This window comes from Panthera tigris, chromosome B4 (assembly GCF_018350195.1).
Source record: "Panthera tigris isolate Pti1 chromosome B4, P.tigris_Pti1_mat1.1, whole genome shotgun sequence".
NCBI lineage: Eukaryota > Metazoa > Chordata > Mammalia > Carnivora > Felidae > Panthera > Panthera tigris.
In genome coordinates this window covers 12019033-12163211 of record NC_056666.1, presented here as the reverse complement: position 1 = coordinate 12163211, position 144179 = coordinate 12019033, and the positions used below count along the sequence as shown (strand labels likewise).

Below are 144179 nucleotides of genomic sequence, written 5' to 3'. Positions count from 1 at the left end.
TAAAAAAGAAAAAATGAGGCTGGATCTTTCTAAGTCCTTTTCTCTATTCCTAAAGAATGAAGACAGAGGTAACTTCATCTGCTGTTTTTTTGAGTAAGACAGCTGAAAACCTTCAGCATTTATGAATGAAACCTACACTCTTTCAAGGTCCAGGGATTTTTAGATACTTTTGGTTTAAAGGATTTCGATGGGCATGAACTGGGGGGATTTATTTTAATAGAGTGCTGTATTTGTACAGCAGCTGAGGGCAGCAAGGAGATATAGTCCTTATTTTTAAAAATACCAGTTAGGATTTTGATAAGAAAAAGAGTCCTTTTCTTGTCATCCTGCCAAACACAAATTTTCCTAAACCTAGTTTCACTGTTTTTGTCAGTTTCTTTGTGAAGACACAGAGTTTAAGTTCAGTTCCAGCTGGAAACTGGAGAAGGCAAGACCATCGCTGACAGGGTTTAACAAAACTGGATTATGGAATAATTGGACATAAAATGTACATAATAAATGCCTGTGTAAACAGCATGTATGGAGCACTGTTCCACAAAAAACTTTTCAAACTCCTTTCACATTTAAAATAAACTTCAGTAGAACAACTAGACAGCACAATTTATTTCTCTTATGCAGTTTTTTAAAGTTTATTTATTTTGAGAGACAGAGAAAGAACATGATTGGGGGAGGGGCAGAGAGAGAGACTCCCAAGCAGGCTCTGTGCTGTCAGCACACAGCCCAACTTGGGGCTTGAACTCATGAACCATGAGATCATGACCTGAGCCGAGTCAGATGCTGAACTGACTGAGCCACCTGGGTGCCCCTTCCCTTGTGCATTTTCAAGTGAATGCCAAGTAGTCAGGACGCAATTCATTTCCTATTTTGTGTCCCTTTTGTCCACTGATTCATTTAACAAATATCCAGGCATCCATTCTGTGTAACAGATGTGGAAGAAAGACCACACCAGGGTGAGTTAGGACAGTTCATTTAGTGTGTGCTCCCACCTGGGAAAAGTGGGAGCACAAGTCAGCTGGGAAATGAAGAGCTGGGATAGGAATATCACCAGATCTTGGCAGAATGAGGAATAGCCTGGTTTCACAGAGGGTGTAAGGGGATGTACCCTGGACTGATGTTCATTTCACCAGAGACTAAGCTCGAAGGGCAGAAGGTGTTCAAAGTGTAGATCAAAACACGGGGCACCTGGGTGGCTCAGTTGGCTAAGCATCTGACTCTTGATCCTGGCTCAGGTCATGGTCTCACAGTTGGTGAGTTCAAGCCCTGTGTCGGGCTCTGTGTGGATGAGCCTACTTGGGATTCTGTCTCTCCTCTCTCTGCCCCTCCCCAACTATGTGCATTCTGTCTCTCTCAAAATAAATAAACTTAAAAAATCAAAAAAAAAAAAAAAAGCTGCAGACCAAAACAAACAAAAAATCCCCTTCTATGATGTGGGACTAGCAGCCTAGGAAGAACGGACCTTTGCCTTTGGTATCTGCTTGGAGCTCCTCATTCAAAAAAAAAATTTTTTTTTAACATTTATTTACTATTGAGAGACAGAGCAGGAGAGGGGCAGAGAGAGGGGGAGACACAGAATCCGAAGCAGGCTCCAGGCTCCGAGCTGTCAGCACAGAGCCCAACGTGGGGCTCGAACTCACATGCAGTGAGATCATTACCTGAGTGGGAGTCAGACGCTTAACCACCTAAGCCACGCAGGTGCCCCAAGGATTGTTCTATCTTTTTAGAGGCTTTCTGTGACTAATCTAAATGCTGGTCTCTTCTTAGTCCTACACATACCTTCTATAAAGGTTATAGAAAAGATTTCAAACAGCGGTACATGGCTTGAATGTCTTGAGAGATGAAGCTTACTTTTCCTTCTCATTCCTTGCATGCCTGACCCTCATGTAATTCTCAGCCTCAGGGATTTTAACAGAAACAGAATGTGATATCAAGTCCTAAACCCATTGAGGGGTGCTGATATGTGTCCTAGAAGGTAGGGGAAAAAGAGGGTGGGGACAAAGGTTTGTGCAGGGGTGATGTTTGAAATATGCAACAAGGGCACCATTAATTAGGCATCGTGCAGACAGGAATGTGGCACCTCTTGACAGTTTGTGAAGTTCCTGAGCAGTGGGCACCTCATCAGGCTCACTGGAAGCACCCCAGGAAAGTGGCCAGACTCTAGAAGTCTCTCAGGGAAGGCTGGTCCCTGTGGCAGGTTGGGGCCTGGGTCATTCAGGCTGGCTCAGTCCATGTCTACTATTTCCAGGGCAACATACCTCCCTCCTCTCCATCCCTGGTACCTAACTCAGAGTAATGCCCAGGCACCTTTACACAAGGTAGGTGGGTACTGGATACACCATCCAGACAAAAACATCAATAAGGAAACAATGGCCATAACTGACACATCAGACCAGATGAACTTGATAGACACATACAAAACACTCTACCCCAAAGCAGCAGAGTATACATTTTTCTCACGTGCACATAGAACATCCTCTAAGATAGAGCACATGTTAGGACACAAAACAAGTCTCAGTAAATTCAAGAAAATTTAAATCATAGCAAGTATCTTTTCCAAACACATTGGTATGAAACTAAAAGTTAATTACAAAGAAACAGGGAAACCCACAAAAATGTGGAAATTAAACAACATGCTAGTGAACAACCAATGGGTCATCAAAGAAATTAAAGGAAAAATTAAAAAACACCTAAAGGCAAATGAAAACAGAAATACAACATATCAAATTTTGTTAGAGGCAGCAAGCCTCTAGAGCCTGTAAGAGGGAAGGTCATAACAATATAGGCCTACCTCAAAAAAGCAAGAAATATCTCAAATAAACAATATAACTTTACATTTAAAGGAACTATAAAAAGAAAAAGCCCAAAATTAGAAGTAAAGAAACAATAAAGATCAGAGCAGAAATAAAGGAAATACAGATTAAAATGACAATAGAAAATATCAGTGAAATTAAGAGCAGATCCTTTTTTTTAATAAATTTTTTTTAATGTTTTTAAATTTATTTTTGACAGAGAGAGAGAGAGAGAGAGACAGAGCATGAGTAGGGGAGGGGCAGAGAGAGAGGGAGACACAGAATCTGAAGCAGGCTCCAGGCTCTGAGCTGTCAGCACAGAGCCTGACGCGGGCTCGAACCCACGAGCTATGAAATCATGACCTGATCTCAGTTGGATGCTCAACCGACTGAGCCACCCAGGCGCCCCAAGAGCGGATCCTTTGAAAAGAGAAAGTCTAGCTAGACTAACCAAGAAAAAAAGAAAGCTTAAATAAACAAAATCAGAAATGAAAAAGGAAAAGTTACAACCAATACCACAGAAATACAAAGGATCATAAAAGACCACTACAAGCAATTATACACCAATAAGCTGGACAACCTGGAAGAAATGGATAGGTTCCTAGTAAAAATACACTCTTTCTAGATTGAATAATGAAGAAATTGAAAAGCTGAATAGAGCTATTACTAGTAAGGAGTTTGAAGCAGTAAACAAAAATCTCTCCACAAACAAAAGTCCAGAACCAGATGGCTTCACTGGCAAATTCTACTAAACATTCAAAGAAGATGTAATACCTATCCTTCTCAAAACCTTCCAAAAATTTGAAGAGGAGGGGTGCCTGAGTTGCTCAGTCAGTTTAGAGTCTGAATCTTGATTTCGGCTCAGGTCATGATCCCAGGGTTGTGGGATCGAGCCCCATGTTGGGCTCCATGTTGAACATGAAGCGTGCTTAAGATTCTTTCTCCCTCTGGTCATTTTGCCTACTTGCGTGTGCTCTCTCTCTCTCTCTCTCAAAAAAGAAAAAAGTTGAAGAGGAGGGAAATCTTCCAAACACATTTTACAGCATTACTCTGATCCAAAACCAGACAAAGACACCACAAAAAAAAAAAAAAAAAAAAAAAAAAAAAAAAAGGAAAATACAGGCCAATATCCTTGATGAACACAGAGGCAAAAATCCTCAACAAAATATTAGCAGATATTCAACAATACATTAAAAGGCTCATATATCACAATCAAGTGGGATTTATTCCAGGGATGCAAGAATGGTTTAACATCTACAAATCAATACATGTGATACATAACATTAACAAAATGAAAGATAAAAATCATATGCTCATCTCAATAGATGCAGAAAAATCATCTGACAAAATTCAAAATCCATTTATGATAACTCAACAAAGTGTGTGTAAAGGGAACATATGTCAACACAATAAAGGCCATATATGACTTCATACTCAATGATGAAAAAGCTGAAAGCTTTTCTTTTAAGAACAGGAACAAGATAAGGATGTTCACTCTTTCCACTTTTATCCAACACAGTACTAGAAGTCTGAGCCATAGCAATTAGGCACGAAAAAGAAATAAAAGGCAGTTAAGTTGGAAACAAAGAAGTAAACTGCCAATATTTGCAACTGACATGATACCCAGATATAGAAAACCCTAAAGAATCCACCAAAAAACTGTTAGAACTAGTAAATAAATTGAGTAAAGTTGCAGGATATAAAATCAATATACATAAATCTGTGGTATTTCCATACACAAATAATGAAACATCCAAAAGAGAAATTAACAATCCCATTTGGCGCCTGGGTGGCTCAGTTGGTTAAGTGCCTGACTCTTGATTTTGGTTCAGGCCATGATCTCATGGTTCTTGAGTTCAAGCCCCACATCAGACTTTGTACTGACAGTGTGAAACCTACTTGGGTTTCTGTTTCCGTCTCTCTCCACGCCTCCCCTGCTTGTTCTCTATCTCTCAAAATAAATAAAAATAAACTTAAAAAAAGAGAAAGAAAACAATCCCATTTATAATCGCATCAAAAAGAATAAAAAGAATAAAGTATCTCTTTGAACCAAAGAGGTGAAAAGTGAACACTATAATCTATAAAAGACTGATGAAAGAAATTGAACAAATAAATGGAAAGATAGTTTATGCTCAAGTTTTGGAAGAATTAATATTATTAAAATGTCCACACTACTCAAAGCAATCTACCAGAATCAGTGCACTACTTATCAAAATTCCAATGGCATATTTCAAAGACTAGAAGAAATAATTATAAAATTTGTATGGAATCACAAAAGATGCCAAATAGCCAAAGCAATCTTAAGGATGAAGAACAAAGCTGGAGGTATCATGCTCCCTAATTTAAACTATATTACAAAACTACAGGAATCAAAACAGTATGGTATTGGTACAAACATCACACACAGATGAAAAGAAAATATTGGGATCCCAGAAAAAAAACACATATGGATAATTAATCTATGCAAAGAAGCTAAGAACATACAATGGAGAAAAGGCAGTCTCTTCAACAAATGATGCTGGGAAAACTGGACAGTTACCTGCAAAAGAATGAAACTGGGCCACTGTCTTATATCATACACAAAAGTTAACTCAAAGTGGATTAAAGACTTAAACGTAAGACCTGAAACCATACAATTCCCAGCACAAAACAAAGGTGGTAAACTCCTTGACATGAGCCTTAGTGAGTTCTTTGTGGGTCTGACTCCAAAGGCAAGGGAAACAGAGCAAAAATAAACAAGTAGGACTATATCAAACTAAAAATCTTCTGCTTGGGGCGCCTGGGTGGCTCAGTCGGTTAAGCATCCGACTTTGGCTCGGGTCATGATCTTGCAGTTTGTGAGTTTGAGCCTTGTTTCGGGCTCTGTGCTGACAGCCTGGAGCCTGCTTTGGATTCCGTGTCTCCCACTCTCTCTGCCCCTCCCCCACTCATGCTCTGTCTCCCTCTCTCTCTCTCAAAAATAAACATTTAAAAAAATAAAATAAAAACATAAAAATCTTCTGCTTAGCAAAGGAAACCATCATCAAAATGAAAAGGCAACTTGCCAAATGGGAGAAGATATTTACGAACCATGTATCTGATAAGGGGTTAATGTACAACATATATAAGGAATTCAGATATCTCAACAACAAAAAGACACTGATTGAAAAATGCATAAAGGATCTGAATAGCCATTTCTCCAAAGAAGAGAGATGGCCAAAAGGCACTTGAAAAGATGTACAACATCAGTAATTATTAGGGAAATGCAAATCAGAACCACAATTGAGGTATCATCTAACACCTGTTAGAATGGCTATTATAGGGGCGCCTGGGTGGCTCAGTCAGTTAAGTGTCTGACTTCGGCTCAGGTCATGATCTCACGGTTCGTGAGTTCGAGCCCCACGTCAGGCTCTGTGCTGACAGCTCAGAGCCTGGAGCCTGCCTCAGATTCTGTGTCTCCCTCTCTCTCTGCCCCTCCCCCACTCATGCTCTGTCTCTCAAAAATAAATAAAAACATTATTTAGAATGGCTATTATAAAAAAGACGAGAAATAACAAGTGTTGGTGAGGATGTGAAGAAAAGGGAAACTTGCGCACTGCTGATGGGATTGTAAAGTGTGCAGCCACCATGGAAAACACTATGGTGGCTCCTCAAAAAACTTAAAAACAAAAATACTACATGACCCACCTATTCCACTTCTGGATATTCATCCAAAGAATATAAAAACATTAATTTAAAAAGGTATCTACCTTTATGTTCACAACAACATTATTTACAATAGCCAAGATATGGAAACAACCTAAGTGTTCATCAATAGATGAACAGATAAAGAAGACGTGATATATTTATATAATGGAATATTACTCACTCCTGAAAAGGAACGAAATCTTACCACTTGTGACAACATAGATGGAACTTGAGAGTATGATGTTAAGTAAAATAAGTCAGAGAAAGACAAATACCATATTTCAGTCATGTGGAATCTAAAAAAAAAAAAAACAAAAAAAAAACATTCAAAGATACAGAGAACAGACTAGTGGGTACCAGAGGAGAAGGGGATGGCGAGTAGACAAAATGGTGTGAAGGAGGCCAACTGTATGGTGATGGATGGTAACTTGATCTGTAACGGTGATCACACTGTAGTGTATACAGATGTCGAATTATAGAGCTGTATACCTGGAACTTACATACATACATCTATGTACTGTGTGTGTGTGTGTGTGTGTGTGTGTGTGTGTATACGCAAATGAACAGAAAGAAATTGTGAGCGAACTGGATACTGGACACTCAAGAATACAAACTTTCTCTTGGTTGGTTTGGGGATTTCTGCCCTAGGTTGGGGGCCAGTGATCCTTTTCTTCCAAGAGCCAGATAGTGAATATTTTCTGCTTCTCAGGCTATACTGTCTCTGTTGCAACTACTCAGCCCTGCTGTTACATCAGGAAGGCAGCCAGAGAAAACACATAAATGGACAGGGGGGCTATGATCTAATGAAACTCTATTTACGAAAATAGGCAGTCTGCCAGATTTGACCATGGAGCTCTTGTCTGCCTGCCCTGCGTTGGATGAAGATGTACATTTACTAAAGCAAAGAAGTGCTTTGTACCTTGTACCTTGGCAGAAAGCACCTGACACAGTGAGGTGATACTTCAGCACACCTCGCTGTTTCTTCAAGACAAACAAGAAGGTGCTAGGAGCCCAGCCCTGCCCAGTATAAGGCAGTTTTTTTTTCCTTGGTGTGGCCAGTTGCTAATCTAGATTAACTCTGCAACACCGTGTGAAGACTTTGGTGTGTAACTTTTAGCCCAGACAGCAGTTGCTGTGACATGCGTGGGAGATACTGATCTACGGTACTCAAGGACTCCGCTTAAATATCCATGTTATATATCCGTCCGAAATCTTGGTTGCCAACAGCAGGAACTGAGCCCCAACCATGGGAAACTGCGTGAGCAGGCTCTCCAGGGCTTACGGAAATGCCGTGTGGCTGGGGGGCCGGGTGTGCAGCGGAAAAGAGCACAGTACAAAGGGACAGGCTGCGCCAGTGGTTATGGTGATGGATGGGCCCCCTGCGCCGTCTCTGGGGCCCCTGCTCTGCAATCAAAGCCCTGGGGACAGAGGTGGAAACAGACAGAACATGGGTCTATCTGGTTCTGTGCTTTGGGATATTACCACTTACACTAAGACCACACACACATCAAAGGGGGGTGGGACAGCCTCAAAGCAAGATCAGGTTGCAAAAAGAAAGCAGACAGACCGGGGCGCCTGGGTGGCTCGGCTGGTTGGGCATCCGACTTCGGTTCAGGTCATGATCTCACAGTCTGTGGGTTCAAGCCCCACGTCAGGCTCTGTGCTGACAGCTCGGAGCCTGGAGCCTGCTTTGGATTCTCTGTCTCCCTCTCTCTCTACCCTCCCCGCTTGCACTCTGTCTCTCTCTTTCTCTCAAAAATAAGTAAACATAAAAAAAAAAAGGAAGCAGACAGACCAAATGTCATCGTCTGCTACAACACCCGTCCAGCTTGCCCCCACACATCTGGATTTCATAGCTTGCCTGCATGGGAAAGGTAAAACCCATTCTGAACTCCATGAAGGGAAGGGCTGTGTCCTGACTGACTCTCTCGGGCCTGTCTCAGCCCTCATGTGACACAGGCTCATCACCCGTCACCCAGGAAGCACGCTGTGGCCCTCAGCAGCTCTGGCCTGGTGCGGCGCTCCTCGGGCTGCAGTGGTGACCCATTCCAGGGTCACTGTCAGTACTTCTGTAAGTCACACCCTCAATTTCTAAATAAAAGAATAAAAAAGAACAGAATGAAAAAACAGAGAAGACAAAATCAGAGACCACCGCATAAGGTAAGAGAAAGCAGTGTTTCCGTTTTAAACGTGCGTGTGTAGGGGATGCCTGGGTGGCTCAGTCGGTGAAGCGTCGACTTCGGCTCAGGTCATGATCTCACTGTTCATGAGTTCAAGTCCTGCATCGGGCTCTCTGCTGCAGCACTAAGCCTGCTTCGGGTTCTCTGTCCCTCTCTCTCTCTCCCCTTCCCCCACTCATGTGCTCACGCTCTCCTTCTATCCCTCTCTAAAAGACAAACATTAAAAAAACCCACATGTGTGTGTGTAACTTGGGTCATGATGCAAAATGGATTTCTTGCTCTTGACTGTGGTCACTGAGTATGGAGCCCGGTAGCCTTGTTGATGACACACACTGTGTTGTTATGCTCTGGCCGCCCTCACAAGTACCCCAAAGGAGCAGCCTAATTACACAGCCTCCTAGTTCCGGAGCCTAGAAGGCTGAGATCAAGGTGCAGGGAGGGCTGTTTCTTCTGAGGCCTCTCTCCTTGGCTTGTAGCTGGCCGTCTTCTCCCTGTGTCTTCATGTGTCTTCACGAGCTCCTTCCTTCTGTGTGTCTGTGTCCTGATGTCTTCTTACAAGGACACCAGTCACACTGGATTATGGCCCATCCCAACGATTTTATTTAACCCTAATTGCCTCGTTAGTGACCCTATCTCCAAATACAGTCACATTCGGAGCTACCGGGGGTTAGGAATTTGGGGAAACACATCAGCCCGTAATATACACCTTGAAACTTTCAGGGAGACAATGAAGCTTCAGCCTTGTTTCTGTTCTCTTTGGTAGCCTACTTCCAAACATGGTTATAGTTTTAATACATGTCTTTATTTTTCCAGCATCCAGATTCTCTTATTTCTTTTTTTTTTTTTTTTTTTTAATTTTTTTTTCAACGTTTTTTATTTTTTATTTTTGGGACAGAGAGAGGCAGAGCATGAACGGGGGAGGGGCAGAGAGAGAGGGAGACACAGAATCGGAAACAGGCTCCAGGCTCCGAGCCATCAGCCCTGAGCCTGACGCGGGGCTCGAACTCACGGACTGCGAGATCGTGACCTGGCTGAAGTCGGACGCTCAACCGACTGCGCCACCCAGGCGCCCCCAGATTCTCTTATTTCTTGGCAGAATTGGTATTTCTTGATATCATTTATGCCTCTTTCAGCTTAGAGAGCCAATCTTTGTTAGTGGCCTGAGACAATTTGAAAACATTATGGCAAGGATGGTTTGGAGATACTTCTAGGAGAAAGGAGGAGTTGGGGCCAAGAGGATAGAAATAACTTTTGTCTTCCTAAGTCCCTGATTTTTGTGTCTTATTTCCTGAGCAAAATGCCTCAAAGAACATGGCCTTTCTGAGAATAAATTTGGTTGGCAGGGTCTTCAACTCCCAGAGTACCTTTCACTATTCATTTATTCGTACATTATTATTATGGAGTTTGACATCTTTTCCCATGCATTTTGTTCCTCGGACAAGCAGAAGAGTACCGTGGAAAGTTGATGAGCTTGGAGGTCAGATAAACCTGCATTTAATTCCTGGCTCTGATACTAATGAGCTGTGTGACCTTGGGTCAATTACTTAACCTCTCTGGGTCTTACAGTGTTCATTTGAAAACTGGAAGTGATAAGACCCATCTTTTTTTTTTTTTTAATTTTTTAAAGTTTTATTTGAGAGAGAAAGAGAGCAAGAGGCGGGGTGGGGGGGGGGCAGAGAGAGGGAGACAGATTCCCAAGCAGGCTCCATGCTGTCAGCACAGGGCCCGATGTGGGGCTTGAACTCACGAACTGCAAGATCATGACCTGACCTGAAGTCAAGAGTCATCAAGAGTCACACACTTAACCAACTGAGCTCCCCAGGTGCCCCCCTGGGGAGGGAAAGATGCGAGACCCATCTTTCAAAATAAAGCTATCCGGCTTGTCGATGCAATACCAAGTGCCCAGTAAGTGCTAGTTGTAATTAATGCGTATTGGCCCTCATAAACGTAAGCCAGGGAGGTCAAATGTATGTTGCTCCTTTTTCTGGTAATACGTTCTCTGAAAAGTAACTTAGTTGATTTGTGCAAGAGGTAAGCCAGGCCAGTGGAGTAGTTCTGATTCCCAGCCCAGGCATTTTCTATCACACCACACTCAGCATACTTGCTGATGCCCTTTCCTCACAGTTGCAAAGAAAATCAGGGACTGTGGTTTCGTTTCCTCAGTGAAACTTGAAGATCTGCCACGGGGAAATGTCTCTCTGGGCCCTAATTCCTTAAACTTCAGGGCTGGAGGCAGAAGCGTATGGCCCAACTCTTTGCAGGAGAGTGAAATCCCAGGAGACAAGAGTGAGGGAAGGGGCGTGAGGCAGGAAAGGGGAGGGAGTGAATGCCAGGTGGCCGGTGTGACACTGTCACAACAAAAGAGCCTGTTGGTTGTCACAGGGCATTTACACAAAGGCTCCCTGGAGTCACTGCCATGGGAGGAAAGGTGAGCAATTAATTTAACTGCTGAGTCTTTCCCTTCTCCCAAGGTAGGGACACCCTGCCCTTCTGGGTTGAGTTTCTGGCCCTTCAGGCATTTGCTGGAGAAGCCAGCCTCTGAGACTGCAGTGTGCACCAGGTATGGGGGTGCCTGGGCAGTCGATTATGTTTGAATAATTTCCATTTCTCCTTTAACTAGGAACAGTAGTAGCAAACACTTGCATCATGCCTTACTATATGACCAGCACTGCTGTGTGCACTCAACTTGCATGGATGCTTTTAATTCTCGCAACGACTCTACAGGCAAAACACCATCGTCATCATCCCAGTTTTACCCATGAGATAACTCAGGCGCAGAGAGGTTAAGTGACTTGCCTAAGATCACACAGCTAGCAAGTGGTGAGCCAGGATTTGAACCCCAGTAGTTGGCCTGCCGAGTCTTTGCCTCATCATTGGAATAATGCATTAAAAGATCATTTATACATTTTTAGTGAATGTTTTCACTACATTTTCCTAAAATTTCAGCCACACTACAATTCAACTTGTATTTCTTGAAATGTAACAGAGGTAGATGGTGAGTAATCTTTTATGTGGATGCTGATCATGTTATGGAAGTTGCTGTTGTAAAGGGATTCTACCACACACACAGAAACTGTCCAGCAATCTGCTGATGAGCAATTTTGGGCAAGTGAGCAGTTTATAGAATCAGAATACACAGAACATAAAAGAGAGGGTCTTATGGATCATGTAGTCCAATTGCCTGATTTCACTCATTCATTCAGTTATCAATACTCTGTGCACATTTTTTTAAAGTTTATTTATTTTGAGAGAGAGATTGGGAGAGAGAGAGAAAGAGAGAACACGAGCAGGGGAGGGACAGAGAGGGAGAGAGAGAGGGAGAGAGGGAGAGAGGGAGAGAGAGAGAGAGAGAGACAGAGAGACAGAGAGAGAATCCCAAGCAGGCTCCGTGCTGTCAGTACAGAGCCTGACGTGGGGCTCAAACCCATGACCTGAGCCAAAGCAAGAGCCAGACGCTTAACTGACTGAACCATCCAGGCCCCTCTAATCTGTGCACTTTTTGTGAGTCCGGTATATGCTGTGTGTAAAACACATAAAGATGATGAGGACATGCTTTCTGACTTCAAGGAACTCGAGTCGCTCTGGGCTATTAAGTCCTGAGCTCAAATGGGCCTCTGGGCTGATACATGTGTCTGCAATTTAAAAATTGCTAACCAAGAAATGAGAATTAAAAACCCCTAACAATACTTTATGACCTTGAAATTTCTATAATAGTTTAATTTCTATAAAGAGAATATATTCATGTATTACTGTAATTGAAAATTAATTTTTAGAAACGCTTGCAAATTACTCTTGGTAGTAAGACCACAATGTATTTCATCGGGCTAATAAGCAAAGAGGTCTGCAGGTGTTTTGGTCCTACTGAAAAGAGCAGATACTATTACAGAAACAAATCATTATATCCCAAATCTGCTTGAGTTGGGCATGCACACTTGGTTGAGTGAACTGGTTGCAGGAACCAGTGGGAGCACAGTGGGACCTTTACGATGAGGGTCTCAGGCCAGTCCGTGACCTCTAGAGAGTCGGCCAGGGGCCTAGTGCTTCAGGGAACCTAGGTCTCCTCCGGAAGCTGCTTCATCATCTCTCCCCACAGACCAGCTTCTCCTGAGTCCCAGTGATGCTGGAAATGGGCTTTCACCACCAGTTCTGAGTTTAGGTCTCCCCCCAAACAGAGCAGTCAGATGGTGAAAATCTCAGCTTAAGTCCCAGATTCCTTGCAACCCCCATGCAAATACCAGCAGCGTTTCTCACAGAACTAGAACACACAATCATAAAACTTACATGGAACCACAGAAGACCCCAGGTAGCCAAAGCAATTTGGGAAAAGAAAAGCGAAACTGGAGGCATCACAATTTCAGACTTCAAGTTATATTACAAAGCTGTAGTAATCAAAACAGTGTGGTACTGACACAAAAACAGACACATAGATCAATGGCACAGAACAGAAAACCCAGGAATAAACCCACAATTATATGGTCAATTAATCTTTGATAAAGCAGGAAAGTATATGAATGAGAAAAAGACATTCTCTTCAACGAATGGTGTTGGGAAAACTGGACAGAAACATGGGAAAAAAATGAAATGGGACCACTTTCTTACACCATACACAAAAATAAACTCAAAATGAATGAAAGACCTAAATGTGAAACAAGAAACCATTAAAATCCCAGAAGGCAGCTCGGGCAGTAATGTCTCTGACCTTTGCCATAACAACATTTTTCTAGATATGTGTCTTGAGGCAAGGGAAATAAAAGCAAAAATAAACTATAGGGACTCCATCAAAATAAAAAGCTTCTGCACAGTGAAAGAAATAATCAACAAAACTAAAAGGCAACCTACAGAGACAATATTTGCAAATGACATCTCTGACAAAGGGCTAGTATCCAAAATATATGAAGAGAGGCGCCTGGGTGGCTCAGTTGGTTGAGTGTCCAATTTCAGCTCAGGTCATGATCTCACACTTTGTGAGTTCAAGCCCCGCATTGGGCTCTGTGCTGACAGCCAGAGCCTGGAGCCTGCTTTAGATTCTGTGTCTCCCTCTCTCTTTGCCCCTCCCCTGCTTGTGCTCTCTCTCTCTCAAAAATAAAAATTAAGCAAAAAAATAATATATATATATGTATATATATGTGTGTGTGTGTGTATACATATATACATGTATATATATATATATGTATATGTATATATATATGTATATATGTATACACACACACACACACACACACACATATATATATACGAAGAATTTATATAACTCAACACCCAAAGAATAATCCAATTTAAAAACAGGCAGAAGAAATGAACAGACATTTCTCCAAAGAAGACATCCAGCTGTCCAACAGACACATGATAAGATGCTCAACATCACTCATCAAGAAAATGCAAATTAAACTACAATGAGATAGCACCTCCGAATGGTGAAAATAAAAAAATACAAGAAACAGCAAGTGTTGGCGAGGATGTGGGGAAAAAGGAACCCCCTTGGGCCGTTGGTAGGAATGCAAACTGGTGTAGCCGCTATGGAAGACAGTATGGAGGTTCCTCAAAAAGTTAAAAATGGAATTGTCCTGGGGCACCTGGATGGCTCAGTCGGTTGAGCAACTGATTTCAGCTCAGGTCATGATCTCACTGTGAGTTCGAGGCCTGCATCGGGCTCTGTCCTGGCACCTCGGAGCCTGGAGCCTGCTTCAGATTCTGTCTCCCTCTGTCTCTGCCCTTCCTCCACTCATGCTCCGTCTCTGTCTCTCAAAAATAAATAAACGTTAAAAAAAATTTTTTTAAATGGAACTGTCCTATGATCCAGTAACTGCAGTACAAGGTATTTACCTAAAAAGTACAAAAACACTAATTCAAAGGGATACATGCACCTCTATGTTTATTGTAGCATTATTTACAGTGGCCAAATTATGGAAGCACCCCAAGCATTCATCGATTGATGAGTGGATAAAGAAGGTATACATATACCTATATACACATATACACACACATATATGTATATATATTTATATGTATGTGTGTATATACACACAGAGAGACACATACACACACACAATGGAATGTTATTCAACCATAGAAAAGAATAAAATCTTGCCATTTGCAACAACATGGTTGGAGCTAGAGAGTATAATGCTAGCTAAGCGAATTAGGTCGGAGAAAGACAAATACCATACGATTTCACTTGTATGTGGATTTTAAGAAACAAAACAAATGAGCAAAGGAAAAAAAGAGAGAGCGATAAACCAAGAAACAGACTCTCAACGACAGAGAACTGCCCTGATCTGATCATTTTTCAGCATTATCAGCTTCTCCCTTAAATAATGTTAGCCGTAGAAGCAGTCCCAATCAAGTGTGTCAGGGCGTGGGGGATGAAGGTTGGGGAACATAAGGTATGGATTATGTGAGACAAGGGCAGGGAAGAGCTGACCAAAGTAGCTGTAGCTAGGACAGTTTGTCTACTTGGAAACACATCTCTATTAAAAATGCTGACCCAAGGGCACCTGGCTGGCCCATTTGGAAGAGCATGCAACTCTTGATTTTAGGGTTTTGAGTTTGAGCCCCACGTTGGGTATAGAGATTACTAAAATAAAGAAACTTAAAAAAAATAAACTTGCATTTAAAAAATGCACTGTGCACTAATCATCAGGGAAATACAAATCAAAACTACAATGAGGTATCACCTCACACCTGTCAGAATGGCTAACATTAACAACTCAGGCAACAACAGACATTGGTGAGGATGCAGAGAAAGAGAATCTCTTTTGCATTGTTGGTGGGAATGCAAGCTGGTGCAACCACTCTGGAGAACAGTATGGAGGTTCCTCAAAAAATTAAAAATAGAACTACCCTATGACCCAGCAACTGCACTACTAGGTATTTATCCAATGGATACAGGGATGCTGTTTCGAAGGGGCACACACACACCCATGTTTATAGCAGCACTATCAACAACAGCCCAAGTATGGAAAGAGCCCAAATGTCCATCAATGGATGAATAGATAAAGAAGATGTGGTGTGTATATATATATATATATACACATACACAACGGAGTATTACTCGGCAATCAAAAAGAATGAAATCTTGCCATTTGCGACAACATGGATGGAACTAGAGGATATTATACTAAGTGACATCAGTCAGAGAAAGGCAAGTATCATATGACTTCACTCATATGTGCAATTTAGGATACAAAACAGATGAACACAAGGGAAGCAAAAATAGTATAAAAGCAGGGAGGGAGACAAAACATAAGCAACTCTTAAATATAGGGAACAAAATGAGGGTTGCTGCAGGGTTTGTGGGTGGGGGAATGGCCCAAACGGGCAAGGGGCATTAAGGAAGACACTTCTTGGGATGAGCACTGGGTGTTATGTGTAGGGGATGAATCAGTGGATTCTACTCCTGAAATCATCATTGCATTATATGCTGACTAACTTGGATGTAAATTAAAAAAAACAATAGGGGTGCCTGGGTGGCTCAGTCGGTTAAGCGGCCGACTTCGGCTCAGGTCACGATCTCGCGGTCCGTGAGTTCGAGCCCCGCGTCGGGCTCTGTGCTGACAGCTCAGAGCCTGGAGCCTGTTTCAGATTCTGTGTCTCCCTCTCTCTGACCCTCCCCTGTGCATGCTCTGTCTCTCCCTGTCTCAAAAAAAAAAAAAAAAAAAAAAAGTTTAAAAAAAACAATAAAAAAATTTAAAAAATGGACCGCGGGTCCATTTCTAGGTTCTCCATTCTGTTCCACTGATCTATGTGTCTGTTTTTGTGCCAGTACCACACTGTCTTAGGAATACTACTCGGTGATCAAAAAGAATGAAATTTTGCCATTTGCAACAAAGTGGATGGAACTACAGTGTATTATGCTAAACGAAATGAGCCAAATTATGCGATTTCACTGATAGGTGGAATTTAAGAAACACAACAGATGAACACAGCAGAAGGGAAAGAAAAAAAAAAAGATAAAACAGAGAGGGAGGCAAACCATAAGAGACTCTTAAATACAGGGGCGCCTGGGTGGCTCAATCAGTTAAGCATCCAACTCTTGGTTTTGGCTCAGGTCACAATCTCACAGTTCATGAGTTCGAGCCCTGCATTGGGCTCTGGGCTGATGGCGCAAAGCCTGCTTAGGATTCTCTCTCCCTCTGCCCCTTCCCCTCTTTCTCTCTCTCTTTCTTAATAAGTAAATAAACTTTAAAAAAAGAGAGAGAGAGACTCTTAAATACAGAGAACGAACTGAGAGTTGCTGGAGGGAGGTGGGGGATGAACTAAATGGGTGATGGGCATTAAGGAAGGCACTTGCTGGGATGAGCACTGGGTGTTGTATGTAAGTGATGAATCACTGGGTTCTACTCCTGAAACCAAGACTGCACTGTATGTTAATTAAGTTGAATTTAAATAAATAAATTTTTAAAAATGCACTAATCCAACCCAGCAGTTCCACATCTGGGTAGATACCTGAAAGAATTGAAAACAAAGTCTCCAAGAGATACCTACACACCTATGTTCACGGCAGCATTACTTACAGTAGCCAAAGGCAGAAGCAACTGTGTTCATCAAGAAATGAACGGATAAACAGAACGTTTACACATACAATGGAATATTATTCAGCCTTAAAAAGGAAGGAAATCCTGACTCATGCTAGAGCATAGATGCACCATGAGGACACTATGCCAGGGAAGATCCACCGGTCACAAAAGGACATATATTGTATGATTGCACCCATATGAGGGACACAGAGACAGAAAGCAGAATGGCGGTGGCCAGGGCCTGGAGGGAGGGAGGATGGGGAGTTAGTGTTTAATGGCGACACAGTTTCAGTTTGGGAAGGCGAAAAGAGGTCTGCGCATGGATGGTGGTGATGGGTGTAGATTTGGTTAAGCCTAATGGTTAAGACTTTCATGGTAACGTTTACGTAATGGTGAAGGTAACTTCTCCATTATGTGTATCTTACCAATATCTTAAAAAATAAAAACAAAAAAATTTTCACATGAAAAAAGAAAACACACCCAAATTTCCTGAAGTACTAGAAAGGAGTATACACCCAACCATAGTAATCTGACAGAAATCGCTTCTCTGCACTTGGAAAGACCTAGAAAGGGCCACCTGGATGAAGTCCCACCCACCCTTGGCTGGGCCCCTGCATTAACTCCACAGCTGCTCCAGTCCGTCCTGCACACAGCTCAGCACTGACTCTGGGAGCTTTGTGATTCAGTCCTGGGGCTCTCGTCACTGGAGGCACAGCTCACCCTCTAAAGAAATAATCTCCTCTTGGTCTTAAACACGCATTTCCTGGTCTGTGAGCATTTCCCAGACCAACAACAGGACCAAAGAACCAAAACAAAAACAGAACAGCCCTCGGTTTTCCTCGGGGATTCCCTTAAGGACCCCCTCAGGCCAGAGGTGAAATCCTAGCTCCATTATTTACACACCATGCGGGTCAGTCAACATCTCTAGACCTCCGTTTCTTCATTTATGAGATGGGGCTCCATGGGGTGGTCTTGAAGATGAAACAAGAGTGTTGGGTATATTTTTTCCTGTTTGTATTGTTTGTTGAGAAACCTATTCAGACTTCACTTACCAAAGATCTTAAAGATGAGGCCTACGTTGCCACTAAAAACAAAGAAAATCACCCCAAAATCAATAACAACTATAACTAGGATATTGCTAGGGAAAAGGGGTGCCTCAGATCAGCTTCAGTTAGGGTGACCCCTGGACCCCTAATCTTGTGTTGGTTCCTCTTTGCTCTGATGGGACCAGAAATCTTCCTCCAAACAAAAACAACAAATGCAAAAACACTTCTGTCACCCAGAAGATACAAATTTCCTAAAGTACTAGAAAGGGAGACCCTTGGGACACCCTCAGATTATTCCCATTTGCTCATTACATATTTTTATTTATTTTTAAAGGTTTGTTTGTTTACTGATTTATTTTTGAGAGAGAAAGACAGCACACGTGCAGGGGAGGGACGGAGAGAGTGGGAGAGGGAGAGAACCCAAGCAGTCTCTGCACTCCCAGCACAGAGCCCGACGTGGGGCTCCAACCCACGAACTGTGAGATCATGACCTGAGCCGAAGTCGAGAGCTGGACGTTTAACCTGCTGAGCCACCCAGGCGCCCCTTATTACATATTTTTAAACAGCAGGGTTATATATATGATAGGTAATGAGGACATTTCGCCTCATTAAATTCAGATAATTTGGAAAGGATGTGGAAAATTTGGGCAAGGTGCATGGGAATGAGCTAATCAGACAACTGGGAACTAGGACTTACAAGATGGAAAAGACAGCTTTAGAAGAAGATCTTAGGCTGACCACACTCTTGAGTGATGTGCAAATTTTGCATATGTTCCTGCCACACTTGTGACTCAGCCCTCCAAGCTGCACTCCAAACAGCCTCACAGACGGCCCCAGTCGCATGAACAAACACTCCCTTTCACACATCCTGACACAGAAGACTGCACTCACACAGGCCCACATTCACCTGCCTGTTGACACTGGTACTGTCCACACAGACACCCTTTCATGAGTTCCCTCAACAGAGAAACCCGGATGGCGGCCAACATGTGCGAGTGCCTGCACACTCGTGCCTCGCCCCGGCGTTCCAGACCTCCTTCCCTCACGGCCATCTGGACATGGTTGCTGCTTCTTGGGCTGTCCTCCAAGTTTTCCACATAAATCCCCTGCGACAAATATTCATCGCGTGACTGTGCCGCTCTGGGCACTGCCATGACCCCCCCCCCCCCCCCCCCGGGAGCAGCAGAACTGAGGCAGAGGTGGTCTTTGCTCTGAAGGAACTCAGTCTACTGGAGAAGGCGGATGGGAAGCAGGGGGGGGGGGCGGCGCGGCGTGCAAAAATCTAAATGCCTGGGCTGAGGCTGGTCCTAAAACAGAGAGGTAGGGACAAGGGGGAGAGGGCAAAGGAAGAGAGAGGGAGAAGTGGGGCCACAGGAAGAGAAGGTCTCTCTTACCTGGAGAAGGGGTGAAAGACTGGCATTGAAGACAAGGGGGTGCTGGAGAATCACCTTGAAAAATGAGAAAGACTTTGCCAGGTGGGGAAGGAGGGGACATTGCTCACCGGAGAGACTGTGAAGAAAGGGAGAATCCGTAGGGATGGACAGGGTATGATACGCCAGAGCACGGAGGGGAAGACGAGGGGCGGGGGACAGTGTTGTGGGGGGTAAAACAGGATACACGATGAAAACACTTTTTCGCTGTATGAAGTCACTTAGAATTCATTCACTATTCAGTGGCGAGGCACTCAGGATGCTTTTTGGGGCAACTAACAGAAAAAGTTGATTCTGGAGGTTGAACCGATAACAAAATGGAGTAACTCCTCCAACTGGGAGCCCAGATTAAGGGTACAATACGCTCAGCGTCATCCCAAGAGCCAGGATTTTCTCACCTGTTTCCTACTCCATCTCCATCATGTGTGTTACTCATGAACACAAAACGGTTGCGGCGGCTGCCGGCACCGCATCCTCACACAGCATCCAGAGGCAGAAAAGAATGACCTCTCTCTTTTTTGTCCCCTTTTCAAAACTGAGAATCCTATTCCAGAATCTCCCCCATTCCAGCCAGTTTCCTTTCACCCCTCAAGTTCATACGCCATTTCCCAAATCAAGGATTAGCAAGAATATTTACTTGATTGGCCTGACCAATCAAGACCTGTCCCCTGGGGCTGGAAATGGGAGTCCAGGGGTCCTGGAGGCCCCCGGCTGACAGAGGACGGGATGAAATCTTGACTCTGCTGGCAAAGGGGGTGGCAGTCACCATCACAGTGCCCTGCATCCCTGGGGGGAGGTGGTGCAATGCAATCACATCTGCAATGCAGAACAGTTACTCCGACAATAGTCTGCAGGGTGAGAGAGAGAAATGAGACTAGAGGCAGAAAAACCAGCCTTGGAGGCATGAAATGACAGTCTCTATCAGGACAAAAGCACTCAGGGAAAAAGGGACAAAAATGGATGCTGTTGAGACACGGAAGAGATGGGGGGGCACCTGGGTGATTCAGTCCGTTAAGTGTCTGACTTTGGCTCAGGTCATGATCTCATGCTTCATGAGTTCAAGCCCCCCATCGGACTCCTGGCCCTGGGGCACTCACTTTCCTGTGCCAAATTCACCTGAGAGACCTCAGCAAAGCCACTCTGGGACACCCCAAAGGAAGGGCTTTCCAAACCCTGGGAGACGCCCCAAAGCAATGAGTAAAGTCTGTTGATCCAGTGGTTGACCAAATTAACAGAAGGCATGCTTGTGATGACATTTTTGTTAAAATATTTTATTAGCAAATGTTTAATAACGAGGCTTGATAAAATAAATCCTTCTTAGTCTATTTTCCAGAAGTGGAGAGAGCAAATGACTTTAATGATGGGTAACAAATCCTTTTCCAACTCTGGTGGTTTCCAATTTTTGGCTTTCATCAAAATTGAAAGAGGTCTCATGGACCTGTCAGCTGACGGGTCTTTACAAATAATATTTTTATTTTATTTTATTTTATTTTAGAGAAAGGAAGAGTGTGTGATGGGGAGAGGGGAAGAGGGAGAGAGAGAATCCCAAGCAGGCTCCACACTCAGCACGGAGCCCAACACGGGGCTTGGTCTCACAAACCGTGAGCTCATGACCTGAGTTGAAATCAAGAGTCGGACACTCAACCACCTGAGCCACCCAGGCGCCTCTACAGATAGTATTTGATGATAGATCACTGTGTGATTTTTGACTCATAACTAAGAAAGCTTTAAAAGAATTGGGTGACAGTTACTATACTAAAACTTGTTGCCTCATCTATTTATTTAGAAGACAAAGTTTTGTCAGCTCTTCTAGCAATAAAAATGAAAAAACAAACCAACCAACCCCAGGAAGAATACTGTTGCTGATCTTGAACCAATGTAGCAATAATAGCCACACAGAAATAACCTGATCTGCAAACAATACACTCATTTCACAAGGAAATGACTAACATCTACAAATAATCATTTGTTGTTTCTAAATTAATAAATAGTAATTATGTTGTCTGATCAGTTATGCACTAATAGCAACTGTGACAACAACTCAATCCAGAAGAAAAAATTCTAACACAAGGAATTATGGCTTCAGAAAAAAAAGAACACCACACAACACTTGTAGAGAAGTATGACACGGTGATAAATGAGTGCCTTACAGCTTAAGGATCCATTGCATCAGGAGAACAGTTTGTGAACAAGTGGGATGGAAGGGCTCTAGGATCTTGGCACCTGCCATATCATCCCAATGCACTGAAAATAAGACTTCAAGGAGAAAGAGGAAAATATGTCACATTTTCAACTGTTAACGAAGTCCCTGTTCATTCATTTTTTAAAGAAATGGATGATGGTGGCTATAAAATCACTACTGTATTTGGATTCCCTTGGATAAATTCAAAAGGGCAATACAGGAACGTCACTTAAAAATGTGAATGCATATAATATGCCTACAGTCCCTTGCAATTATTTAAACTCCTAAGCAAACTGCAGCTACCACCTTAAAATGCATGAAGAGATGCATAGTTTTTCCAAAAAAAATTTTTTTTAAGTGGCCTCTGTGCCCAACCTGGGCTTGAACTCATGACCCTGAGACCAAGGGTTGCATGCTCTACTGACTGGGCCGGCCAGGTGCTCCTCAAAGCATTTTTTTTTAGACATTGATGTTGATAAAACATGACACCCAATAACTGCAGAAATCAAAGTGAACCCAAATTTTTATCAACACACACCAAATACTGGTCACAAACAAATCTCCATAAATATCAAAGGACTGAAATCATACTTAATAGATTCTCTGATCATAAAATTTATCAGGAAGAGTCCTCTGGAAAATCCCCAATTATCTGGGGTCAAACGAGGTCACAGGGGAGATTAGGAACTGTTTAGAAACTAATGACAAAAGCACAACACATCAAAATTTGTGATAACGCAACTAAAGCAGTGCTGACAGGGAAATCTAAGACTTTCAAGGTTTACCTGAGAAAAGAAGAAAGCTCCTTAGACCAGTGATTTAAGCTCCCCTCTTAAGAAACTACAAAAAATAAGACATACAAAAAAAGAGAAAAGAAATAATGAAGAGTTTAAGTCAATTAAGTAGAATATGGAGAAGCAATAGGGGGGAAAAAATCAATGAAAACAAAAGCTGGTTCTTCCAAAAGATGAATAAAATCAAGAAACACCTAGCAAAGTGATAACGAGAAAGAGAGGAAATGGGAGTCTCCAATTTTAGGAATGAAAGAGGGGACCTCAACACACAGCACAGAAAGCAAACAGGCTAAAGAACAGGAAATTGTGTACAGCTTTCTACCAATCAATTTGACAGCTTGGGTTAAACAGAAGATGTGAATAGCTGCATATATATGAGTGTGTGTGTGTGTGTGTGTGTGTGTGTGTATGTATGTGTGCGTGTATGTATGTGTGCATGTGTATATGTATGTGTGTGTACATACACACACACACACATATATATAAGAAACTGAAACTGTAATTTATTTTTTTTAATATTTATTTTTGAGAGAGAGAGAGAGACAGAGACAGAGATAGAGTACAAGCAGGGGAGGGCCAGAGAGAGTGGGAGACACAGAATCTGAAGTACAGAATCCAAAGCAGGCTCCAGGCTCTGAGCTGTCAGCACAGAGCCCGACATGGGGCTTGAACCCATGAACTGTGAGATCATGACCTGTGCTGAAGTCAGATGCTTAACTGACTGAGCCACCCAGGCACCCCTGAAGCAGTAATTTAAAAATTCCCACAAAACTCCAGGCTCAGAGAAAACTCTAAGCTCCTATGGCTTCACTAGTGGATTTTATCAAATATTTAAAGAAGAAATAATATGAATCTCACACACAGTTGAGAAAGTAGAGGAGAAGACTCCCTAACTCATTCTAGGAGGCCAGCGTTACCATAACACCAAGACAATCTTTATTTATTTATTTATTTATTTTTAAAATTTTTATGTTTATTTATTTTTGAGACAGAGAGAGACAGAGCATGAACAGGGGAGGGTCAGAGAGAGAGGGAGACACAGAATCTGAAACAGGCTCCGGGCACCGAGCTGTCAGCACAGAGCCCGACGCGGGGCTCGAACCCACGGACCGCGAGATCATGACCTGGGCTGAAGTCGGACGCTCAACCGACTGAGCCACCCAGGCGCCCCAAGACAATCTTTAAAAGATATTACAAAGTAGGGGCACCTGGGTGGCTGAGTCGGTGAAGTCTCCGACTCTCGGTTTTGCCTCAGGTCTTAATCTCACAGTTTCGTGAGTTCGAGGCCTGCTTCAGGCTCTATGCTGACAGCGTAGAGCCTGTTTGGGATTCTCTCTCTTCCTCTCTCTCTCTCCCTCTCTCTCTCTCTCTCTCTCTCTGCCCCTCCCCTGCTCACACTGTCTCTGTCTCTCTCAAAATAAATAAATAAACTTAAAAAAAAATGATACTACAAAGTAATCACAGACCAGTAGCCTTAAACACAGAAGTAAGAACTCTAAGAAAATATGAGCAGTAGAATTCAGCAGTAAATAATAAGGATAATCCAATACAACTAAGTGGGGTTTACCCCAGGAACATAAGGGTTGCATATTTGAAAGTCAATTAATGTAATCCATCACATTAACAGAATAAAAAAAAAAAAAGAGAGAAGGAAAACAGTCTCATTCACAAACATGAAAATCCTCAAGGGTCTATAAAAGCCTACTATAATAAGGGAATTTAGCAAGATTGCAGGATAAAACATCGATACACAAAAGTATATAGGATTTGTGTATATCAGCAGCAAACAATTAGAAAACAAAAAATTTAAATTCCGTCTAAAAAAAATCTTAAATTACTTAAGAATAAATCCAACAAAAGCTGTGCAGGGCCTCTATACAGAACTGTATAAAACACTACTGAGAGACATTAAAGATCGAAATAAATGGAAAGAGATACATTACGTCCATTGATTGGAAGACCCAATATTCTTAGGATTGCAGTTCTCCCCAAATTAATCTCCCTAGAGTGCTTCTAAAATGTATATGGAAGGAGCAAGAATGTAGAATGGCCAAAGAAGGAACACAGTTGAAGGTCTTATGCTATGTGATTTTAAGACATAAAAAAACCATAGAAATCAAGACAATTGGTATTGACATAAAGGGAGACAAAAGGATCAATGGAACAGAATAATCTCCACAGATGTATAGTCAGCTGACCATCAAAAATCCCATGGGGAATGGAAAATTTTTTTCATCAAATGGTGATGGAACAGTTGGATAGCCATAAGGAGAAGAAATAAATGTTGACTCCTGCCTCATACCACACACACAAATCAGTTCAAAGTGGATTATATATCTAAACATAAAATCTGTCTAAGAATATAGAGGAAATCTTTGAAACCTTGGAATAGGTGAAGAGCTCTTAGACAACAGAAAGCACAAACCATAAAAGAAAAATCCACTAATCATACTTTGTTAAAGTTAAAAACTGCTGGGGTCCCTGGTTGGCTCAGTTGGTTAAGAGTCCAACTTTGACTTAGATCACGTCTCCTAGTTCATGGGTTTGAGCCCCATGTTGGGCTCTGTGCTGACAGCTTGGAGCCTGGAGCCCACTTCGAATTCTGTGTCTTCCTCTCTCACTGCCCCTCCCCTGCTCGTGCTCTGTCTCTCTCACCCTCAAAAATAAATAAACGTTAAATACAAAAACAAAAAAATTTGCTCATCAAGACACAGCTATGAAAATGAGAGGGCAAGCCACAGGCCTCATATATTTACTGGCAAAATACTTAAAAGTGCATTAAAAAGTTAAATCTGACAAAATATTGTATCAAGAACATAAACAATCTATAATAAAAAGACAAACCAGTAAAAACAAAATGAGCAAAAGACTTGAACAGAAACTTTGCAAAAGAATACATACAAATGGCCAACAACAACATGAGGAAGTGCTCGACATCCTTCATCATCGGAAATGCAAACTGAAATCATAGCGTAATATGATTTTATTAACACTCATTCAGCTAAATTAAAAACAGTAACGTCATCAGATGTTGGTGAAGATTTAGAGAACTGGAATGCATATACATTGCTGGCTCATCACACTCTAGATTTTGAGTCGTAGATTTTGAGTCTGAAATGGGGATAACTGCCCCACCACAGGGTTGAGGGTTGTACTGAGAATCAAATGTACTAATTCTGGTTCTGGCACAACACACACCCATACCCAATCATACATTGGCTCCCTCTCATCTTATCCTTGAACAGCTATTCCTATGCTTGGAGAATTGTGTCCCTACCCTCTTTGTGCCACATGATAGCCAGTATCTGCTTCTCTCGGTTCCCAGCTAATTTTTTTTAACGTAGATTTCATTTTAAAAAAATTTTTTTAAAATATTTATTTTTGAGACAGAAAGACAGATCTTGAGTGGGGGAGAGGCAGAGAGAGAGGGAGATAGAATCCGAAGCAGGCTCCAGGCTCCAAGCTGTCAGCACAGAGCCAGACACGGGGCTCAAACTCAGGAACTACGAGATCATGACCTGAGCCGAAGTTGGATACTTAACTGATTGAGCCACCCAGGCGCTGCAGTCCTCAGCTATCTCTATAAGGATGAGAGCCTCAAGGATCAGGCTGCTTCTCTACCTGTCCATCACTAGCTGCTCTTCCTGGAATCAGCTGTGCCAAAAAAGTGCAAGTGGCAAAGATTTGGGGCAGGGGGACTTCTTTTCTTTTTTAATGTTAATTTCACCCACACTGACAATTCATGCTGTTATGACACTGTAAGATCTTAGAGAAGCTACTTGCCTTGTTCTAACCTCAGTGAAAACAAAAAACAAATCAAAACAAAATATGAGCTGAACTGAGCTAGGTAGAAGGATGTCAGCCTTCCTTGGGGACTGTCCAGCAGCAGCAGAGAGCTGGGGCAGGATCCTGCCCTGGCAACAATGGCCGCAGCTTGCTACTTGCCTTGAGTTCCCAGAGATGTCTGGAGAACTGATAACATGAAAATATAGTGTGCATGCAAAAATGGCTGCTGTTTCTAGGACAGATTCGTTATATGCCTGAGGCTTTGGTTATATACAAATGAACAATGATTTTTGAGTTTCCATGCCCTAAGGGGCTGTTTTTCAAAAGGATGTTAATCGGAGTCTGCCCAGGTCATAGGACCAGATGTCATTTTTCCCTGACATTCTCTCTGGTCAGAACAGATGACCCCAAATTCAGAATCTTTCCAATTTGGCCCAAAGTCGGGCATAGGAAGGGCATGACTTTCCTTCTTTTGTGTGCCCATATGTATATTTGTCCTTCCTTTGTTGGATTTTTTTTGCTTTATCAAAAGGTAAGACCAATAATCCATTTAGGATGCTTCTCCTGGTTTCTGTGTTCATCCTTCAGAAACTTGCAGCTTCCTCTACACTGGAGCTTTGTCGAAAGCTTTCCTGTCTATCCTGACCACTCTCTTTCATAAACCATTCTTTGTCTCTATCAATGACTTTGGTGCTCACAACTTATTATGCTGTCATTAAAACAATACAAAACAAAACAAAACTGTTTCCAGTTAATAATCTGCCAATTGGCTAATGTACTGTTTGAGGACAGTGGTCCAAATATGTAATACTTATGAAATTATGACTTTTTTAAACAAAGATTTTATCTTTAAGTAATTTCTATACCCAGTGTAGGGCTTGAACTCACAACCTTGAGATCAAGAGTCACCTGCTCTACAGACTAAGCCAGCCAAGTGCCCCAAATTATGTTTTTTCTTGGAAATGGAATTGGATTATTGACAAATAACATTCTAACTATGGACTCTCTTGCCATAAAGTAACCAATTCAGATCTTCCCAAAATAGGACCTGGATGTTAACAGGTGCTCCATGAATAAAGATGATATGGTCGATTAAGTTTGGAGGGATGCGGCAGTTTTCCAGCTGTAGGACTTGTCAGAGCCTTTAATATGCTCCTGCATTGTGAATCTGGTAGAGAGGAGGGAGATAGTCTAGTAGTTCCCAAACTTATTTGACCCTGGGATCCTTGCATCTTGTAGTGCTAGTGTTTTCCAAACTTTAGGGAAGCTACATCCTAATACATTCCCCAGGGCTGGGGTGGAACTGGGACATCACATAGGACAATGCTTTCTTTTTCCAAGTGAAGATACATTTTGACGTTTACTAGGAGGAAGAAGGCCAGGGTTCTTATCTGTCCTTTTCCAGTCCTTTTGGTTTCCCAGGCCTGTCATATACGGCTTAGCCTAGCAGAGCACCCATAGAGGCTTGCTTCAAAGCCATCCCCACGAGGATGGCAAGACTGGGGCCTGTGTGCCTGTTTCCTTCTGGCACGGTTCACCCCTGCGTGGGCTTCCTGAGGTGACTCAGTTCCTTTCCTCCCGGGGTCTGCCTTAAGCCATGCCGAGCCGCCCAGAATTGTGGAGAACTCAGAATATAAGCCATACATTCACCAGATTCCTGGACAGACAGGGACCCTGAGCAGCTTGGCTCATGCTTCTTATCCCACAGACCTCACTTGTATGTTCTTCCATGGGCCTTGCCAATGTATCCTTTCCCATCCGTTTTCCTAGATAGCCCATGCTGAGACCAGAAAGCTGCTCTGTGTTTCATATCCAGAGAGAGAGAGAGAGAAAGAGAGAGAGAGAGAGAGAGAGAGAGAGAGAGAGAGAGAGAGTCTTTGTTCAGAGAATTGAACAACTCCAGGCCCAGGTTATCAATAATACCCCTGTCCCTGCACAGATATGCCAGACCCTGCCCTCCAGGCACTTCTTGGCTGGAGAGCCACGATACCAGCATGGAACAAAGAGGAAGTGTCTGTAGTCTCTGTGAAGTGCTAGATGATGGGCTGGTCACAGGCTGGGAGGAATTCAGGGGAGCGACGACAGGCGGGTGTTGAAGCCGCTCATATAGACAGCTGAGCTGGGTCTAGAAAGATCAGTAAAGTTACTTAAAAAATAGCACTTCTGGCTTCTCTCCTTGTGATTATAAATTACTGCATGATCACTGTATAAAACTTGAAAAAGAAACCCCAAAAAACTAAAGGAAGAAAATTAAGATCACTCCAAGTTTTTTTCAATGCATATTTTTTTTTAATAAAAAATTGCAGGAGTCTGTGAATATGGGTACATATATACATGTGCATCTGTACGCATGCATAATGAGCATATATATCCTGTACGAGCAGTTCTCAGCCTTAGCTGTTCGTTATAACCACCTGAAGTGTTTGTAAAAAATACTGGTGCTCGACCCCAAATAAACTGAACAAGAACCTTAGAGGCTGGGGTGATAGTTATGTTAGTTTGATTATGATGATGATTTCACAATGTATACAGTTTACATATGTTGTACAGTTTATTTTATTTATTTATTTAAAATATTTTATCTTTATTTATTTTTGAGAGAGAGACAGCGTGTGAGCAGGGGAGGAGCAGAGAGAGAGGGAGACACAGAATCGGAAGCAGGCTCCAGGCTCTGAGCTGTCAGCACAGAGCCTGACACGGGCTCAAACTCACAAGCCATGAGATCATGACCTGAGCTGAAGTCGGATGCTTAACCGACTGAGCCACCCAGGTGCCCCATGTACAGTTTAAATATATACAACTTCCATTTGTCAATCGTATCTCATAAAGCTGGGAAAAAAATAAAAGGATTCAGGGAATTTTAACCAGTACTTACTGATTACACACACACACACACACACACACACACGTTGAGGCCCAGGCACTGTGTATTTTTACAGCACCGGGGAGATCTGACTGTGCACTCAAATATGAGGTCCACACCTCTAGACCCTTCAGAGTAAAGTGAATGTGCCTCCATCCATCTCAAGAGTGAGAACATCTGAGTCCCCCCAACTGATGGCAACAGTGGAGTCCAAAAATTCAGTCTATGTCCTGCTGAACGTTGAGGATCTTGAGGGGAGCAATACAAAGTGCTTTGGCTGCATCTTGGGAGTTTGGTCTTGGGACAGTGGCCTGGTGAGGCTGGGTTTGTGCTAGAACCTGGGTTGGTGAGATGCACCCAAGTCTTGCCAGCTGGGTCAAGTCTTTGGTCCCTAAAGTAGCTGCAATTGCTAAGCTGTCATCATCTCCTAGAGCAGTAAATCCTTAGAGGTGGGCTTCTTCCCCTCAGGTGTCATTTTCAGGAGAGGGGCTTCGAGCTGCTGTGACCAGGATGCTCTTTAAATTACTGATGGGTCAGCTTCTGAGCAGTGAAGATCTGGGCTGTGATACACCCATAGCCACGGACGCCACAGTGCCACTCCCCAAGCCCGGGGCAGCGCAGGATATGGGCAGTGTTCCAGTCTTTTTTTTTTTTTTTTTAATTTTTTTTTTCCCAACGTTTTTTATTTATTTTTGGGACAGAGAGAGACAGAGCATGAACGGGGGAGGGGCAGAGAGAGAGGGAGACACAGAATCGGAAACAGGCTCCAGGCTCCGAGCCATCAGCCCAGAGCCTGACGCGGGGCTCGAACTCACGGACCGCGAGATCGTGACCTGGCTGAAGTCGGACGCTCAACCGACTGCGCCACCCAGGCGCCCCAGTGTTCCAGTCTTTTAGGTGAAGGTGCAAGAGGCTGCTGGGGAAGGGAAGAACAAGTGAGCCTCAGTCAGAAGGCTCAGGGCCCTAGAGATGGGGGCACAGGCTGCCATGTTGGAGGCTATGTGTTGGTGGCTGAGTGCTCTGCTCTAGTAAAGCAAAGTTCCTTCACTTCATATCTTTGGGGGAGAGACAAGGGGCAGGAGGCAGTCTAGCTCAGTCTAGGTCTTAAGCCCAAGGTATAATGAATCTCAGCAATCTTAGTGACCAGCTCTTTCTGGATCCATGGACGAGAAGCCCAAGGAATGCAGTCAGGACTTGCCCAAGGCTCCCCCCTACAGACCTGAAACACCTCTCCACCTCTCCCTCTTCCTTCTGAAGTCTTTCTTCCCATTCTCACCCACAAAGTGTGAGGCTAATTTTTTTAAGTTTATTTATTTATTTATTTATTTATTTATTTATTTATTTAGAGAGAGACAGGGAGGGAGCAGGGGAAGGGCAGACAGAGACACCAGGGGGTGGAGGGGAGCGAATCCCAAGCAGGTTCCACGATGTCAGCTGAAAGCCCAATGTGGGTCTCGAACTCATGAACCATGAGACCTGACCAGAGCCAACATCAAAAGTCAGATGCTTAACTGACTGAGCTACCAGGGCGCCCTAAGAGTGAGGCTACTTTTTGTCATTTGGAGCACTTCTGAAAAGAAAGATCTTTTCACACACTTTTCCTAGACCAGCCAAAGTGATTCATTTTCAGAACAGTGAAGATCTACCTATTCATTCAAGGTGACCTTCTCCCAGAAAAATGGGGTCAACTCACCCTTCCCTTAACTCCAGTAACTTACTTTACCCAACCGTATTCTAGAAGAATCAGCAAACCAGGAGAACCTGTTGTAGTTGGATACCTACACTGTTATGGCTTCCCCTTGTCAACACCTATTATGATACCATGTTTCCAAGGCTTTGAATATATTTCCAATATACATACCCTTTCTCACACATATACTGTAACATGTGCTCCACTTTTTCATTTAGGTTGAAATCCATTTTTGTACTCTTATAAATAAAGATACTATAAACCTCCTTATACATGGGCTTTGCAGTAGACACAGGATTTCTGACAGTGGTTGGGGGTGGTACTACATAGAGAAAACAGAACAGAGGCGGTAAGGAGAGGTGGACAACATATAAGGTAAGTTCATAGGAACAGTGAGTTATCAGAAAGCCCCTAATTCAGAGTGATATGAAATACGTTTGGCTGGCAAAGGACAGGCACTGGATCAATCAGGCTACCTGTGGGAGCATAGCAGGGTTCTGGAGGTTCCCTGCTGGGCCAAGCATCACCTACATATCTATCTATCTATCTATCTATCTATCTATCTATCTATCTATCTATCTATCTATCTATTTATCTATCTATCTACCTACCTACCTACCTACCTACCTACCTACCTACCTACCTATTTAAGAGGGAGAGAGAGAGAGGGAGCAAGTGAGTGAGGGGCAGACAGAGAGAGAGAATCCCAGGAGCGGGAGGGAGAGAGAGAGAGAGAGAGAGAGAGAGAGAGAGAGAGAGAGAGAGACTGAGACTCACCTGAAGCCAGGCTCATATTTTACCTGAAGTGGGGCTCATGTTCACCCGAAGCAGGGCTCGAGCTCACTGGAAGTGGGGCTTGAGTTCACCCCATGTGGGACTCAAACTCCAAACGTGAGATCATGACCTGAGCTGAAGTCAGATGCTTAATGACAGAGCCACCCAGGCGCCCAAGCATCACCCCTTTAGGGAATGGATTGCAGAAAGTGGGGTTCTGGGGCAGAGCCTGGGGCACTGGGGCAGTAGAGGGCATTGGGAAGATGGCTCAAGAAAGTGTCTATTTATCCACTAATAAGAAAGTATTTTACTATTTTAGTGATTTTGGAGCCATTACAGTGCTTGTCTACTGAACAGCAACCCAGATAGGGTGATCTCATGGCAGTTCTCTACACAGCTCTAGAATGTCTCATGCCTTTTTTCTGAATGGAGACATCCCCTGTCAGACTTAATTCTACAGGGAGACCTGTAAGGACCATTTTCATAGGGACTGATAATACTTCTCTGCAGCATGTGAGAGAATAAGCTGTAAACAGCCCCACAACACCCTGGCGAGGTGCTTAGAAAAATGAATGGCTTTTACGGGAAAATAAACCAGAGAGGTCTTAGAAATGTCCTGACTCACGAAGCCCTCATTCTCCACACTCTCCTGTGTCGACACAGTTGACTCCAGAGGGACATCAGATGAGTTGAAACTTTGAGTTTGCAAGCTATCACTCTCTTGCCCAACAAAAAAAAACACACCTTCGCATCTAATGGGTTTGCTTCTCACTGCTCCTGAGACCTGAGGAGGTGGCAGGGAAAGTGCTCACCTAGACCTGCTGTGGGGGCTCCTGAGGAAGTTGAGTTCCAGGGAGCTTCTGGTTCCCAGGGTCATGAGTCCCCCTTTTGAGATAATCCTTCACTCACCCTACCAAATGTGCAGGGAGAGCGGGCTCAGGAACATAATTAGTCCATTGAGAATGCAAAAACACGAAAGAACATAATGTATTCTTGATGTCAGGTAAAGAAAATGTACTTTCAAATATTTATTCTGGAAAAACGCTTGCCATGGGTCATAGCATCTAATAACTTTATTTGTCTGGACACACTCTTCTCAAGGGCCATTTCCACTTGATCCTGGTGGATCAGGTGATAGGTTGAATCAATGACCCGGTCCAAGTTAAAACTGCAAAAGCAAAGTTAACAGGCAAAGAAGACTTTTCCAGAAATACTACACCAGAGGAATGGCACAAAGGTCAACTCCACTGAAACAGGAATATGAGAATTTTTGAGAGCTGGGGTAGGGGGAATCTCAGGTCACCTGCAGTTATTTTTTTCTATTAATTTATTTTTAAATTTACATCCAAATTAGCATATAGTACAACAATGATTTCAGGAACAGATTCCTTAATGCCTCTTACCCATTTACCCATCTTTCCCTCACAATCCTTCCAGCACCCCTGTTTTTTCTCTATATTTAAGTCTCTTATGTTTTGTCTCCCTCCCTGTTTTTATATTATTTTTGCTTCCCTTCCCTTTCATCTGTTTTGTATCTTAAAGTCCTCATATGAGTGAAGTCATATGATATTTGTCTTCCTCTGACTAATTTCGCTTAGCATAATACCTTCTAGTTTCATTCGCGTAGTTGCAAATGGCAAGATTTCATTCTTTTTGATTGCTGAGGAATACTCCACTGTATGTATGTATAACACCACATCTTCTTTATCCACTCATCCATCGATGGACATTTGCGCTCTTTCCATACTTTGACTATTGTTGATAGTACTGCTATAAACATGGGGGTGCATGTGCCCCTTCGAAACAGCACACCTGTATCCCGTGGATAAATACCTAGTAGTACAATTGCTGGATCATAGGGTAGTTCTATTTTTAGCTTTTTGAGGAACCTCCATACTGTTTTCCAGAGTGGCTGCACCAGTTTGCATTCCTACCGGCAGTGCAAAAGAGATCCTCTTTCTCTGCACCCTCGCCAACATCTGTTGTTGCCTGAATTGTTAATGCTAGCCATTCTGACAGGTCGAAGGTGCTATCTCATTGTGGTTTCGATTTGTATTTCCCTAATGATGAGTGATGTTGAGCATTTCTTCATGTGTCGGTTGGCCATCTGGATGTCTTCCTTGGAGAAGTGTCTATTCATGTCTTTTGCCCACTTCTTCACTGGATTATTTGTTTTCTGGGTGTTGAGTTTGAGAAGTTCTTTATAGCTTTTGGATACTAACCCTTTATCTGATATGTCATTTGCAAATATCTTCTCCCATTCTGTCGGTTGCCTTTTAGTTTTGCTGATTGTCTCCTTCGCTGTGCAGAAGGTTTTATTTTGATGAGGTCCCAATAGTTAATTTTTGCTTCTGTTTCCCTTGCCTCTGGAGACATGTTGAGTAAGAAGTTGCTGCAGCCAAGGTCAAAGAGGTTTTTGCCTGCTTTCTCCTCGAGGATTTTGATGGCTTCCTGTCTTTTTTTTTTTTTTAATTTTTTTTTTTTTTTAACGTTTATTTATTTTTGAGACAGAGAGAGACAGAGCATGAACGGGGGAGGGTCAGAGAGAGAGGGAGACACAGAATCCGAAACAGGCTCCAGGCTCTGAGCGGGTCAGCACAGAGCACGACGCGGGGCTCGAATTCACGGACCACAAGATCATGACCTGAGCCGAAGTCGGCCGCCCAACCGACTGAGCCACCCAGGCGCCCCTGATGGCTTCCTGTCTTACGTTTAGGTCTGTGATCCACTTTGAGTTTATTTTTGTGTATGGTGTAAGAAAGTGTTCCAGGTTCATTCTTCTGCCTGTCGCTGTCCAGTTTCCCCAGCTCCATTTGCTGAAGAGACTGTCTTTATTCCATTGGATATTTTTTCCTACTTTGTCCAAGATTAGTTGGCCATACGTTTGTGGGTCCAGTTTTGGGTTCTCTATTCTGTTCCATTGATCTGGGTGTCTGTTTTTATGCCAGTACCATACTGTCTTGATGATTACAGCTTTGTAATATAGCTTGAAGTCTGGGATTGTGATGCCTCCTGCTTTGGTTTTCTTTTTCAAGATTGCTTTGGCTATTCAGGGTCTTCTCTGGTTCCATACAAATTTTAGGATTTTTTGTTCTAGTTCTGTGAAGAATGCTGGTGTGGTTTTGATAGGGATTGTGGTCACCTGCAGTTTTTAATTGCCCTTCACAGTTGGAGCAGGGTGCCCATCACAGCCAAGTGTCTATGCTCCCACAGGGATTGGGGGATGGGGTGATATCTCCTTTGAGGTTTTCCTTTCTTTTTTTCTTTTCTTTTCTTTTTTTTTTTTTTTTTTGAGAGAGAGTGAGAGGGAGAATGAGAGGGGGAGAGAGAGAATCTAAAACAGGCTCCGTGCCTAGCACAGAGCCTGATGCAGGGCTGGACCTCATGATTGAGATCATGACCTGAGCTGAAACCAAGAGTCAGATGCCTGACTGAGCCACCCAGGTGCCCTGGTGTCTTCATTCCAAAAAGATGTCTCCCAGGTCCCTGAGAAAGACATTCCTGGATTATAAGACCAGCAAGAGACTGGGAGAAGATCTGCATTACATCAAAGGGGCAGAGAAAGAATTTAGAGTTTCAAGTTTTCTAAAGTAAATGCTCTAGAAAAGGGAGCCTATCATCAAGAAGAAACCTGTCTAAACTTCAGTCAAACTGAGGCAAATGTTAAAGCCATCTTGTTTGCACTTTAATCAATCCATGAATGCACCACAAAATTTGTTCCTGCTAACCTTGAGAACAATCCTGAACCCAAGGATACATTAACCTGTAAATTTCGGGTCCGTGTGTGTACCTTCTTATAAATCGTCCACTGAAATAAACTTATAAATGTTTCCTTTTACTGCCCTCACCCGGGAGTATTTTCATTAATTAATTCAGTAAACACCGATGAAGTACATCTGTGCTGGGCATCATTTTAGCAGAACAAGATAGAAACTTCTCTTCATCAAAGAGACCTCATAGCACTAGAGGAGAAAGATGAGTAAATGAACATGTAAAATATAATGTGAGATTTCCTCAAAGGTTAAATATGAAGGTTCCATTTGAACTAATTCTGCTCCAAGGTATCTACCCAATGGAAATAAAAACGGATGTCCACACAAAACCATGCAGCACAAGGGTGTTCATAATAGCATTACTTAATAATAATTAAAAAAAACATTTTTAAGTTTACTTTTTTGAGAGAGATAGAGTGTGAGGGGGGGGAGAGGCAGAGAGAGGGAGAATCTCAAGTAGGTCCTGCAGGGCAGAGTCCACGTGGGGCTTGAACCCATGAAACTGTGAGATCATGACCTGAGCCAAAATCAAGAGTTGCACACTTAATCGACTGAGGCACCCAGGCACCCCACATCAGCCTTAGTTATGATATTCAAAAGGAAGAAACAACCCAAATGCCCATTTAGTGATGAATGGATAAATAAAATATGGCATATCTGTACAACAGAATATTATTCCGCATGAGGGAGAAATGGGAGTACTGATGTGTGCTAGACCATAAATGAACCTTGAACACAGTATCTAAAGTGAAAGAAACCAGTCATAATGGGCCATACATTGTATGATTCCATTTAGATGGAATGCCCAGAACAGGGAAATCCATAGAGGCAGAAAGCAGATTAGTGGTTGCTTAGGGCTTTGGGGGTTGGAGAAAATGGGGAGTGACTGCTAATGGGTATGGTGATGAAAGTGTCCTAAAATTGACTGTGGCTTAGTATATTCACAAAATTATTGTTGTGGGAAAATGAGAAGAGCACTGGATTTGACATTAGACCTGGTTTGAATCCCATAAGTGTTGGATACTTGATTTGTCCAATGATACGCCCTTTCTCCATGTTCTCCACCTCATTAAATGGTCTCGCCAACCATCCCCCCAGCTTCTCAAACTGGAAACGTGGGAGCCATCTAAATCCACACCTCCCAGCCTCTCATTACCCTTAGCTAATTAGCTGAGTCCTACTGATTTTTTTTTAAAGTTTATTTATTTAGAGAGAGAGAAGGAGAAAGAGAGAGAGAGAGCACATGTATGTGAGTTGGGGAGGGGCAGAGGGAGAGTCTCAAGTAGGTTCCACACCCAGCACAGACCCTGGGATCATGACCTGAGCCAAAATCAAGAGTCAGATGCTCAACTGACTGAGCCACCCAGGTGCCCCACTACTGATTCTTTCTTCAGTCTTTGAAGTGCTCTGTCTTCTCCATTCCTGCCCACCCCCCACCTTTTGCTGACACCATCTCCCACCTGGACTACTGCAGAAGCCTTCTCTAAGTCCCAGCTCTTTAACCTAATCCCTCCCACCGTCCACATCACTGGGAGGGTAGTGTTCCTAAAAAAAAAAAAAAAAAAAAAAAAAAAAAAAAAAAAAAAAAAAAATCCCTCCTGTCACTTTGCTCAGTATCATTCAATGGTTCAGGACTGTCCTGACAGCAAACACATATCCGGTGATCCACGCATGCCAGGCACCATTCTAAGGACTTTGGATGCACTAACTCCAATCCTCAGGTTAGTCTACGTGGCAGAGGAGGGGATTAGACACGGAGAGGTCAAATGACTTGCCCAAGGCCATGCAGATGGCCAAGTGGGAAGCTGGGGTTGAATCCAGGGAGCCTGGTCAGGTCTGTGCTTACAGCCCACACACTAGGGTGTCTCACAAAGATGGAGACTCCTTCCTGTGACCTTGGCCCTTCCTACCTCCAGCCCCTCCACATGCTCCTGGGCTCTGGTATTACTGAATTGTCTGCATTTCCTCAAAAGGGCCTCACTTAGCCTTGCCATCTCAGGCATGGCCAAGAAGTTCACTGGTGAGACAACTGGGGGACAGGCCTCCCACAGGTGCCCTCACTCTCCCCACACCTTCGGGTACATGTGGGCTGTGCTCTAGGCCTAGCGATGGTTGTCATTAAGAACTCTCAACAATGACCAAAGCGCAACTCTCCAGCTAGTAAGAGTCGAGGCTGGCTCATAATCGACGAGAGCATGAAGAACACATCTCCAGAGAGACTGCGTTCCGATGGCCCCACAGAGCTCTGATTGGGTAGCATTCCCACTTCTAGGAACTCACTTCCTCCCCCACATGGGGTGTGCCTTTGTCTCCTTCTAGACACCCATGCTCAGCTGTGAGCTTTTCACACACTGTGCACTGCTCTCCCTCTGCAGTGAAAGGCTCACTGCCTCTCTTCCTCTAAGTCTTGGAAGGGTGCTGGGACCCCCGGAGCAGGGGTCTGTGTTTTGCTTGACAGGGAACATCATCAGCTGGGTGACTCGTCGAGGTGAGGGGTACTCTGGTTACAGTTCTAACAGCCCATGTATCCACATGAGGGTTGCCCGAGGGGCTCTTCCAGGCTTTCTGGTCCCTCCTGGCCTAATACCTCAAAGTCTCTCACTGAGGCCCTCTTCCCACCCCGTCTGCAGGCCTTAGCCTCCAGGACTAGAGTCCCCACCTACACTGGAGCAGATGCCAGGAGCTCTTTGAAATCCTGAGTCTGGGACTGGGTATTCCAACAGCAACTCCTTGGGTGCGGATCTTGGAAAGGCCTCTTCAAAACTGTCTCGGCCAGGGCCCTGACGACAGGCTCTGCTTCAGTGGAGGTTTGCAGGACGCCAAAAACATCTCCAGTGCTCCAGGAGGGGCAGCCAATGGAAGCTGCGGCTGAGACCCCTCCCACTCCCCACCATGGGCATCCGGGTCTCCTGCCTCCCTCCCCCCTGGCATGCCTGGCACAGAAGTGAGGACCTGGCGGCTGGCTTCAGGGTCTGCAGAACCCTCTCCGTCTGCCTTGTGGTTCCCAAACGGAGCCTCAGCCCATCCAAAGATGGCCTGGAGACAGCTGCTTCTCGCCTGCTGTCTCTCAGCTGCTGTGCTCCTCACTAGTGAGTATGGGGAGGCTCCAGGTTGCGCTGGTGTTAGGTGAGGCTGCTCGGGTGGCCCAGGTGGAAAGGGGGTGCTTACTGTGCAGATGACTGTGTCTGGTGTGTGTGTGTGTGTGTATAACAATAGAACGCAGAGAAAACAGCTTGCCTGCTGGTTTCCTGGGGAGACTGCTCTATGGCTGGTATGTGAGGGACCTGGGACCCCACCCTGGGGCTGGGCAAGACACAGTGCCTAGGAAGAACTGTCCCAGCCCAGCTCAGGGTGAAGGTTCCCCTTGGGGTGCTGCAGCCCTCATGCTGTGCTCTCCCACAGCGCTGCAGGAGGGCGCTGGTGCAGCGGTGGGCACCCAGCAGGAGGCAGGACAAGACGTTCGGGAAGGTGAGTGCAAGGGCCACCCCGGGGTGCAGGGCTACTGAGGTGCCCTGGTGAGCCCATGCCGCTCGTGACCGGCCTCTCTCGAGTTTCAGATGTAGAACAGAAGATCTTCATGCAGGAATCAGATGCTTCAAATTTCCTCAAGAGGCGCGGCAAGCGGTCCCCAAAATCCCAAGATGAGGTCAACGGTAAGGATGCTGGAGGCCTGCCTTATGCTCCCCCCTCCCGTTCCTTCTGTCCCAGTGGGCTGGGCTGTGGGGCAGCAAGGGACCCAGGAGGGCTCAAACTGGGCCATTGGGTATCAAAGTGACAGCAGCTCTGAATTAGAAATTACACGTCCTCGATGGCAGGTCACGTCTTCAACTACACCGTCAGGGTAGGGAACAGAAAGGACAGTGGCACATCAAATGCACTTAATAGAGCTGAGATGCATCCCAATTTTGGAGAAGTTTAAAACGTTAAGGAGAAATAAGTTCTAGTCAAGAGGAAACATGGCATCTCAGTGTGTGCTTTTTGGCCTATGGAACAGTGCCTCGCATGCGAGAGCAACAGCATTGCAAGGAGAGGGCACCTGGGAATAGGGGCTGGGACTCTGGGTCTGGTGACAGCTGTGCTAAGTGGCCTTGGCCACTTCCTCCCCTCTGGGCCTATGTTTCCTTATTTATAAGCCCCTGAAATTGTGGTACTCAGCTGGCAGTGTTTTGTTTTTTTTTAAATTTTGTATCTAATACATTTGGAAGGCTTTTGAGCTTGGAATGTGTCTCCTCAGTCTGAAGTAGGTCCTGGTGTCCCCTGCCTGGCAGGGACCCTCATTTCCATGACCTGCTGACCCTTGAAGGCATTTGAGTTTCCTGCCCTTGAACTAGATTCTTCCAAGGACTCTGAGCTCTGTCTCCAAGTCTATGGCTTGATCATTACTTGTGTGTCTGAATAAACTCTTTGTTTCCCTCGGCACACTCAGCAAGGTAACTTGCTCAGTATAAATAACAGGACTGTTTTCAAATAATGAAAATGCTTGGAGATGAAATTCCTCCCCCCCCACCCCCCCCCACCCCCCACCGACAACTGAGTAAATATTAGCCACACTGGGAAAACCTCCAGGCCTCCCACAACTTGAGATTTAGAAGTTAACAAATGTCAAGAAACACTGAAAGGGCTGTGATGGATGGAGCCCGGGCAGTTCTTGATGGAAATCGGAGAAGCAACGTCCTGGCAAATTTTTAGCAGGGAGCAGGAGTGAATTCAGGACAGGAGAATAGTTTCCATCCTCATCAGCTGGTTCAGAACCACAAAGGGCATGGGAAGTCAGAGGCCCCTCACCCCAAACAGAAGCTCTGTGCATCGGTCGTGGGGCATCCAGGACAGGCTGAACACGCAAGGTGCACCTGAGCTCACCTGCTGTCACCTGGCCGACTCCGTGCACGGGAGAGCCCGAACATGTCTCAGGGTGGGTAAAAGGCATGTGACACTGATGGACTGGAATTCGGAACCAGGAAAAAGGCATCTGACATCGTGAAGCTTCTGGGGAAAGACGCAGGATTCTTTTAGCACGAGGAGGAACTAATCCCTTCCTAAGAAGGGACACCCACAGTGCACCGGATGCGGTGTCGACGTGGCACTTTGTCTCAAATGTTGTTGGGCATTGCTGAGTCAGAGGTCTCATCTGTGGCGGCTCCAAAAAGGCAATGTGGGAAGACGATTTCTTTTTTGAAGTACATAGGAATGGCAAATGCTTCTTTAGGATTGGTGATGTCTCCTTAAGGCCTTGCTTCCTAGACTCCAAACCCCTTCCTTCCCATCCTCAGTGGCTTTCTGGTACCTGGAGCACACTGGGGCTCAAGGTGGGTCAAAAGGAAGACGGTGCCATGACAGGTATGTTCTGGGCCAAGGGGTGGAGTGTGGGTACCTGGGGCTCTGGCTTGTCCCAAGCTGTACCCCAACTGTATGACTTCGATTAGGTCACTGTACCTCTGTGAGCCTCAATTCCCTCCTAAGAATTGTATGAATGTTGGGCAAGGGTCGGGGGAGGCTTGGGAAAGGAAATTCCTTCCACCAGGCTCAAGAGTCCCACAATTATGTGGATAAAGGCACAAGTGCGGGGAAAACATGGGATGTACCCAAGGAAATCTGCATGGAGACCAAGTCATAGTTAACGGGATTTTTAATATGAGTTCAACAATAATAATATAATATAATGTAATATATTATAAATAACTACAGCATGTTAGTCCCCCCTCTTTGATGTGATCGTGCCAGAGGGGTGTGAGGTGTCCTTCAGGGTCCAGTGCTTCCTGCACCAGACACGGCCTTCCTGATGTTGTGGATTTGTCCAGATGAAGCCCAGTTAAATTTTTTTTTAATGTTTATTTTTGAGAGAGAAGCACAGAGTGTGAGCAGGGGAGGGACAGAGACAGAGGGAGACACAGAATCCGAAGCAGGCTCCAGGTTCTGAGCTGTCAGCACAGAGCCCAACGTGGGGCTCGGACTCCCGGACCGCGAAATCATGACCTGAGCCGAAGTCAGACGCTTAACTGACAGAGCCCCCAGGCACCCCAAGTTGAAGCCCAGTTAAAAGAAGTATCTTGATACTAAGAGAGCTCTCGATAACTTCCTCCAGACAACCAGAGTCCTCACACCAAAGCAGTCAAGATTTAAGGGTAGAAGTGGATGAACCTGGAAACTATTTTACACCTAAAAATCTATAATCTTGAATGGTTTTTTCAGGCTACTTTCAAGTGTGAAGTGTGGTGAGGTGTGATGTGCTAGTTCAGGTGGGGATTCCCACCGGGGCTCAAGGGGCTACTGGTGTAGCAGCCGCATAGAAGTGGACCTCCAATTTTATCATGTAGAGCTAAGAGTTCTCTGGCTTCCAGCAGAGCAAGAGAAGCCCAAGAAGGAAGCCACATTCCATCATGGTATGCCACCTCCAGTTCGGTAGAAGAGTCATTAAGGCCAACCCACACAAAGGGAGGGAATTGCCTAAGGAAATGGATAGCAAGGATCATCTAAGATTTCCCTAACTCATGCCATGATTGTGCCCTGTGTACGCTTCTATCACAGCAACCACTAGGCATGACTTAAAAAAAGATTTTTTTTAAGTGTTTTATTCATTTTTTGAGACAGACACAGAGCGTGAGCAGGGAAAGGACAGAGAGAGGGACACAGAATCCCAAGCAGGCTCCACCTGTCAGTGCAGAACCTGATGTGGGGCTCAAACTCACGAACCGTGAGATGATGACCTGAGCTGTAGTCGAACACTGAATGGACTGAGCTACCCAGGTGACCTTGGGCATCACTTATTGTTATTTCTTTCTCCTTATCTGAACTACTGGCCCCTAAAGTCGAGGGACACAACCTTTTTTACTTGCCTTTTTAATCTCAGTGCCTAACACACATTTTGGCCGTGACAGGTGCTCAAAGATGTTGAGTGGATTTGAAGGTATGGATGCGAAATTGACTTTAAGTTGACGACTCCCTCCTGATTTTTGATCACAGGATTCCTAGTTTCTAACTGGCCCAGGACACTTGGATGCAACATTAATTTTATGAGTGATTGCTTTTCTCACTTGCAGAATGGCATGGTTGGAGAGGGTGAGTTCCTGGGCCCCTCAAGTTTTAAAGTTTGCGCCAGGAGTCAACCGTCTTAGCGAAACCGCCATCCTTCTCCCTCTCAAACAACCCCTCCCAACCAGGTTAAGTTTCTCAGGCAAAACAATTAGTGTTCCCCTAAATGCGTGCGGCTGCCCCCATTCTTGGAGGCAACTCTCGCCTCTTGCCCTTTCCCAGCAGAGAACAGGCAGAAGCTGCGGGCCAATGAGCTGCGGAGAGAGTACTACGAGGAACAAAGGAACGAGTTTGAGAACTTCGTGGAGGAGCAAAATGATGGTAAGAGCTCTTCAGCCAGGGTCGTTGGGGAAGTGGGCCTTTGTGGGAAAATCAAAAGTTGCCTCCATGTCTCCCTCAATTTAAATGTTAATTTATTTTATTTTGAGAGAGAGTGCACAGGCAGGGGAGGGGCAGAGAGGGAGAATCCCAAGCAGGCTCTGTGCCTTCAGCACAGAGCTCGACCCAGGGCTTAATCTCAAGAACTGTGAGCCGAATGCAAGAGTCGGATGCTTAACTGACTGAGCCACGTAGGCGCCCCATCCCTAAATTTTAATTAGAGGAGGGAGGGAAGAGAGGCTCTTTCGGTTCACATCTTTGGGAGTCTTGAAGGAAGAAAGGCACACACGTGGCTGTAGACCTTGAGAAGGCGAGGAGAGGATACAACACGTAGGTTTCCACTGGCTCAGGGAATGTTCAGCTGATTCTATTTTCTACTCTTACGTGGGAATCACTGTGTTCTCTTAGCGGCTACACCTAGTGGCTTAGCTCGGGTACACGTGGGTTATACCTTTCAAGTACCTTGGATTCACATCAATACAACAGCTCTAGGAACCACTCATTCTGGAAAACCAAGCCCTTCATTTACCTATTCACTCTGATCAGCATTTTATTTGATGGCTGTAAGCAAACCAGGAAACCTGACCTCAGAAAGCAACTCACCCATCGTGTTGGACACACCATACATTTTGTGTTCTGCTTGTGTCCTATGCAGTTGCTGTTCATATCTTTTCTAGGCTTTGGTCTTTGCCTCAGGCAATCGGCATACTTTATTCCCTCCATTAGCCCTCGGGCAGATGGGACTCCTACCTCCCTCAGGAAATGTTGATTTCATCAAGTCCTCCATGGAGGCAGCTGGGTATGGGCATGGGCAGAAGGAAGTTCTGTCTTTGAATCAGTCTCCCATGGGGTGGGATCTGACTTTGCATCTATTAAGCATACCCAAGTGGTACCCGGAGCAAAATGTGTAGGAACATTTAATAGGCCTGACTGGCTGGCCAGAGTGTGTCGGCATACTCAAGTGGTACCCAGAGCAAAAATGTGTAGGAACATTTCATAGGCCTGACTGGCTGGCCAGAGTGTGTCGGTTTGAGTCTTTCCTCAATCATTAAGATGGAAATGCTCCTGATGCACTTGAGCTTGGACACAAGGCCTGAGGTTAGATGACCTTTGCTAGAGAAAGTCAGTGATTTCAGTTCTGAAGTTGTGGTCCTCCTGGCTTGTATGCTCTAGTGGATTTGTATGCTCTAGTGGATTTGCCCTTTTATGGCATCTCTTAGGAAAAGGATACAATCAACAGGTACCTGAGGGCTGCAGGCCATGCCCACTGCCTCGCAGGTGGCCCCTGAGGTATTGGGCTTGGATCCTGCCAAATCAAGCTTTCCTGGTAACGTCAAGACCAAGTTCAGGCTGTCTCGACTCAGAGGGAAATATTTCTGTTGGATATGTGTTTACCTTGGTGAACAGTTGGGAGAGGCATTTAAAAAATGAGCATATGGCCTGCAAAATTCCTTCAGTTTTTTGTTTTGTTTTTTTAGCACTTTATTTTGTACATTTTTAATGTTTCAGGTCCAAATCCCTCGCATCTGGGTGGAGAACACTCACTGTTTTCCCTTTCACAATGAATTAGGGTGAGGGGCCAGGCACTCCGGGATGACAAGTCCTCTACTAAAGGCAGAGGAGACAGTGATCAGGGGCCTCAGGCCTGTGGGGACTGTAGTGACGGAGCTGTGATTACTGGCGGAGCACTTGCTCTGTCGGGCACTGTTCTGAACCCTCCAACCCTGACAACCAGCCTCTCAGGCCTTAATAATTTGTTTTTTAAACACTCAGGCTTAGAAAGGATCCCTAAATATCCAAGGTGCCATAGCTAGTCAGGGATTTGAACCAAGGTGTTTTGCCAGCAAAGCAACGTTCTTATGAGTGAAGGAGGATCATGTGTGGAGAAGTCTCAAGGACTCACTTTGATCTAGGAATTGGCCCGTGTGGACAGATGGAGTGAGGAGAGAAAAGAGAGCACCTCCACCCCCCAAACCCAGGAGAGGTCTTCTCAGAGCTTGATAAAGGAAGGAGGCAAGGAGGTGAAGCGGGCCCAGCCTGCCTGAGAGTGAGCAGGTGAGCGTCGCAGGAAGTGAAACTCATTTCTGTTTTCCTCCTCTTCCCTTGCTTCTGCCCCAGAGCACCGAGTCCTGCGTGGGGGCCGGGCTGGTAAGACCTCTACCCCGAGGGGGGGGCGCGTTCCAAGCCCTACACTCTCCTCAGTCAGGACCTTAGTTTTTCAGTTGGCTATCTTGATGTGACAGCATCACCTGTCTCAGAATAACTGCCAGTTGAGGTTTACCTCCCACCCCTTAAAAGCAAATGCTGAGGGGGGCGTCTGGGTAGCTCAGTCGGTTGGGCGTCCGACTTCGGCTCAGGTCATGATCTCGCAGTTCGTGGGTTCAAGCCCCGCGTTGGGCTCTGTGCTGACAGCCTGGAGCCTGGAGCCTGCTTCGGATTCTGTGTCTCCCTCTCTGCCCCTCCCCCGTTCATGCTCTGTCTCTCTCTGTCTCAAAAATAAATAAACGTTAAAAAAAAAAAAAAAGCAAATGCTGAGGAACTACTATGGGTAAAGGAAAGGACTTGGATTTTCAAAGGAGGAAGTTTAGGCAGGTGGTCTGAGAGTGATTTCTGGACCAGAGTGACCTTCCTGAGAGGCTGAGAACCCCATCTCCAAGGCCCATCAGCGCATCTAAGACACCGGACCTATTCTGTTGTGGTGCCTGGCTGCACCTCTACTCAAAACCACCATCTTTACAAGGCAAAGATGCCTCTGAGTTCTGCCTCTGAAAGTGCCAGAGTAAACAGTGTGCTGAGCCCCTACTTCTAAGGTCTGCATGGCAGCACAGATCTGCTTCCACCTTCAAAGCCAGAAGCCTGGGTCAGGCCATCTGGAGTTGGCTGTGTGACAGCTGACTTGGCTGAAGATGCTCAGCCACATGTGGTTCCCTGCACAAAAGTCACATTGTTTGGGTCTTTGGGTCTTTACCAGGGAGGCCTTCCCTCTGTCGAAGTGTAATGGGGTGAGAAGAGTTTGGCACGACCTGGAGAAAAAAACAACTTCTATGTCAAAATCACGCCCTCAAGAGCCTTTTACTTTGAAAAATTTCATTCATATGGAAAAGTATATATATTTCTTGGTTACCCCCACGTAACCATCACCCAGAATTAGCAATGATCAAATTTCCCTACACTTTGCTTCATCCATGCCCTTTTCTGGTTGGTTTTTAAAACATAATGTTGGGGGCACCTGGGTGCCTCGGTCAGTTAAGTGTCAGACTCTTGATCTCAGCTCAGGTCATGATCTTTCGGTTTTGTGAGTTCGAGCCCCACATCGGGCTCTGTGCTGACAGTGTGGAGCCTGCTTAGGATTCTGTCTCCCACTCTACCGCACTCCTGTTTGCTATCTCTCTCTCAAGATAAATAAACTTAAAAAAGCAAAATTAAAAAAAAACAAAAACACAACACATGAAGTTTTAAAGCCTGATGAAAAAATTCCTTATAATGCCATTGCTTGAAGTTGACAATCATTGCCTTCCATGATTTTTTTCGACCATAAAGCCCATCATCTCTTTTCATTATTCCTGGGTTATCTTTGTACTTTGTTTCTTACTTGTTATTTCTTTGAGCCAATTTCTGGTGAAGGCTGTCCCCCCCCTTGGTGATTACGTACGGGAAGGGGCACTGAACCAACACATAGACCTTTGACCGGCTCTCCTGGCCTCCAGCTCTTTCACCTGCCTGGGCTTGGCTCTCATCTCCACCAGTGAGGCTTTTGGACTCACTGTTCCCTCACGTCTTTCACTTCAGATCTTCTGTCACCAGTGCACCCAGGCACAGTTTGTTCAGGTCACCACAGGGTAGGCAGTTTGGATTGATGGCTGACAAGAGCTTGGTGGCTCTCCTGAGGTCAGAGTGCTCTCTGTACTAACATGACGACCTCACCTCTGTTTCCCAGAACAGGAAGAGAGAAGCCGGGAAGCTATTGAGCAATGGCGCCAGTGGCATTACGACGGCCTGCATCCATCATATCTCTATAACCGCCACCACATCTGACCTCATTTTGACAGAGCAGGAAGATGGAGCTTGAAACTCACAAACCTACCCCAGGTGTCTGACCAACGCCTCCACACCAGCAGGCCCCTTCACAGGGTCTCAACTGGGGGGGCTCCTGGGCGGGGGGGCTGCCGTGGTAAACACACAGGCCTTTTGTTCTGATGTTTTAAGATGCCCTGGCTTTTGCTTCTTTGCAGATGATTTTCTGAGGTGAGCAAACACCTGCGGGGCCTCCTGGCACCGAACCTTCAGTGACGTCCCCTTATTTAGCCACTGTTCCCACAGTTAAGACTCCTGTCCTGTAGAACAATGAGAAGGGTCGCAATAAAGACGACAGATGACGTGTTCGCTTACGGCTTAGAAATAAAATTGCTGAGTCAACACTGTATCATCTTGTAAAACCTCACACGGAGCCGAGTGACACACGTCCCCCCTCATTGACTTGGGCTTTTGAAAGCCTGATCTCCAGGAGCGCTGCTCGCTAGTTTCTTGTCTCGGCAGTCACGCAAATGCAAGAGAGATGCCAACACAACTGGTTAGGTTAGACCCGTCTCTGGGATGGTTACTGAGCCCAGGGGCTTCCTCGTGTCTCCGAAGAGACTCAAGGTTCAACTGTGGTTTCCTAATTGCATCCATCAGAAGCCAGGGTTACAGCAAGACCGGCTGTGGCCAAAACTATAAAGGAGCTGAAATTTAGCATCGGGGGTCACCTCACTCTTCTGCCTTGTGCCCAGGTTACTTCAGGGCTGCCATAACAACGCGCAACAGACTGGGTGGCTTTAAAAAGTAACAATTTATTCTCTTACAGGTCTGGAGGCTAGAGGTCCCAATTCAAGGTGTCTGCAGAGCCGTGTTCCCTCCCTCTCTTTACGGGAGGATCCTGCCTTGCCTGTTGCAGCTTCTGGCGGCTCCAGGGCCTCCCTGGCTTGTGGCTGTGTCACTCCAATCTCTGCACCTGTTGTCATGGGGTCTCTGTGTCTCTCTTCTCGATATAACTTTTTAAAAAAAAAGTCCATTTATTTTGAGAGCAAGCGAGCACGAGGGCAGGGGAGGGGGAGGAGAGAATCCCAAGCAGGCTCCGCACTGTCAGAGTGAGCCCGATGTGGGGCCTGAACCCCCAAACCACAAGATTATGACCTGAGCCAACATCAAGAGTCGGATGCTTAACTGACTGAGTCACCCAGGGGCCCCTTAAGTTTTTTTTTGTTTTTTTTTTAAATCTTAAGATCAGGAGCCACATGCTTTATCTTCTTGTTAGGACACCAGGCACACAATTCAGCTCCTACCAGTGCCCCTTTCTTCTCCTCTCAACCACTCTGCTTCCTGCCCCGGACTCAGCATCTACCCCACTTCATCCTTGCTTCCAACCACCTTCAGGAATCCCACACTAAGAACACAAAACCACCAAGAACAAGAGAAGCAGGCAGTGGAGTCACAGTAGATTAGAAAATACAAAGGACACCTGTCCCCACCCCTGAGCCCTCTGCTCCCCCAGAGACGTGGGTCCCTGGCCAGCTAGTCGAGCCTGCTTCTGAGGATCCCAGGGCAGCACAGGGGGACTTTGTTTAAGGAAAAGCTGCTCAACGGTGGTACAAAACTCCATCAGAGGTGGGGTGAGATCAGGACAGTTTTGTAATGAATGCATGTATTTTTAAGTAATCTTTTAATATTTATTTATTTTTGAGACAGAGAGAGACAGTGTGAGCAGGAGAGGGGCAGAGAGAGAGGGAGACACAGAATCTGAAGCAGGCTCCAGGCTCTGAGCTGTCAGCACAGAGCCCGATGCGGGGCTCGAACTCACAAACCGTGAGATCATGACCTGAGCCGAAGTCGGACGCTTAACTGGCCTAGCCAGCCACGCGCCCCTTTAAGTAATCTTTTAAAAGACTGATAAAATCTAGTGATTAAGAAATTGGGCATTTTCCAAATCACCTCGTCAGCCCTGTGTTTTCTTACAAAAAGTCGTCAGCCCTGTGTTTTCTTACAAAAACTCCAAGCAGGAGCGAAACTGGCCTTCAGAAGCCAAGAAGGGCACCGGGCAAACCCTGTCATTAAATGCTGTTACATGGGCAGGTGGGATGGAGAAGTTGTTCTCTTCTCAGGAGTGTGGGGATTCACCCTTTGGAGACTCAGGTTTGGGACACAAGTCCCAGCACAACCAAAGCCCAAGCAGTGCCCAATTTTTCAGCGGCGTGACGAGCTTCTGATGAATGAACATGCCTTGAGGACTGGCAGCTGAGCCTTCGGAATAATCGGATTACGCTCTTTAGGAAATCGCCGAGGCGTGTGCTTGTGTGCTGTGCTACCAACACACCCCTTTGCTGTCTGTGGGATCAAATTAGAATGCTTCCAAAAGGAAATCGGGAGGGTAATGAAAACTCCTCAGAACTGGAAAAACATGCACAAAATGTTCAACTGAAAACTGCCATTTCACCACTTAAAATGTTCTTTACACTTTTGCTGCTTCTTACCCAATCTCCCCCTACCCCCTGCCCTCAGGCGCCCCGGATCTTTTCTTTTCTCTTTTTTTTTTAAACAAGACATTTCTACTAGGAAATTATTTCATTTACAATAGGTGCTCAATGTAGCAAATTCAAGCAGCACAGATATCCATGACACATGGGGAACCTGGCTGGCTCAGTCGGTAGAGCGTGGGACCCTTGACCTCAGGCTTGTGGGTTCAAGCCCCTCAGTGGGTGTAGAGATTACTTAAAGATAAAATATTAAGAAAGAAAGAAATCCAGTACACAGGAGGAGTTTTGCCTTCTTGCCTCTCTAATTCAAGGTAAGCCTTGTCAGTCGTTTGGGGTGCATCCTTCCATTTTTTAAAAAATTTATTTGAGACAGAGAGAGAGAGAGAAAGAGAGAGAGAGAGAGACAGGGACAGGTGTGCATGAGTTGGGAGGAACAGGGGACAGAGAGAGAATCCCAGGAAGGCTCAGCACACTGTCACTGAGGAGCCCGAAGTGGGGCTCTACCTCCGGAGCTGTGAGATCATGACCTGAGCCGAAATCAAGACGCTTAACTGACTGAGCCACCCAGGCACCCCTCCTTCCACTTTTTCTGTCTCTTCTCACACACGTACTTCATTCTTTAAAAGGCAACAGAACACGTGATTGCGCAAACCCAGCTCACCCCACATCCAGTGCAGAAATGAGACACTTAGCAGATCTTGGCCACACAGAACTGGCTGAGACCGGAAGTTGAGCCCTGAAAGCTCCCTCTTTCTAACCCGAGTATTTGCCTTGACCCAGCGGCTCATTATTATGTTGTCACGGGCATGTTCCTTGCTTCTTTCCAGAAGCAAGGAGAAGCATCACGGAACAGGATTCTTTTACCGGAAGCCTCTTCGTGGTGGAGCTGGTGAGGCTCCATCCGGTCCCAGCTCACTTCTGTGAGGTAACGGCAACTCAGGGGATTGTCTGTGTGCCTCAGTTTTCCTTCAATAAGCCCTATTTTATATTTCTATCACATGGCCCCCACGGCGGGGGTGGGGGGGGGCTGTTTGTGTGTGTCTTTGCTCCCTCTCCACATAGTGAACATGCTAGACTTTATTCACCCATTCCTCTATTATTAAGGCAGATTTCTGGAAACGAAATGCTAAGTCGTGACTTACACACGTTAAACTGGATAAATAAGATTTCTCTTCAAAGAGGTTATGTACTTTCCATCACTGGATGGACACTTTTGCCAACGTTTCTTAAACCAAGCAAACTGAGGATACTGGCGGAAAGGTCGGGAAGGGGGAACTCTTTCATGATCCACTAGCCATGTGCCCCCTCAGACTGCAAATGTCACCTTCCACTCTAGTGTCCACATCACACTTCCCCAGGTTATTAGTGCACACTCCGTCTACAGGAGACACACATTTCCACCAGCCGCCCCTCTGCCCTCAGCCCGTTTTCTCCTTCAGACGCCTGCTCTTCTCTGCAGCCTTCACTGAAAGTACCAGCAGCTTTAAATGAGAACGTGATCGCACTGGAAAAAACTGGTATAAAGTAAAAACTTTGCAGACGCCTCAGTATTTCATCACTATTTTTACTTATCACCAAAGGAGACAGATTATTTGAGAAGGGATATTTCAAAGTTTCCAAACATAAATCTCAACAGAAAGGAATGGAGTTTTGCTGTCTGCCTGCCGTCTCACATCCCTGATCTAGTAATCTCTACACCCAATGTGGGGCTCAAACTCACGACCCCAAGGTCAAGAGTCGCATGCTCTTCCGACTGAGCCGGCCAGGCGCCCCCGCCCGTCTCTGGTCTAAACTGGAGAAACAGCCGGCCTTAGTGGAACAAAGGTCAGAGCTGTTCCGCTCTGGATTACTGGGCAGGAGAGGCACAGTGGGGCCCGTGTGCACTCCGGGAGCCTTGGCGGAGCTGGCCGGAGACACCCCTGCCCCAGTCTTGCTCTAGCAGGAGGGGCTCCGCGTTAGTACCTGATCCCACACCTGGATACATTCTCATGGAGGAGCAGTTCCTGCCTGTCTTTAGCTGGGCCACCAGGTGAAGCAAGAGATGGTCAACCAGCTGGCTGGGCTTGACAGCTGGGCACAAGCAGCGCAAGCTTGGCTGACCGCCAGCTCTGATCCCGAGGCAGGCCCGCCGGCTGTGGGGCCAGGGGTGCCGGAGAGCTTGCACTTTACCCACATGAAACTGCCGTCTGTTGGTCAGATCCAGTCTCTGAACTTTTATGTTGGTAACCCTGGGTTAATGAGGAAGATGTGTGTGCTTGCACATCCAGTTGTGCAACAGAGAAAAAGCAAAGCACTGCGGTCCACCTTAGCCAGGAAAATGGAGCCACATTTTGGCTCGTCTTGGTAATAACACATGTGCCCTCTGGTGAGAGCTAGCAACCAGGTGGCTGGCAGCTGATGGACTCTGCCTCGCGGCCAGACCCGCAGCCACCCATGCCTGCAGAAAAGAACACTTAGTTCATACAAAGGTGAAAAATCAACAATGGTCTGGGTGAGGGGCCAGTTTGAAAGAACAAAACAGCTTGTCCTTGTCAAAGGTTATGCTGGGCATGTTGGCTCTAGATAAAGCACTCTGGCGGAAATCAGAAATCTCTTACCTCGTTTTACCTCTATCCTTAACAAGGGCCCAGTTATGCCTTGGCGATTTCAAATTCCACCCAGAATTCTTTCACTAAAAGCCAATCTCACTCATTCTTCCCGGGCAGGGAGTAACATGCCAAAGGTAACATGAATAGGAATCTGGGCGGCCACATTTACTAGGAAATTAGTAATGGAGCAATCTGTATTTTTAGAGATTGGACTTGCCAAACGTGTGGCATTTTGGACATTGTTTTATTTTTAATTTTTTTCTTAATGTTTATTTTTGAGAAAGAAACTGCAAACAGGGGAGGGGCAGAGAGAGGGAGACACAGAATCCAAAGCAGACTCTAGGCTCCGAGCTGTCAGCACAGAGCCTGATTCGAGACTTGAACCCACGAACCATGAGATCATGACCTGAGCTGAAGTCAGACACTTAACTGACTGAGCCACCCAGCCGCCCCAATAAAATTAAGTTTTGACCAGTGATGCCTACTTTGTTAAGCCTATTTTCTATGATTAAAAAAATCTGTATAGTTAGATTAATAAGTTTTCACAAAGTTGGGGCACTTGGGTGGCTCAGTCGGTTAAGCATCCAACTTTGGCTCAGATCATGATCTTGCAGTTTGTGGGTTTGAGCCCCACATTGGGCTCCGCACTGTCACCTTGGTAATTCTCTCTCTCCTTCTCTCTCTGCCCCTCCCCTACTTGCGCTCTCTCTTTCAAAGTAAATAAACTTAAAAGTTTTCACAAAGCTTTTTTGAAGAAGTTTTCACAAAGCTTTGCAAGGAGAGAGCTTTGTAAGGGAATGACAATGTTTGAGGGATATGCCTGAAAAGAACATTCACGTAATATGTAAAACAAAGGAAAAAAGTGTTTTTTCACATAACTTCTCATTAATTTAGACCAGTAGTAATGAGTCTCAAATAACACACTAGTGAGTCTGAATCATTTAGGGAGGAGGCCCCCAAACTTAAAACTTTCCTAAATAAAACCTGCAACCTCATTAATATGAGGCAGTGAGGTCAGGGTGCATGGGTTAGGATTTTATTAGCTCGTGTTTGGTTGTCTGTCATGCAGCCAGCACAGAATTATGGTACCAAAGAGCAAGATGTTTTCTGTTTTGTAAGATAACCCAAATATACCCTTAAATTGGTATCCTGAAATCACTATTCAAAAAAGAAGAAAAAAAAAAAAAAGCTCATTCCTTTAGTAAATCACTGAAGACACTCTTCCTGTCCCTTAAACTCAAGGTGCTTGAATGACACAATCAGACACCACTGTAGTTTGTTTTGGTGTAATAGTTAATTATGCTAAGATAAAGTTCATCACAACCTGAAAAATGTACTCAACCCAGGACTTGATATGGCCTGCCCCTTCTCAAGGCCCGGCCCATTGGTACTCAACTAATAACATCACTAAGGAAATGTATGAGAAGACAAACACACTATTATTTACAGATCTTCTTGTCCAACCCTACTCAGAATACATCCTTGATACTTAATGGTGAAAGAAAATGCTTTCCTCTTTAGATTGGGAACAAAAAACAGTCATAGACAGGAACTGAAGTGTTAAAACTTCTCAGGCAACATGATCCAACACAGAAAATCCTAAGGAATCTATAAAAACGCTGTTAAACTCATATGTAAGTTAAACATGGTCCCAGGATACAAGGTCAACTGACAAAAATGTATTCCATTTCTATATACTAGTAAGTAATAAGTGGGAATTACAATGCAGAAAGTAGCCCTTACAATATCATCAAAACTGTAACACATTTAGAAATAAACATGACAAGGGGCGCCTGGGTCGGTTAAGCATCCGACTTCAGCTCAGGTCATGATCTCACAGTCTGTGAGTTCAAGCCCCACGTCGGGCTCTGTGCTGACAGCTCAGAGCCTGGAGCTTGCTTCAGATTCTGTGTCTCCCTCTCTCTCTGCCCCTCCCCTGCTCATGATTTGTCTCTCTCTGTCTCAAAAATAAATAAAAAACATTTTTAAAAATTAAAAAAAAAATAAACATGACAAAATACATATATGATCTGTACACTAAAACTACGTATAATGTTAACTTTGACAGTTGCTTTCTTTTCTGTAATCCAAGTGCCTAACTTAAACTTTGATGAGACACCCATTGCAAAGACAACCATCTCAGACAAAGAGTGCCAGCTTCACCAGTAGATTCAAGAGCCAGGCTACTTCCTCTCACAGACAGTCCTTTGTTTTCGAGATTTTGGTTTATGTCTCTAACTGACCACTTCATTTTTCTCTCTGAGTACTTTAAAATCCTGCTCATATGTTTTAAATTGACCAGTAAAGTGTGAGCCCACAAAATCCTAGATCCCCACCCTTGACCTCGGAGGCCCTTGCCCACATGCACTCCTTGTACCCAAGACCTGGCTGTTTGGCCCCAGGGGTGCTATGTAATTTCCAGGTCTTATAATTAGCAAATCTTTATTTTCTCAAAGGTTGCTCATAGTTCTTGCTTAAGGACATCTTGCAATCGTAATAGGATTCACAACAGCCGGTCCAACCCTAACACTGGTTATTCACAGGCTGGGGCAGGCACTATTACTACCAAACATTGCTGAGAAAAATTAAAGACCTAAATAAATGGAGAGATGTATTATGTTCACAGAATGCCTTAAGATGGCAATTCCCCCAAATTGATCCACAGATTAAACAGTCATAATACCAATTCCAGGAAGGGTTTTTAGAGTAGAAATCAATAAGCTGCTTCTAAAATTTATACGGAAATGCAAAGGACCTAGAACTGCCAAAACAAATTTAAAAAAGAACAAATCTGGAGGACTAACAGTTAGTCCTGAGCTGAAATCAAAAGTTGGATGCTTAACCGACTAAGCCACCCAGGCTCCCCCAACTTGTAATGTTTTTAAAAGTTAATATTTTAAAATGTTGAAACTCAATCTGCTGTGACAGGACATTCAGATCAACTACTTTTCTGTGAGGTACAATTTTTGTTTGCTAATCTAGATCACTGCATTCTAACTCTGTTTGGATGGCCTATGAATATATAATAAACCCTATATTGCCAACAGCTGAGTAAGGAAAAATTAAACACATGTTTTGGATTTATATAAAAGCATTTAATACATTGATAAAAAGGATAGTATTAAAAGACTGATCTCAATGATGAATTGTATCTATAATGCAAGCAACTAAGTCCCCCTTCTGGCCCACCCACCCCCTCTTATCCCTGAATACTTGAAGAAAGCATACACACAAAAGACCTCAAATGAAAGCTCCCCCAAGATCTAGAGTAACTGAGAAGTATTTAAGTGATATTTTTAAATTATTTAAAAATTAAAATCAAATTATAAAAAAGGAAGGCATTCAGCTCACCATCAACCTTTACAAGAATATTACAGTACTTCTGTACAATATACCATACACAAGGGAACAGGGACTCTAATGGCACCCTTGGTTCAAACAGGACCGTGTGTCTTTCATAGGAAGGGGATTGCTCAAGGAGCAGCCTGGAGTTCAAGTCCTCAGCAGCCACTCAGTTGTGACCTTCTTCAAATACATAACTCTGTTTCAAGCTTATGGGACAAACAAAATCTACTCTAAATGAGCCATTAAAAACCATAGTTTTGAGTACTACAATATTGTAAAAGCACAGAGAACCATCTAGATATGAATTAAATGCCACATGATTCAGTGAATTAATCAATTTGAAAAAACAAGAAAGAGGTAACAACAGAAATGAAAGAAGGAACCTGGCCTTAATATCAATATATCAAGACTATGTCAATGGTGACTATAATTATCTATATGGTAAAGATAATTTATTTTCTCTAGGAAACATTATTTGTAGAATTTGAGTCCTGAAAGATACACTTCAAAATCATTTACTCCAAGCCCCCTCATTTTCCAGATGGGAAAACTGAAGCCTGGAAGCTAAATTAATTCTTTTGCCTCTGTGCGTCCATGCAAATATTAGAACCTTATTCCGGTAAAGAAGCAACACTGGACACTCTATAACCCAAGACACATAGTTTCTGGGCAAAGAATTTGCATGAATGGAGCCATCAGTAGTGAGAACAGGGAAGACGATGGTTTTTTGATTTACCAATGAAAAGCCAGCGTTAAATTTGGCGTTAAGCCAACCCGAAACAAAATAGGAAGGCAGAACGTGTAGGCGTAACACATGTTTGGACTGTGCCATTCAGAACCTGGGTGATACAGAGCCAACACCCTTGCCCCTCCAGACCCATAAGAAGTAACATAGGTCGTGGGTACCTGTTTGAAGTTAGGGCTATTTAAGGCTATTCAGAAATTTGGCATGTTCTTCTCCTCTTGGTAACAGGGTTTCGCCTCCTATCTTTGGGCCTGTTTTTTCCTAGAAAAATGAAAACAGTTTAGTAAAAAAAAAAAAAAAAAAAAAAAATGGGTCAATATTATTTGCATGGGTCACTAAAATCGGTCACCTTGCAAATGACCTACCTTTAGCATTCCATCTCGTTCCCATTTGAAGAGGCCACAATTACTGAAACAAGAAAAGATCGGATTTACTCAGTGGTGAGGCACAGGCAGATACATAGAGACAATGGGGTTCGCTGCACTCACAGGAAGAGTATCTGCCATTCAAACAAGCTGATCAAGGTAACACTCATAATTATGGGCTAAGTTCTAAAGCTACTGAAAATACACACTCCGAAGATATGAGAAACAGCCTTCAAATCTGTAAAAAGCTAGAGCTTTCAGCCATGGAACATCAAATGAAAGCAGAACAGCGTATGTTCACTGCAGGTGATGAGCACAAGCTTGGTTTCTCCTGACGGGCATCGGGAAGAGACTAAGAAGAGGAAGCTAGCCTTCTGACACCATACAGTCTAGAGCTTTCCCCGTCCCCTTTTCTGGAACTAAAAGTTTGTGATAAGAAACTTCTTATTGTCCTTCTGGTCTGGACAATCTTTCCCCCTTTTTCAAACCTAAAGATGTGTACTCTCTTATTGTTCAAAGGGCCTAGAGACCCTTGTTCTCATTTTTTTAACATGGTGAGGGAGCCCAACCCTGAGAAGAGATGAGGCTACTACAGAGAAAACTTATTTAAAACAAATATTTTTAAATATTTATTTATTTTTGAGAGAGAGAGAGAGAGAGAGAGAGAGCGAGCCAGCAAGTGGGGGAAGGGGGAGACACACACACACACACACACACACACACACACACACACACACACACACAATCTGAAGCAGGCTCCAAGTTCTGAGCTGTCAGCACAGCCCCCAACGCGGGGCTTGAACCTACAGGTGGTGAGCTGAAGTCAGACACTTAACTGACTGAGCCACCCAGGCGCCCCAAGAAAACTTATTTTTATACAAAGTTCACTCTGCTGAAATAGGCAAAACAAATACAATCAACTCATGGAAATATGGCTTCCGGTACCCTTGGATTTGAGATGCTCTAGGGCATAGGGATTGCCCTATACCTGCCCCATTCTTCCTCCTGAAAATCTAGACTCTGTTCCTGCCCTGAGAGTCAGCATGCCAGTGGCCTTGGCTCTAACCCTCTCCACCACCTTCCCTGTCTAAAGATTGCCTCAATATCTGTTGAGAGAAATTTTCTAGACTACTTGTAGATCAATGACAAAATTGTATATAAAAAATTCTAGTCAGGGGTCGGTAAATTACAACCCATGGACCAAATCCAGCCTGCCACCTGTTTTTATAAATTAAATTTTATTTGAACACAGCCATGTCCTTTTGCTTCTATATTACCTGTGGTTGCTTTTGAGCTATAACACCTAGTAGAGTAGTTATGAAACAGACCATCTGGTTCATGAAATGTAACATTTAGTATCTGGCCTTTGACAGAAAAAGGTTGCCCTCTTCTACTCTAGATCAAGAATTGACAAGACAGGGGCGCCTGGGTGGCTCAGTCAGTTGAGCGTCCGACTTCAGCTCAGGTCACGATCTCACGGACCGTGAGTTCGAGCCCCGCGTCGGGCTCTGGGCTGATGGCTCAGAGACTGGAGCCTGCTTCCAGTTCTGTGTCTCCCTCTCTCTCTGCCCCTCCCCCGTTCATGCTCTGTCTCTCTCTGTCTCAAAAATAAATAAACGTTAAAAAAAAAAAATTAAAAAAAAAAAAAAAAGAATTGACAAGACAAAGTCCAGAAAAACAGTTGTTACAAAAATAACAGCAACCACCTGGAGGATGAAAAAGCATCTTAAAAAAAAGTTTATTTTGAGAGAGAGCGAGAGCGAGAGAGAGAATGTGCCCTAGCTAGAGAGGGGCAGAAAGAGAGAGAGACAGACAGAGAGAGAGAGAGAGAGAGCGAGAAAATCACAAGCAGGCTCTGCACTATCAGTGTGGAGCCCGACTGAAGGCTTGAACTCATGAACTTGCGAGATAGATCACACAACCTGAGCCAAAATCAAGAGTCGGACGTTTAACCTATTGAGCCATCCAGGCACCCCAGGATGAAAAAGCATCCTGTTCTTCCATTTGTGAGTTGTACCTACTGCTTATTAACAGAATTTTTCTGGTACTCAAATGTTTTACATAAGCTCTTGCTATTAAAATATGTGGCAGAAGTCAAGTATCAATACACAGATAAATACTTAAACACTCATACAAATTCTGTCCTTTAAGGATAATCCAATAAAGTCAGAAATTTAAAAAAAGAAAAAGATGGCTAAAAATCAATCCCATATATTTGAAAATTAAACATTACTGACGCTTAGGTCAAACAGGAAGTCATCAAAGGCATTAAAGAAATAATACACTCAGGGGCACTTGGGTGGCTCAGTTGGTTAAGCGTCCGACTCTTGATTTTGGCTCCAGTCATGATCTCACGGTTTGTGGGAACAAGGTCCACATTGGGCTCCGTGCTGACAGCATAGAGCCTGCTTGGGATTCTATCTGTCCTCTCTCTCTGCCCCTCCCTCTACTCGTGCGGGTGCATGCGCTCTCTTTCAAAATAAATAAACATTAAAAATAAATAAATTAGATCTCAAACAACCGAATTTTACACCTTGAGGAGCTAGAAAAAAAAAAAAGAACTAGGCCCAAAGTTAGCAGAAGGAAGAAAGTAACAAAGATCAGAAGAAAATAGAGACCAGAAAGCAATAGAAAAGAGAGAGATTAAGAGCTGATTCTTTGAAAAGATAAACAAAATTGACAAACCTTTAGCTAGACTAAGAAAAAAAAGAAGACTCAAATAAAATTAGAAATCAAAGAGGAGACATTAAAACATACTACAGGGGCCCCTGGGTGGCTCAGTCGGTTGAACATCTCACTTTGGCTCAGGTCATGATCTTGCAGTTCGTGAGTTTGAGCCCCGCGTCGGGCTCTGTGCTAACAGCTCTGAGCCTGGAGCCTGCTTCAGATTCTGTGTCCCCCTCTCTCTCCACCCCGCCCCTGGGTGCTCTCTCTCTGTCTTTCAAAAATGAATAAACCTAAAAAAAAAAAAAATTAAAACATACTACAGAAATGCACAGGATTGGGGCACCTGGGTGGTTCAGTTGGTTGAGCGTCCGACTTCAGCTCAGGTCATGATATCACGGTTCATGAGTTTGAGTCCCACATCAGGCTTGCTGCTATCAGCTCAGAGCCTGCTTCAAATCCTCTGTCCCCCCTCTCTCTCTGCCCCTCCCCAGCTTGTGTTTTCTTTCTCTCTCCCTCTCTCTCTCAAAAATAAATAAAAACATTACAAGAACAAAAAAACAGAATCATGAAAGATCTATGAAAGATTATATGCCAACAAATTACATAACCTAGAAGAAATAGATGTATTTCTAGAAACCTAAGACTGAATGAAAAAGAAACTGAAAATCTGAACAGACCAATAATGAATAAAGACATTGAATCAGTCATCAAAAAAAACCTCCCAACACTGAAAACTCCAGGACCAGATGGCTTCAATGGATAATTCTACCAAACATTTAAAGAATTAACACTAATCCTCCTGAAACTTTCAAAATATTGAGGAGGAGGGAATAGTTCCAAACACTATGAAACTAGCATCACTTTGATGCCAAAACCAGATAAGGATACCACAAGAAAATCAAAAGGTAGACAATATCTCTGATGAATACAGATGCAAAAATTCTCAACAAAACATTAGCAAATCATATTCAAGAACACATTAAAAGGATTTATATACAACAACCAAGTGGGATTTATCCCTGTGATGCAAGGAGGGTTCAACATATGCAAATCAATAAATGTAATATATCACATTAATAAAATGAAAATAAAAATCACATAATCATCTCGATACACAGGAAGCTTTTCACAAAATACAACACCCTTTCATGATAAAAATCCTTCACAGACTGGGTGTAGAAGGAACACATTAATAAGGTCTCATAAACTCACAGCTAACATTATACTCAACGGTGATAAAATGAAAGCATTTCCTCTAAGATCAGGAACAAGACAAGGATGCCCACTCTCACCACTCCTATTCAGTAGAGCACTGGAAGTCTTAGCTAGAGAAATTAGGCAAGACAAAGAAATAAACAGCATCCAAATTGGAAAAGAAGTAAAATTGTTGCTTTTTGCTGATGATACAATCTTATATATATATAGAAAATCCCAGAGATCAAAAAACTGTTGGAGTTATTAATCAATGATTTCAGTAGGGCAGCAGGATATACAATCAACATAGCAGAAATCAACTGCATTCCTTTACACCTGAAAAAGAAATTAAAAAAAAAAAAAAATCCCATTCACAATAGCATCAAAAAAAAAAAAAAAAAAATTAAAGGCTTGGTAATAAATTTAACCAAGGAAGTGAATGGAAATCTACAAGACTTTCCTGAAAGAAACTGAAGACACAAATGAATGGAGATACCCTAAGTTCATGGATCTGAAAAAGTTAATATTGTTATAATGGCCATACTACCCAAAGCCATGTACAAGAGATTTAATGCAATCCCCATCAAAATACCAAAGGCATTTTTCAAAAAAAGAAGAAACAACCCTAGTATTTGTGGAGACCCAGAAGACCCTGAATAGCCAAAGCAATGCTGAGAAAAAAAGAACAAAGATGGAGGTATCATGCTTACAGATTTCAAACTATACTAGAAAGCCACAGTAATAAAAATAATACGGTACTGGCACAAAAAATAGATACAGCGACCAATAAAACAAAATAGAAAGCACAGATCTTTCCATATATATAGTTAATTAATGTTTCAACTAATATTCAACAAGGGGCCAAGGATACCCAATGGGGAAAGGATAGTCTCTTCAACAAACAGTGCTGGGGATGCTGTAAAAACACACACAGAACAATGAAATTGGACCATTATCACACCTCCCTCACAAAAACTAACTTGAAATGAATGAAATACTTAAACGTTAAGACATAAAACTCCTAGAAGAAAATGTAGAAAAAGCTCATTGATACTGGTCTTGGCAATGATTTTTTTTAAACATGATGCCAAAACCTCAAGCAACAAAAGCAGAAGTCAATAAATAGGACCACATCAAACTTGAAAGCTTCCTCTACACGGTGAAATTAACAAGAAGCAAAATGAAAAGACAGCCTACAGCACTGGAGAAAATGTTTACAAGCCATTTATCAGCCAAGAGGTTAATTTCCAAAATATGCAAAGTCAGTCAAGAAATGGAAGCCCACTATCATCACTGCTATTTAACATGGTATTGGAGGTCTGGCTAACCCGATCAAGAAAGAGATAGAGGGTGTAAGAGTGGGAACAAAATAGGTAAAATCATCTTTATTTGTGGATGATCAACTACGTAGAGAAACCAACAAATTATTGGAATAAGAGTTCGATAAGCTTGCCAGAGGCAAGATCAACTTATAAAAAAACTAGTAACAGTTCTCTACACCAACAACAAGCAACTAGAAACTATGCTGGGAAATAAGTTGCCATTCAGAGTATCAGTGAAAACTATGACACATCTAAGAATTAATTAAGAATACTCAACATCTCAGTGGAGACCATTTTAAAAACCAATAAAAGCCATAGAGGAGGAGATGAATAAATGGAAAGATACTCCATGATCTTAAAAAATGGATGACTTCATATGTAAAAGCCATAAGTCCCCACAAAACTATTTGATTCATTTAACGTGATCCTAATCAGGGATTCTACTTCTGAGTGGGATGGTCCTTTAGATCAGTGCTCTGAAAACAACTAGTAAAAGGGAATCAAACACAGATATCCCGATACAGATACCAACCACTCTTGGAGAGCCCCAATCTCCATCAACAGTTCTGCTAGTGGTCTTCCACCGAGGCAAGACCCAGACCCTCAGCTTCCCATCTGCCCGCCTAGAGTCTGCCAATGCTCCCAGGCAAAAGTGGCCACAAAAATTAGCTCATTGCTCTCGGGTTCTACCCCAGTTCTGGTTCCCTCGTTCTTGTCCCAGGAACTGTAGTACCTTCAGAGAAATGACTTCTGTCTTTCACTGAACAAACATTTGTGAGTACCCACTGTGGGCTGAGCATTGTACTAAGTAGCAGGGATACAGCAGCGAAGAAGGTGGGGTCCCTTCCCACCAAGAGATTTTAGGGATAGCTGGGAGCTCAATGAGGCACAGAAATAAGGCCTGAAGCTCAAAAAGGATCATTCAATGTTCCAGTAGAACGGCATCACAAAGGAACTGGAGAAAGGTTCAAGAATCAATTCTCCTACCTGCAGTGCTTTTTGGGGAGCCGGTCAAGGGAGATGCTTCTGTTTCCACAGGGACACTTGAAAAACCTCTTTAGGCCGTCATGCCAGTGATAGTCGTGCTGCTCACTGACGCAGGTCTCCAAAGGCTTGAAGTGGGTGTAGGCACACTGCATGAAACCAACAGGAGGGCACACATCTGGTCAGGAGCTTGGGAGGAGAAACTGGCTAGCTGCTAGGAGGGCAATCTGTTCCATGAGGATTTCCCGTTTCTCACCACCAGCCAGACAGCTGGGAGCAGAGAAACCACCTTAACTACTAGTTGTGAGGACCCCTGTGGTTTCTGGAGTCCTGCGTAATGATGCCACTTCCCCTCCTGTTGGCCACAAGTGCTGGTCAGGCATCAAGTACATAATAACTTTCTGGAACATCAAGACAACAGTAAGGGAAGAACAAAAGCAGTGGAAACCTCTCAATAGCTTCATCGGGTCTGTCCTAAATTCACTGCAGTTGCTCGGTTATAGGATGACACTGGGGCCTCTTCAGTAGCCCTTTTGTTTTTTCTTAAAAGGCCTCAGAGAAGTACTTAAGATTATTCCTACTTGTCTTTCATAAGCAGCAAAACCAAGACAGAGATATGAAGTCACTCACTTGTAATTTTGACCCTCAAAAGTGTTGAAGAGAATAGGGAACAACAAGCAGCATTGAGACTAAGGAACAGAATGTCCCCAGCACATGGGAAGCCCTCCCCGTGCCCTGTCTAGGCACTGCTCCACTCGCACCCCAGGGGTAATCACTACCCTGCTTTCGAACAGCAAACATTGGTCTGCCTGGTTTTGTACTCTGTATAAATGGAACTGTAGGATACATTAAAAAAAAAAAAAAAAAAAAAAAAGAAGGAAATGGTGGGTGAACATCACAACAGGTGCTGGGACACAGCAACGTGATTTCTGGTAATCAGAATCTAGATAAGTGACTTTTGGTTCTGAGCCTCAGAAAGCGCAGAGCAGAGTGGTATGCAGAATAGCACCGCCCCCCTGAGACATACACCCCCTACCCCTGGGGAACCCGTGGGCACGTCAGGTTACACGGCAAAGGTGGATCAGGGTCGTTGACCATAAGATTGGGAATCGATCCTGGATTTTCAGGTGGGCCCAATGGAATCACAAGGGCTTTTAAAAGTGAAGGTGGGAATCCACAGGGAGGAGGTCAGAGGATGTGACTGGGGGGCTCTGAAGATGGAGGAAGGGATTGCAAGCCAAAGAACACGGGTGGGATCTAGAAGCTGGGAAAGGCCAGGTAACAGATCCTCCCCTCAAACCTCCAGAAGGAATGCAGTCCTGCCACACCTGGATTTTAGCTCCGTGAGACCCACAGAGACTTCTGGCTGACAGAAATGCAAGATAATAAAGCTGTGTTGTTTAAACTATCAAGTTAGTGGTTATTTGTCAGGGAAGCAACAGAAAACTAACACACCAGCTATATCTAGGTTTGCTGTTTTGTCAGAGTAAAAGTTGTTACCTGAGCTAAAATTATTCTGAACTTTCTCAAGGAAGCCCTGCCTTTTGGTGACAGCTGGCTCCGGGCTGTCCCCTAAATGTAAAGCAGAGTCTACGGTTTGAAAAGGGATAGAGAAAATCGTACTGGATGAACTAAGTCTCTTTCTCCTCTTGTAAGTGCTTACGAGGGGGATTAGCGAAGCGGTATAAAGTGAGTGCTGATGGCAGGATACCGTTCTGCAAGAACTTTTTTTGGTCCTATTTTACTAATGTTGAAGGACAGGGGATTTACCGTTTTCTAAGAGACTAAGGGTAAAAATTCTACAAAGAATATAACGCAATTTACACTTTGCCTTCAAATTCAATTTAGTAGGTTAAGCCCTGAGTAGAAAGAGGCAATAATAGTTGATCATAACATGTAATGCCAAAGGAAATCGTTCAGGCAAGGTCCCAGGACTGAACTGTGGACTGAGGGTGTGCTAGAAACTTGAGAAGGACACGGAAGAATATATGGGGTCCGATGGACAAAGGGGAAGAGAAGTCTGTAAAACCAGCAACTGAGGTCAGATGAGAGAAGACTGTCACCACCAATGCTCTGCCACCAGAGCCAGGAGGCCAAGTCGGCAGGCAGCCAGGCCCTTGGCTGTTGTGAGCAGTTTGGTTTCCAATCTAATGAAATGACCCAGGCAGGACTCTGGTCACAAGACATGGCCCCATATCCCACAATCTCTCTATGTTCTGCTGAGTCACAGCAGCTCAAAACAGAGCCCAAGGTTAGAACCATCTCCCCCACTCACCGTCTTGCATGTTACTACTCGACATTTCACTTCTCTGATGCTTCTCATCTTTTCTTCCATTTGTTCTTTTTTCACCAGTGGCTCAAAATAGCGTTCCTGCAGCTCAGCCTCTGCCTGGAATGACAAGGCACACAGAAGACCTTGTACCAAATCCAACACATACTCAAGGCACCAGTTCAGTAATAATAAAAACTGAAAAGCCAAGCTAACCATTATGAGGACATCTGATAAGACCTCAATGAACTGCAAACCAAAAGACAATCAAAAGTAGACACAAGCTCTTAATTTTCCAGAAAACAGTGGGAAAGCATCCATGACTAAGAAACAGAACATGTCAAATGTAAACCAAAAGAGAATCATTTCTAGTGTTCCAATATAGACTCAAGCTATGTAAGGTATTCAGTGCCTCCCCACTTGGCAGCCCAGTCTATTCGATACTATTTTCCGGACCAAGCACTTGGCCGGAGTAATCCCTGGTTGTCTGGACTAACAGGGAGTAGGCAGGAGGGCAGAGAGATATTTACAGCAGAATGTGGTCACAGCTCTGCAGTTGGAGCAGCTACACAGGGCCCAAGGCCTTTGGTGGCCACAGAGGCAAAGAACTCAGCTCTGCAGCCTTCCTGGGCTGGCTCGAGCATCTCTCCGGACCAAGTTTCAGGTCTAGTAGAATGGTGGGATATTTAACTGTCTCGTGAGTCAGTAGTTTATCAAAAGAGCGGAGTATTCAGAGTATTGACACTAAATAAGGACAGAAACTGTCCCCGTGAGGACACTGTGAAAACTGGTGGGAGTACTTTTTTTGTTACCCCAGTGATTCCTACTTCTGCTACTTGCAGGGACTAGGGATGCTATACCTGTGGTGTACAACAGTCCCTCTACATCAAGGGATTCTTCTGACTATTCTAGACGGCACCCATGTGGATGAAAAACCCAGTTAGAACTCTCAAACCTAACTGCTTTATAAACAACTCTACAATAGGGGCACCTGGGTGGCTCAGTTGGTTAAGCATCTGACTTTGGCTCAGGTCATGATCTCATGGGTCATGAGTTTGAGCCCCATGTTGGGCACTGTGCTGACAGCTCAGAGCCTGGAGCCTGCTTTGGGTTCTGTCTCCCCCTCTCTCTCTCCCCACTCACACTCTGACTCTCTCTCAAAAATTTAAACATTAAAAAAATAGTTTAAAAAAATTGAAGAACACTACAGTATTTGTGCATGGTTCAGATATCCATTGAATATTCCAAGAATACAACTGGACAACTCTTCTGTATATAGAAGAACAACTGTAGTTTGTTATCTTCTAAAGGTTCTTGGGTTATTCATGGCTTAAACACACACAACACACACACACACACACACACACACACACACACACACACACACACACACACAATCAAAGAAAGAGACCCATGGTATTTAAGTGACCAAAAGACCACACCGAGAGTCTTCATTTCTACTTGTTTCATTTACATTTATCATCCACCCCTCCGACAACTTCTACTTCATTATTTTTCCTGGGATAGTTGTGCCTACACATTTATATAACAAAATACATATATTTTTAATATAACCCCCTCCCCCCCCTTTTCACATTATACGTAGGATATTATACTGATATCCTTGAAGTTTCTAGTTAGGTAATTTATATTATCCAAGAATTTTATTTCAGGATAATAAAGGAGCAATCCAAAATGTGAGGCATTGGAAGCAACTATGCCCAATGGGTTGTTAACTACTGATTTACAGTATTTGAAAAGCCAATGGAAAAATATTTGAATGGAAAAAAATCCCTTCCCATAAGGCAAGGCAGGAAATAATAGCGGTGAACCGCCTAAATGTTACTTCAAAGTCATTAACTACAAGACAACATTTTTATAATACTGAGGCCCATTAAAACAATGTTACATGATATTCTTCAATTCAAGGACAAAGGCAAAGCTAAATTCTATCAGAAATATTCCTGCTCTTCGAAGTCAACTCAGACATATAACTACGTCTCGGGTGAGTCCCACAATAAAAAGCCTCAAGTCTGAAGGTCGTCTGTGTCATCTTTGACCTTTTGGGCTCTTACCTCTCTCAGAACCCCTGTGTGCTTCGACTTTGCTTTTAGAATTTTCTGAAATTCATCAGATTCCAGGTAGGCAAGTTGTTCTCTTCTTTTTTTCCTGGCAGGCTCCAACTCATCTTCAGCTAGAGCAGAAAGGAAAAACGATGGTCATTACAGAGGAATTTCAGGAAGCCAGTGAACCTCATGGACTCAGCTACCCCTGTCCTCTCCCTCTCTGCCTAACAGGCCCTTCAAACCTAATTTACCCCACTAGGTACCAACAGAGGGAAACTCTTAAGGAGTGAGGCTGAAAAGGAGAGCCTAGAATATGAGGTATGGCAGATTTGACCACTGAATTAGAATCTCTTTTCCACCTTAAAATAGGAGCTCTGATGACAGGAAACATCAACAAAAATCCTTTTTACAAATTGATGGTAAAATGTCACTGCCAACTTCAGAGTTTTAAAAATAAAAACAAGGCAATTTGCTAAGAAATTATGCTCCTTTCAAAGCAAATCTTTATACTAATATATCTGTGCAAAGATCCAGTGAGAAACCTTTTTCCAAGCTCTTAGATTGTGCCTAATTTCATTTCAATTTAATGTGATTATAGAAAACGGTCAGTTCCAGTTGTCAAAATTCTATCTAGGTGTTGTAGAGAGGTAAATTTAAGTAAAACAATGACTTTTGATATCAGGGATGGTGGTTATAGTTTAGAACATCTCCTTACAGATGGCTTCATCCCCACTGTTAACTCTGAAATCCACAGTACCTTGAGGAGAAAATGTGTTGTTCTTTTCTACACGTTCCTTCACTTCCAGGACATCCTGGGGGTCCTTCTGCTTCTTTTTAATGCCGTTTGGATCTGTTTTTGTAAGAAGCTGACCTTTTGCCCTTAATTTGGTTATAGCAGCTAACTAGAAGAAAAGAGGAGATAAAAATCTTAAAGATGAGATGGGTATCTGTGATCCTAAATCCTTTTTCTAGTTATTAGCCAGTGAATTCTGTTCTCACATACAAATTGGCAAAATAGATCTTCTCTTTGCTTAGCATTATTAACCCGATTATTAAAATTTTAAAGCATGGAGACAGGTCTATGAGCTAATAAATAAAGTTTCAGTTTATTTAAATATCAATAGTTTCATATCAGCTACACTGTGGGCTTCAAAACCCATAGAGGAATCACATAAACATTTTGGAAGTTTGTTTTAGAATCAGACGGAATGAGGGGCGCCTGTGTGGCTCAGTCGGTTAAGCATCCAAGTCTTGATTTCGGTTCAGGTTACAATCTAAAGGTTCATGGGATCAAGTCCCGTGTCGGGCTCTGCACTGATAGTGCGGAGCCTGCTTGGGATTCTCTCTCCTGCTCTCTCCCTGCCCCTCCCCTGTTCACGCTTTCTCTCAAAATAAATAACAAAAAAAGAATCAGAATTAGGATAGAATTTTAGCTCTGCCACTTACTAGTTTGTAACCTTATGCAAATTAACGTCTCAGCCTTTATAACATGGAGATGTTTTCCTAGGCTGTGTGGATAGAATGAGAGAATGCATGCAAAGCATGAACCTATACATAGAACATGGCATGTGTGTATCGATCACAGGTACATGCGCAATTATTATCATTATTCTTACTGCAAATACAGCTTTGGCTTATAACTAGCTTTTGCCCTTCATGTGGTATAGCTACTAACTAGAACAAAGAGAAGACAGGCTCAAGTTGGGGCTCAGGGTGACTCAGGAAGTGGAGAGGTGGGGTTCTGAGCACTCTCGACTCCTACGTCGATCAGAGTGACTTAGCTCTTGCATAAGAGTTCTTTTAAAGGAGGATTCTTCAAACCACCATTTTACAGTCTTGCCTCAGTAATTCCTAGTTTGTCTCTCTCAGGCCAGTGTTTACGCAATGTCTTTTAGCCGCGTAAGGAACAGCGTTGAGAACAGGTTAACATTAAATTAATGGCATTATGTTGATACCATCATCACTTAAAATTCCTTTGACTCTGATTATCATGATCAATAAAAAGCTATTACTGTCTTTCCTGGTCATAGATGTATAAAGTCTGCAACTCCAGTCATGTCCTACAGAATGCAAATTCAAATGGTGAAAAAAGATGTCACTTACCTTTTTGGCTTCTGCTAAAGCACTCAGTTTTGGTCTTGGTGGAGGGGACTCATCAAAAAATAGAACATCATCTCCTTCTGAGATGCCTCGCCCAAGCTTGGGCATCGGTGTGGCTGGTGTTCCTTCCAGGCTGGGGAACTCAGCCCCCATTTGTGGAGACCAAGAAGGGGCCCGTTGAGAAGAGGGTGGCACAGCCAGGCTTTCGACCCCACTTGAGCTTTGGAGAAATCTTTAAAGAAATATGCAGTCACACAATGTGCAGACTGGCAGACCGCAGGCAGGGGAGCAGTTGGTAAGTAGCTGTTTGTAAAATAACTCCCCTCCTTGGTCAATAATTCAGATTAGCACACAGTAAGAAAAACGTTGGCTTTACTAACTCTGGTTTAATTGATTTTTCATAGAATACGATCACTGTTTTACCAATTTAGAACTGATTACTATTTTTGCCAACGAGCTTTCTAGCAAGTGCCTCTACAGAATGCAGCCTTGCAGGTGAGATGTGGGCCACCCAGGCGCCCCAACGGTAATACCTTTAAAAGGACAGCACTCCCTATTTCACACAAGGCCACGACTCCCATGTATCTATTTAGCTCGTGTGTATGTAGCTACATGATGCACGCATCTAAAGATATTCCATCAGCAGCTCAAACTCACCTGCCTGAGGCCAAATGATTGCTCAGATTTTTCCAAAGAATTTCCTCTGGACTTTCCTGTTCATTAAACCACTGCCTTTCAGTGGCCCAGATTTGGGACAGTGTAATGGTTCAAACCAGAGCAGAACAGGTGTGAGTCCAAACCTGGCTCCATCAACCACCTGCTCTCTGGCGCTCAGTTGTATCACCCACAAAATGAGCATAAGAGCACCTCACAGATCATGGTAAGGGCCGCGTGAGACACTGTATTTATGCAGGACACAGCATGGCGCTCCATACCCACTGAGCATCTGTGAACCTCGCTCTTATCACTGTTCTGAGAACCTGAGTTCAAGATCCTTTGACGTGTTCACCTTCTGTACCCATTTCTACTTGCTTTTGCCTCTAAAAGGACGCCACTTCCCCTGCCTCATTTTCATCATTTACCTGAACAACTGCAAAATTTACTCACTGGCTTTGCCTGTACTTACGACACTAATTGTGGCAAAACTAAAGAATGAGAGGGAACACGTCGCCCTGCACAAAACCCTCTGCAAGTGTTTCTTTCTCTTCTTCTTGGGATGGTAATTACTATAACCTGTGCCACCTGGTCTCAGATTCTCTGCATGAGTCAGAAATCTAGAACTTAAAATGTTTTCTTCTTAGGTTAGGTTAAAATTGTTTTTAAACTTTCAAACTTAAAAAAAGGTAGCTAACCATCCAAAACCTGAAGGCACACGTTGGAAATCTATTAAGACACTCTGAGAATCCCTGAGATGAGTTATCTAAACAGAGTATTAAACCTATCCTTCTTACCGTTTCTGTATTTCTTCTGATCTCTTTTTCCTCATCTCCAGCATGTGCTGTTTCTGCTGCTTCAAGAGGGCTGATGCCGAGACAGACTGGAAAGCGGGTTTCAGGCTCCCCGTCAGCCCTAAAACACAAGCCATAGGCTGAGGCGCTCCGAGGGGCCGTGGGGATGCAGTGTGGGCACCAGAGAGGGGAAGGCTGACTCTACCTGATGACCTGGCTTTGGCTAAATGTTGTTTCAAGTTTCTGGCTCCAAATGTAGGCAAGTCCATCAGTTCCCTGAATTCCTCAGAGCAAGACAAGCTTTTCTGATGTATTCCTGGAATATACAAACATCAGCTTTAGAGGACTCTAGTTCAGACAGTTTGAGGTCAAGTGATGTCACTTTCTTTGTCCTTATTTTTACAGTAGGCTCCACGCTCAACGTGGGGCTTGAACTCACAACCCTGAGGTCAAGAGTGCTATGCTCTACCGAACGAGCCAGCTGGGTGCCCCTCGTGATATCGCTTTTTAAGCTCCAGATTCACAACTCAGTTGTTTGTAAATGAAGTAGGTGGAAGGCCAAAAGAAAAAAGAATCCTTAGTCTCTAATATGAGACTAGTAGGACTTTGAGGACAGAACAGATAAATCTTATTTCTAGTGATGATTAGAACACCGGTGTCTGTGGGCTCATTTCATACATAACATCTGGCACGTGCACGATGGGTATGGTCTGTGCTGGGCCCTCACCACTGTTAGGAACAAAGCCCCAAGTGAGAAGGGCAGAGGTGCCATTCTTTGACTTAGACTTGTTTTAATGAAAAGGTAACTGATGGGTTTGAGCAGGAACCGGATACTACAGATTCTAATGCTGGACATTAGGAGTTAGACCAGACACATCAAGAAAATTTACAAAGCATACCAAGCAAAGACTCAGCCACGATAATATGCTGCTTTTTTTTTTAAGATGCTACCAGCCAAGCCTGATTCCTTTGGCTTAGGCCACATCACTCAGTACAGTGATGAGGGAATATTTTTAACTTAGGGTATGGGCCAAGACCATTTTCAATCCTAAAGACGAGATATTTAAACTGCAGAAAGAAATACAGCATCGAGAAAGCAAGTTACCAAGCTTTTGTTGGGCTTCCTGAATGATCAAGTCTGTCCCCTTGACGACCATATTAGTCAGAGTGGTTTGAATCTTCTTTTTAGGAGCAACAGCAGCTGCACTGAAATGACAAGGGTCACCCCCAAAGGGTAAGTCATGACACTTCAATGTTTTGATGAGGTAAGGGCACAGCTGTGTTCATTTATTACAAGCTGCCGGAAGTTTGTCACAGAACTAAGGCAACTTTCCTAATACTGTGGTCCTACAGTGCAGCAGGTGAATGCATTACATCAGGCAATCTGCAACTCTGGGTGAGGTCTTTCTGGACAAGCAACATGGCAAAAGAAATAAACAATATGCCAATACTTTCATCAAGTAGTCTGGGAATTAATCTTAAAATGATTGAGGACTATGCAAAAACTCAGGATCTTAGCGGGATAAAATATTGTTTGTAATGTTAAAAGTTGGAAACTCCATTAATGTTTATCCACAGGGAACCGTGTTGTCAGAGAGTCACCTAAAAGCATACTAAGTAGCCACTAAAAATAATGCTGTAAGTGTATATTTGATAAGGAAAGGGTTAATTGTTTTATGTAGGGAAAAAAGTTACTAAGTATAGGTCCATTTTGATCTCATTTTATATTACTAGAAATTACTAGAAATTTATACATATGGGGCTCCTTTGGGCTGTGCTGTATGCACACATTTTTTATAACACAGCGGTATTGCTTTTTGCAGTTTGGAAAAATACAGAAATTATTTTAAATCTTAAAAACGTGCTTGATGTGATAAGCTAGGCAGGACGTGAGAGTCCTCTTGCCCAATTTCCGTTAGACTGGGAAGAAAATCTGTTTTGTTCTTGGACCAATGGTAGCTCCCTTGTGCCAGGTCCCCACCTGTCCTCATACGTGCTTCCTACAATACTGTGACATTGCCATTGATCACCTAGTTTAGGGACTCTATGGAGGGCCTGTGCTCCCCAGAAGAGAGGCTGTGGATGTTTGCCTTGGCAGCACTCCACTCCTAAGGCTTGACTGCTACTGATTCATGGAGTTAAATGTGGATTCCAAGAGGTTTACGAGCTCACGGTAAAAGTCATGAGGGAAATGACTTAAAGGAGGCCAACACTATGATTAACATAGTTCCAGCAGCCATACAATCGCCCCTGACAAAGTTGCACTATGACATCAGAAGCCAAAGGAGAAGCGTGGGCTCCGAGGTAAAGACCATCATGACACGACTAATTTCTCGCCCCGTGTTCTCCTCTCTACCTGGGCATAAAGGAGGTCCTCGTCTACCCTGTTCCGGGCAGTGAGCTATGAAAGATAAAGGCTGTCCAAGTCTCCCAGGACTATTACAGAACAGGACAACCACTGGGATTCTTCTAAGGAGACAAGCAAGATCCCGGTCGCAAAAGACTCCCTGGAGAATGTCTTACATGGAGGCTGCGTATGATGCAGAAGAAACTCCTCCGTAGTAAAAACCATCCTGACACAGCCGTTCTCTCAGGCCGGTGCCTTTGCGGGCAAACTTCTTTGGAATTCGTCCTCCGGAGAAGGTTGACTGCAGGTCAGCTCGCCTGGCGCTGAGCTTCTTGTACTGGGTCTGGATGTGGTACTGACAGTACTCACAGTCGTTCTGCAAAGGGCAGAGCAGCGGCATCAGGATTAGGGACACACATGGGGGGGACAGCATCAATAAACACTGGTCCTTTTGCTCAGCTTCGAGGGGCACTACTCTTTTTTTTTTTTTGAAGTCTGTTTATGTATTTTGAGAGAGAGAAAGAACACAAGTGGAGGAGGGGCAGAGAGAGAACCCCAAACAGGCTCTGTGCTGCCAGCGCAGAGCCCAATGCAGGGCTTGAACTCATGAAACCAGGAAATCATGACCTGAGCCGAAACCAAGAGTCAGACACTTAACCGACTGAGTGCCCCCCACAGGCACCTTTGTGGGGCACTATTCTAGGTGCAGAATCCCCCTTTTGACCTCCAAGCCCATTCCTAAAGGGGAGGTATACACAGACTTACTGGAATTACACTTAAAAGCTCTAGTCACATGAAAGAAAAAGTGATACTGTTCACCCCATATGCCCTCTTTCTAAAATGGAAGGAACATTAGCTTCTAGAATGAACCTCAAGAACATTATGCTAAGTGAAAGAAGTCAGACACAAGAGGCCATATTACCAGTAGATGGAGGTGAGGGGGTAGGGAAGAGGTTCCTTAATGAGTATGGGGTGTTTCTGTGGGGAATGAAAAGGTTCTGAAACTAGAGAGCGGCTGGTTGCACAAGAGTAAACATGATGGGTATCACCAAAGTGTACATTGTAAAATGGTTAACTGCAGATTGTGTGAATTCTACCTCAATATGCACTGATACAAGAATACACCAACATCAGCATCGAGTGAAATTTTTCTATGCCTCTGGCTGCCTCTTGGACTAATGCTACTCCTTCAACGAAGGAAAAAAAAGGAAAGCAATGTGCTAACGTTCTACAGGGTGAGTCCTTAGGTGTGGGGACAGTGGGGTTTTAATGATTGTGTTCCTATGTGGAGATCTGTAAGACACTTCACTCTGAGACCTCTTTTTCCAACTCCTTACCTCCTGCTATTCCCTGCTCAGCAGGTGATCTGTTAGGCAGGAATGAGGCAACTAACGGAGATGAAACTTGCCATTTAATCCTTTGAGAGAGCTCTAAGTAGCCCCACTTCACCCCCACGAGGATGGCTGTCATCAGAGACCAATAAAGACAGGTGCTGATTGGGACATGGAGAAAATGCAGCCCTCCTCTCTGCTGGTGAGAATGTAAAAGCCACCTTGGAAACCAGTCTGGCAGTTCCTCAAAAGCCGAAACACAGGGGTTACCATTCGACGCAAAAATTCCAGGTATATACCCAAGGAAACTGAAAACATACATCTGCACAGTAACTGCTACATGAATGCTTATAGCTGCAGTATTCCTAACACGCCCCACTGAATGATGAATAAACTGATATATCCACACGATGCAGTATTATCCAACCACAAAAAGAGAATGAGGCAGTGACACCTGCTACAACATGAATGAATCCTGGAAACATGATGCTAAGTAAAAGAAGCTAGACACAAAAGGCATATTGTATAATTCTATTAGTAAAATGTCCAGAAGAGGCAAATCCAGAGAGACAAAGTAGAGTAGTGCTTACCAGGGACTGAGGGAAGAGGGGTAATGGGGACTGACTGCTAATTAGTATGGTTTTGTTTTGTTTTTTCTGGGAGGGGGAACAGTACCGAAAATGTTCTGAAATCACATAGTGCTGATGGTTGCACAACTCAGTATTACAACTACTCAACTGTCCACTTTGAAAGGGTGAATTGCATGGTATGTGAATTATATCTCAAATTATCATAGTTACTATTTTTTTAAAAGCTCTAAAAAAATACAGGGTGCCTGGAGGGCTCAGTTGGTTAGGCATCCAACTCTTGATTTCAGCTCAGGTCATGAGATCAAGCCCCGTGTTGGGCTCCGTCTTGGGACTCTCTCTCTTGCCCCTCTCCCCTGCTTGCACACACGTTCTTTCTCAAAATAAACAAACATGGGGCGCCTGGGTGGCTCAGTCGGTCAAGCATCTGACTTCGGCTCATGTCATCTCGCCAATTCATGGGTTCAGGCCCCACATCGGGCTCTGTGCTGACAGCTCGGAGCGTGGAGCCTGCTTCAGATTCTGTGTCTCTCTTTCTCTCTCTCAAAAATAAATAAACATTAAAAAAAATTTTAAATAAACAAACATTGGGGAAAAAATGCTCTAAGAAAATAAATGTTGGAGTTAACAGACTAAAATAAGGTTTTTAGTGTATTTTATCATAGTGTTTGATCTCTGGCACTACTCAGAATTGAGGGCAACTAAAATTCCGCCTTCCTCATACCTCCTAGTCAGTTGGCAATAAAAGAGCACTTTCCTTCCTAACAGTTCAATCCTTCCCGCATCCTTAGTTTTTTAAAGTGGCAGTTATTAGCCACACACTGAATTGTCTTACTTTGGTGCTTCCTGTTACGTAGGAAACTCAGTTCCAAGTTGGTCGTTACTGCTACGCTATCTACAATCTACTCCTATTAGCTCCTGTCTTTAGCAGAAACCACCCCAACAGAACTGAAACCAACCAAATTAACAGTCTGTGTACATGGCTGTCCATTCTTCTTCTTTGCTTTACAGGTTCCCAGGTCAAGAGCTTCACCCATGATTAAGATCTTCTGAGGATGATCAACAGACAAACACACCTGCAGAGAAGACACAGGCCGGGACTTAAAAGTGGACAAAGGCATGGCCTTTCATCAGCAAGAATGAGTAAGAGGCTGGTTGGTGGCAGTTAGTAAGGTGCTAGCAGTCTATAGGAATTGGAAGCCAGGACCCGAAAAAACAGCTGTAGGCATGGGAGGTAGAGAAGACACGTTCAGTTATGCAGTAGCCATTATCTCCATCTTTGCTGCAGAATCCGGATTTCTTGTGGGCTAGCCAACGCTCAGCCTTAGATGATGGATCCTGTTTATTTTCCCAGCATGCCCTGCACTAGTGATGGTCATGTGACTACGTTCCGTACAAGAGACTGAGGCAGGAGTTCCGGACAAAAGCAGACGGAGTGGGGCTGGTTCGCTTCCTGCCTTCAAAGGTGATGTGAGGGCGAGAACTTCAAAGCCATCCAGGGACCAAGAGGAGAAGGCTGAGAGGCTCACAGACACTGACTGACATCACTACATTGCCTATGTCGGACTTATTTATTATGTGAGAAAAACAAACCCCACTGTTTACCATTAAAAGAAATGGTAGGGAAGTTTTTGTTACTTGTAGCCAAATACTTCTGAACCAACAGATGAAGATTTGTTGCCATTCTCTGGTGAAAGGAAAGAAGTAACTTTGCCTCTCACTCTCTGGTATTATATTAAAGATAATATGTAGTAACAACAAAATGATGCTTTTTGCCGGTCAGGTGGAGAGAAGGCCTGCTCCTGTTCGCAGGAGATCTCGGTTTGCTCTCCTGCTGCTTGAGAAGATGACCTCACTGATTCTGAGCTGCAGCTACAGCTGTACTAATGAATGGAGCCAAGTCCCCTCCCCTATAAAATCCTACCCTCTTGATGCAGCCACTGAAATCTATGGGAGAGATCTAAGGAGATCTGAACATAATAATTCAAAAACACTCCAGGAATCTTGAAACTAATTTGGAAAGATAAGATTTAAATTATGAAACACTTAAGAGTAGGTAGAAATTCAGAATATTGGTGGGTAAAGAACAAAAAACCAGATGAGTGGAACATAAAAGTATGACTCAATATGCAGGGGTGGACCAGTCACAAAATGTTTCTCCTAAAACTTGGCTAAGCTGCAAAGACCAAAAAAAAAACCAAAAACAAAACAACAAAGAAAGAAAACCATGGAAACAGATTTTTACCTCCTCAGAACCATCCCTGGGCTTCATGGGGTTCGCGTTGAGCAACCCTATGACAGTACCCTGTTCAGTCTTCCAGAGTTGTTTGTGAACTTCTCCAAACAAGAACAACGACACGTACCGCGTCAGGTCACGGAGATCATTCAGTCGCCAGATACTAAATGTTTTCCCCTGGAACAAATATTTATTCTTATTTTTACTAAAAAATTTTTTGAAAAATTTTAACGTTCTATTTATTTTTGAGAGACAGAACACGAGTGGGGGGAGGGGCAGAGAGAGAGGGAGACGCAGAATCCGCCAAGTAGGCATCAGGCTCCGAGCTGTCAGCACAGAGCCCGATGCTGGGCTCAAACCCCTGGAGTACGAGATCATGACCTGAGCCGGAGTCGGAAGCTCAACTGACTGAACCATCCAGGCGCCCCTTATTTTTACTAAGTTTTGCACAATGGGCTATACTGTCTCCATGTATAAGTGCTCTATTGTGGAAAAATATATAAATATACCCATCCTGAGTATATAATCTTGAGAATGTCTGCTAATTATAAATTAATCCTCTCTCTAGGCTTTAGTATTTATTACCTCTCTTTCATTTTTTTTTTAAATGTTTATTTTCGAGAGAGAGAGATAGAGCATGAGCAGGGGAGGTACAGAGGAAGAGGGAGACACAGAATCTGAAGAAGGCTCCAGAATCTGAGCTATCAGCACAGAGCCTGACACAGGGCTTGAACTCATGAACTATGAGATCATGACCTGAGTTGATGTCAGATGCTTAACTGACTGAGCCACCCAGGTGCCCCTGCTGTTCTCATTTTAGAAATGAAGGTGAAGTCAGGCAAGCCAATGGCCTATGTGTTAGTGAAGCCTCTAGTTCTCAGGTCTAAGTACTCAATGGGATAGTACCGCCTTTCTAACTACACACACAGTGTGAAAAGGACCACTGGAAGTAGTGGCACTACCATTTAATAACTTACTGATATAAATTTAGAGGATCTACTATTTATCACTGATGATATTATTAACATTAATAAGGAAGTATCAGCTCTATGCTATTAAAATCCTTGCCTAGTTTAGAAGAAAAACAAAAGCCTCATTTAATGACAACTGGCTATGTTGAAGGGTCAAATTTCAAAAGCATTATCATGTATCTGAAGAAATGGAACTCAAAATGCTGACTGTAACAACTTCCACTTTCAGATTTTTTTTTTTAAAACAAAATAATTTCAATACACAATCAAGCTATTTCAGAGGCAACCCAGAGTGGGTGTGGTTATAGGTTATGGTGAGCCACTGACTGGATTTGAGTGTTCTATTTTCCCATGGATTTGTACAATGCCTTTCAATGTCATCATAGCCACTTATGACACAATTCAGAACCTAATCAAATGAACCAGACGTGTTCACGTTCAACTCGACAGTAATAGGGCTAGAGAAGGACTCACTAATCTGAAAGTCAACTCGTTGTCGAGGAGGCCAGGCCTTGTAGAAAAATCCAAGGTTGTCCAAGATCTCAATTAAGAGAAAGAAATCAGTAATGACCATGATCATAGTATTTTGAGAGGTGGAAGAGAATTCTGATAGAATCAAAAGCCAGTTCCTTCCTCTAAAAAATAAGCACATGGAAGTCCTCAAAGATTAAAGGTAAACCTAAGTCCACATAGTTAAAGGGAGAATGAGGCTTAGAACCCAGATCTTGTGACTCGCCATGCCACAAGATAATCTTGTTATGCCTCAGTCAACTGCGATTTTAGAACTTGTTAGATTTCTTGTAATATTCACTGTGCTCACAAGGACGGCAATTTCAGAATTTCTGCAGTTGCCCTCTTACTTCCAGTCAGGCTGTCCAGAGAGTCTGTGCTCAGCCTCTGCTCCATAAGCAGGAGGACACCGTCACTGGGGCAACCCACATGTACCACAAAAACAATGACAAGTGAGATGCAGCAAAAACAATACAATGAAAAGCCCAAGGACCCTCTACAACCAGATCTTCTATAAGTAGGGCATTCTCCACATACATCCCTCTCAGACAGCAATCCCAACAAAGGTGAGGCAATCTGGGAACTTATGAGCAGCTATTTCAAAATGAAATACTGATGGGCTTGGGCTAGAAAAATCAAGAACATGAGTCCCCACTGTTAGTTTGTGATTGAGCAGCTAAGAAATCAGTAAGATGCTTACACTATTACAACTCTGTGGAGTGATTTTCTTCAATATAACCCCAAAAGTCACCCAGTCTATTTCTTCCAGCTTCTCACTTGCCATCTTTTCCTTGAGCTGAGAAAGTCTGATCAGTTTTCGGCCAATCATTTTCTTGTTCATCTCTGTGGAGGACACTCGAGGCCGCCTGGGTCAAGACACCAGCAATTATTAGATTATTATTCTAATAAGAGATTCCCTGGCACTGTAGCAGTTTGGTAAGAAGAGATGTTATGGACAGAGATCTTCTCTGAAGTCTCGGCTCTCAGGGAGGTTTAGTTATGTAGTATGGGCAAAGCAAAGATGGTTTGTTTTTTTAAGTAGGCACCATGTGTGACACAGGGCTCCAACTCACGACCCCAAAATCGAGAGTCGCTTGCTCTTCCAACTGAGCCAGCCAGGCGCCCCCAAGGCAAAGATTTTTATGGCAGATCAATAAAAATAAGGTAATTCTTAAAGCTAGGTTTGTGCTTCCTTCGATAGAGAAGTGGAGCTTATATAGAAAACAAGAAAGATCATACACTCTTTTTCTTATACATTATAATGTATGTTACAATATTCTTTTAAAAGTGATCTCTGAGTTTAATACAAAATCATAAGTTGAGATTACAAAATAAGATATTTAAATTTCATCAACATTTTCAGAGAACAATAAACCAAGGCTTCGATTAATATATTCTTATTCCTAATGAGACTCCAACAACTGTGTGATCCCCTAAATCTGCAGCCCACTCAGGAGCTCTGGCTGAGTGGTTCTGACTTTGTCTACCCACTTCAATTTACGGGCACAGCGCACTCACACTCACAACATCTTCATCTGTGGGGGATTTCAACCAAGAACCTGTTGCAGTGGACAGGATCATCTCGGTAGGGGGACGTGTACCTTGGAAAAAACCTTGCAGCGCCCTCAGTGAGAACCACAGCTTTTACTGTATTCCATCCCACATGTCCCAGGTGTCATTAAAACACTTGAGTACTTTCTTCAGATTTTGGAGAGTATGGAGTCTTTAAATACACATCTACGGTGTGGTGGCACCTACCTGCCTCCCAGCCACCGCTCAGTAACGTGTAATTTAAGATCTTAGCAGTTTTAGTTTAGATTGACAAGGGTTAGGTGTTCTAGGATAGCACCTAGCTACTCAGATGGACTGTACTAAAAGCAATCTGGTCTCAGCGTAAGGATTATTGCCCTGCCCTGGGCTTCGACAGAAGTGTTTGTGGAGCTGCAATGGACTAGTGATGGGGGGCACAGAAGACTTAAAAGTCCGGGCTCTGAACTGAACTGATCCTGGGATTTATTCCTATTTTAACAGAGAATCTTAATCTCCCCACACAACCGAAGCAAAGGACATAAACGTGCCTTGAAAGTTATTAGAAAGAAAAAGAGCACAGGTATTTTTCTTAACACTAATTACAAGATACTACGATCCTGGTTAAACTGTGAACACCTTTATGTATTTAAAAACAGTCTCTATCACTGTTTCTGATTACGTACACTATTATTTATTTGCCCATTTCCTTTTTACAGATGCATTATCTTTTACTCACCATGTAAACATGAAAAAGTCTTCTTTAAATATTTCACATGCCAACTATACTGTACGTTATGGTTAGTTTTACTGCCAAGTTTTGCCAAGTTCAAGAGCTGTTGGTGTTAAGTGGATCTGCTGTACAAATACATGGTTTGTAGAAGGCTCAGTCCTCGGGAAGGAGGACAAGGCATCTAGTGGGGCATGAGAACAGAGTGAGAGGCCTTTACAAGTACTGACCTGAGTCTCAGGCCCGAGAAGGCTTCCACACAGATCACGGTCTGCGGTTCTCCAGAACTCCTGGGGGTCCCTGCGCTGTGATCTCTGGTCAACCCACTAGGTTTGTTTCCAGGAGTAGTTCGGAGTGGTTGGGAAAGTGTACTTGTCGTCCCTGAAGACAAACTTTTGGGCTCTAAAAAATTAACATAAAAATTAAGTGAAAGGAAAATCACACTAACCCCTACAAAATTTGTTTTTATAGAATTCTTTTTAAATCAATATGCAATAACCAAATTTTGAGAGAACAAAGGAAGCCCACAAGACCATTTCTGTACTACCCTCCAAATCTCTGCAGTGCAGTCTGAAAGAACTTCCTGAGACCATGGAAATGTTTTATACCCATGCTGTCTGGTATGGTGGCCACAAGCCACATGTGGCCATAAGTACTTAAAATTGATTAGTGCTTCTAAAGAAATGAATGTCTAATTTTACTTAAACTAATATAAATGTAAATAGTCACACGTGGCTAGTGGTGGCTATATTACAGTGCAGCTCTGAAACAGAGTTCCTTTGTGCAATGACATTGAGCATTCCCTATACACAGAGCACTGTGGTAGATTGCATAAGGGAGTAAGAGCCCTCCTTCAGGGACCAATGATTAGTGATTTGTGTACAGATCAACTTTCTACCTGAAGAAAATGCGAAGTTAACTCCCTTTTGTTTCTGGTTTCATCTCATTCCATTTGGTTCCATTTCATTTTATTTACAGGGTGGGGCAGGCGGATCTAGGGGGACCAAGGTATTCTACTGACTTGCTTGCATTAAACATCCCTGATGTGGTTACTATTCTTATTTTAGAAGCATTTGATAATGTTCCTGAAGGTCAGAAAACCTGGATATTTTTCCTTAATACAATTTCACTCTCTCTTAAATAAGACTGTGTTGTTTACCCTCAAAAGACTTTGGATCACCGCTCCCAAGCTAGGAAGCAGGGCAACCCAAGAACTTGAGAATCTCTAGAAAGCATGCCCATGCCCCACGCCCTCAAAACTGAACTTTGGACACTGCCTAATGACATAGTAATGTTAAAGATCCTAAAGGGATGGATGCCATTCATAAGCGGATACAAGGAATACATAATTTTTGTTAAATAAATATGAACATGCAGGGCTGCTATTCCCTACTACAGAGTCACATGCCACTGCTGTTCTAAAGGGCCTTTTTGAACATACGTGGTGAATAGCATGCTGCTTACTCTGAGCTATGTTATCCAGACCATTCTGTCTTAGATCTTCCAAAGAATTATTTTTTTTAATATTTAAATATACTTCTTTGAATTTTATTTTATTTTTTAATTTACATCCATGTTAGTTCACATATAGTGCAACAATGATTTCAGGAGTAGATTCCTTAGTGCCCCTTACCCATTTAGCCCATCCCCCCCTCCTAAAACCCCTCTAGTAACCCTCTGTTTGTTCTCCATACTTAAGAGTCTCTTATGTTTTGTCCCCCTCCCTGTTTTTATATTATTTTTATTGTCCTTCCCTTATGTTCATCTGTTTTGTATCTTAAATTCCTCATGAGTAAAGTCATGTGATATTTGTCTTTCTCTAATTAAATATTTTTTAATGTTTATTTTTTTTTAACTTTTTTTCTTTAATCTTTATTTCTGAGAGAGAGACAGAGTGCAAGCAGGGGAGGGACACAGAGACAGGGAGGCACAGAATCTGAAGCAGGTTCCAGGCTCTGGGCTGTCAGCACAGAGCCCAATGCAGGGCTTGAACTCACAAGCCGTGAGATTATGACCTGAGCCGAAGTTGGATGCCCAACAGACTGAGCCACCCAGGCACCCCTAATGTTTATTTTTAAGAGAGACAGAGAGCGCACATGTGAGCAGGGGAGGGGCAGAGAGAGGGAGACAGAGGATCTAAAGTGGGCTCTGCGCTGACAGCAGAGAGCCTGATGTGAGGCTCGAACTCACAAACCGTGAGATCATGACCTGAGCTGAAGCTGGACGCTTAACTGCCTGAGCCACCCAGGAGCCCCGAGATCTTCCAAAGAATTATTACCATGTGCAAACTGAGGCAGTGCAATAAAATCAATACATAGCACTTATGAATATTTTCCAGTTTAATTCTACGTGCTTATATGTGGGCTGAACTAGAACGGTGTTTGAATATACATCTCTACTCCTGGAGAAGAAGTCTTTTCTAAAGAATGGACCCTCTGCTTTAATACAACTTCACTTCAAATAAAACCTGGCCATTAAAAGGAATCTGTGCCTTGAACTCACAAGCCTGAAGACTCAATCTCTGGATTGCACAAGAACTCAATCCAGTGGTTATACTTGCTACAATTCAACTACAGGACTGTAGAGCTTCAAAAACATTTAATTCGTTGTTTTAGTAAATACCTACTCTGCACCTGAGGGTTTTCTGGGCACTTTAAGATGCAGAGGAAGATTACAAAACAGAGCATATGGCTCTCAATCCCAAACAAACTTACTTTTCTCAATGGGCAGTTAAGGCAGACCCCCAGCTGTCCCCTGCAGGTATGACAGTGATGAACTGAATTTTAAACAGAGCCAGACTGGGGCGCCTGGGTGGCTCAGTCGGTTAAGCAGCCGACTTTGGCTCAGGTCATGATCTCGCGGTCCGTGAGTTCGAGCCCCGTGTCGGGCTCTGTGCTGACAGCTCAGAGCCTGGGGCCTGTTTCAGATTCTGTGTCTCCCTCTTCCTGACCCTCCCCCGTTCATGCTTTGTCTCTCTCTGTCTCAAAAATAAATAAATGTTAAACAGAGCCAGAGTAGCGAAAAACCAGGCAGGCCTTGAGTACTGTACCTGCAGGTGAAACCTTCGGAGTCCGAGCCACCCGCTTGGTTTTCGGTAGAGCAGGGACATCAAGCTCTGCAGCGAAGCACGTTGACTCCTGAATTCTTTGAACTTTCTTCTCCTTCAGAGGGGGACGTGGGGACTTAGCTATGTTATTAAAAGGAAAAGAAATTAACAAAGAAAATTTAGAAAGGAACTCAAAGGCTATTTTACCAGCAGCTGAATGCAGAAGTAATGCTATAATTTTTCTTTCTCTCTTTTAAATATTTATTTTTGAGAAAAAGAGAGAAAGTATGCATGTGTGCGAGCACGAGCAGGGGAGGGGCAAGGAGGGGAGGGAGAAAGAGGGAGGGAGGGAGAAAGAGGGAGGGAGGGAGAAAGAGGGAGGGAGGGAGAAAGAGGGAGAAAGAGGGAGAAAGAGGGAGAAAGAGGGAGAAAGAGGGAGAGAGGGAGAGAGGGAGAGAGGGAGAGAGGGAGAGAGGGAGAGAGGGAGAGAGGGAGGGGGGAGGGGGAGGGGGAGGGGGAGAGAGAGAAAATATGAATCCCAAGCAGGCTCAGCGCTGTCAGTGCAGAACTTGATGCAGGGCTTAAACTCACAGCCCATAAGATCATGACCTGAGCTGAAATCAAGAGGTGCATGCTTTACCCACTGAGCCACCCAGGTGCCCCTATAATTTCTCACTAACAGAGATGCACGTTATTCCTAGAATTACAGTCTGATTACCAGGAGATTTATGCAGAAGGGCTGGACTTGCAGGCTGTGTAATTGTTGCTATTTTTAGCTGTTCTTGTAAGGATTTCATCTGCTCTTGCAACTTCTTTAATTCATCTAGGAAAGAAAAGTATATTGACCTAAGACCCAGAGCAGAAGAAATATCATACATGGCAAAAATGCTGGAATTACTTTTGGTGTCTACTCCCTCACCCTGAAATGCCAAGAGCCACAATATAATCACATACTGAGAACTCACCATTAACTTTTGCACTAAGAGGTCCCTTAGAGAAATAAACTTTGTATTTTCAGTAATCAAGTCTCTAATACCTAAGCTAGTCATGAATTTGTTCTACTGACAAATATCACAGATACATATCCCCAGTTAACAAGTTTTTAGGAATCAAGAAAAGTGATTAGTATTTCATAAACTGAATACAATATAATAAATGCTGGTTCTTGCATTAGAAGAAACAGCAAACCACTGAATTTTATTATAATTTCAGAATATATAAGAGACAATGCCACGAATAAGAAAAGGGCACTCCACAAAGCTTCTGTTCAGAAATGGTCTCCTGCCCAAAAATAATGTGGAGAAGCCTGCCATCTTGTCCCTGGCTCCCCATGCAGAGGAGTCTCTGGGTAAGATTTTTCTGTAACAGGCACGAAAGACGTTAGAGCCATTCTGGGAGGGACTAAATTACAGCTGGCCTCTGCATGCTGAAATGCTGGCTGTGAATGTCTCCTCTACTAACTCCCACGATTTCTTTCTTTTTTTTTTTTTTTTTGCCAAGTCATGTATCTCCACTCTTGACTCAGCAGCTATTTTGATGAAAACTGTCAGGTTCCATCTAGTCTACCATGAAGAAATTAGAAAAGCAAGTAGTTAGGGCACCTTGCAACTCTTGATTACTTTTCCCTTGACTGGGAGCAGGAGCAGTGGGGACACTGTTTTTAGTTGACTGTGGTGTGGGAACTTCTTCTTCATCTGTTAAGTCCCCCATATCTCCAAAGAGAGTGGCCAGATTTTCCTTTCGGTCCTCAATCTCTCCCACTTCTCCATCAGCAGGCTCCTCTGAGTAAGATTCACCATCATCATCTGCATCAAAGAGCTCATCAAATGCATCAGGTTCACGATCTTCCTGGGTCAAGCGGTGACTCTCTTCTGAATTACAGTCCAGGGCTGACTCATTCTCCTCCAGCAATGCAGTCAGCAGAGACAAATCATCTTCCTCCCCTGGGGAAAAAGACGAAGGACAGAAAGTAAACCCACCTGAGAAAAACTGCTAATGACAAGCAGTTAATTAAAACACTCAACATGAATAAGGCACTTAAAATGGCTCACCATTTTGCCTGGTAAATTGTTGATCTTCTGTCCACCTTTCCTCTTCCCAAGTGCTTATAGGGCACTGGGTGAAGGAGAAAGGGGCCAACACCTGCATAGTGACCACACCGGGCCGTTCACTGGGCTGATCTTTCTCCCTGTGCTACTTCAGCTAGTGAGATAACTTCCTGCATACCAACTTCCATGAAATCCAACCCATAAGGGAATAACTCAAAAATACACTAAACATGCATTTAGGCTTTAATTGTTTGAGGGGTAAAAAAATTTCAAATGTAGAAAAGGTACAAACAACCATATAAAAAGTACTTATATTTCATCAACCAGAATGAGTCATTTATGTTTGCTTCTTGCCTTTACGTTAGATAAGTAAACTTAAAAAAAAAAAAGTTTATAGTTTATCATGCCAAATCTTTTTTTCAATGTGTATATGGTTTTTTTTATGTGCATATGTGAATTTTTTTTATCATGCCAAATCTTATCACAATTCCTAACCACTGCCTCCACACCCTACTGCAAGAAGTATCCTAATTTTGGTATATCAGTCTAGTCCATTTTTCAAAATTTTAACATAAATACATAAGTATTCATAATCCATACAGAGTATTTGGTTGATTTATAATATTTTCGGGACACCTGGCTGGCTCAGTTGGTTAAGTGTCTTACTTCAGCTCAGGTCATGATCTCACCGTCTGTGAGTTCGAACCTGGTATCAGGCTCTGTGCTGACAGCTCAGAGCCTGGAGCTTGCTTCGAGTTCTGTGTTTCCCTCTCTCTGTCCCTCCTTCGCTCATGCTCTGTCTCTCTCTCTGTCTCTCTCTCAAAAATAAACAAACAGTAAAAAATAAAGTATTTTCATAAATTGTTGCACACTGTATGTATTCCTCTGTATCCTGGTTTAATTCAACATTGCATGTTAAGACCGACCTGAATCAAAACATACAGTTCTAGTTTCTTTCAATGGCTATATGGTAATTCTTTTCCAATTCTTTCCCACCACAAACTCTGCAGCAACCATGACGATGTCTTGCATACGTGTGACAGTTTCCCAGGAATACCTAGCACGAGTGGAATTGTTGGGCTGCTGGGTGCACATCTTCCGACTTGCCCAGATACGGCCAAACCCGCTCCCAAAGTGATTACTCACTAGCACTATGCCAGTGCCACTTCTCCCTAACACCTCACCAATATCTGATGTCACTTTAAGTTTTTTTGCTAGTCTGATGGAGGATTTTAAAAGGCATCTCAGTGTTCTGATTTGCATTTCCAGAGAAATCTCATGAGGTAAAGAATTGTTTACATTTATTGGCCCTTAGGATTTCTTCTTTCTTTCTTTCTTTCTTTCTTCTTTCTTTTTCTTTTGGTGCCCATTTTTTCCCCCCCTGTTTGGGTATTAATCCTTTATAAAATCTGAGCCATTTTAAGACATTAATGATATTTCATGCACCGTGCCCCCCTTCACCTGAAAGACAAGAGTTAAAGTCCAGAGACATCAAGGGTCTGTTCAGGACCATATGGCAACACAGGTCAGCACAGGAGCCTGGCTTAGGATGGAGATCTCTAGGCCAGCAACCCAATATTCTTTACACCGCTCTACACTCTCTTACCAGATGGAAAAGAGCCAATGCACAAACTCATGGCCTAGAATCTGATGAAAGGGTCTAAGGCTTAAAGTTAGATAATGATCTGCTGGAATTTCTTGCTCAATAATCACTGCAAAACTGGAGGGCACAGCAAGAAGAGGCGACCTGGCTCCCTGTGCTCTGGGTGAGACTGCCACATTCCCTCAAGGGAGCCAAGAGGCCTTCCTCTCTCCTGTTCTTAGCTGCTGAAGAGAGCACACTTCAGGAAGAGGCTTTGGTTCACACCACTCATAGCTGATGATAAATGTTGCCCAGAGCTAATCTGTGATGCCTCCCAGCCCGGTTCAACTCAGTCACCACCAATAATCCTGTCTTCATGTTATGCTGACCCAACCTCCCTGCTTCATTTATACACTGGACCCTCTTCCTCTCAACCCCCCAAGGATGTCAGCCTATAATCATCAGCTCTCCTCCCCACATCACCCATGATTCCCTGTCTTCTGGAGCATTCCCCTCGGCATATGAATTCTTTCTAGTGTCTTCCATCATACCAACCAACTACCTGATTATCTTCCTACTTATTTGTTCTTATCTTGCTCTCTGTACTAGAATGGAAGCAGGAATGTTGTGCAACCGTGTTTCTCTAGACCAGATTTCGTCCACACTGGACCAAACTGTTAGCACTGTGACAACCAAATGAATGTTTATTAGACACAACGGTTTCTTAGAGGACACATACCCATTCACCACTTATTTTCTTTCTTTTTTTTTTTTTTAATTTTTTTTTTAACGTTTATTTATTTTTGAGACAGGGAGAGACAGAGCATGAACAGGGGAGGGTCAGAGAGCGGGAGACACAGAATATGAAGCAGGCTCCAGGCTCTGAGCTGTCAGCACAGAGCCCAACACGGGGCTAGAACTCACGGACCGCAAGATCATGACCTGAGCTGAAGTCGGCCCCCTAACCGACTGAGCCACCCAGGCGCCCCTCACCACTTATTTTCATAACTATCTCATAGCAAATAATTATACTTTATATTATATTAACCGCCCTGAAGGTAATTTGATGGTTTCAGGAAACAGGATGCTATTATTATACCAAAGGTATAATCAATGTCACGTGTTATCCCAGTGTGAAGAATTTCAATAATATTTGGTTCTACTTTTTTGAAAAAGGAAGAGGGTAATAAACTTGGATTTAAAAACAAAATCTAGTTTCAGATAATGAGCTCATTATGTAACCAGAAAAATAATGCATTTTATTTGTCAGCATCTCTTTACAGCCAGCACAATCACTGCTAAGCTACTCCCAGGCTAAGCTCTGTTAATCAGAGTAGCCTCTTTTTATTAGGTAAATATTGTGCATACACCTCTGCAAAATAAACAAAATGAGAAAGGACTACAAGAATTTAACTCACAGCTACACTGAAGCGACTTCAACATTAACTGTGAACTCTGAAGTCAGGCTTCCTGGGTTCAAATCCCTACTGTGGCAGTTTCACCTGGGACAAATTACTAAACACCTGTCTCCTGGTGTAAAAAATATGGCTGCTCATAGGGCACCTGGGTGGCTCAGTGGTTGAGTGTCCGACTTCGGCTCAGGTCATGATATCATTGTTCACGAGTTCAAGCCCCACATCGGCCTCTGTGCTGACAGCTCGGAGCCTGGAGCTTGCTTTGGATTCTGTGTCTCCCTCTCTCCTTGCTCTTCTCCTGCTCACAATCTGTCCTCTGTTCTCTCTCTCAAAAATAAACATTAAAAAACAAATAACATTCTCTGATTGAAGTGAGATCTTTTCTGAACCACTCAGACAATACTTGAGGGTGAGGTAGCCATTTTCACCATTCCGCAAGTAGGATAAATAACAAGTCCATGGACAAAAGCGTGGTTTTCCATGAAACACACATAACTTGAGACAGCTGCCAGAACTTACCATCCATGCTGTCAAGAGAACAGTTGTGATAGAGAACTTCAAAGGAGAATCCAGTGCCCAGGAGATGGCAGGAATGTCGAATCTCGGCTATGAAATCAACATTAGAAAAGTCACCCTTGATTGTTCTCGCTTTCTCACATCCCATATATAAAGAATCAGGGATCTCACAAATCCTACGGGCTTGAAGCTGAGGATTCATCCAAAATCTGACTATTTCTCCCCCCCACCCCCACCACCCCTTTTATCTTGTCTTCAAACTATGGTGTAGAAACTCAGTTGAGCTATGGAGCAGTTTGCTGGGTACTAGAGCACATGGATGAGACTGACTGTGAACAAGTATTATTGAGAATGGCCTAAATATTAGGGCTATTATCCCATGTTATTTACTGTGACACATTCGGTGGCTCCCTTATCCACAGCAATCTAGTGTGTGTGGCTCTACTTAGTTGCAACCTTCGTCACATCAGGATTTCAATTCAATACTACTTAGCAAAACGCAGAGGTGGCAGAGCTAATTAGGGTAGATTCATGTTATTGTGTGCACTTTCCTTTTTTTCATTTAAATGATTTTAGTGACCGCAAGAAAAAAGCTCAACAGATTTTGTCTAGGCTCTTATTCAATGAATATGAGCTTCTATAGCTGGCTTTGGGAAGTGCAAGGTCAAGTATTAATTATGATGCTTTCTTTTTACTTATTCGACAAATATTTCCATGGACCTATTGTGTGCTCCCCACTGTGTTGTCTCCTGGGAAATTTGCTGGATTGTAAGCTTGTTGAAGGGTAGCAAACGGTCTCACTCACCTCTATAACCAACCGCCCTCCCCACTCCCCCCCCTTCATAATCTACCTCACCCTCACATCCAGGACCTCCCAACAACTATCGGTTCTATCTCCAAAACAGTGCTCAATCTTTTGTCTGGCCCATGAGCTTCCTGTATCGGTCTCTGTCTCTCTGTAATCTCATTTCCATACAGCAGCCACAGTAGTCTTTTCTTTCCTTAGTAATCTCTGAGGAATATAAACCAGATGGTAGTATTCTCTTAACTAAAATTCTTTAACGATTTTTCATTACCATTAAAACAAAATTCAAAAGTCTATGAATTAAGTGGATACTCTCTCTCTTGCCTACTTCTACTCAGACCAGCCTGCCTACAACTTCTTGAACAGAGAGAGTGCTCTCAGGCCTCACGCTCTTTGGAAAGTGCTCCCCTAGCTCCTTCTCACTCTTCAGTTTCCTCTTAAGCATGGAGTGTTCCGAGCCTTCCAGACCACCCCATCTGACCGGCTCCGCGGCGCCCGCCCACACCTCATCCTTTTCGTGACTTCACTGCACTTTCCACTGTGGTGTGCGTGTTATCTGTTATTCTCTTTAGATTCTAAGCTTCACACGGGTATAAGTAATGTGTGTTTGGAGGACTGCACATGGCACACACTCAATAACTTCAAGCAAATCACGAAGTGAAAACAAAAAATGAAAAAAATAAAAGTCTCCACGGCATGCATTTTAAAAGGTTACTTGAGAAAGAACCCAAACCTGGTCCCTTAAGCAGAGAGGATGGCCCGACGCCTGGTACCTCCTTGGTGCCTTTAAGGCGCCCCTACCTTTCGGTCGCTCGGCACCCAGAGCCCACCCGGCCGCGCGGACACCGCGCTCGCCCGATTCCAGTTCTCCCCCACCTGACCGCCTCGGGCTCCGCGCTTCTCGGCCTCGGAGCTCTCCAAACTCTCCCGCAGACCCGCGTGGCGGGCCCCCTACCTCACCCCCGGGTGACCACCCACACACCCAGACCCCAGCTGCTTACCCTACTCGGCACCCCTTCCAGAACTACAGCCAGACCCGCCAAAATTCCAACTTGGCTCCACCCCCCCGCCTGACGCCAGACGCACGCCGACTTAGGGCCGCGCTGATTGGCTACGTCAGCTTTCTTGGCGACGACTATCCGGCAGAGATGGTAAAAGGCCCATCTTGCATAGAGCGATCTGATTGGCTCACGTGACCGGGCGCCCTCTTTGTTGGGGGCAAGAAGACTTCCGGTCGGTGACGTCCTGCGCTCCTTTAGATAAAGTGGTGTTGTGGTGCCTCCCAGCGCTTGGAAGTTTAAGTGTTCCTGGAGGGTATTTTTACAGGAGGTCGGAACTGAATTCCAGACACTCTCCCGGACTGTCATCCACTCCTTTCTACGAAGCCAGGCAGAAGGTAACGCTTGAGGCCGAGAGGCCTGCACAGAGACGCTTAAACCGGAAGCACATTGCAAACGTTTCTCCTGCCCTCGCAAATGTCCTGTGGTAGGACTGATCCTAGAGAAGTCTGACCGAACGTGCTGGATGATTATTTAACAACCTCTTGTGTTCCACTGAGATGACTGGACTCAAAATCAAAACTCTGGTTCGCTTTGAACTCTGCCTGACCTTGGGGAACTAACTTCTCCCTTTGGGCTTCTGCTTCACCACCTGTGAAATGAGACCTAAGGTCTAGGGGACATTCTTTGAGGCAGTGGAAATGAGTTTTCCAAAGGTATTCGTGATCCAGAGAATTGGAGAATTGTAGCTTGTGTCGGACTAACTTGTTAGGAGGTCGTATTTTTCACAGAACATTTTTTAGTAAAATTCAGATTTTTTTGGGGGGGGATTTACATTCTAAAAATGGTGTTTGTACGTAATTCTGAGAACTGTCCTTTCTAAATGCACAATTCTATTTAGCTTATACATAATTTAAAAGAATTCAAAGCAGAAGAGTTTTTGATGGAGCAAATGACCATTTTAAGTCTTTCCCCCCCTCTCACAGGCACTATTCAGGCCCTGTATTCCCACCCTCCCACCCCGCGCCAATTATTTCATATAAGATGGTATCTCTCTATCCATTGTGTTTGCCTTCGTTTTCATAAAAACTAAAATCAGCTTTAGGATGATGAAAATAAACAGCCCAGATACCATCTACATTGATTTTTTTGGGTGTGTCCTAATGAAGTATTAATGCTCCTTATTATCTGAGCTTATTATATTGACCCAGGAATGGAAATAATACCACTTTTGAGAGCTGCTAGTGTTGAAAAATTAACAGTAATGTTAGCACCATTGTAATCAAACTGACAAAAGGAACTTTTAAATGCATCACTACATCTAATTGCGAAGGTTCATCACAGACTTACTAGCCATGACGCGGACATTCCTGGACCAATTCTGATTTGTTTTCCAAAGTTCTTTTCTTCAACTTGACTTTCCAGGTCCACTGTGCACCCAAAGCCGTGCCAAGAAGTAGAAAACAATACTGGTCTAAGCCCTCAAGTTTTCGTCCAACGAGGGATCAAGAAACTATTACTGGAATTAGCACAGCGGTGAGTTTGAGAAAGAATTAGAGGGGTGCCTGGGTGGCTCAGTCGGTTAAGCGTCCGACTTCGGCTCAGGTCATGATCTCACGGTCTGTGAGTTTGAGCCCCGCGTCGGGCTCTGTGCTGACAGCTCAGAGCCTGGAGCCTGCTTCCGATTCTGTGTCTCCCTCTCTCTCTGCCCCTCCCCTGTTCATGCTCTGTCTCTCTCTGTCTCAAAAATAAATAAACGTTAAAAAAAATTTTTTTAAAAGAGAAAGAGTAGATTCTGGACCCACTGGTGGAAGGGAGGGAGGCAGAAAACACAGAAAGGAGTTCAGGGTGTTTTTCTGAGGCAATGCACTGAAGTAGAGAACACGGGCAGCACTGAAGAGGTTTAGGGGAGAAGACAGACTTGGTTTTCGCTTTCAGAACGAGGTATGAAAGACGCTGATTTAGAAAAGCTTGATCTGCAGATCTGGGATTCAAAGGAGAGGTCTGTACCGCAGGCTCTTACCCTTCTGGCAAAGCGTGATCACCGACCCCTTAGAGAACAGAATGAAAATGGTTTCTTTTTTCCCCCAAGAAAAATGGACACTCGTACATTCGAGATTTTGTATACCTTCTGAGGGGATTCACATGTCTTCCCAATGACACCCCTTCAGATAAAGAACCTCCAGTGTAGAAGGCCAGCGCCCTGGGGGCACAGACTTCTGGGCCAATGAGAGAAGGTGGGCAGGTGCAGCTGGAGTGTGGTCAGGAAAGCAGTGTCACTCTTGGCCCTAAGTCTGGGCCTGACCTCCTCGTGTCCCTGTGCCGGTCGTCCTCTCGCTGTGTCCCTCCCCACAGGGTGAGGCTCACCCAAATCCTGGGCAACTCCTGGTAGCCAAAGCTCTAGGTCCTGGGACCCTGGGATTGCACTGAGGCGGCTTTGAGGTCCCGCGTGGCCTCTTCCCCAGGTTGTCCTTTGAGGGCGGATCCCTCTGTCTACGGGGTAGCTCTTTGGTGGTGGCTGGGCAGGTAGAGGGGCTTGAATAGCTGGCAGGGGTGTCCGCACACTTGGAGAGAGGTGGCGCCCAAGTGCCGCACAGAACGAAGTCTACATGGGAGGAGAAGCAGGGTTTACAGGGCTGGGCCCACTTCTCAAGATGCCATGTTTCTGCGGGAAACTCTGAGGAGACTGGTAGCTTGATCTCTAAACTTTAAAACTTCACACACAGGATCTCTGTGTTCTCGCCCCAGTGTAAGGGGTGGGCCTGTAAGAAAAAGATGGCACAGGATGCCAAGGGAGCAGTTTTAAGAAGGGAAATGGCAAACATCAATGTGATACAGCAGGGGTTCTCAACATCTGGTCCCCGGAGCAGCAGCTTCAGCAGCACCGGGGAACCTGTGAGAAATCACATGTTCACCCTCCACGCCAGACCTACTGAATCAGAAACCCTGAGGGTGGGACCCACCGTTCTGTGTCCGGTCTCATGTGGCCACTGCGTCTTTCTATAGCAGTGGTTCTAAAACTTTAGAGGGCACCAGAATCATGGGTGAGCCTCTAAAACATATCACAAAACAAGAAAGGGAAAAGCAGAGGGAGAAGTTAGCGGGCTCCAGCCTCCTCCCCCAGAATGCCATTGGGCCCTATGGCTCAGTACCTCCCTCATCACCCCTGCCGGAGGTGCGCATTCTCTGTGTCCACTCACCCCGTCTTCCAGATCGTCTCTCACATCTCCGGAGCCCACCCCCTCTTCTCCATCTTCACTTCTGTGACCCTCCCTGACCCCTGGTCACCTCTCTGTTTTTTACTTCTAACTAGTCCCTATCTGATCTCACTCACCTCCAATCCATTTCCCTTATTGCTCCCAATTACAACATCATCTTGGCCTGGATGTTCCCTGAACAAAATTCATCAACAGCTCCTCAGTTCCTGTAATTCCAAACTTCTTGCCATTCAAGGACTTGACTTACAGACCTGAGTCCTGCCTACTTTTCCACTAACCTCAGCTCTTTTCTTTCTCCAAGGAATCAGTCTTTCTTCCAGCCACGCTGACCTGCAACTTCCTCTTCCTAAATATTCCAGGCTCTGGCATGCCTCAGAGCCTTTGTACATGCAGACCTCTCTGCTTCCAAAGCCTCAAACACTGAATCAGCTCCTACTTATCCAACCAACCTCAATGCAGGCATCACCTCCTTTGGGAATCTTAGCCCTTTGGACTAAGCATTGCTACTCAGTGCTTCCAAGAACTCAGGAATAGGAGGGTACATAGAACTTTCCACACTGCATCCTAATCGTGGACCTCTTATGCTTCTTCTCACCATGATGTCAGCATCTGGAGACAAGGGAACTGTGTCTTGTTCATCTTTCTATCTCTTCTCTGTCTTCCCTCCTGCTGCTGGTGGCCGGCACACAATAAATGTTACAGAAAGAAAAAAAAAAAAATCGAGTGGAGTATTTGCTCCTTAACCAATCATTTAGCATTTGAGGGCGAGTGTCTTCCTCTGGAAAGTGCTGATATTGGCAGAATGTGGAATAGAGGCTATTTTAGGAAGGATCAAATGAGGATTTCCAGTACATTTTCACATACTGGTTATCAGCCATAATCACTTACTGCTGATAACATGATGTTGGACAGAGATGTGGCCCATATTCTAGGAATTTACACTCCAAGTTGGGAGATGTGACATATGTATAAAATATAAATGACATAAGGTGACGACCAACGAGCACCAATCTTGCTGGACAGGAGGGAACAGACAGATGGGGTCAAAACATTAAAAGGAGCAGATCAAACAAATCATGTGGAAGATGAACAGGTCAAGAGCGATATTCTATGGGCAGTGAGTTTGTGAGCAGGTGCGGGAAGCAGGTAGATGTAACGAGGAAAGGAGTGGCCTAGTGCTTAGACTCAAGTGAATTAAGACTGCATGGTTTTTAACCTCCTGCCCCATGCTAACTGTGCAACCTCGGGTAAATTACTTAACCTCACAGTGCCCCCACTTACTCATGTGCCAAACAGGGATACTGACAGTTATTTCATAGGGCATTGTGAAGATTAATGACAAAAGCTTGAAAACACATAGTGTGCCCAGCATATGTAAACATAAATGTGTATTAACCTCAGGGTGCCTGGGTGGCTCAATCAGTTAAGCATCTGACTCTTGGTTTCAGTGCAGGTATGAGTTCGAGCCCTCCGTTGCTTGGGATTCTCTCTCTTTCTCTCTCTCTGCCCCTCCCCCTGCTCTCTCTCTCTCTCTCTCTCTCTCTCTCTCAAAATAAATAAATAAACTTTAAAAAATTAAATAAAAGTGTATTAACTTCTATTCTTGCTACTTTTCTAAATGCTGCTTAGGGACAGTAAGCTAAAAGACAGGTGCTCAGGAACTGAATATACCAGAAAGTGGAGAAGCCTGGCCAAAGATCATGACACTCCCAGACTGTGGGAGTTCAAGGGAAGAGGCCAGTGGGAAAGACATTATGAAGGAAACCCTCTCTGCTTTGGTAACTGGCCAAAGAAAGTTACTTTTTGCAGGAAAAGGAGAGGACGATGGCCAGATTGGCATCACTTGGGCACCTGGCAGAATTATGGGAAGGGACTGGAGTGCCCAGGAGGAGGTTGCCGTGGACAGTGGGGAGATGGCGAGCTCAGTCTGAGCCAATGGTGTAGATTTCAGCAGGTGCCTTTGACCCTGTGACCGAAGCCAGTGGGACATGCAAGGCTTCATGTAGGTCTGGGGTGTGGTTTAGTGAGTACACATGAGTTCTCCAAAACAGAGATGGTAAAAGCACAATATCCTCGAGTATGTCTACCTGGTTATGCACCAGACCATTAAATCACCTCCTCCATCCTGAGGCCTGGCAGGCAGTGCTCTTCAAAATCAGAAAATCAGACCTTCTAACTGGGAGTGATAGTCCGTTTCTAAAGCCCCTCCAGCACCATTTCCCTCCTGCCGACGTCTGTTTACATCTGCCTTCGTATCTTCCTTGCTATACACGCAGAACTATCTAAGTCTTATCCCAAACTGGAATTTGTCTGGACAAAGATTCTGTACTAAGAAAAATGTGATCCTTGCTCAGAGGGAACCCTCTACTTAGAGAGAGAGGGAACCCCACCTCCTTGATTTTGTTAACAGGTTACTGTCTCTGTTATGCAAATAAATGTCTATTGCTTTTCAACCAACCTAGAGGTTACTTTAAACACTACTCAAACCAGCCTTGCTGGTTTTAATTAATTCATAAGATTGTTGAACACATTTTTTCCTTGATTTTGCTGGGTTTATAACCCAGCAAACAACAACAACAAAATATAATACATATATTTGTAAAATAAATTTTACCTGTAATTATGACTCCTTATATTTAAAAGCCAACATTGCTACATAAATCCATCAGCCTACTGAGAGAGTTTCTGAATACTTTTTGTTTTTTGTTTAAAAAAATTTTTTAAAATATTTATTTTGAGAGAGAGCGAGAGAGCAGGGGAGGGGCAGAGAGAGAGAGAAAGAACCTCAAACAGGCTCCATGCTGCCAGGGCAGAGCCCAGTGTGGGGCTTGAACTCATAAACCATGAGATGATGACCTAAGCTGAAATCAAGAGTCAGTCACTTAACTGACTGAGCCACCCAAGCGCCCCTGAATAAAAACTTTTTGTATTATATTTTGCATCTTTGCAATTACTTGGCCAGAACAAAATACCACTTAAATTACTCACCGATGACTAACATACTTATAACGAGAGTATGTAATGTTATCTCAGTAATTTTTAAAATGACGAATGATGTAAATCAAAGGATTCAACAGACTGTAAAATTATTTCTATGTTTTATTTGCTTTTCATAGCAAAGCAGTTTTGGTATCTTCCATTGTTCTACTAAGACATTTGAACATTGGTTCATATACTTGAGTCCTGTTACACTTAAAAGCTGCAACTGGCTGTTGTATCAGCTTTCCTCCATTGAATTAATGATGGCAAAATACATTTATTTCATTGAAAGCAATTCCAAGTCACCCCTTTCATTATGGGTCAAATGGAAGTGTTAGCCAGTCTTCACAAGTATCTTGATTTTATGACACACACAATACATTTTAGGTTCATATTAGATAATCTTCTCAAAGTTAATTTTTTCATTTTTTAGAAAATAATGGACTTTATTTTTTTAGAACAGGTTTAGGATTACAGAAAAATTGAGTGCAAAGAAAAAAGTTCCCATAAAGCCCCTTCCACACACAATTTCTCCTATTATTAACATCTTGCACTAGTATGGGACAGTTGTTACAACTGATAAGCCAATATTGGTACATTGTTTTTTTAAATTTTTTATGTTTATTTTTGAGAGAGACAGAGACAGAGCGCAAGTGGGGGAGGGACAGAGAGAGAGAGGGAGACACAGAATCTGAAGCAGGCTCCAGGCTCTCAGCTGTCAGCTCAGAGCCTGATGTAGGGCTTGAACCCATGAACCGTGAGATCATGACCTGAGCCGAAGTCGGACACTCAACCGACTGAGCCACCCAGGTGCCCCAATACATTATTTTAAACTGAAGTCCACAGTTTACATTAGGGTTAACTTTTATGTCATACAATGGATTTTGACAAATTTATCCACCATCACGGTATCATGCAGAATAGTTTAACTGCCCTAAAAATCCTGTGTGCTCTCACCTATTCATCCCTTCCTCCACCTAATCCCTGGTAACCAGTAATTTTGTCTCCATAGTTCTAACTTTTCTAGAGTATCATGCAGTTCAAATCATATAGCATGTAGGCTTTTCAGACTGGCTTCTTTCATTTAGCAATATGCATTTCAAGTTCCTCCGTGTCTTTTTGCAGTTTGATAACTTAGTTCTTTTTAGTGCTGAATCATAGTCCATTGTATGGATGTACCATACATATTTATGCATTTATCTATTGATGAAAATCTTGGTTGCTTCCAAGTTTGGGCAATTACAAATAAAGCTATCATAAACATTCATGCACAGGTTTTGTGTGGACATAAGTTTTCAATTCATTTGGGTAGATACCAAGGATTGTACACTTTGTTTTGCAAGAAACCGCCCAGCTGCCTTCCCAAAGTACCATTCTGCATTTCCACCACCAATGAATGAGAGTTCCTGTTATTCCACATCTTCTCCAGCATTTGGTATTGTCAGTGTTTTGGATTTTAGCCATTTTAATAAGTGTGTGGTAGTGTCTTACTGTTTAAATTTGCAATTCCCTAATGACATGTTGAGCATCTTTTAACGTGTTTATTTACCAACTGTACATCTTCTTTGAGGAGGTATCTGTTATCTTTTGCCCATTTTTAAATTTAGTTGCTTTCTTATTGTTAAGTTTTAAAAATTCTTTGTATATTTTGGTATCAGTCATTTTTCAGATATGTTTTGTAAAGATTTACTTCCAGTCTGTGGCTTGAGTTAATTTTTGTGAAAGGTCTAAGGTCTGTGTCTAGATTCATTTTGTTGCATGTGGATGTCCACTTTTTGTTCCAGCATCACTTGTTAAAAATACTATCCTTTCTCCATTGAATTGCCTTTTTTTCTTTATCAAAGACCAGTTGACTATCTGGGTCTATTTCTGGGCTGTCTATTCTGCTCCATTGATATAATTGTTTATTCTTTCACCAATACCACAATCTTGATTCCTGTAGCTTGAGAGTAAGTCTTAAAGTGGGTAATAACTGTCCTCCAACTTTGTTCTTCTTCAGTATTATGTTGGCTATTCTGGGCCTCTTGTGTCTCTATATAGACTTTTAGAATCACTTTTTCAATAACCACAAGATAACTTTTTGGGATTTTAATTGGGATTGTATTGAATCTGTAGATTAAGTTGGGAGAAAATGACATCTTGACAATACATGAACATGATCTCTCCATTTATTTAGTTGATTTCTTTCATCAGATCTTATACATATTTTGTTAGATTTATACCTAAGTATTTAATTTTTTTGTACTAACATAAGTGTTATTTATGTTTTTAAAGTTCCAACTGCTCATTGCTGTTATACTGATATTGGTAATTTGTGTCTTCTGTTTTCTTAACTAGCTAGAGGCTTTTTGTTGATTTTGTTGATCATTTCAAAGAACCACCTTTCAGTTTCAGTTTCATTAATTTTCTCTGTTGATTTCCTGGTTTGAATTTCACTGATTTATGTTCTTATTTTTATTATTTATTTTCTTCTGCTTCTTTTGTGTTTAATTTACCATTCCTTTTCTAGTTTTTTACTGTGGAAGCTTTGATTACTGATTTTAGATCTTTCATTCAATGCTGTACACTTCCTGCTAAGCATGGCTTTCACTTCATTCCACAAACTTTGTGTTATATTTTCATTTCATTTAAAGTGTATTTAAAGCTCTCTTGAGTATTCCTTGGCCCACGTAGTATTTACAAGTGTGTTTAATCTCCAAATATTCTTTGAGGGTTTCTAGTTATCTTTCTGTTTTTGATTTCCAGTTTAATTTCATTGTAGTATGACAGCATACTGTGTATACTTGTTGTTTTCAATTTGTTAAGCTGTGTTTTATGGCTCAGAATGTGGTCTATCATGGTGAATGTTCTCCATGAACTTGAGAAAAATGCATATTCTGCAGTGGGTCTATTAATTGCTGATGGACAGATTTTGAATTCTTTAACTATTCATCTATTTTTTTCCTTGCACTTCTATCACTTTTTGCCTTATGTATTATGGTGCTCTGTTGTTAGGTGCATATATGTTAAGGATTGTTATGTTTCTTAGAGAATTGACCTCGTTATCATTTTGTAATGTCCCTTTTTAACCCTGACAACTCTCCTTGCTTTGAAGTCTTCTTTAAATTAACAGTTATCCCACTTTCTTTTAATTAGTGTTAGCATACTATTTCTTTCTCCCTCTCTTTGTTTTTAATCTATATGTGTCTTTATATTTAAAGTGGGTTTCTTATAGACAGCATATAGGTGAATCTTGTTTTTGTTTTTGTTTTTTTTAATCCACTCTGACAATTTCTGTCTTTTCATTGGTATTTTTAGAGTATATATTAGAGGATGTCTAAAGTGAGTATTGCTATAACTGGATTAATATCTACCATATTTGTTACTGTTTTCTATTCTTACCATTGTTTTTTGTTTCTTCTATTGTCTTTCACTCTATTTCTGGATTTTCTGCTTTTAACTTAACATTTTATGTTATTCCATTTCTCTCCTTTCTTAGTGTATCAATTATACTTCTTTAATATTTTTTTTTCAGTGGTTGCACTGGAGTTTGCAATGTACATTACTAATCCAAGTGCGCTTTCATGGAACACTGTACCACTTCATGGGGAGTGGAAATACTTTGTAACAGAGTATCCCACTTCCCCTGCTCCCATCCCTTATAACATTGCTGTTATTCATTTCATTGATCCATTAGCTATAATCACTGAATACACGTGGCTACTTTTATTTTGAACAAACTGTTAATCTGTTAGATCAATTAAGAATACAGGAAACAAAAGATTTTATCTTCATTTATTGTTTCTCTAATGATTGTCCTTTCTTTACATAGACCTCAGTTTCTGACCCATGTGACTTTCATTTTCTCTGCAGAACTTTTAACATTTCTTATGAAGCAGAAATTGGCAACAAATTCCATAAACTTTTGTCTATTACGAAAGTCTATTTCTCCTTCACTTTTGAAGAAAATTTCCATGGACACAGAACTATATGTTGGTGGGTATTCTCTCTCAACATTCGAAATATTTCACTCCTTTCTTCCTGCTTGCATGGCTTCTAAAGGTCTGATATATTTCTTATCCTAGTTCCTCTACAGATAAGATTTTCTTTCTTTCTGGCTTCTTTCAAGATTTTCTCTTTGCCTTTGATTTTCTATAATTTGAATATGGTATACCTAGGTGAAGATTTTTTTCTGGCATTTAACCTGCTTGATGATCTCCGATCTTCATGATCTGTAATTTTGTGTCTGTCATTAATTCTTCAAAATTCTCAGCCATAATTACTTCACCCAGCTTCTTTCTTTTCATTCTGATATTCTCATTGCACATATATTACATTTAAAATTTTTCCCCCACAATTCTCAGATATTCTGTTGTTTTGCATTCTTTTTTCTCTTTGCATTTCAGTTTTGAAAGTTTCTGTTGACATTGCTTCAAGTACACAGGTTTTTTTTTCCTCAGCCATGTTCAGTCTATTGATGAGCCCATCAAAGGAATTCTTCATTTCTGTTACAGTTTCTTTGATTTCTAGTATTTCCACTTGATTTTTTCTTAGGGTTTCCATCTCTCTGCTTATAGTACCCCTCTGTTCCTACATGTTGTCACTCTTTTCATTAGAGCCTTTAGGGTAGTAATCATAGTTGTTTTCAATTTCCAATCTTATAATCATCCTATGAGTCTGGTTCTGATGCTTGTTCCATCTTTTCAAACTGTGTTTTGTTTTTTAGTATGGAGTATAATTTCTTGTTGAAAAATGGAAGTGATGTAGCAAGTAAAAGGAACTGAGGTAAGTGAGTCTATAGTGTGAGGTTTTATGTTTACCTGGCTAAGAGCTGGACTGTGTTTACTGCCTGCTGCAGCTGTAGATGTCACAGGCTGAAATTTCCTCTGCTGTCCTTGTTTTGTCTCCTTTGTTGTCTTCGGATTTCCCTATATACTTTTTCTTAAGTAAAGCCAAATATGAGTTCTTCCAGTTGTAATCTCATTATTATGCAGGCACCTTGTTGATGTGGTAAGGTATGTGTGGGGGAGAAGAGTTCCGCAGTCCTGTGATAAGGTTTCGGTCTTTTACTGAGCTCTGCCTCTAGGGGGTGACCTTTACAAGTGCTTCTCGGACTTTTTTCTCCTCTTTAGGTGAGAGGAGTAAAAGTAGAGGGGGCTGGAGTTGGGTATTTCCTTTCCCCCAGGTCAGTGAGGCTCTGATAATATCCCAGCAAGGTTAGACTCTGGTAAAACAGTTTCCCCTGAGGGAAGGCCTTCCTAAGAAGAAAAGAGAGCGCGGTGTATTTCAAAATGGCTACTTTCCCCCTCCTCCTGCTAAAAAGCAGGGGAGAATTTTCAGAAATATTCACTATGAGGAGCTCCTAGGGCTCCTGGAGCTAAAACTCGCACGAGTGTGGGGGCCTCTTAAGAATGGACTCCTGCTAGCGTTTTTAATTCTCAAGTTTGTCCACACCAAGCCTTTGGCAATTCTTCAATTACAGTTTAAGTTCTCCTACTCAGATGCTGACTCTTATTGTGCTTTCTGCTCCTGAGACCCTGATCTGGTAAAATCTGAGACTCTTTGTACCTGACTGTCTCTCTAATTTCTGGGCAGTGGTTTGCCCTGTGACTTCAGTTCTCTGAGGGATTTAAAGAGAGTTGATGATTTTGAGTTTGTCTAGTCTTTTTCTTGTTACAAGGATGGAAGTGATGACTTTTAAGCTCCTTATAGGCCAGACTAGATCAAAATGTCTTTAAAATACAATATTTGAAGGATCAATATTATGAAATTAGTTAGGTATAAAATTTTCATTGGCTTGTTCCTATCTCTTTCCAGTTCCCATTTTTCTATTGCTCCCAGTCAGCCACACTTTGAGAACACAGTAGAGCTGGCCCCAGAAGAGGGGCCAACATTCTGATGAGGTGTCATTACCTGGTGACATGGAACCAGGCCTCTGAAGAGACTAATTATTTAGAGAAGGCATGAACAGAGTTTACAAACTGTTTACCAAACTGTTTGATTCCCTCAGTAGAGGAGCTTTAATTTAAGGTGACTTTTTGAATTAGCCTTTTGTAATCCTTTTAATTATCCAGCAGACAATTTGATCACAGGTTTAATAAGCCCACTCACACTGTTACTTCAGGGTTGGGATCAGCTTAATATGTTTACTTGAACAACATAAAAGGATAGTCTCTTAAATTAAACGTGAAACCATTTGGGTTGCTTTTCTATTTAAGATACTGTTGAAATCTATTTCCTTTAAAATAGTAAGGAAAAAAGTTTAAACTAGAAACGATAAATAAGAAATTAAAAATGAGAATTTCATGGTTATTTTAGAAACGTCTTTAAGAAGCATTCTCTGTGGACTGACATGGGGGAATCTCAGTTATTAGTGAATCTGTGCAGTGTGGTCTCTTGGCATGAAGACAGAATTAGCAGTTTTGATTCCTGGTTTAAAAAACACAGATGTACACACACACACACACACACACACACACACATACACACATGTACGTGTGTGTGTGTGTGTGTGTATTAAATCAAGTTTGCCTAATTTTCTTCTAAACGTTCTAGGATATAGACACACAAGGACACTGTTTACTTTTATGACTGGCCCAGTATTAGCTAATCTCAGTAAACCGTAGATTTACAAAATATGGCAAATCTCTATTTTTTCACCTCCTTAGCAAGAATAATTTTTAATTCAAACAACAAATACTAGCCTCTAGTAAAGGGATTTGTATATATTCATAGACTTAGCAAAACAGATATGAATAAGTATTAAGCCTCTATGAAGCTGAATATGGAAAATACAGCCTATGAAATTGGCCAATCATATATGAACGATGTGAAAGATACAAAAGCAAAATTGTAGTTTACAATACCTATTTCTGTGATAATGAGTATACAGCTTGATCCGGGAAAATCAAAAGACAGCTGTTCTATTTTAGAAATTAATAAACTACTGCACAAATCCATATACCTGCAGCACAATGAAACCAGTGAACCTGATGTATGTACCTCACATATACCGATACATTGTCACTTGTCTGGATGATCCAGTAAGAGCCCACAGTGCTCATATGAAAAGAGCCATATCACCTTTGGTACAATTACCGTGGCTGCAATAAAATTACAACATACACACAACCCCATATAAATGTGTCTTAAATCAAGAAAAATAACAATTTATTTTTAAAAACCTCCAAAGATGACTTTTCTTGATTAAATCTGTAGCCACTTCATTTTTCCTGCCTCCTTAAAAGGTTCTCAATGTTCATCTGTGAGGCCTCTTCCATTGGTTATATTTACCCTGTCCCATGATGTCACACACTTATTAACTGCATGAACGGTTCGGTTCACATACATGGAACCCCCTCAAAAATAAAGAATCTATCACAAGAGTGGCACGTTAAGGATTGTAAGGAAATCCACAAAAAAATGTCCTACTTAGGGCATATTGATTTTCTTCCTCCTAAAATAAGCATAATGAGGCAAAATGTCTGAGTGAAAACAAATAACACAGAAGCACAATTCTTGGAGGAAAAAATCTGATATTTACCAACAGTCTGGGGGAAGTGGGGTATGAACACTTAAATGATGCAGTCCATAACATGGATCTGTAGCGTGTCTATGTCAGGCAGAACTTCTCCACATTTGGGGCACGAATGAATTGGAATATTCCGCTGTTGCTGCTGCCTCCAGTTGGTATCCTCATCTCCTGAGAACAAGCATTGAATGAAACGCTATTCCATTTCTTCCATGTTGCAAGTGGCTTTGTTTGTTTGATTTTAATAACAGACAATAAATTTTAACATCCATTAAACTTGGCAACTGGTACCCAATGGGGAGGGAATACAGGTTTTTTGGGGGGGTCTTTAACTTAAGAAATCTACACACACACAGAAAATGTGCCCACATAGTACCTGCTATCCTACTGCTGTAGGTTTTGGGCTCTAGTCCAGGTTTTTAGTATGTGATAATACGTGGTTTCAGTTCTAGGTACAGAACAAGACAAGTTCTAATACAAACAGGAATATTTGAGAGAAGAAACAAGATACATAAGGATATGAGCTCAAGAGGAGAGAAGGTGGAGAAAATAACGAGTGGCACACAGAGAGGTTTCCTAGAACACTATGAACCCCCTCAGAAGCAGAGATAATAACCATGTTCATTCCGCCCATGCATCTGAGGACCTGGGAGGTGGAAGAGAGGGGTACAGAGATGAAGGGGACTTCAAGAGAGAAAAGCGACAGTGGGTGTGTGTGAGGGAAGGGCCACCCTGTGCCACGTGAGGCAGGTTAGCGGGAGGATGGGAAAGGCACCAGGCTCAGACTGCTCTGTGCAGAAAGGCCGCCTCATGAGACCCACAGCACCTGGGAGGAGTTTTACGGATATGTAAGGGCTGCCCAGGCAAAGTGAGTGGGGAGAAAGAAGGGAAGTATGCATTGTGTCATTCCGTCCAATTTTAGAGCTGGCCCAAGGTTCAAGTCTAAATTAAAGAATGCTTGAAATAAGCCTTGACTCTAAGAAGGTCCCACATGCAAACTAATCGATGTTGGAAATGACTTTTGGCTACCAGGGCATCTCCTTGATCTGACCTTTCTGGACCAGTGCAAACCATTCTGGTGTCAGAACTTGCAGTCGGCGCCCAGTGTTTGCTTTGGAGGCTGGTCATGGAGGTAACCTTTAACCTTCAATTCAATTCAATTCAATTCAATTCAATTCAATTCAATTCAATTCAATTATTTGAATTGAATAATGGAGACTATGGTAGACAGTCTGTGTTCAGTGAACTTCAGAAACACCATTGCACAGAAATACTGATCACAAGCTGTGATTTCTAGAAGCATGGATCTTTCTAGTGATCTCATGGTCCTAGATCAGGAGTCAGTAAACTTTTTGTGTGGGCTGCAGTTTGCTAAACCCTGCTCTGGAGGGCAATAGGCCACTTATCGGGGACTGTTGATTCTTCATTTTAAACTTTATTTCATCCATCTTTGCCTTTCCTTTCGTCCTGGTCTAGGTCTCGAGACTCAGACTTGAGCCGTCGTATGAGGTGGTTAACGGGTTCCCTCTACCTTCCTGCTCTTTGCTATAAAATAAACTTTGTTTTTCATTGTTAACCCATCACACTCCTTTGTCTTTGACCTTTTATTCTCGTACCGTACTGACTGAAATCCTAGCTTTAAGGTCAAGCTTAAAGTCGGGCCTTTTCAAGGGCTTTCTCGCCTGCCCTGGCCCTCAGGGATCATCCTTCCCTCTGACCTTAAGTAGCATCATCTCTATTACTTAAATCGTATCTTGTTTTATGCGTCCATCTTCTTATGCACACATCCTGTGTCTCCAACCAGACCATGAGCTGCTTCAGACCTGACCATGCCTGTACCTACTTCTTCCCTCGTGCTCAGCTGAGTGTCCCAGACCGGGGCAGATGCTTTGCGGCCACGGATGACCACAATGATGAAAGAGAGTGAACAGGAGCTACTGTCTAAGGCAGCTTTGTTACGAAGCTAAAAAACTAAGATAAAAATCTGAAGACAGTCTGTGGAATATTACTTTGTAGAAGACAAGAAGCTTAGTAGAAAAATCATGAATAAACATGTACTTTGCGATGAGTTTTGGACTGTAAGTCAAAGAATGTCTGTTTTTGTTATTTTTTTAACATAAACAGGCATTTGCCTTATTTAATTATGACCAAGGAAAACCTTCCTCTAAGAAATCCAGACGCAAGAGACTGTCCTTTTGGACCCAAGACAATGTCGCACTTTTGATATCAGAGGTAGATGGGTGTTCCCGGGATATTTAAATCAGGTTAGAGAAAACGTCTGGTGGTGCTCAAGTGTAGACGCAGGTTTGACAGAAGAACACAGCTTTACCCTACAACGCTCAACATGCCTGAGGCTAGTGTTCATGTCGGTCTATGTGCTACCTCTACGTATGCCCCATGAATGTGGTTGATTTTTAACCTGAGTTACTACCTCTAACATTACTTAAAAAAAATTTTTTTTAACATTTATTTATTATTGAGAGACAGAGAGAGACAGAGCATGAGCAGGGGAGGGGCCGAGAGACGGGGAGACACAGAATCCGAAGCAGGCTCCAGGCTGGGAGCTGTCAGCACAGAGCCCGACGCGGGGCTCAAATTCACAAACCACGAGATCGTGACCTGAGCCGAAGTCGGAGGCTTAACTGACAGAGCCACCCAGGTGCCCCTAACATTACTTTAACTTATTTTTTTCCTATGAAACAACTTTGGTGGGGGGACAGGGGAAGAAGGAAGGTGAAAGGGATACTCAGAGAAATTTCCCCAAGATTGAACAGGTGACGATACGTCCTGCTTGCTTTCTTGCTGCTGCTGACACTGTGACGTTTCAGTAATCGGTTGGTATATGGAAGGGACTCAGACTGGTCCACCATTAAAAAAATGTTAAAAAGCCAGTTTTATGTGAAATTTGGGATGGCATCCTAAACCCAGATTCTTTTTAGTGGCAGCTCTGTCAGTCTTCAATCCTTTGAATTCTTTTTTTTTCTTATCTAGACTCCGGGATAATACTTCCCTTTCAGTGATGTACTACAACACAGGGATTTATTATACATTACAAAACATTACTACAGTGTATTAAAACCATGTAATAAACACAGCACTGTTAGTAAGTGTCAAGACTGATTTCACTCAGGCAACTAAAATCTGGATGTGGCACATAATTAGATGACAACTTATTACATGCGGTAGCGTGTAGTGGTTAAGAGTCAGATAATCTTGGGTTTTCCGTGTCCAGTTCAGCCCCTAACTAACCTTGTGATCCTGGGTTGTTTAACCTTGTCTTCTGGAGAACTGTGAAAATATATAACTCATGAAATTTTGTGAGGATCACAAGAAATAACGTGTATGAAGTGATCAGGACAGTGTCTATGCACAGTAAACTCAGTAAATGCTAACATTATTATGTGCATAACACCAAGTAATGGGTGAAGATTCAAGTTCTGGGACAGCGTATTTAATACAACGCCTAGATGCATATTTAGAACACATCGATAATTATAATATAACATAGCAGATGAGTCCTATAAGAGGAACAGAGTACTTTGGAAATTCAGGAGGGAGAGGTTACATTTTGCTAGAATTACAGGGACAGTATTTGAAATGGGTTTTACAGATGGGGTAGGGGTTCAGTGGAAAGAGACAGGAGGGGGACAGGGACGTGTGTGAGGGAAGGATGCCACATAAGGAAGTATATGCGGGTATGCAAGCCTATGACGAGTTCAAGGAACAGGGAGCGATTCTGTTGGCTAACAGCTGAGGGAATTCGAGGGGGAGAAGGTTAAAAGTTAGGCTATGCCAGGCCTTAACTGCCAGCACGAAGAGAGTCTGGTGTCTGGAGTCAGTCTGTAATGGATGGAGAATTAGGGTACTGTGAAAATAAGACTGCGGGGTGCTACATTTTTCACAGTCTGATCTGAAATTCATTTTGTAGAATGTAGTGAAATTGTCTTCAGGCATTCTCTTCATAGAATAGTTATCCCCTGGAGCCCTGGAAACCAACAATCACACGGGACTCACCTCTCTGAGCGAGGTAGGCCTGCTGGTCAGGGTCACTTGTTCTTGCCCCATGACGGCTCTGCATCTCCATCAAGGACTGCCTACTGGGATGAAAAGCGACACTATAGTGATGTTTTAAAGCCCTGAAATATGACAACATTAAGCAGACATTCAAGAGCAATATGGGGGGGGGGGGGGAGAGCTGAAAAAAAATGCAAGTTTCATAAAAACCAGAACTTAAGGGTTAACCTGAGTTTGAAATATTATTGGTAGTAGCACAGTGTAGTAAAAGAAAATAACAATTAAGATAAAAAAATCAGTAAATAACCAAACTGTCTCTGGATAAGGAAATGGATTAGAAAAAAGGGGCGTATTTCTAAAAGAAGACACTATAGGGCAATTCAAGAGAATGAAATAAATCTGCACACACATACACACACACACACCCAGAGTCCAAAATCACAGTGTTCCATAAAACTAGCTGCAGAACGAGACCTAGTGATATTTTTTCTTTTTAGAGAGAAAGAGAGAGAGAGAGCATGAGCGAGCGCAATAGGGCAGGGTAGACGCACAGCGAGAATCCCGGGTAGGCTCCATGCCTAGTGCGAGCCCAACATGGGGCTTGATCTCATAACCGTGAGATCATGACCTGAGCAGAAATCCAAGAGCTGGACGCTTAACGGACTGGCCACCCAGGCGCCCTGCAAACATATTACGGAATTGTTTAAAGTGTTCAGAATATTGACCCCTGACAGCGGCAGGCTAGAACCTGGGAACACACAAGGCCTGAAAGCAAAGAACACCTCAGGTTCCCGCAAGACGCCACCAGGCCTTGTTGTAAGTCAGGCTGAGTGTCGGGGAAGCAACCAAGTGAAGTGAGCCCAGAGTACTTCCTGCAGCTCGACTGAAGAAGCACCTCTGACCACCGCCTGCCCTCCACCTGCGCCCCGGGCTCCGGGTGTGTGGCCTGAGCCCTCCCTCCCCTCACCTGCCTCCATCTTCAAAAACGTTATTCTCTTTCAGCAGAATTGCCAGCTGCAAAGCCAGCTGCTCCTTTTCTTCGTGTATTTTCTCTCTTGCCGCTCTTTCAGCATGAAAGTCAGAACAGTAAACTTCCATCTGGAAGAAGGTAAAAGACACAGAAGTTACTGCCTGGATGGATTTGGATGCTCCACAGTCACCTGGGGACAGGGCGCGGAATGGGTGCTGCCTCCTGGGATGCACCTTGTAAGTCACAGGTGCATCTTCCTGCTAGAAACCAGGGTGGTGACCGTAACCTTCCAACCACCTTCTGACAGAAGACAAGCTGCGCGTGTGTGCACTTTAGACAATTAGAACTCGGCAATGACACCAAGGTAGGTGGTTTAAACACTGCACGTACCATTCATTCAGTAAAATTCTCTGATTTTTTTTTTAATTTTTTAAATGTTTACTTTTGAGAGAGAGAGAGAGAGAGAGAGAGAGAGAGAGAGAGAGAGAGTGAGTAGGGGAGGAGCAGAGACAGAGAGGGAGACACAGAATCCAAAGCAGGCTTTTAGGCTCTGAGCTGTCAGCCCACAGCCTGTACGGGGCTCGAACCCATGAACCACCAGATCTTGACCTAAGCTGAAGTCAGATGCTTAACCGACTGAGCCACCAGTTGCCCCAAAATTCTCTGATCTTTTGAAAAAAATAATATTCAGGGTTAGCTTAATATAGTACATGGTTTATTTACTCTGTCAGGTATGTTTATGAAGTCTTTCCTTAAGTTAAATTTTAAATAGTAATAGTAAATAGATGGTATTTATTGAGGCCAAACATGCACAAAGTCCTCTGTTGGGTGCCTACATTCCTATCTTATTGCACCTTATCAAAAATCCTGGGAACGTAGCCTTGCTATGCTCATTTTACATTTACAAATTTAATAGCTCTTAATCTTGGCAAGTGTCATACCAGCACTTGAACCGAGAATGAAGCCCAAACGCCGCTTCCCACGGTAGTAGTCAGCCTCCACGATGGCTCCAGTGACCCTCAACTGTTGGTATTCACACCCTTACGTGGTGCCCTCCCACAACGAACAGGGCCAACCCACGTAAGCACTAGGGTAGCGCAGAAAGGCGGTGCGTGGCTTCTGAGCCTAGGTCATGAAAGACACTGTGGCTTCCGCCTCATTCTCTCCGGGGTTACCTGCAGTGGGGGAAGCCAGCTCCCGTGTCACGGGGGTGCACAAGCCAGCCCGTGGAGAGGCCCGGGGGGTGAGGAACTGAGGCCTCTCGCCCACAGCCATGGGAGCGAGCGGGCTTGGAAACGGGTCTTCTAGTCGATCCTGAGTGCAGCCTCACGAGGGGCCCTGAGCCGGAATCACCCTGCTAACCTGTTCCTGGAGGCCCGACCCACAGAAATGCTGTGAGGTAACGAATGCCTGTCATTGTTTTAGCTGCTAAATCGGAGGGTAATTTCTTACCTAGAAACGTAAACATTATGCCACAGTAGCAATCTCTTCACTGTTACAAAGTTACAAAGTAAAAATGGGCTACTTAATAGAGAAATGCCCATTGCTCTAATAAAAGCAGGTTTTTTTCCCCTCACATTTTATGGTTTCACTGGACGGTCTGGTGCACTTTCCACACGTGATGTGCTTCAATAAAATTTAAACAAAATATGTCGGTGGAAAGAATATAAAATCCAAAAATATATCTGAAACACCATCGCCTTCCCATTTGAGACCGCAACCGGGGTTGGCGCCACTGAGCTCCGTCGCGACGCGGCTCACCTGAGCCCTCAGGACAGTCATGGTCTCCAGGTCCTCCTCCTGCTTCGCGATGGTCTGCTTCATCTCGTCCATCTGAAGCTGCTTGGAAGCCAGGGCCTTCTCTGCCAGCGCCAGTTTCTCACTTAGTTCTTGTAGTACCACCTTATCCACTTTTTCTGACTGCAAGAGACAAGTGTATTCTAGAATGGTTGTGACATAATCCAACCTGCTGTAGTAAAATATTAAAGGAAGTTTTGTCTGTTTTTAAATGACAGGCTCTGAACTGTTCTGTTCATTGGCAACGGTAACGTGCTCAGAAAGTTGTATTCATTTAACTCACAGCTTGCAAATGATAATTTCTTTTTTTTTTTTTTTTTTTTTTGAGAGAGACACACACACACATACACACAGTGTGAGCAGGGGAGGGGCAGAGAGAGAGAGACAGAATCCCAAGCACGGTCCACACTGTCAGCACAGAGCTTGATGTGGAGCTTGAACTCATGAACCGTGAGATCATGACCTGAGCCGAAATCAAGAGTCAGATGCTTAACCAGCTGAGCCACCAAGGCACCCCACAAATTATAATTTCGTAATTTAAAACAATGAAAAAACCCCCACTAAAATAAGGGAAATAATAACAAACCTTGATCTCAATGACGTTGTGACTCACTGCTACTGTTATTTTTCCCACTAATGTTACTCTTACTTGGTGAAGTCAGTGGAAAAGAAACGTGTTTAAGTTAAAAATTTATCCCATCACACCTGTCAGAATGGCCAGTATCAAAAAAGACAAGAGAGAACAAATGTTGGTGAGGATGTGGAGAAAGGGGAACCCTTGTGCACTGTTGGCGGAAACGTAAACTGGTGCAGCCACTTTGGAAAACCGTAGGGAGTTTCCTCAAAAAATTAAAAATAGAACTACCGTATGATTCAGCAATTCCACTTCTGTGTATATATCCAAAGAAAATGAAAATACTAATTCAAAAAGATATATCCACTCCTATGTTTACTACAGCATTATTTACAGTAGCCAAGATACGGAAGCAACCCAAGGGTCCATCAAAGAAGTGATGTGTATATATGTGTATGCACAATGAAGTATTAGTCAGCCATAAAAAGACTGAAATGTTGCCATTTGTGACAATATGGATGGACCAAGAGGGTATTCTGCTAAGTGAAGTAAGTCAGAGAAACAAATACCATATGATTTCACTTACATGTGGCATCTAAAAAACAAAACAAATGCACAAACAAAACAGAAACAAACTCATAAATACAGAGAACAAACTGGTGGTTGCCAGAGGAGAGAGAGATAGGGGGATGGGCGAGATAGGTGAAGGGGGTCAAGAGGTACAAACTTCTAGTTATAAAATATAAGCCAAGGGAAAGCACAGTACAGGGAAGGGGATACAGTTGGGGTTAGAACAACACGGGGGTTAGAGGTACTTACTCCTGCATAGTCACAAATTTACACATAACTTTTGACTCCCCAGAAATTTAACTAGTAATAGTCTATGGTTGACTGGAAGCCTTACTGATAATTTAGTTGGTTAACACATACTTTGTGTGTTATATGAGTTATATGCTATATTCTGACAATAAAGTGAGCTAGAGAAAAGAAAATGTTATTAGGAAAGTCATAAAGAAAAAAATACATTTATAGTACTATACTTCAAAAAATCTGCATATTAGGGGGCACCTGGGTGGCTCAGTTGGTTGAGTGTCCAACTTCAGCTCAGGTCATGATCTCATGATTTGTGAGTCTGAGCCCCACATCGGGCTTGCTGCTGTCAGCACAGAGCCCGCTTTAGATCCTCTGTCCCTCTTTCTTTGTCCCTCCCCTGCTTGCGCTCTCTCAAAAATAAACATTTTTTTAAAAATTTAAAAAAGAAATAAAAAAGCTGCACATTAAGTGGACCTATGCAAACCCCTTTTGTTCAAGGGTCGACTGTACGGTCAATACTATCATAACGACTTTGTATGGTGACAGATGGTAACTACAATTATGAGCATTTCAAAATGTGTATAAATATCAAATCACTATGAAAACTGATCTGACATAATATTGCAACTATACTTTAGTTGCAATTAAAAATAAATACATAGGGGTACCTGGGTGGCTCAGTCAGCTAAGTGTTCGCTCTCGATTTCGGCTCAGGTCATGATCTCACGGTTCGTGAGTTTGAGCCCTACACTGGGCTCTGCACTGACAGCATGAAGCCTGCTTGGGATTCTGTCTCCTTCTTTCTCTGGCCCCCCACCGCTCACTATCTCTCTCTCAAAAAATAAATTAACAAACATTAAAAAATAAATAATCAAAAAAAATTTACTAAGTCTTAGGAACAATATTCTCTTAAGAAAAACGAAAAACAAAGAGTACATTTATAAGCATATAAACTCAAATTCAGAGCTTCCATGATCTTTACTTATTTATCCCAGCTTTCTTCAAGTAAAACTGACAAATAAAACTGTAAGATATTTAAGGTGAAGAATGTGGCAATTTGACAGGTGTATACAGCATGACAGGGTTCCCCCAACCAGGTTAATTAACATCCATCACCTCACATACCTACCCATGTTTAAACTGCCATATCATGGTGGTATTATACTAATGGAAGTCACGGTCTGGTGAGTCCAGGGTCCAAGGTCACTGACAGTAGCAAGCTAGCCCCATGATATCTCAACGGACACGACCCCTCCAGGGGCAGCCAGTGGTCTCACCGCGCCCTGCTCACGTGGGAGCCCATGCTGGTAGCTGTCCTACAGACCCACCTGCTGTTAGAAATCCTAAAAACTTACTCCCCGACTGTAGGACTCAGCACCATCCCTACACGCGAAGCACGTTACACATAGGTAGAACACCGGAACTCACACGCACTCGGACACGAGAAATCAATGATAAAATGAAGGGCACCCTTTGAAACCAGACTTAGTTAAGGATTGACAACTACTTTACGTATAAAAATGTTTAACGGTTTCTTTTTATTATGAGGCTACGGAAGTAATTTTCTCCTATGAGTACCTCTTTCCTTTTTAGCTCCTCGATCGTTTTCAATGAATTATTGTATTCTTGAAGAAGCTTGTTATGTGTCACCTGGAGAGTGGCTACCTTGGACCTATTGAAAAAGACAGTAAGAAATGGAATCTTGGGGGAGATATCATAAGAACTTAGTCTTGCTTTCCAACCCCCTTCTGAACACTCAACTAGCAAATTCTTCTCTCCTACCTTTGCCATCCCACCACCTGCTAGCATTTTCTTACTCTCAAAGAAAACAATCTTTACAAAAAAAAAAAAATCAAGATTGATTACAAGTCACGTTAATAATTCTGTTATAATAAAACAAATGTTATCTCCTCAGGAAAATCTCCTGTGCTCCTTGAGATACATAAAAGAGAAAATCTTTTAATGTATTCTCAAGTCCTATTTCCAATCTGATAAAAGTGCTCTCCTATTTTCTTCCAGCAAGTAGTCATTTGGCCGTGGCTACTCACTTTTCATCTTCAGTCTTAGCTTGCTCCATTTTGATTTCTGATCGCATGCTTTCCACTTGTAGTTCCAACTTTTTGTTGTTATAAACAAGCTCCTGCTTTTCATTCAGCTCTGATGGGGTTGCAGAATTCTTCCTTTCAAGGGCCTGACACCTAAGAAAGATCGATATTTCATGAGGATGAATGACGCTCCTTCATTTCTCAGTGGCTCTTAAATCCCAAGACTCTGTAGCAAATACAAAGAAATTTAGGATTGCATTTTTCAAGGAGTATTTAGCAATGCAAACTAAAATATTTTATCCTCCTTGCTTCTTTACTAGAAACAGGCAGTATTTCTAAACCCTCATGACTAAACATTAAAAAAATACAGATCTTTTCTTGGAAAATAAATTTACATATTTCAGAATCCGTATGCCTAATGTAAAAAAGTACAGATCTAAGACCACACAAGCCTTACGCAGTCATGTAAAAACTGCCTTATGTAGTCATGTAAAAACATATTTTTGTTCTTCAGACACAGACCAAAATAGTAATTGGCTAAAGGTCCTTTTCACATACTGATCCATGGATATTGTCAATATTTTAAAAAGTTATGAGTTCTGTTAAGCACAAAGAATATGACTTCTGACAAAGTTTGTTTTTTTTTTTAGTGTTTATTTTTGAGACAGAGAGAGACAGAGCATGAGTGGGGGAGGGGCAGACACAGAATCAGAAGCAGGCTCCAGGCTCTGAGCTGTGAGCACAGAGCCTGACATGGGGCTTGAACTCATGAACCGTGAGGTCATGACCTGAGCTGAATTTGGATGCTTAATTGACTGAGCCACCCAGGGGCCCCATGACAAAGATTTAATAAGGGAAAAGAAAATATCCTAAGCCCTCTTAAAGATCAGAAAGAGAATTTCAGTATAATAATAGTAAATATGAAACTACGGTGGCCACATGCAAGGCATTAACGCCAAGCGTGTCAAACATCTCAACACGTTACGAAGTAGGGATAATGACACACATTTTACAAATGATAAAACTAGGGCTCAGAGAGGTTAAATAACCAACTTGCCCAAGCTAATACCACAAATGAATTGTAGATCCACATTTCAACGAGGTCAGTTTGTCCAAAGTCCCTAGCTTTCGCTACCATGCTGTGCCAGATTACCAGAATACTGTTTAGCCTTGGTAAATTTAACTCCCAGGCAACATACGCTCCTACACCGTGCCGGGAATATGCTTGCCAGCCAATCCCAAAGAACCACATAAACTTCGCTCTTCTAAATTCTGGGTAACTCGTTACATCAAGAAAAACAAGCACATGCAAAGTTCTCAGTGTAAACAGTAGCCTTCATAACTGATTGAAAATGATTTTCTTTTCCTCAATAAATCTCATTCCAGTTCTTTTTGCGCTTTGCAGCTTTCGTTTATGCGTCTTTGTATCAACGCTGTTGACTCAGGAAGGTCACAGGACATCTGGCTTACTGCTTTTTTACAGGTCCTCACAGAGGCTAGTGCATTTCACTGACACCCGCAAACAGCTGAACCAGATTTCCCCGGCCCCCCACCCCCCGCATTTTCGTACACGTATTTCACGTGAACCTGTGCATTCACCTCAACATTCGTGTTTTCCAAATTCAGATTTTAATTAGGTTTCTATTTTTCTTTCGGTAACACAGTAGCGAAACCATGTTTTTACATGGTATTTTGTCAAAATGTACACTTTCCGAAGAAGAAGAAAAAATTCATCCCTCACTCTTACTTCTCTTGAAGTCTCTTCTTCATTAGCTCAGCTTCGCTGAGTTTTGTATGAGCCTCTTGAAGCTCCTTAAATAGGGTGGTCACCTGAAGGTTCAACGTCTCCACTTCGCTTCCAACCTGTCACACAGAAAATCCCAAGCACGCACATGCAATTCACATCAGAGATCAAATGAACCTCTTTGTGAGAAAACAGTGTGAACCATTAGTGTCCAACTAAGACTGATGGGTGAATTGATTAAACTTTGGACAATGAACACCCCAAATACTGTACATGAAAAGAAACGTTTTAGATACAACTCTGTCACCTGATATGTCTGTATTTACTAGTTATATATAACAGTTTATATTTCACAATGTGTAATTTATATGTATAATCACTAATAAATATAAATAGATAAATATAAATAAATATAACATATATGTATACACAAAATGCTCTTTTTCTTACATAAATGATCAATTCGGATGCAGTTGTGATAATGACTTTATCATAGTTTTTTTTCTTATAGAAATGGGTGGAGTTTATTTAAATGGAAGAAAAACGTCTCCTCTTTGATACTTGGCAACCCAAGAACCTCCCTTCTTAAGACTTGTAGGGGCCAAAATTCACACAAACATTCCCAGATGTTAAGGTTTTGACTTTTAAATAGAGAGAGGCTGCAGGCATTTTAGGTTTTGCTAATTTCTGCTCGTCCTTTATCATAACTAAGTTAATACTGATCACGGTCCAGGGGATCACAGAACATAGTGGTGTCAGAGCACAATCTAATTTATCCAGACAGCAACCCATGCCCATCCATATTCCCTGGCTGATTTATGTCTCCAGTTTACTCCACTTTTTTCACTGAACCGCCTTTTTCCCGGCAGTTCTGGCAGAATTGCTGGCAATGAGTTTTATGTTGCCTTGGAAGTCTCGGTACTTCTCTATTACTAACAAATGGTTTTGGTCAACCAAGTACGATTACGCCCAGGCTGCCTCTTCGTCTCTGTGTTTTAAGTGGTCGTCAGTCTCTTGAAGTAGGAGACTCAGCCCCGGCCATGGCATACGGTAGGCACTCCGCATACATTTGCTGAATAAATGAATCCGCTGAGGTGAGCATCTTACGTCCACGCTTGTCACGTGGGCAACTGCAGCCCTCACAACTTCCTGGCTTCGCCAGCCTTCCCTAAGCTGAAGACCATGTGGCAGGCTCCAAGGGCACATCTCTGAGCTGCCACGGGACACTGGTGGTACAAGCTTTTCATTCAAACTATGTCATTCAAACCAGTAGGAGGGTAGAACCAAAAGCTTTTAATGAGATCTCGAGTTTCTGGGTCATATTCTCAAATGATCTTATTACAAAGTGGACAACATTCCTTTCTCCATTAGCAGGCCTGTTCACTCAGTAAGTTAGGAGAGAAATCAGCCAAGAAGAGACAGAGGCGTGATTCCCTAGAATCACTGGGATGGGAACACATCTCCCTACAATTTACTATGGATGAATTTCAAATCGGGACATGGAATAGGAGAGAAATAGAATATATCCAACATTAAAATTATTTCTATTTCTAATGCGAAGAACCCGACACAAGACTCGACTTCAGATACCACGCTTTGGGCCCTCAGGGGGGGTGACAGAGTCTGAGAACCTGAGTACCCACGGTTTCTGGGCCTTTCTCCTCTTCTTTCTCTTTTTCTTTGCTCGTCTCTGTCTGGGTCTCGACTTCCGCATGATCACTGGCTTTCTTTTCAAAATATGAAACTCTGAAAAAGTGCAGAATATGGAAAAGTTACTTTCTCTGTGGCTTCAAGAAGAGAAACAGTTGCGGAAGCACTAAAAGAACACCGTTTGAAATCGATGAGAGATCTGGGGCTTCAAAATTTCTCTGCACTTGCTACGTTAACTTTTTTGGGTTTTGCTCTCATCCTCAAATTGGCTAGAATTGACTGAAGGGATGGGTTTAGGCAGGGTAAAAGGCATAAATCATCCCAAACACTGAAAAACACTGCCACTTTTCACGTAACAGTAATATGCAGAAATATTTTTAAAATCTGTGTTTTTGTGTGTACGTAGGTCATGCACGTGTGTTACAAGACTGTGTGTCCCTTTATAAGGATTCAGCAGAGAGAGGATGCCTTTTTAGGACCCATCAAAGGTCGCAAGTCCCTAAAAACACACAAATGGACCAACCTTCCTCCACTGAATCATAACCACATGAAAGCCAGCCCAGCTCAAATAAAACAAGAAGAGATTTCTGGTTAAAGATAGTATACTGAATACATGCATGTAATTCTTGTCCCACCCTGAACCCCACCAAAATGACTTTTAAAAAGCCACGTGCGTACAAGAACAAATAGAAAGGGAAAGGAAGTAACAGCAAGAAGATTTGGGGGCACGGCTACGAGTGGGAACTGAGCCAATAGAGCTGGGTCTGAAGCCAACAGTAGGGAGAGCCAGTGTAAGGTCATCGACACTGTGGGAACCAAAAGGCTCAGGAGTCATCGGCACCAGGTACGTCGGGATCTGGGGACAAAGATGGGGCCTGTTTAAGAGGGACTACAAGATCACAAAATAAAGGGTTTCTGGAGTCAGACATTAGTAAGAGATGAGAAGTGGGTTCTTCTGTAAGGGGAACTTACACACAGAACACTAAGACCCTCAGCCACCTCTTCCTACTCAAGGACTTTGACATCTAGAAAAGTACCTTCCAGGCAGGATGCTGGAAGAGTCTCCGTTGAAGTACATAAGGATACTCCAGCATAAGGGAAAAGATTTAAAGTTTCTGACACAGGGCTTCCCCGAGAAAACCTCCCAGCCAGATCTCCTGAGATGTGGACCCAGAGCTGCAATCAGCTTCTAATACCCTATTATCCTGCTGAATCTGAGCAAACAGGCAAGACTGCTGGACATTTAAGGGAAATCTTAATATGAAACTGAAAAGAGTAATTTGCTGAAAACAGAATATGCCAGTGGGGAAAAAAAAAAGCAAAAAACAGCACTGATGAAGGATCCTTAGACACATAAACACTACAACCACCAAAAAAATGGAACACAATAAAAAAGATTCTCTCCTGCAAAAAAGGAAGATGAAAGTTGATCAAATGTATCAGAAAGGAGAAAGAAGAAAAAAGGAGAGCTAGAAAAAGGGAACAAGGGGTTAAACCACAGGAGATCCAATTCAAAAAGAAAAGTGATGCTAGAAAGAGAGAACAAAGAAAACTGAGGGTTAGAGATAATTAGTAAATGAATTCAAGATCATTTTTAAAGAACTGAAGGACATGAGTCTGCAGAATGAAAGAGCCCAAGAGTGTCCAGAACAGACAGATGAAAAACAGGTTCACCACCAACGCATGTGAGAAGTCTCATCACCACAAACATGAAGAATCACAATGGCACTGGGTTTCTCAGCAGTAACACCAAAACCGAGGGCACAAGGAAGCCACGTTTTCGAAAAGTGGAGGGAAAATTATATCCGATTACAGAATTCTATATCTAGCCAAACTATCCATGAAGTATAAAGGCAGGAGGAGAGATTTTCAGATATGAAGGTGTCAGAAAATATACTGCCCATAAATTCTTTTTTCAGTGAGTCAGTGGAGATATGGTGGGCTTGATTTGAAAAGAAATTTTTAAAAAAAGCATAGGAAAGGCATTAGATTCAGGAAACAGGTGATGGAACACAGGAGAGATGAAGGAGTTCCCCAGGGCAAAAGTAAAGGGAGGTGCCAAGATGAGTTCAATGTAGCAGGACCTGGGAAGCAAGCAGGCCAGATTGCAGCGAGAATACTGTTAGACTACTAACACATCTGAGAGGTTTCCTTGTTGGGGAAGAGCATGGGGAAACTAAGCAAGTTTTAAAAATGTAATTATGCATAGAGGCAAAAGAAAAATAAGTTGTATAAAAAAAGGAAGAATGTTCAAGGCACAGAGCAGAGCTCAACTCAGCTCCATGTGCATGTCTAATAACATCAACACTGAGTACTTATCTCACTACATTTCAACATAGCCGATTTTGGAGGTGGAGCGGGCAAGCCAGGTCCGGAAGCATCTGTGTGCGATGACAATGAGGGGGGTGAAAGACAGTTAAATCTCCATCTTTCAGAGTCGGAGGTCAATAGATTGTGTTCACAACAGGGGGAAAATTCAGCAGCAATTTGAGCCTGGTACATGGAGGGAAACATCAAAATGGCCGGAACCGATGCAAATGGTTCCAAACCATTTGCAAACCTAAGGGGCTGCACGGGCACTCTTTCAGGCCAAGCCAAATAAATGGGTTAAGGGCCAGCTGGTGCAGGGTTGACGGATGACCCTTCATTACACTATTCACATCCGACACAGGGCTCCATGGGAAAATTCTTCTCCAAGGAAAATTTTCATCTTGGACTGAATTTCTGTGCTACCTCTCGATTCTCTTGGGCTACACTTTCTACACACTTCCCCCACTTACTTGCTGTCAGTTTAAGTTTGTTTAGAAAACAAAAAATTGCATGAAATACTAATCCTGGAAAACAATGGGGAAAAAAAAAGACAAACCTATTGACTTCTCTCCCTACAAATCTCCTAAAAATTTTCAGAATAAATTTTAGACTGTTTATAGCCTTATTTCTCATGATTAATGAAGAGAGTTGAAGACTCACTTGTTTGAGAAAAACACATGTTCGGTCTTGGAATGTGTTTTCATCATTTCCTATAGAGCATGAAACCAAAGCAGGCTAACCAGGTTTCTCAGTTTCAGTCCTGCCTTAGCTAGGAGAAAATCATCCTGACACTCACCTAGAGAACATTAGTCTTGGTAACTATCACTGACTTCCTGGTTGTTAAATACAGAAAGAAGGCTGGCGCACAAAGGAGAAATTCAATGCGACTGGGAATGGGACCCTTCACAGGTGTTCAAGGGGAGAGACTAAAAACAGCCATCTCAAGGGCAGGCCGGACTTCCTAGGGCAGGCTGAAGGGCTGTGGCTGCAGACAGAGGGCTGTAATCATTTTGGAAGCAGGAATTATATATATCTCATATGAACGATCAGGATGTATAATTAGCAAATTCCTAAGTTTCCACTTCCACCATGAAAGCTGATCATGCTAAATAAGGATGAATTACTGGCTACACCTGACTTCTGAGAATGATGTATGGAACATGGGAGGGGTAAACCTGACTATAAAATACAAACACACGGATTACTCAGGCTACTGAGGGCCTTCTTCAACACGTAACTCCTTCCCTTCAAAAACCAGCTGTGATAACTAAGGTGTAAAAGGAGGGCATTCATCCATCCATTCCTTTGTTCATTTATCTGTGCACTGTTACCTATGCTTTTGGGATTTGTCTAAAAGATAGGACAAATATTTTGCTCCATGAGAATACATGGTGCTAGTCTCCTAGAAGTCAACCTTTGAAATTTTCTAAGGGACAGCAGTAGCATATGGTGTAAAAACCTAGGATTTAGAGCCAGCATGCCCTTAGCACCTTTGAAAAGCTATCAGATAAGTCACCGGACAAAGGCCAATGTGTTTTCCAGATTAACCTCATCTGAATAAATAACATAGGTTTCACATTTTAAGATCTTTCTATAGTTAAAAATTTTAACTGCTTCAGTTAGAAAGTACTTTTTTTTTTTTAAGTTTATTTTGAGAGAGAGAGATAGAGTGAGCAGGGGAGTGAGCGGTTAGCAGTGCCTGACGTGGGGCTTGAACTCATAAACCGTGAGATCATGACCTGAGCTGAGATCAACAGTCGAATGCTTAACTGACTGAGCCACCCAGGGACCCCAGGAAGTGCTTCTTATAGTGCTAGAATTTTAAGATCAATAAGGCATCTATAACTTCTGAGAGAATTAATTATATTGTAGTATATTTATGATTAAATGTTGCAATCACTGGAGTCCTAAAACTACTGTGTAACCTCTTCCATGTCTTATGTGGTTTAGCATTTTGCACTTCTAAAAAGTACATTTGCACATAGAAATTTATTGACTTCACAACTCTATACCGTAGATGAATTTTACCCCTAAGTATTTATGTGTGTTTGCACGTCTACCACATTCTATGAGGCTGGTATCTCCCTTATACCAAAAACAGACACAGGCATCACAAGAAAAGAAAATTACAGACTAATACCCCTTAAGAATAAAGATGCAAAAATCCTAAATAAAATTTTAGCAATCCAAACTAGCAACATATAGAAAGGATTATACATCATGACCAATGGGATTTACCCAGGAATGAAAGGTTTAACATGTGAAAATCAATCAGTATAATACATCATATTAACAGAAGCTTTAAAAACCCATATAATCATCCCCATAGACATGGAAAGCATTTCACAAAATCCAAAACCCTTCATGATAAAAATTGTAACAATCTATAACTAGAATGCAGTTTCTCAACTTGACACAGCATCTATGAAACCTTACAGCTAACATTGTACTTGATGGTAAAAGGCTGAAGGCCTTCCCTCTAAGGTTAGGAACAGACAAGCATGTCTGCTTTTTCAACTTATATTTCACATTGTGCTAGAGATTCTAGCCAGTGGAATAATGGAAGAAAAAGAAATACAAAGTATTTCATGTTGGTAAGGAAGAAGTAACACTATCTCTTTGTAGATGATGTGATCTTGTATAAAGAAAATCCTAAGGAATCCACTAAAAAACTAATAGTGCGAATACGTGAGTTCTAACAAGGCTGCAAGCTACAAGATCAATATATAATATACAAAAAAAAAAAAAAGCCAGTGATATTTCTGCATACTACCAAAGAATACTCCAAAAATGAAATTAAGAAAACAATTTCATGTATACAGTTCTAAAAAGACCAGAATACATAGGAACAAATTTTGAAAAGCAGTGTATGACCTATATGTTGAAAACAACAAAACATCACTGAAATACATCACAGCTGACCTAAATAAATCCATGGATTATCTTTCATGGATCAGAACATTTAACAATGTTAAGAGGGCATAACTCTCCAAACTGAACTCCAGGGTCAATGCAATCCTTAACAAAATCCCAGCTGGCTTTCCACACCACCGCCCCTCACCCCACCCCCGACAGAAACTGAAAAACTTATCCTAAGATTTATACAGAAAAACATGAAATCCACAGTAGCCAAAATAATCGTCCTGATTACTCCTGATTCCAAAATTTACTACAAAACTATAGTAATCAAGACAGTGTAGTATTAGCAAAGAATAGGCATATAAATCAAAGGAATGAAATTGAGGGTCTAGAAATTAATCTTTACAGCTATGGCCAACTGATTTATTCCAAAGGGGGGCAAGACAGTTCAGTGAGGGAAAGAATGGTCAACAAATGGTGTTAGGATGAATGGAAATCTACACATGAAAGAATGAAGTTGGTCCCCTACCTCACACCATATACACAAATGAACTGAAAATGGATCAGAGACCTAAATGTAGGAGCTAAAACTATAAACCTTTTAGGAGAAAACATAGGAGTGAATCCTCATGACCCTGGATTAGTCAATGCTCCTTAGATACAACACCAAAAGCATAAATGACATAAGAAAAATAGATAAACTGACTACATAAAAATAAAAAAAAAATTTGTGCTGCCAATGATAGCACCCAGGAACTGAAAAGATAATCTACAGAATGGGAGAATATATTTGCAAGTCATATACCTCATAAGGGATTTGCATCTTGAATATATAATGAACTCTTATAACTCAGTAATAAAAAGGCAATCCAGTTTTTTTTAAATGGGCAAAGGATTTCAAGGGATGTTTCTTCAAGGAAGGTATACAAATGAGCAACATGAAAAGATATTAGTCGTTAAGAAAATGAAATCAAAATCACAGTGAGGATGTGGAAGAAAAGTAGAACCCTCATATATTGCTGGTGGAAACATAAAATGGAGCAGCCAATGTGGATAACAGTTTGGTATTTCCTCACACTATTAACCACAGAGTTACCAATGACCCAGCAATCCCACTCCTGGGTACATAACCCTAGAGAATTAAAAAAATATATGTATGTATACCTCCACACAAAAAAATCGTGCATGAATGTTTAAAGCAAATATTATTCACAACAGGCATAAACTGGGAAGCAAAACGTTCACCAGCTGATAAATAAACAAAATGTTGTCCAGCCCCATGGTGGACTGACTCTTTCTTGGCAACAAAAAGGAACTGAAGAACTGACACACGCCACAACATGGATGAACCTGGAAAACATGCTACGTAAAATAAGTCAGTCACTAAGGTGCACGTATTATATGATTCCATTTATACGAAATGTCCAGAAAAAGCGAATCTGTGGAGACAGAAAACCGATTACTGGGGAAGGGGAATGAGGAATCAGTGTCAGTGGGAAGTGGTTTCCTATTTGGTGGAAAAAAATGTTCTAAAATTATAATGTGGTAATGGTTACATGACTGAATATTCTAGACGACACTGAAATGTATTCCTTAAGTGGATGGATTATCTGGTATCTTAATCACATCTCTATAAAGCTGTGCCAGGGCATGAATAGTTCAAATTACCTATTTCATACCTTTCTTTGGCTTCCTTGAGTGCAATTTCAAGTCTCTCCACCTTCTGGTTTCCTTCCCTTAGACAAAGCAGGAGCTGGCTCACAGTTAATTCTTCAGATTCCAAATAATTCCTGGCACCTTCTGCAAATTTGCTCCTAGATCAAAAACAGCATACACATTAAAAGGTTTTCATCAGAAAACAAAAATGTCAAAGTATCTGTGAGTATAACTGGAACCAACTTAAAGGAACTGCTTCCCAGAACACTTTCCAAACAACTCTCATTTACAGACCAAACGCGGGTGGCCCTGCGCCCACCAGGGCCCCACTCCTCCATGCTTTCTGGGAAGCACACGCTCGCTTCCTCCAAATGGCCGGTGTGCCCACAACATCAGACCACAGGGCCCACGGGACCAGAGGTGGCCCTGGTTTAGTGCCTGGACTTCCTAGAGAACCAGCCTCAGAGAGGACCACAGTTACACAAAGGACACAAGCAGGCCTGCTGCCTGTGACACGCAGACCACCGGCCTTTCTCCTGCTTGACGTTCTCAAGTCAAGAGAAAAAAATCATTTTTGTTTTTGATTTCAAATCATTAGAGCAGAGAAATGTAGGCACTGTTGGTATGTCAAATATTTTTCTTGATTTCAACTCTGATGAAATCAAGAAGCAGTTCATCCACAAATAAAACCAGGACCACCGGTGTGGTAACTACACCTCCCGGGTGACTGTGCTGATGCTCGTGGCATCTAACCAAGTTCACGTGTCTCATAAACAGTCAGGATTAAATGCCGGTTCTTGACTCCAAAGCTCAAACTCCAAACCCAGAAATCAATCTATGACTCCTTGATATAATAATAATAATAATAATAATAATAATAATAATAATGTTATGTTTATTTAATGTTTATTTTTGAGAAAAAGGGAGAGAGTGTGAGGGGGGGGAGGGGCAGAGAGAGAGGGAGACACAGACTCCAGAACAGGCTCCAGGCTCTGAGTTGTCAGCCCAGAGCCTGATGCAGGGCTTGAATCCATGAACCATGAAATCACGACCTGAGCTGAAGTTGGATGCTTAACCCACTGAGCTACCCAGGTGACCCACTTTCTTTTTTTTAAATGTTCATTTATTTATTTTTGAGAGAGAGAGAGAAAAAAAAGAATGAGTCGGGGAAGGGCACAGAGAGAGGAGAAGAGAGATGCCTAAGTGGGCTCTGGGCTAACAGCACAGAGTCTGGTGTGGGGCTTGAACTCACAAACTCTGAGATCATGACCTGAGCGGAAATCAAGAGTCCGATGTTTAACCGACTGAGCCCCCCAGATGCTCCCTTAATATACCTTCAAACAAGGCAAGGAAGCTGTTATTGACAAGAACTGTGGCCTGGGGGCACCTGGCTAACTCAGTCAGGAGCCTGTGGCTCTTGATCTCAGGGTTTTAAGTTTGAGCCCTACATTGGGTGTAGAGATTACTTAAAAATAAAATCTTAAAAAAAAACAAAAACCTGTGGCTTAAAAGGGGAAGTGGTTTTGGCAGGTGGATATAAATGAGGAGGAAGTGGCTTGGAAATTTCAAACAGGGCTTTTTTCCTTCCCACCACGTTCAGGAAAGTCCTCCAATACTAAAAAAGCAACATGGGAGAAAGCTGAGGAATTGTTAAGTAAAAAAGGGATAGCTTTCATTGATGCCAACTGCCCTGTTGGATATAAGAATATCATCTAACATTTATTTTCTTCCTTGTGCAAGGGCTTGGTAACATAATTCGAAAAAAAAAAAACCACCACCCATTTTGATGTTTTATAAATACATTCATTAAGTTCTAGAAACAAAAGGTATTAAAAGCCTATGAGAGAAGAGATTCCTAGAGAAATTTTCAGGTAACTGTCTCTTTCAAATAGACTAATACGGCAGTAATCCGCTCACAGAGGATGAGCCAACAGTCCATTCCTCGTGAGTGCAAGGCACAAGACCCCCGATTGCCCAAGTCCTCTCCCATCTCTTCCTCCGAGCTCCCCACTCCACCCCCGCCGCCACCATTTAAGATGTCTGCTTCCTAGTTATCTACTTACAACAGGTCAATTTGAGACTCCACATGTAAGACCTCTGGAAAGTGGGTAGGACAGTGACTCAGGGCACTAACAGTCATCCCTAGAGAAGGTTACTCCCTATCAGTCACCCTGGCTTATATTTGGGACTGATCAGGGAAGAGAAAATGCTAACAACCCCCTTTATCAAGCTGGACAGCCTGGTCCAGGTCAAACTATACTGATAAATTGGGAAACAGAAGTCTCGATTAAGAGCGAGTTTGTTTTCACTTCTCATCTGATGGGAGTTGAAACACATCTAAACAGAGAGGTGAGGGGGAGTTAGCCTACAAAGGCACCCAACGTTGTTTTGATTATCAGCCAGTTTGGGCTGCAACATATTAAGTATCATTCAAACTGAACATTCTTCAAAGGTCCTGGTATAAGTTATTAAGAATTGACTTTTGCAGCCCATCATGTTTGACCTCCCAGCAAGGGTGTCTCCGACGGCCTTAGCCCTTCTTCACCTACGTGTCAACGGAATCAGTTCTTGTGGGCCCGGGACTTGTCTTGATTTCTTTCAGTGCCACATCTGCTTCTCCTTCCTGTCAAGGCAGAAATGAAAGGGATTTGACATGATATGTCTGCGAGAAAAATGCTTTACCAGAAGAGAAAAAGGCAATAGATCAAGAATTTTGATGGCATGCCACCCAAGGAATCTACCAACATTTGAATGTGAGATGTTTAAATTAGGTCACTGAAATGGAACGGAACTTTACCCTTCCCTCACCCTGCACACCCTGTCAGGATTATAAATATCTAGGGCCACGGCGTGAAGGTTGGTCTCTCATCCCGAGCAGTCAACCTGACCCCAAACACATGAAAGCTTATCTCCTCCTTCTCCTTGGCAGTTCCCTTCTTTCCCAAATATAGGTCACACGGAGCTAGTGACAACTCCACACACCTTCCCTATACAGGCCTTTAAAATGCACGATGTCGGAACTTGCTGAAGCCACATTGAAAAAGAGGCTGCTTTCTGTGGGCAAGGCTCACACAAAGCACAGGGTTGGCTCCTATTAGAAATTCATACACACCGTGGGCCGTTTAAGGGAAGAAGTCTAAGGCCCGTTAAATGATTTGAAAGGCATGTATATTCCAATGAACTTGCAGGAAAAATCTTCCGAAAATGCACAAAGATAGTTAATTCTGATTGTGTACATTCTTCCTAAATCTTAGGCAGCGTTTTCTGGTTCACAGAAACAAGGCAAGAAAAGCACATTTACGCTAAAAATAACTGTCACTATCAGATCAGTGAAGGAGCATATTATGCTAACCACGCGCCCTAAAGGAAGAAGCCTCATTTGGAAACTTCTGATATGCTCTTGGGACTTCCTGAATTTTGCCAGTTATTTGCAGAAGGTGAAAGCTGTTTGATCAAATTTGTTTCATAATCTTTGGTCATCTGCAGAAAGGGCACTCTACTCTGGCAGAGCGTGCTTTCCACTTGGTATTTTATTTATTGTTTTTTTAATGTTTATTTCCTAGAGAGAGACAGACAAGACAGACAGACAGATACAAAGCATGAGCAGGGAGGGGCAGAGAGAGAAAGGGAGTCACAGGGTCCGAAGCAGGCTCCAGGCTCCAAGGTGTCAGCACGGAGCCCAAAGTGGGGCTTGAACCCACGAACTGTGAGATCATGACCTGAGCCGAAGCCGGACGCTTAACCAACTTGAGCCACCCAGACACCCCTCCATTTGGTATTTGAATTCTCCTGATTTCAGCTGCCATTAGTGCACCCAAAGATTTATTTGGGAGCATGTTTGGCAAGGTTATTGAGAGTCATCTCCCCATCCTATTACTCTTTAGGGCAGGAAATGAGTTGGAAAGCAGAGAGTCGTGCATTGCACTAGTAATTCCAACACGCCCAGAAGTTTAGCCCTTTACGAGTTCCCCACTACTTATTTCCAAGGTACATTTTTCTCTCTCAGAGACACGATCTCTTTTCCTCTATCAGATGTACGGTTTGGCAAAACCCAAATGCCAGTGTGTATCACAGAGGACCTCGTCCTTAGGTGTTCTTCTCCCTCATTAATCCATCTTTTTTAGCAGCGATGAAGGGGAGGCCCTTCCGTGGTTCATCTACCTGCCCTGCTCTTTGGCCAGACCACGTGCATACCCAGATGTGGCCACAACAGATGCCACTCATGCGCTCAGGAACAGGCTGGCACCTGCCACTTCACTGTGTTACTGAGCTCACTGCGTTTTCGCTTCCACAGAAATGTGTCGGACACTGTGGGCTTTAAACTCCGCTCTTGGAGGCACCCAGGCAGCTGCTATTAGAAGTGGGGGTGAAGTCAAGGTCGACCCTCACCCATAACTCCAGTGGCTCTGCTCTTTTCTCCGCTTCTTGTTTTTAACAAACCACAGTTCCTTGTAAGACTCGTTGGAAAAAGAAGGTCCTATTATTTTAAAGACATCAGTTTCCTGCATCGGATCATGATTCTACTTACCCAAGGCCAATGCTGACCACCCCTAAAGACCTGGCTTGAAAAAAGTTGTTTTGTTTTTTTAGATCTGTCACAAAATGTCTGATTTGTCAGGACACATGGGAAGAAAAAAAACTACCTCTTTTGTCATAAAAGGTAATCAACATTCTTCCATTGCTGCTATGATAAACTTTACGAGCATTATGTTATGCTTAAAAACAGGAGCCAATTTATCTTGGCGATGGTGATGCTGAAATTCCCCCACCATCTAGGTGTCTATGTGAGGTCTTTTGTAATTTGCTTAAAACAAAATCAAAACCAGGACACTTACAGCCATCCTGATTTCAACAAAGGAGTCTTCCGAGGGGCCGCCTGAGTTCAGCTTGAGCTGTAGTTCAGACACGATGCCCAGCAGATCTGCCTTTTCAGCTTGAAGACGGGCCACCTGGGTCTTCAGCTGTTCCACTTCCTGGTCTGCTACTGCCTTGGGGACTTTGGGGTCCCCAGTGGGGTCCTGGAAATGACGAGAAGCCAAGTGAATCAGTGAATCAAACGAACACCTGGTCGTCAAACTCAAGTGTCCCCACACCCCACGGCAAGACAATTAAGCTTTATGGTAGAAAATTCTAGCCTTTTCTTGGAGATGTATTTTCATGTAAATTTTTAAAAAGAAAAATTTACATGATTTTATTACATTCAAATAGAAAATTAAAATAACCTCATGACAAAAAGGAAAGACTTCCTCAGCACACTGGAATAATCTGATATGAAGACAACCAGTCAGACTTCAACGATGGTAAACTCGTAAGTTGTAGTCCAAAAATCTCAGGAAATAAGGGCATCAACCTCTTATCTTTTTTTCTTCCTACAAATGCAGAACTCCTCACGCCCCCATACTTGTTATGTATAGTTAGAAGCCAAAGCATCAAGACGTTTCATTACTTGACACATAAGTGGCCAAAGACAACAAAAGTTCCAAAATTCTCCAGGGCATGCAGGCTGGCTGCTATAATATACTACATTGGTGTTTTCAGGTTGCTAAAAGTAAGCCTGGTGAGAAATAAAAACTGAAAATTCAGAGGCTGCTACCAAAGGTAAAAAAAATTAACTTCTGGCCTATATACACATTAGTAATAAATATTCACCTTTCACTAATATCAAGTATGTGCTGCTTTCCTCTTGTTGTAATTATTGCACGTGGCATAAGAGAGAGACCCTGTTTAGACGCAATGCTTGCACTTGGGAGTAAGGAAAACAGATTTCAGTCCACACCCTGCTAATCGCTGTGTGTGCGGCCATGAGTGCATTCCCTTAATGGCTTGACCTCTTTTGGCCTCTTTTGGTTTTCTTTTTCTTGGGTTAGAAAGGAAGATGGTGGCACCAAATGGTTTCGTTGGTCTCTTCCAGCTGTGACCTTGTAGACCTCTCTGGTTTCCTCCTCAGGAAACCTTCATTGCTTCTATAAACATGGGACCACCAGAAATACATACCTGAGATCATCAGAGATTTACAACACATCAGAAAGTTCTCTCTCTCTCAACACACACACATACACACACACCCCATGTCTCTAATAGATTTCCTAAGGAACTGTAAACCGACCCAGAGGCTCTGAGTGGAACCAAGAAAGCACCAGAAAGAATACGTACGGATGATAAACCAGCTGGTCCAAGAAATAGTAGAAAGTGGAAGGAAACGGATTAATATGCAACAAGAGAGTGCCCCTCACACCAGTGAGATCGTGCTGTTCCTTCCCCAGGGGCCTTCCCTTGCCATGAAACCACCACAGGCCCGAGAGAAAAGAACTCATGGTGAACCTGAGGAGTCAGGCATGCAAGGAATGGTTACCAGCCTGTGCATCCCGTCTCGGTCATGACCCGTCCCAAAGAAACATAAATGTGCAGGGACAGAAACAATCAAAGGAGAGGCACTCTTGGCCTGGAACCAGGAGGTAAGCAGGTGAGGGTGAGGCCACGCCCTATTAGGAATCTTCGCATTTTCCTGTTGGACCCGTCTGAGGACATCTTCTAAATGGATTTTTAAAACAATCTTGCCATAAAGGGTAGGAAACAGAGTTTTAACCAAGTGTCTGAGGACAAGGGATATAAAGCCACGATTCTGGAATCTCAGACTGTCAGGTTAATTTCCTTTTTTGCAACGGTGATGATCTCTTCACTATCCTTGGGCAATTCGGAATCTACTTATTTGGCCGTAAAACCTCGTAAAATACCATGTTAAATCTCTTCCTTTTACTAATGAGACCCTTTCCATTCCCTTCCTGGACTAGAATGCGCACATTTTATTCTCTCTGATCAACCCCAACTCCATCATTTGTTAACGTCTTTTATTTCTGTTGAGTGCCTGCCGTTGACTTTCACGCAACACAACGACTCTACTTCTTGTGTGCTTGTATCATGTCTCCATCACGCTGTCCTGGGAATCTGCCCAGGTGAACATGCCATTTCATAATCCTAGAAGAAACATCCATCTAATGACCTCTGCCTCACAATCTGCGCAATTAAAAGTTAACAAGTTCTCTGTACAGATGGTTATAATTTATGATTCCATGAAATTGGACAGAATAATTACTACCTCAGCCTCACCCTGACAATCAGAAGGCAGATCTCCGAAGGAAATTCCCTACTCCCCTTTCCTTGTGTGGCACAGAACATGTGAGAGGCTCCGGTGGCTACAGGGGACTCCCTGGAGAACCAGCAGCGAGGATGGGTCAGCAAGAGTGATAAAAGTCAGAGGCTTTGAGGGCTTCAAGTCAGGAAAATGAGAGCCTAAATTTTACAAATCACCTCAACTGGTCCATGAAAAAAAACAGCAAAGAGGAGGCAGGGAAGCAATAGGCAGGCCTGGGAGGCGTATTTTGGGGGGAAAGGCTGATGACCAAGGGTTTTAAAGAGCTGTAAGTATCTCTGTCCAAGCACCCAAGTCCTGTGTCCCAAGGACTCACTTCTGAGTCTTGCTTATAGCTTGTTTTATCTGATCTTCTGCATTGCAAGAAGCTGTCCAGAGCTCCAGCTCTGTTCTCAACTTCTTCCAATAGTGGGACGTTTTAGGAAAACCCATAGGCAGACTATTTCAAGCAAAGTGCTTCTGGAAGCTTCTTTCTGAGCTCCAGTGCAAAAGTCCCCAGCAGGCTGATGCCAGCTGTCAGCTCACATCCCAAAGACCAAGGAGGAAAACAGTGTAAGATATTTTCTTCCAGAGAGTAGAAAATACATTCATATATCCCACCAGGTGATCATGTCTTCAGAGTATTCTACCTCGAAAATATTTCGACACTGAGAGACTTCCCCCCAAAGTAGTGACTTAATGCTCTTTGAACTGTAAGACAAGTTCAAGCATCAGATGTGAAGAGTCTTATCAGCAATGAATCGTTTCCCATACACACATAAGTTTATGAAAGCAGAATGTCCACGCTGTCCCATGAGCAGGGATTGAGGAGTAAAGCACTGACCTAAACCACAATATTTCTCTCAACAGCTCTTCGTTCTTTAGATTATTCCAGCTTGTCCTCTTCTCATTACTTTCTTTCCTTTATCTTTCTTTCTTTGCACTCTTTACCCAAGAAATCAGAGGTCAATGGAGCTCAAGGTATCTCAAGGAAATCACTGATGCCTCGATTCCTTCCTCCCTGAGCCAAACCAGTGCTCCATCCTTCTGAGGGCTGCTAAGGTCAAGGTTGGGGAGAAAGTGACGAGCAGATGTCCATCCTAATGAACAATGTCCAGTGAGCCCTAGAATATGGGCAGACGCTTCAAGTGTGTTCTGGCACAACCTGTTTTCTTCCACTCGCATCTTTAACATCCACTCCCAGCTGTGGGCACTTTTCTCCGGTTCTCTGGGTCAATGAAAATGTAGCAACCCTACAGCCTCCTGCCACAACATGATGTGTCGCACCATTTTCCAAAAGTAAATGTAAAATGTAAATTGAGGAATCTCTATGGTAGACTGGGGAGAAGGACAAGATCGGTAAGCAAAACTTCCCAGTCATAGATTTTGTTTTTTTAATGCTTATTTATTTTTGAGAGAGAGAGGGAGAACAACGAATGTGCGCAGGGGAGGGGGAGAGAGAGAGAGGGAGAGAGGGGGAGAGAGAGAGGGAGACACAGAACCTGAAGGCGGCTCCAGGCTCCGAGCTGTCAGCACAGATGCAGGGCTTGAACTCACAAACCGTGAGATCATGACGTGAGCCAAAGTCGGACGCTTAACCAACTGTGCCACCCAGGTACTCCCCGAATCATAGATTTTTTTTAATGCAATTTTATATCAAAGACAGAAACTAAAAGCTAACCCTTGGGTGGTTCTAGGCAGAGGTTATCTGCACCGTCTACAATGAATACAAAATACTGATTTATAACTACAACCTTCTTTTGACTATAATCACTATGGTCAAAGCTGTACAAACTTCCTTGCCCCAACAGAAATCATACACGACCCTTGAAGTTGCAACCAACCTTCTCAGCAAGAACAGTATTTTCTTTCTTTTTATTTATTTTTTTCAAATGTTTATTTATTTTGAGAGAGAGAGTCCCAAGCAGGCTCCACACCGTCAGCGTGGAACCTGACGCGGGGCTCAACCCCATGACTCCTGGGATCATGACCTGAGCCGAATCAAGAGTTGGATGCCCAACTGCCTGAGCCATCGAGGTGCCCCAATTTTTTCAAGATGATACAAAACACTTGTCTAGATGGGACGCCTGGGTGGCTCAGTCGGTTGAGGGTCTGACTTTGACTCAGGTCATGATCTCGCTGTCTGTGATTTCGAGCCCCACGTCAGGCTCTGTGCTGACAGCTTGGAGCCTGGAGCCTGCTTCGGATTCTGTGTCTCCCTCTCTCTCTGCCCCTCCCCCGCTCATGCTCTGTCTGTCTCTCTCTGTCAAAAATAAACATTTTTAAAAAATTAAAAACAAAACAGGACTTGTCTAGCCTGAACCGTAAAAAGTTTGATCTAGAAGTCTAGACGAGTAAGATTCCACTCTAAATGTAACTAAAAGAAAATAAAATCATAACAGATCAGTCTGCTCACTCACCTCAAGGGGCCTTTCTGTTTTCCCTTTTAGTTTTCTGAGTTCTTCCTTCAATTTTTCATTTTCATGACTCAAAGCCACGAGACGCTCTTTGGCTTCCTTGCTCTGTATCTCAAAAAATAGGCGTTCTTCCTTCTGTTTCTCTGTCCAGGCTGAAAGCTCTTCAAATCGCCCTTTCATAGCCTGATTATTCAGCTTCATGGCTTCTGTAGGAGGTTCAGAGTGAGAGTGTCGCGCATCAGACTTGACTGGATGAATCCCACCTCCCTCTGGACTACCTTCACCCTGTAGCTCAGAATCCAAAGAAGCCGTACTTGGCCTGAGCCCCAAGCTCAGCAGCAAAAAGACTGCAGCAAAGTGAGTGGTTTTTGTTTCCAGATAGGACGAGGGGGCCTAATGTTGTTTCTCGTCCTCCAAAGACTCCAGAAAACAAAACTGGTTTGGGTGCCTGTGCTACAGCCCACGTGGTAGGGCACAGCCTCCAACACCGGTCCTGCCAGAAGCCACGGCCTGAGACACTGGGATGCTCTCTGTGAACAAGGGCATATTTAGGACTAACTCTGGAATAATAGTAGCGTTTCTCCCTGTTTCCTTCTAAACGGGCTAAATGTCACTGGGCCATTTCCCTGAGGTATGTAAGTGCTTTTTATTCTTACCTGCATCCCGAGGTAAACATTGGCAGCAATGTTTGCCTTACCAAAAGCTAAACTCTGGGCTCTCTCTCCAGGTAGTGAAACGGAGAGAAGGGAGCTCACCATCAAGGCTCTTCGCAAAGAGATGCGGTTCACGAAGGCCCAGGGTGGATGGAGAACACGGGGGCTGGCGGCCGCTCACCTTTGAGCTGATGGTTCTCGGTCAGGAGCTCCTTCATCTGCTGTAGCAGTTCCTCTGGTGTGAACGTGTCCAGATTTGGGTGGGCCAGGTTGGGGGGTCCATTTCCTGTGGTCTCACTGGGGCTGTCCCCCTTTTCAGTCAGGCAGCTAAGTGGTTGGTGGGACATGGCAGAAGGACCTACGGAAAAGTCACAGGCTGAAAACAGAGCTGTCTTCCCTCTGCGAGGGGTCCCCATGAGCCCTGCAAAGCCACCGGCAATTGCTGGTGAGTTTTCCAAAAGGTGCCTACTTCCCCTCCAATTAGATTTTGGACATTTTTGATTCTTCCTTTAAAAAAAATTTTTTTTAATGTTTATTTTTGAGAGAGACGAGGGGGGGAGAGGGAGAGGGAGGGAGAGGGAGAGAGAGGGAGAGGGAGGGAGAGGGAGAGGGAAGGAGAGAGAGGGAGGGAGGGAGGGAGGGAGAGAGAGAGAGAGAGAGAGAGAGAGAAACAAGTGGGGGAGAGGCAGAGAGAGAGGGAGACACAGAATCCGAAGTAGGCTCCAGGCTCTGAGCTGTCGGCACAGAGCCCAACATGGGGCTTGAACTCACAAACCGTGAGGTCATGACCTGAGCCGAAGTAGGACGCTCAACTGACTGAGCCATCCAGGCGCCCCTGATTTTTCCTTTTAAACAAAACATGTCTGTGCTAGCTTCAGTATGTATGCATGTACATGTGCGTCCATGGAAGTGGGGGCAGCGAGGAGCTGCGACATGAGGAAGAAGAGAAAAGCATGACAATGTGATAATTAGGACAGAGGGATTCATGAAGGCTTTAAATATGTATTTGTAGACATGGGTAAAGTATCATGAAATTGGTTTTCCCAAGCAAATCTTTGAAGTTCAAATCTCTCTGCTGTGGGTGAACTGCACAGAAAGTGAATTATATGTCAATAAAGCTGTTTAAAAAATCTCTAGGGGCGCCTGGGTCTCTCCGTCTCTCAATAATAAGTAAACGTTAAAAAAAAATTTTTTTTTTAATCTCTGTATTTCAGCTCTTATATTTTTGGCTAAGAGAAAAGGAAGAACTAATGCATTCTAGATGCTTCCTACATGCTGAATCACTGCACCAGACACGTCAGTTTCTAATCCTCACTCAAACTCAGCTAGATGGCTATTTTGCAGGAGACAGAGCTGAGTTTGCAGAGGATTTATAGCTCGTCCAAGGTCACTTAAGAAGAGGTGTGACCGGGCGTTAGTGATGATTTCAAAACCCAGCCCTGGAATACAATAGAGATGCTACTGAATATTTAGGCTTCAGTGTTCAACACTTCTGCAAAGCACACTTACAAGATGAAGAGATCCTGCTTACTGATGGCATGTTCTGAGAATATTTTAAGCACGCCACTTTATTTTGTAGAGGGGTCAATGTGGTCATAAATAAGGCAGACGAGTATATCCCAAGTCCATTTATACATGTCCTACCACCTGGGCAACCAGAGGAATGTCTTCTAACAACTGGCTACATGCTATAGACAAATGTTTTCTTTTTGGGGCTTCGTGAAGATGACGATAAGTCTTTTCACGACAACTACAGAGTCACCAAGCTGGTCAGTGGAAGGCGCAGAAGGCTACGCGTGCTCTCTCTGATACATCACTGGCTCAGGACATCTATGTATGCTCACGGTGACCACATGTTAAAATGCAACCAGACACAGGAGCCTCTTCCCCATCCCAACAGGAGGTAAGGCCTGGGACTCTCTGGGGGTCCCCTGAACCCGAGAGCCTGGCAACTTGTTTTTGGTCTGAAGGAAGCCGAACGCAGGACAGCAGGCCCTGACTCCTCCCCTGTGCGGCCAGCTTAAGGAGAGGCCTTTTCATGAAACGCTTTAATGAGGATAAGGATTTATGAAGTGAAAAACACTGACGAAGCAGGCTGCTCAACCGTGAGCCTTTAGAAGGTATCTATGGTTCATGTAGCCTAATACATTTACAAGAGAGGTGTGCCCTTGGCCTTCGGTGACTGGAATAGACTGCTTTTGTTTTCCCTAATAATTTGGACAAAAACAATTTGGAGAATGTCGGTTTCTGGCTTTCCATAACATTCATTGTTGCACAGTATGAGGTCAGAGCTAACACTTAATAAACATGGATTTTTCCTAAACAGTCGAGGAATACTAAAATTCTAGGTAAGAGACCTAAAGATACAATCCTCGCAATGTGTACCATCTACTTGCCAATGTTCAATTTGCTCAGCTCTTCAATGATTATACTTTGCAAAAGTAAATGAGGGGTGCCTGGGCGGCTCAGTCAGCTTTTGACTTCAGCTCAGGTCATGATCTCACGGCTCGTGAGTTTGAGCCCCACAATCGGGCTGTCTGCTGTCAGCAAAGAGCCCACTTAGGATCCCGTCTCCCTCTCTCTCTCTCTCTCTGCCCCTCCCGCCTCGTGTGTGTGCATGGTCTCTCTCAAAAATAAATAAACACTTAAGAAAAAAAAAAGTAAATGGAAACATTTCACGGATGTTTTTTAAGAAGCCCCCAGGCAGTTCTCTAGAGATGTGCTTGGTTTCATTTTACTGTATACACATTTCTCCTTCATGGTTTTTCCAAGAGAGAAGAAAGGGGAGAGAAAAGGAGTGAAGAGGGGAAGGGCAGGCAGGGGAGAGGAGAAGAGAAAGATTTTCCCTTGAAAATTATTCAGGTATTTTTCCTCCTCGACTTTCTTTACACCCCTCCCAAGGCTTTAAACACAGCTCTTATAAAGTTAAAACTGGTTGTGGCTCTTCTAACTTTTTCAGGTTGCCCAGATTTTCTAAGGACATGAAGGGAAAAAGCAGGCTCATGCTAAGGAGGATGGGAGAAAAAACACTGGGTACCTGAAACAGCTGTGTGACCTCTTATGACGATTTACTGACCTGTCTAGCAAATGATGATCATTTCAGTTGCTTTCAGCCGTCAAACACCAGGAAAAGTATTCTTGAAGTTTCTATAAAGATCGGAATCCAACCCTACCATCCAATACCCCAGCACCCTCGCGGCCATGCCACCCTCTTTCACTAATACATAGGCCTGTCCTAATCACAGCAAGCTCTTCATTATCCAGCATTGTAGGAAAGACTTGGTCATTCAAATGTCATGGTAAATAAGTTAGCATATATGCCAAACATAAGCATGTACATACTCGTTACCAAATTTTTACTAAAAGCAATTTAATCGCTTTTCAGGGATTCAAAGAGTACCCTATGATTTTAGAGTATTTTGGGAGCATTGTTATGAGTTTATGAGTACACTGCCTATGTGAAATGTCTATTGGTAGAATACCTGTTAGAGAAAGCTGTATTTTCTAAGTCTTTAACACCACCAGATGCTGCATTCAATTGAACAAACACAGAGATGCATTATAACTTCTTGCACACATCTTCAAAGGTTATAGAAATTGGAACTAAGCCATTTATTCCAAGTTTCTATCTAGTAACAGATTTTCTTTCTGTTTTTTTTTTAACAGAATTTCCCATAAAAATCCAAATAATCTGGATCTAAAAGGTGTCATTTCTTTTTTTCTTTCTCATTTTGAATGTAAGTTCTATGTTCAACATGGGCCTTGAACTTGTGACCCCAAGGTCAAGAGTTGCATTTTCTACCAACTGGGCCAGCCAGACACCACTGAAACATGTGCCTTTTTCCTTCCTTCCTTCCTTCCTTCCTTCTTTCTTTCTTTCTTTCTTTCTTTCTTTCTTTCTTTCTTTCTATGAGTGGGGGTGGAGATGGGAGGAGTTGAGGGAGAGAGGGAGAGGGACGGGGGGGGGGGAAGAGGGGAAGAGAGAGAGAGAGAGAGAGAGAGAGAGAGAGAGAGAGAGAGAGAATCCTAATTGGCTCCAGGCCTAGTGCAGAGCTCAACACGGGGCTCAATCTCATGATCCTGAGATCATGACCTGAGCTGAAATCAAGAGTCAGATGCTTAACCAACTGAATCATCCAGGGGTCATTTCTTTTCTTTTCTTTTTTTTTTTTTAATATAACTTATTGTCAAGTTGGCTAACATACAGTGGATACAGTGTGCTCTTGGCTCTGGGGGTAGATTCCTGTGATTCATCGTTTACATACGACACCCAGTGCTCATCCCAACAAGTGCCCTCTTCAATGCCCATCACCCATTTTTCCCTCTCCCTGGCACCCCCATCAACTCTCAGTTTGTTTTCTGTATTTAAGAGTCTCCTATGGTTTGCCTCCATCCCTCTCAGTTTGTAACTATTTTCTGAAACGTGTCATTTCTAAGCAAAGGTGGTATTTAACGACAGAAGGGCAAATGAATTTAGCATGGGATCCGTCAAGATTCCACCCATGAGGAAGAAGGCAAACTACCTGGACGGTGGAAGTTCAAAGGCAAAATCTCCTAGATTTTATTCCAAGATCTGGTATTTGAATTCTTAAATATATTATCATTTTTAATTCCAGAGGTCAAGTAATTATAGCAATGACTTGACTTTGTGGGCATGATGGGCACGAGCTTAAATTTCATTTACGAGTTGGCTGTACAAATGATCCAGTCCAGACACTCAATGCAAGAATGTCTTGTTTGATTTCCATGGAAGATGGTCATATAGAGCAATCTTGAAAGACTTCAATACGTGCAATGACTTTAGCAGGCAACTGCCTGTTCTATTACAGGATGGTTCGTATCATCAGAAACTCATTTTGTATCGGGCACAAATCTGCCTTGTACTGTTCACCCACTGGACGTTGGGCCAGTGAGCATAATACAGAATAAGTCCAGAATAAGTAAGACATACCCTTACCCCGGTATGTCTGATGTTCCAAAGTTGCTTAATAAGCATTCATAGGATCAACCCCCACATGGATAAATTAATTTTAAAACAGTGAAAATCTATTTCTTGACCAGAGACAATAGGTGGCTATCAGCAAATTCTGGTTTGGGATCACAAAGGACTAAGAACCCACGACTGCATCAACCAGAACCATCATCATCCTGGGAAGAGAATTCAAAGTATGTATCCTATCAAGGGGGAAAAAGAAGCTTCACATTTTATGCCAGAAATGGTATTCTGATTTTGGAATTTGCTGACATACAGAAAATGGAAATAACCTCATCACATAAGGCAGGGCCCTGGGAGTCATTCTTGTTTCTCCATTCCCTCTTATCCCGAGTCTAATGGGTCACCAAGTCCTGGCACTTGTTACCTCCTCCCCGTCCCTGCTAGCTTAGGTCCAGCCCTTCTTGCTTGTCTCAATTACAGCAATGATGTGCTCCACAGAGTATGGGATTTTTGTCTATTGTGTCCACCACTGTGTCCCCAGCACCTAGAAAACTTGCTGAAGAGTCTCCTACATGGTCTGACTTCTGTCTTTCCACCGCAGGTCTGCCACCTCCCCAGTTTCTTACCTCGCATGAAGCCACCGTCCTGCTTAAAACCCTTCCCATACAACACAGAGTTCCAGCTCCCAAGTGGGAAAAACTCGGCCTTCCAGAGTCTCGCCCTCACTCACCCACCGGTATCATCTCCTGTCACCATGCCACTCGCACCCAAGGCACATTGAACAGCTCACAGTTCCCTGCCTTCTTCTGCTTCTCTGCTCTTATCTCTGTTCTCCCCTCTGCACAAAATGTGTGGTCCCACTTTTGCCCTGGCAAATACCCACCAGACAGTTCAATGTCCAGTTGAAATAGATGTCCTGTGAAAAACAAACTTTTCTTTCCTCTAAGTACTCAGTAGCACTTGGCCCTGGCCTTGGCCTGCAAAATCCTATAATCATCCCTCGCCAGTCTATCTTCCATCAAACTTCCGCGAAGGTCTCCATGTTATTCTTCCTTGGGAGCAGCACACAGCAGGCTCTCAGCAAATGTTTGTTGAAATGAAATGAAAATACAGTGTAACGAAGTATTTTAAGGACTAACAATTACAAAACACTTTCTGCTATGTAGGTGACAAACCCAGCATGTGAGTACTACGACTTTCTCTACAGTTCCGTGGCACTCATTTCCAGATTCTTGAACCTGACTTTTAAAACTCGTTTTGAAAATTAGTACTGTTTCTTCTATCATCCCCAAAGGTATCTGGATATCATTCGGGAATATACATTCTATTATTCAACCCTCATATGCGTGTCAAAATGAAAACCTTTAAAATAATATTTTCCTCTGAGTGAAATTCATTTCACTTTTTAAAAACAGACTGCAGTTTCTTCATTTTCATTTGGATTCACTAATCCCATAGATGCCAAACAACATCTCAAATAGTTCAAGTCTCCATAAAATTCAGAAAAAGCTGGGCTTGGAGAAAACAAATACCCATTTTCCCTACTTAAGGGAGAGGGTTCTGTAGGAAAGTAATACAAAAGCCAGTTCTTTTCAAGAGTAAAGTTGGGTGTTTTTTGTTGTTGCTTTTTTTGGTACTTAAAGTAAGTTTCCTTTTTTTTTTCTTTTTTTTTAGTATTTATTTATTTATTATTTAATTCACATCCAAGTGAGTCAGCATATAGTGCAATAATGATTTCAGGAGTAGAATCCAGTGATTCATCCCCTACATATAACACCCAGTGCTCCTCCCAACGAGTGCCCTACTGGATGCCCATGACCCATCTAACCCACCCCCCACCCAAAACCCCTCCAGCAACCCTCAGTTTGTTCTCTGTATTTAAGAGTCTCTTCTGGTTTGTCCCCCTCACTGTTTTTATATTATTTTTGATTTCCTTCCCTTCAAGAATAAAGTTTTTGTTTTTTTTTGGAAGGATTAATTGGATTCCATAGCACAATGTACAACCTGAGATCGGTTACCAAAAAAAAAAAAAAAAGAAAGAAAAAGGGCTATTTTTACAATGTACATAATATACAAAGAACCACTAAAACTGGCCCAGGAGAAAAACAGAAAACATTCACCCGGAAGATTCCAGTCACTGTCCTGTCTCTCCAGGCCATATTTAAAGTTCACTTACCTTGTTCATTTCAGGGCAGTTCCTAGCCTTAGCCTCTGCTCCAAGATCTCTCCTCCTCAGTACAAACCAGGCATCTCCTGGGAAGTAGCCAGGATTCCCTAGCTCTTCTCTCCCTCCCCAAAGAGCAGGGGGCGGGGGGTGGTTCTCCTGTTAATAGTGCTGCCTTGCTTAACCAGATCTGAGGCTTTTCAGGTCCTAACACCACCTTACTGGTCTACGGCTCTGTTTTCCATTTCATCCTTCAACAAGTTCTGTGGCATACATTTCCATACGACAGTTTTCCCGGGGAAGGACGCCAGACCAGAATCTGGGTTTCGTTTTCTCTTTGCGGTGTTTTACTCCTCCTCCAGCTTATGCTTTTCCGACAGTAAGAACTATTCTTTGGGGTTCTCAGGCTCAACTAGTATTCATAGCTATGTGTGTTTATACACACAAACGCATAACATACACACATGCTCTCCTGGACACAACGGCTGTTCAGGAGTCCCACTGCCTTAGAGACAGGTCACTTGTTCCTTAGTGTTCCTGGGCTATCTCATAAAGCTAGATTAGTTTTTGTTTCTCAAAGGTGTACCTTTAACCGCTTCCCATATAATGAGGAACTGGCTGGCTGATCATTCCCAACCTGCGGGAGGATGTCATCCTTAAACCATCTCCGTGACCTACAGAGGAAGTCACCTGCGGCCAGCCGGGCCGGTAAAAAAAGGGGGAGGGCGCTTTGCGATGGCCGCCCCGCAGCCCTTTCCCACCAGGTCAGGCTCCGCCCAGGCCTGGAAACCCTCCCAGGAGAGGGGACGCCCCACCCCTCGCCACCCACACCCCCACAGGCTCGGGGTCGCAAGGAAGGGGGCCGCGGAAACCGCTTCCAGGGCGGAAACGGGGTCGCCGCCTCGCCGAGCCCCTGCCCGCCCCCTGCCCCCACTCACCCAGCGCCGGCGCTCCGGAGTCTCTCGGGGTCACTCCTTCCTCGGCATCGTGCCCGCAGGGGGAGGGCTCCGGACCCGGATGCAGACGCCGACCGGGGCACCGGCCGGGGGCGGCGGCGGGCGCTCGGGGAGCCTCAGGCCGACTTGCTGCCTCGCGACACCGCCCACCGCCGCTCAGCTGACCGCCGCGCGGGCCTCCGCGCCTCCGCCGGGAATTTCCCGGGCCCCGCCCCCGAATCCCCGCCCCCCGCCGCCGCGCCCCCCCCACAGGCCACGCCCCTCCTCTCCCCTGCGTGCGTCCCCCGTGGGCAGAGTCCGAGCCCAGCAGCTCGCGTAGGTCGAGGCCCCCGCCCCGGGAAATGAGGGTTACCCTCGTCAGTGGACTGCCGTGACCCGCGGCGCTCATTTAAACAAATTAAAGGAAGTGTGTGGGGGCAGTCTTCTGCGCTGGAGTCGCAGGGGCTCGACCGAAAAAGGAGGACGATCCCAGGCATCCTTGGATGGAAGCCTCGATCTCTATTTAAAAGCTTTACATCTAGATATAGTTAAATGAGCATGCTTGACTTTCCCTCCGGCTTTGCCCTTAAAATAGACCTTTAATTAAAGACACAAAGCCTGCAGGGTGCTTCTTGGGCCCTTTGTTCCCAGGGAAGAGGCCA

General features: G+C 43.2%; 3 protein-coding genes and 1 long non-coding RNA gene across 10 annotated transcripts; 2 read left to right on the top strand and 2 right to left on the bottom strand.

The window, feature by feature from the left end:
* The first annotated feature begins 38476 nt into the window (after window positions 1-38476).
* On the top strand, window positions 38477-47042 carry UCMA (upper zone of growth plate and cartilage matrix associated). The gene is made up of 5 exons (XM_042993730.1): window positions 38477-38575; window positions 38889-38954; window positions 39044-39139; window positions 42738-42836; window positions 46831-47042. Exons 1-5 carry the CDS (start codon window positions 38518-38520, stop codon window positions 46926-46928), a joined length of 417 nt encoding a protein of 138 aa, XP_042849664.1. The 5' UTR covers window positions 38477-38517; the 3' UTR covers window positions 46929-47042.
* A 693-nt stretch (window positions 47043-47735) lies between these two features.
* Window positions 47736-91195, bottom strand: MCM10 (minichromosome maintenance 10 replication initiation factor). 4 transcript variants are annotated; one of them, XM_042991069.1, is made up of 21 exons: window positions 91148-91195; window positions 89345-89431; window positions 85382-85723; window positions 84499-84603; window positions 83784-83921; window positions 80965-81136; window positions 79178-79343; window positions 77006-77173; window positions 75720-75836; window positions 73019-73218; window positions 71601-71701; window positions 70701-70811; window positions 70499-70616; window positions 69051-69279; window positions 67705-67849; window positions 66957-67075; window positions 64888-65001; window positions 62616-62761; window positions 56446-56488; window positions 56242-56341; window positions 47736-47923 (listed from the first exon to the last, which is right to left on the bottom strand). In XM_042991069.1, the coding sequence occupies exons 2-20, from the start codon at window positions 89349-89351 to the stop codon at window positions 56258-56260; spliced, it is 2625 nt and encodes an 874-aa protein (XP_042847003.1). In that variant the 5' UTR covers window positions 89352-89431; window positions 91148-91195; the 3' UTR covers window positions 47736-47923; window positions 56242-56257. The 4 variants fall into 4 exon arrangements, with proteins under 4 accessions (XP_042847003.1, XP_042847004.1, XP_042847005.1 ...); XM_042991070.1 differs by having other exon boundaries at window positions 47864-47883; XM_015537164.2 differs by lacking the exon at window positions 47736-47923 and having other exon boundaries at window positions 55080-56341.
* Window positions 91196-91368: 173 nt separating this feature from the next.
* LOC122240220 lies at window positions 91369-107304 on the top strand. Its single transcript, XR_006219616.1, has 3 exons — window positions 91369-91542; window positions 92570-92680; window positions 106656-107304. It is a non-coding gene; the product is annotated as an uncharacterized LOC122240220 (long non-coding RNA).
* On the bottom strand, window positions 104836-143732 carry OPTN (optineurin). Of its 4 annotated transcripts, none has more exons than XM_042991066.1 (14): window positions 143521-143730; window positions 135664-135840; window positions 134833-135035; window positions 130119-130301; window positions 127833-127906; window positions 125307-125441; window positions 118452-118554; window positions 116812-116927; window positions 115068-115217; window positions 114598-114691; window positions 111597-111755; window positions 109833-109963; window positions 108866-108948; window positions 104836-105022 (listed from the first exon to the last, which is right to left on the bottom strand). In XM_042991066.1, exons 2-14 carry the CDS (start codon window positions 135827-135829, stop codon window positions 104895-104897), a joined length of 1725 nt encoding a protein of 574 aa, XP_042847000.1. In that variant the 5' UTR covers window positions 135830-135840; window positions 143521-143730; the 3' UTR covers window positions 104836-104894. The 4 variants fall into 4 exon arrangements, with proteins under 4 accessions (XP_042847000.1, XP_042847001.1, XP_007081282.1 ...); XM_042991067.1 differs by having other exon boundaries at window positions 108866-108945; XM_007081220.3 differs by lacking the exon at window positions 143521-143730 and adding an exon at window positions 142595-143120.
* Window positions 143733-144179: the final 447 nt, after the last annotated feature.

What these genes read in the sequence shown, in the direction of transcription:
- OPTN (XM_042991066.1), bottom strand. Translation starts at nt 135,829, where the DNA reads ATGTCCCACCAACCACTTAGCTGCCTGACTGAAAAGGGGGACAGCCCC. An exon ending in AAACAGAAAGGCCCCTTGAG is followed by an intron (nt 130,302 to 134,832) that starts GTGAGTGAGCAG and finishes CGTCATTTCCAG; the next exon opens with GACCCCACTGGGGACCCCAA. An exon ending in GCTAAGACTGAAGATGAAAA is followed by an intron (nt 114,692 to 115,067) that starts GTGAGTAGCCAC and finishes CTTTTTCAATAG; the next exon opens with GTCCAAGGTAGCCACTCTCC.
- UCMA (XM_042993730.1), top strand. Translation starts at nt 38,518, where the DNA reads ATGGCCTGGAGACAGCTGCTTCTCGCCTGCTGTCTCTCAGCTGCTGTG. An exon ending in AGGACAAGACGTTCGGGAAG is followed by an intron (nt 38,955 to 39,043) that starts GTGAGTGCAAGG and finishes CTCGAGTTTCAG; the next exon opens with ATGTAGAACAGAAGATCTTC. An exon ending in CGTGGAGGAGCAAAATGATG is followed by an intron (nt 42,837 to 46,830) that starts GTAAGAGCTCTT and finishes TCTGTTTCCCAG; the next exon opens with AACAGGAAGAGAGAAGCCGG.
- MCM10 (XM_042991069.1), bottom strand. An exon ending in AAGTAATCAAGAGTTGCAAG is followed by an intron (nt 84,604 to 85,381) that starts GTGCCCTAACTA and finishes TTTCTTTCCTAG; the next exon opens with ATGAATTAAAGAAGTTGCAA. An exon ending in AACGAGATGGAATGCTAAAG is followed by an intron (nt 56,342 to 56,445) that starts GTAGGTCATTTG and finishes TCATTTTTCTAG; the next exon opens with GAAAAAACAGGCCCAAAGAT.